The following is a 116,525-nucleotide window of genomic DNA, read 5'->3' as shown; positions in this document are numbered from 1 at the left end:
CATATATACAACATATAAGGATATACACAGGCAGTATAGGATATGTTCATAGGTACATGTCCTTATTCTGTATGAATTCTACACATCAGAGCGTCCTTCATGTTCGTGTCCAAAGCCTGTTTCTCAGTGGTTTTGTGTGACCAGACAGCGTTACCAGTCCCTCCTGGAGCGAATCCCCCACCGCCTGAAGGCTCTGCACACTGAGGTGGTGGCTCAGAGGGCTCTGGACCGCCAGCTGACCACAGAGATCCACCGCATCAAGACATCCATGCAGCAGCTCAGCGTGTAGGTCGGGGGGGGGCATTACAGCAGATGTTCCTGGACACTTTTAAGCATCACTACCTGACGACACAGTGACTGTTTGTGTGCGTCTACAGAGAACTGTCCAGGATCAGAGAACACGACGCCTTTGTTTCCCAGCAGGCCGAGCGTGCACACCAGCAGCTGGAAGAAGCACTGAGTCACACACACAACAACTCAGAGTAAGTCCACATGTCCACGAAAATTCACAGCCTCGACTAAGGCTATGCAGCACAGAGGACTTTAAAGTATATAGATAAATTACCAATCAGATAAAAGGTGATTCTATACAAGTGTTTTAGTCACATTTTCAACTGTTCCACCAGTGGAACTGGGCAGTTTATGGTGTTTATTGTATTCAGCGTGCAATGTTTGTTTGTTGTTAATGTAGTTTCATCTTTCTTCTTCTTCTTCTTCTTCTTCTTTCTTCTTCTCTTCTTCTTCATCATCTTTCTTCATCATCTTCTTCTTCTTCATCTTTCTTCTCTTCTTCTTCATCATCTTTCTTCATCATCTTTCTTCTTCTTTCATTATTATTGCTACTACTATTAGGTACATATTTTTATTACGTATATGTCGTTGTTTACGAGTGTAATTTCATCACTTCTTCAGTTATTTATATAAGTTCTTTTATTATCTGTATATATGCATACATACATATGGTGTTTAGAATTATTATTACTTCTTTATTATTTTTCTACTAGTAATTTCTAAAGTGCAATATCCTGTTTTTTACTCCTGTTTAAATACTTATTGTTACCACTATTTTCTTTCCTTTTGTCTTGTGATATTTCTTATGTATACTTTTGGTGTTATGCTGCTACTGGAACCTCAATTTAATGACATTTTTGCCCAAGAGATTAATAAAGTTCCATTGAATATAATGTAATTGGTCTTAAAAATCGAATGTTCAGAGGACAAAACTTATATTTAACTTAAAACTTATGCTACTACAAAATATCGCAAGGGAGAAGTGGAAAAGTTGATGCATAGATAAATGGTAATAGGTACAGGTACATGTACATGTACAGGTAAACAAACAAACAAACAAACAAATAAATAGGTAAATGCAAATCGCACTAATTCTAACTGCAAATGTAAATGCATGTGTCTGCACTTGTGGACAGATAAATAGATTAGATTAGATTAGATTAGATTAGATAGATTAGATTAGTTAGATAGATTAGTGATTAGATTAGATTAGATTAGATTAGATGGAAAAGAGAAGAGCTGAAACCAAAAATTAAAAGTCACAGAAGAAACAAAGTCCTTCTTTTCCTGTTTGCGTTTGCTGCTTCAGTGTGGTTCAAGGTTACCACGAGCTCTATGAACTTCAGAGGAGTCGCCTCGAAGCTCAGCTGCTTCAGATGACTGAGGACAGAGACTGTTGGAGTCAGCTGACCTACAGCCTCGCCCTTAAGGTATGGTACTGGATGTCACTTCATTAAAAGATGTAAAGGGTATTGATCCATTAATACATGACTGTAGGTAATAGAACCGTATTCAGATAGCACAGCCTGCTTTATTGAAGGCTTTAGATAAGAACAGAATGTGGAAAAGCATAATAGTAACATTTGTCAGAAGATATCAACCATCAAAGACCCAAACATCCACAGTCGACCAAAAGCATCCACTGATCTAAACTGTTTAATACCTGTTGATCCAATAATTCTATCAATACATGTAAATATTGATGTAAAATACAGTTATTCATCTTTTCATGGTCATCAGATATGACCCATTTGGACGTTCAGAGGCTCTGTAGTTACCATGGAAACACCGTCATCTTCTACAAGGGTGTCAAACTCATTTTAGTTCAGGGGCCACATTCAGCCCAGTATGATAGTGGGCCGGACTAGTAAAATAACTATATAATATCAATAATCTCAACTCCAAAGTTTTCAATGTTTTAGAATGAAAAAATTAAAATTACAGTGTTAAATATTTACAACTACAAATTATCCTTTTAAAAAATGTGATTTCAATTTATTATGAACAAATTTAAATTTATTAAGAAAAATAAGTACAGATCATAAGTTACAGATCACAGTGGATCTACAAATACACAAAACATTTAGTACAGGCAGAATAGTCCAATCCAATCCAATTTTATTGTAAAGCACTTAAAAACAACCGCAGTGGACCAAAGTGCTGTACAGAAGAATAATTAACACCTAAATAAAAGAATAAAATGCAGAATAGATTAAAAGACATAGAACTGTAGAAAAAGAAAACAGTGCTGTACAAAAGAATAAATAAAACCCAAATAAAAATGAAATACAAGATAGATTAAAAAAAAACATAAAAAGCTATACAATTAAAAACAACAAAAAAAGGACAATAACCACTACCAGTGTTAAATAAAGTAATAGTGTTAAATATTGCACTTCTCTTATTACATTTCAGATTATACACATTTTTGAGAAAGGATGGATTGTTTTACAATAAACAAAGAGAAAAATTTGGAGTTGTCATTATTTATCGGTTATTCTGATAGTATTTTAGTGTTCTGACCCCTGGAGATTGAATTGGACTAAATGTGGAACCTGAACTAAAATTGTTAATTTCTTCAGAGTAATTTTTGCATTTCACAAATTTATCCCACCGGCCGGATTGGACACCCATCTTCTACAACATTGATTCCCCAGTAAAACCCATGGAGTTTGATAAATGACAGTGGATGGAAACACTTGGTTTATGTTCAGATAATGATATATTTTGCTGGAAAAGTCACTTTTTCTTCAGTTTTCTCTTTTTAATAGACAACCTTTGAATTTACTTAGAGTTTTTTTTTTTTTACCTTTATTTAACCAGGACAAAAGATCCCATGGAGATTAAGAACCTCTTTTCCAAAGGAGTCCTGGCCAAGAGGCAGCATGAAATATAACGTACAGTTACAACATACGATAATTTACAGGACAAGTCAAACTATGAAAGACAAGTGCAAGTCATTCAGTTAGTCTCTTGTACTTTGAGTTTGGATTTAAAAGCATTCAAGGAAATCAACTCAGTCAGTTTCCAGTCGTTTACCAACATATTTCATGTGCAAGGAGCAGAGTAGACAAGTGCCCTTTGACCCAGTTCTGTACCAGCGAATGGCACAAAGAGGAACAAATGCTCATTTGATCACAGATTATAAGAATCACATAATCATTTAAGTTAAATATTGGAAATTAAATGTAGGAAAATACATGATTTACAGTGAAAAATGCAAACAAGGATAATATAATAATAAATAGTGATAAATCACTTAAGAAAGATAAATAGAGAGAAAAATTCATTTGGGAACTGACATAAAAGTAAGACTGGATGTTTATGGGTTAAATTGGTAACATTTTACAGAACAGAACAGGTTAAGTGCATTAAGAGAGCTGACAGTGTCCTCCAGTAAGGTTTTTCTGTAACTGTCAGGTCATCAGTGTGAAGAAACTGCATCTGGTCAGCCAGTTGCATGCGAGTGAACAGACGTGGTATAAGGCAGCAGAACACTGCAGCATGTACCTCGGCTCAAAGGTAACAGGACACCTTTACATCTACATTTTCTATATTAGTCTGAGAAAAAAAAAAAAAAAAAAAAGATCCAAAGACAACACTAAGGCTACATTCAGCCTGCAGGTAAATGTGGCCCAAATCCAATTTTTTTGCACATATGTGACTTGTATCCGATCAGTTCAAGATGGTTTGAACAGCACAAATCGGATTATTTCAGATCCGACCCAGGCCACTTTCATATGTGGTCCTAAATCTGACACATATCTGATATTTTCCAATGCGACTTCAGTCTGAACAGCCAGGTCATATTTATCCAACCTTTACATCTTTGAAATGCGACAAACGTCACAGTTCTGCATCCTAGATGTGCCTGCGTGGTCACGTATTACATCAGGACCTGTTTTGCACATGCCGGTCATTTCAGGGTCACATTCAGTTCACACTCAAAAACTGATAGACGTTGCATTTAATGTATGAACGAATATGAACGAGCTCACAAAAAAAAAGAAATTTCACCAAAAAATCTGAATTGTGCATTAAGACCTGCTGTCTGATCATACAAGTCTGTGATCTGGTGCATCAGTGAGGCTCTGGCCGTAACAGTGAACCGTCCTGCTGTAGGACACTGAAGACCTCAAAGACCTCGTGGGGCTTAAGGACATGTGGAAAGAAGAGCTGACGGCTTTTATGTCCCGCATGAAGAAGACGGACTATGCTCACTGTGAACAGATCAGCGCCATCCACCAAGGTGTCGCCAAGTGGCCCGCTATCTGCACCACCTACAAAAAGTGAGGAACTGGAAGACAAATGGATGTTGTTTAGGCTTTAATATTATTATCCAGGGAAAATATCTGTGTTTATAATTTTCTATAATACACTCTGTTTAAGGTCACCTGACCCAGAATATGCAAGAGCTGCTGTGGAAGAAATACATGCTGATCTGAAGCAGTGGGTTCAGGTAAGAGTGGACATTTAGTTTTAGATTCTTCTCTGTGTGTGTTCTTATCTTTTTTTTCTTTTTTTTTTTTGTATTTTTTGACTCTACAGTCGTGCAAGAAATTCTCAGACCACCCTTGTTTTCTTCAATTTCTTGTTCATTTTAATGCCTTGTACAACTAAAGGTACATTTGTTTGGACAATATAATGAGAACAACAAAAATATCTCATAGTAATTTAATTTCAGAGCTGATATCTATCCATTTTTTGTGTTTTCTTGATAATAACCAAAATCACTTCAATTCTTCCATCAATATTTATGGCATTGTACTGACAAAAACAGTGCTGTTAGGCATTTCATGTTTTCTTTTCTGTCTGTTTTAGTCACATGATACACACAGGAGTTAGTACTGGATTGCATAACCGTTGTTTTTGATGGTCTAATAATTTATTTTTCGCGACTGTATCACCCGTTCCTCACCCACAGGGTGGGGAAGCAAAATTTACAATGAACATTTAGTTGTTTTTTCTCAGCAGGCACTACGTCAATTGTTTTGAAACCAAACATATATTGATGTCATAATCATACCTAACACTATTATCCATACCTTTTCAGAAACTTTTGCCCATATGAGTAATCAGGAAAGCAAACGTCAAAGAGTGTGTGATTTGCTGAATGCACTCGTCACACCAAAGGAGATTTCAAAAATAGTTGGAATGTCCATAAAGACTGTTTATAATGGAAAGAAGAGAATGACTATGAGCAAAACTATTATGAGAAAGTCTGGAAGATACTATTAAGAAGAATGGGAGAAGTTGTCACCCCAATATTTGAGGAACACTTGTGCAAGTTTCAGGAAGCGTGTGAAGGCAGTTATTGAGAAAGAAGGAGGACACATAGAATAAAAACATTTTCTATGATGTCCATTTTCTTGTGGCAAATAAATTCTCATGACTTTCAACAAAGTAATTGGTCATACACTGTCTTTCAATCCCTGCCTCAAAATATTGTAAATTTTGCTTCCCCACCCTGTATTTCTCTCTCAGTTAATTTGTAAAATTTACAGGAATCTAGTTACAGAAATTAAACTCATAATTCATTCCTATTTATTATTTTCTTGTCATTATGTACTAATACGATAATCATTGTGTTCTTTTGCTTTAAAATGAGCTGTTTATATCTCCAGATGGTACATGTGTCTTCCACTGACTCATCGATGTTGTTTCAAACATATTTCTCCTTTTTCCATTTAAAGAGTCCAAATATAGTTACACAGGTTTGACCTTTTCCTTGACATTAGACAGCCTTTTATTTTTTTAAACAGCAGAGCTTAATTGGTATTTAGATGCATTTAATTTGCTCTGTGTTGTTATTAAACCATGAGTCAGATGTATTATTGGTTAGAGTTGAAAAGGCTGCGAGACATAAACCAATCGATGTAGTGTAGCCTATACTAAAACTAGTATTGACTCAGTTTAGTGGCTTTTTGTTTTATTTTTTAGAGCAGTACATTACTGTGCTTCTCATATATTTATGAGGGCAGTGAATCAATCAGAATCAGAATCAGAATACTTTATTAATGCCAGGAGTGAAATTATTGGGTTACAGTTGCTCCATTCAAGTATAATAAAAAAGTAGCAGGAAAGAAAATATCAATAAAAAATAATAATAATAATAATAATTTCATATATATATATATATATATATATATATATATATATATATATATATATATATATATATATATATATATGTATGTATACATATATATGTATACATATATATAGAGATATGTATACATATATATGTGTGTATACTATATGTGTGTGTGTATGTATATATGTATATGTATATATGTATGTAGTATATATTATATGTATGTATGTGTGTGTGTATATATATACATATACATATATATATATATATATATATATATATATGTATGTATTATCTATATAATATATATTATGTATATATATATATATATATATATACACACACGCACGCACACACGCACACACACACACACACACACACACACTTGTACCTATATTATATCCTATATTATAAAAGGGAAGTAGATTCTGTGTGTGTGTGTGTGTGTGTGTTTCGGGTATCACACAAAATCCGTACAGAGCTGACTGCTGCAGTTTGTCGTACTTATGTATTATTGGTCAAGGAAGAGACTAGTGAAAACGACAAGTTGATAGGACCAATATTTTGGGAGATAATAGTAATTTCAGTAATAATAGTAATCCCCCACTCTCTATCGCTCTCTCTTTTCTGTGTCTTTACTCTCTCTCTTTAACCCCAACTGGTCAAGGCAGACGGCCATCCTCCAGGAGTCTGGGTCCCGCTCGAGGTTTCTGTTGTTAAAGGGAAGTTTTTCCTTCCACTGTCACCAGTCACAAGTGTTTGCTCTTGGAGGATTCTGCTGGGTTTCTGTAAATCGGCTTAGAGTCTGGTTTTGACCAACTCTATATATAAAGTGTCATGACATAACTTTTTGTTGTGATCTGGTGCTATATAAATAAAATTTGATTGATTGAGTGATTTGATTTTTTCCCCTGTAAGTCACTTTGGAAAAAAGCGTCTGCCAAGTGCATAAATGTAAATGTAATTTTGGAATACAATGGCCTTCCAATGGCCAATCATTGCAAATTAAAGATCATTTACAAAAATGCAAACAGTCTTTTAATGTTCTTTAATGTTCTTTAATGTGCGTTGTGTTATGGTCAGAGAGGCCTTCATGAGTCTGCAGAGTTGAAAACACGACTCAAAACAGCTCTTTACTGTCACACTGCGCGTTTAATGTTTGCAGGGAAGCTCAGACATTCTTCACAGGCCCCATAAGCACACTTTTGTTGAGGAAAAAGCAAATAAATGGTTTGAGAGTCTGAACTCATACACAAAAGCTGCGTATCATACAGTTAGCAACACCTTTCTGACCTCGAGGTGTATGTCCTCATGTCAGTGTGCGTCACCGTAGTAACCAAAAGTATTTAAAGCAACAATACACAGGGAGCCGATCATTACAGTTGTCGTCACCAACTCGTTTGAGTTCTAAACCAACACCAGCTCTGATAAATTAAAGGCTGTTACATTTTTTTGTGGACACCGTAGAGAAGGGTGGGGTGAGGGCCTTTTATAATCTTACAGTTTCACCATTCAAATGTGTCATCTTGTGTTTGCAGGTGTTGGCTCTACAGACTGAACGCTACCAAGGTGAGGAGCTACTGTGTTGTCAGCAGACACTGGGGAAGCTCAGTGTCATCCAGGAGAAGTGGCTGAAAATCAGTGGTCAGTTGTTAAGAAGACACTCGACTTCCAACAGCGCCCCCTCTGGACACGCCCCACCCTCAGCAAACTCGACAGCGTCATGTCAGAACTCCAAAAAACTGAACAACCACGTCAATGGAGAGAACGGTGAGGGCTGAAAAAGCACACGTCTGTATATGTGAGATGTTGAAATTGGTAAAAAAAAACAAAATACACTGTTATTCTAATCCCAGCACTAGTACCTGGGAGTCCAAATGATAAGATGACAGAGAATCACAGAATCATCCATTCCTGAATCTGTCATTGAGCCTGTTTACATCCACCCTAAAACTCTGATTGTTATCCGATTTATGGAGTTATCAGATTATTAGTGATCGTGTAAACAGGTTAATCTGATTATGAGAAATCGAATTAATATCAGTACTCCGATGTCTTTGTGCGTGTGTACCTGTTATTCTAATTTATTTCCTTCTTTTACATCCGCACGTGTTAAAAAACTATTAACTTGTAGAAAACAGATGTGATGTAGTCAAACATATGCACAGCAGTTTTGTGTTTGGTGCATAGTCAGAATTTAGTCTGATACGTGAGGATTTTTGAGTTACTTATGGGATCTGACATAGGAATTAAAGGTAGGTGAAGGATGGGGTAAGGGGGCAGGAGATTATAAATTAAACTTCATCCCACTCCTTTTTGAACGTTTGGCGTTCTTTTATATGATTCTTTGTTATTTGATTTTAATGCGATATTCAAAAAATAAAAACAAACATGAGGTGAAGGCAATAACAGGAAGTTTGATTTTACCGCCACTACATTCGTACGAACTCTGAAAGAAATCCAATAATGGACCGAAGCGTCTAAACCAGGGTTACTTGGTTATTTCTGAAGTGTACGTAAACGCATCAGATCTGATTATTATAATTATCTGATTTCTAACAGTTATTGGATTTTTATGGGCGTGTAAACGGGCTCAGTGTCATTTCATTGTGATTTTTGATTCAGTGATTTATTCCGAACATGCAATGAAATTTAACATATATGCGAACAAGCAAAACAGACATAATAATACAAATATCAACAATCATAATCTTAGACAGAAGAACAGCACAATAGTTCCATTTACATGTCCCGAAAAGGGGTGGGAAGAAGTGCAACTTATCAATTGCAATTGCAATTTATCCCACCCCCTCTCCCTAAAATATTAATAATAATATATATGTCCCTCTTCCTTTTACATTAGTCTTTTAATAATAATAATAATAATAATAATAATAATAATGGATTGGATTTATATAGCTCTTTTCTAGACACCCAAAGCGCTTTACATTATTGACCCATTATTCATTTGCTCTCACATTCACACTCTGGTGGTGGTAAACTACTACTACTTTTATATTTGTGTATCTATTCACACACACACACGCAGACACTCACACACGCATTCATCCATATACACATACATACGTTTATACATATACACAACATACAAGTACATGGATGTCAGGGAGAGCCTCATGTATGTTGCTTTCAAAACCAGATTTAAGTATGACTAAGAAACAACCAAACATGTGAACACTAGCACTTTAAAGAGATATCTGAATATTTACTGTAACCTTTGACACGTAGGCATAAATGTCATTTTGTACCGTAATGGGAGGTATTGTACTATATTGTCATTTAAGTAGTAATGTTTATTTAGTCCTTGACATGTACTATATTGTAGTGTATTGAACTGTACTGTTTTGCAATGTATTGTACTGTCTTGTTCTCCGCTGCATTTATTACACCGTACTGCTTTGTATTGCACGGATCTTTGTTATTTATTCAGTGGGGACTGCGGATGAAAATTAGCATTGGCGCTAACTCCGGCATATTTACATGTTTATACTGAAATGGAATGTATAAATGTGTTCATTAATGTGCACTGTCCCGCCTAAATGAAGATACATACATACACATTCATGCATACAAATACACATATAAATACACAAAAAGTAAAAAGTTAAAAAGTAGAGCCTGACATGTGAACTCGTTTGTCTTTTCAGGGATCCACAGTCACATCATGGCACTAGTTGGGTTGGTGGACTCCTGGATCACAAACCTTACCGATATGATTAAAAACAAACAGACAATGCCTGTCTTAGACTGGACAAAGCTGGAGAAAACACTGGGAAAGTGGCACAGTTTGGCAGAAGACGCTTTACAGAAGATCTCAGCCCTGCAGATAGGAAGAAAAAAAGACACAAACAAACCTGACCTCTTGTAAGTTTTTCACCTCCCCTACACACACACACACACACACACACACACACACACACACACATGCACACACACACTGAATAACCCCCACCCCCAGTCTAATAGATAGTGGATTGGATTGGATTTATATAGCGCTTTTCTAGACACCCAAAGCGCTTTACGTTATTGACCCATTATTCATTTGCTCTCACATTCACACTCTGGTGGTGGTAAACTACGTTTATAGCCACAGTTGCCCTGGGACAGGCTGACAGAAGTGTGGCTGCCAATTTGTGCCTACAGCCCCTCCGACCACCACCAAACATTCATACACCAGTGTGGGTGGCACTGGAGGCAGGCAGGGTGAAGTGTCTTTCCCAAGGACACAACAGCCTGACTAGGACAGAGCAGGATTCGAACCGCCAACCCTTCGGTTGTTGGACGACCTGCTCTACCACCTGAGCCACAGCCAATAGATAATGCAATAATCACCTGTACACCTTGTTTTGAATCTTACCTTGTATATATCCTGTATATTTGTCTTTATATGTTGCACATATTTCACATCTGTAATATGGAGTTACTTTTGTGTATTTTTACCTCTGCCAAGGAGGTTATATTTTTGCCGCGTTGGTTTGTCTGTCTGTCTTTTTGTCTGTGTGCAAGATAACTCAAAAGTTATGGACGGATTTGGATGAAAATTTCAGGAAATGTCGATACTGGCACAAGGAACGAGTGATTAAATTTTGGTGGTGATCGTGGGGGAGCACTGATCGGCCTTGGCAGAGGTCTGCGCTCTCCGAGTGCTTCTAGTTTAGTCATATTTTAGTAGTATATGTATATTTAATATTTAACCCTGTAGTTCGGCCAACTTCTGGCCGAAGGGGTATTGTAATCATTTTGTATCTGTCTGTCCTTCTGTCTGTCCATTCAATGACATAATCAGATTATCTGTTCAATGCATTGCGATACCTGCACCAAATGAATACTGTGGATGAATGTTGTCATGGTGCAGAAGTCTGTTGAAAATAGGTGACCTTGACCTACTTTTTCAAGGTCAAATGTCCTTGTGCAGTTATAATATCTGAGTACTTTCAAATATAAGTATGTATGGAATAAGTTTCATACAAAGACAGTCTAATCTAAATTATAGGGTGGTAAATTTCAGCAGAATCTTATGCTAGATTTGGCCGATTGGTATTAAAGATAAAGAATAATAAAATAAATTCTGAATTTGTACAAAATTTCACAGTATGCAGTAACAGTTAACATTTCAGTTTACGTCTTGCAGAAATGCTTTTTTCCCCTAACATGTTCAGTGTGGTATTTATCAGGTAACTGATCTAAGGTTTTACACTTAAATGACATATTTATATCAACTAATATCTTCATTATACCTGTAATTGTAGTTGATATGACACATGATTCAAAGTCAGTTTTGTTTCCAGTCATATGTAAAAACAAGTCATGTTATTGGAATAATGACGATAGATTATTCAGCAGCACGAGTTTTTTATTGGTCTAAAACATTTGTCTGTGTGTTTCTGTGTTTTTGGTGAAACAGTACAGAGACAGAGCAGGTTCTGGACAAAGTTCAGGAGTTTGTGACCAGCCTGTCCAGCTTCATTGACAGTGAGAACCACACACTCAGGGAGGAGGTCAGTACCAGCTGGTTTAGGAAAAAGTACAAAGTCACTCATGTGCTTTGGAACAAATATGCTGTACAGTCGTAGCTACATGGTTACATTCAGAAATACATCAGAACAATCCCAAGTTATGATGTGTTTCAGCCTCTTGATTTCTGCAAATGACCAAATATTACATCATTATCCATTAAACTATTACCCCGCCCCCCCGAAGGGGAGGCAAGGGGTTTTGTTTCTGGTTCAGTTTGTTTGTTAACTCCCTGGTTGAATTCATACCAAATCAGGTTTATAGATTGCCAGTGACCCAGAATAGATGTCATTACATTTTGGGAAAAATAGATCAAAGTTAAATTTTTTTTTTTTAAATCTTTTTTTTCCCCATTTACTCATAATGGGCAAAATTTCACATGTCTGTAGCAGCAAAAGTATTGGTTGAATTCATACCAAATTGGGTTTGTAGATTACCAGTGACCCAGAATAGAACTCATTACAGTTTGGGAAAAGTGGGTCAAAGTTCAAATTTTTAATGAATTTTTCAAATCTTTTTTTTTTTCCCATTTACTTATAATGGGTGAAATTTCAAATGTCTATAAAAACATCAATGTTGTTTAAATTTACTTCAAACTTGGCACATATAGAGGCAGTTGATATGCTGATATCACCCACACATAGACATGGTGACATCAGCCGGATCGACGCCAAAATAAGCTACAATACGTGCGAGGGGCGGGGTTTGTTGTGCCTGTTTGTTATGGTTTTACTGGTTTTGTACATGTATACGTTTCCTCTTCTCTCAGATCACTTCCATTCACGTGGCTCAGACTCGCTGGATGTTGAACCTGTTGCTCCTCATGGTTCCCGACTACGATGAAGACCAGGATCCGGGTCCATTAAACCGATACAATACCGGCATCTCAGCGCAACAACTGGAGGAGGACGCAAAGGTGTTATCAGACAAACTGGACTTTTATACTAAATACTTACCAGGTCAGGTTTCCAGTTACACAATAGTCCACTAACAGACATTATCCATAGTAAAGAGAGAACTATGGTAATGATGGTTCCCGATTGGACCAAAATACTGTTATATACAGTATTTTTATCAATGGATTAATGAGAAGTGACGTAGAAGAATGAAATGCTTATTGCTAAAGTATATGCTCTATTTTCTGCAGAAATTCACAATAACAGCCCATCCCCATGACCTTTTGATATTCTGTTCTCGGACTATTTGTATTTTCTAGACTGCTTTTCAACGTTATATGTCCTTATTTATATGTTATGATGGCGTATTAGGGCCAATCAGAAAATAAAAACACTTGTCATTCACGAGTAAAGACATAAATGTCGGATAACACCTGTAATATTATGAGAATAAAGTCAAAAACAAAAGAGTCATAATTTTACAAGAATAAAGTCGTAATATTTTGAGGATAAGTTGTAGTTTTAAAGAAACGCATTATTTAACTAAATAATTTCGGATCTTTTATGAGATTGAAGTCATCATATTTTGAGAAAAAAGCCAAATATTACATAATAACATCGTAATTTACTAACAGATGGAAAAATACATAATTTACAATAATAAAGTCGTACCCACTCGTTGCTTAATGGAGAATTTGGAACATTTGTGAGGTTCTACTTTCATTTGGGTTTATACACAAAGGCCAAACACTGAGCCTATTAGCCCCGCCCACCATCAACACATTCGCATTAGTCGTCCGCTCCAACAGAAAGTGACAGTTGCTGCTTCGCTTGGTGCGTTCGCTCTAAACCGGAAACTCTGTCATCAACAAGGCTAAGGCTAACAATTTATAAATTATGACTTTTTAATCATACTATAGTGAATTTATTTTCAAAATATTACAACTTTAATCTTCGTAAAAGTATGACATTATTTTCGTTAAATTATGAGTTTTTTTTAAAACTATGACGTGATTCTCATAAAATCATGAGTTTTATCTCAATATTTTACAACTTAATTCTCGTAGTGACAGGTTTTTTTTTAAATTTTTTTATGTGTGGTTTCTTATGCTACTTGTTTTTGGGAAAATTATGTATATATATGTATGTGTTGATTTATTTTTTTTTTAATAATTTAAAAAACAGCTTATTTCTTAAAGAAAACCTGTCTGTCTCTTTTTGCAGATCTTTGTCTCACATTTATGCACAAGACAAACCTGTTGGTTTACAAGTCTCATTTATGACTTTTCTATCCAACAGTAGTGGTGATAATTATTTCCAAAGCTGGTATTTTTAGTCATGTTTAGAGTTTAATGGATGACGGGGGAGTTTTCCTCTCTTTGCTTCCTCATGAATTAATAATATTTGTTTTCAACTTCAGCTCTTGTCAGCTAATTGTGGATGAGCAGATTGTGAAGAGTCACTGCAAGTTTAACAGCTGAAATGAGATGCATGAGTGTAGAAAGCTGCAGGTACATTAAAACACACACACACACACACACACACACACACACACACACACACACACAAAGAAGTTGAGATTAGAGCTGTAACACTGTTTACCAGTCAAGTGTATTTAGGCATCATGATAAACATATAGAACATGGGTGTCAAACATACGGCCCATGGGTCAAAGGGTCTAATCTGGCCCATGTGATGAAAACTCTGAAATGCAGAAATTATATTTGAAGTTCATGTTCCACATTCAGCCCAATTTGGTCGTATTGCTAAACTGCTATCATGATAACCCACAAATAACGACAACTACAAATTTTCCTCTTTTTTTTAGTGTAAAAAAGTCAAAAAACATGAAAATATTTACATTTACGAACTATCCTTTAACAAAAAATGTGAATAATTTGAACAAATATGAACAACAGGAAATGTCTTAAGAGAAGTTAAGTGTAATTTTAACAATATTCTGCCTGTTATTAAATATTTGTGCATTTGGTATTTGATCCACTGTGATCTGTAAGTTGTAATATACATGTGTAAATGATAAACTGATATATAATATTATTTTTGCTTAATAGGTTTCAGTTTGTTCATGATCATGTTTATGCACATTTTTACAAATGATAAGTTGACGGCATAATATTGTTAAAATGTGCTTGTTTTTCTCAGAAATTTCAGATTATTCATTAATTTTATGAAAAGAATGTTTGTAAATGTAGATTTTTTTTAAAAAATATTTCATAATTTTATTTGCCTTTCCTGCACTAACCAAAGAGAAACATTTGGAATTGTCAATATTTATAGTCAATTTTTTTTTATTATTATTTTACTGGTCCGACCCACTTTAGACCATACTGGCTGAATGTGGCCCCTGATCTAATATGAGTTTGACACTACTGATGTAGCGTATGGGAGCTGAACTACAGTCCATGTATGTGTGTGTCCGCCCACAGACAGAGTGTATGGAATGGGTGGAAACCAGTATAATCCTCCTGTCGGGTGTAAAAGATGGTCCTGTTCATCTGTCCTGTCAGAACCCCTGATCCAACCCCCAGGACTAATTGCTCCAGTGTCTCCATCAGACCATACAGAGACACTGGTGAGGATTTCACTGCACAACACACATGAATAAACCTCATTTATTTGTTCCATTCTCATCATGATGAGTTACACTGAAGTACGTCTGTTCTTATGTGTTTGCAGGTGAAGGAAGAAATAACAGCAGAGGACGATGGTATTGATGAAACTGAGGCCGAGCAAAAAGAGGTCAGTGACAAAACAAACAACATAACAAACATATTGGCAATTTTTAATAAATTAAACTAGCAAAGCACTTGGAGAGTGCACACCTCCGCCAAGGGTAGACCAGTGCCCCCCCCCCCCCCCCCCCCCGATCACCACCAACATTTAATCATTTGTTCCTTTTGCCAGTATCAACATTTCCTGAAATTTTCATCCAAATCCGTCTATAACTTTTTGAGTTATCTTGCACATGGACAGACAAACAAACAAACAAACAAACAAACAAACAACTAACAAACCAATGCCGGCAAAAACATAACCTCCTTGGCGGAGGTAATAAGGCTCTATAAGTCTGTGCATTCATGAACTCATGTTAGAGTGTGTGTTTAACCCAGAAAAGCCCAGTGCTACTTTTGTGTCAGATCCCAAATGATTTTGTCTCTGTTTAACCTTTCTGAAGTGATTTTCATCATTCATTATAATCATTCATTCATTATATATCTCATCACACTTAAAACTGGAAGCATTCGGAGAGCGCAGACCTCCGCCAAGGCAGATCAGTGGGCCCCCCCGGGCCCCCCCCCCCCCACCCCCCCCCAAAATTTAATCATTTGTTCCTTGTGCAGTATCAACATTTCCTGAAATTTCTTACAAATCCATCCATAATTTTTTTAGTTATCTTGCACACAGACAGACAGACAGACAGACAGACAAACGCCGGCAAAAACATAACCTCCTTGGCAGAGGTAATAAGACATAATCACCTAAAGAGTAACTTTTTAGTGAGATATAAGAACTAATTTTTAGGCAATAGATCTGGAAAATCTTATTTCAAGAAATCTTACCAAGATAATTTTCACTTTTCCATTGGCAGATTTTTTTTGCTTGAATTAAACAAAAAAATCCTGAATTAAGCAAAAAAAAAAAAAAATCTGCCAATGGAGCAAGTTAGAATTATCTTGGTAAGATTTCTTGAAATAAGATTTTCAAGATCTTGTTGTTTTTTTTTTTATTGTATCTTTATTTGGAATGTTCATGTAAATTCAACAGCATATCAACACTGGTAAAAATAAATAAATAAACACATGTCATTGCAGTTTTTTTTTTTGAGTCCAGAAGATGTACTTCACCAGCCCATAAGGCAAACGAGTCCCAAAAATAAAAAACCTCGAATCATGGAACGAAGTTCATTCATCCTTGTAGGACCATTCTCCTTCAGTATCTTAAAGTTAACAGCAATTGCTCTCAAATAATCACAATGGATATACATTATCCTCTAAGGATGATCTGGTTTTGCCCAGAATGAACAGAAAAAAAACACTCGGATACAACTTAATTAGATTTTCCAGATCTATTGTCTAAAAATCGTTCTTATATCTCACTGAAAAGTTACTCTTTAGGTGATTATGTCTTGTTTTAAGTGCGATGAGATATTTGGACTAGAAATGACAAATATACACTTGTTAAGATTTTTGTTTTTTTCCAGTGTATTATCCTCTGTATTTAGTATTTTTCCAGTGAAATCAGGCATTTCCCTATATTTAATGTGTTGATCATATGGATGTTCTTAAAAGCTCAGATTAAATTTGAGGTGTATCATATAACAAACAGAGAAAACTGAAGAAAAAGCCTTTTTCAGTAAAAATCTCTCATTAACTGAACATAAACCCAGTGTGTCCATCCACTGTCACTGATGAAACTCCATGGGTTTTACTCAGGGTTTGAGTTGTATTTTTTTCTCTAAGAGGGTCCTCTAGCTCCAAAAAATTCTATGATCAAAATATAATTCGACATTTGAGAGACCCCCACAGATTTTTGACTTTGTTGCTTCCATAGGAGCCATGTCCTCAGTCTATGGCAGCTGAGCTCCCTCTGGCTCCCACCTAATTTGAACACTGGTTTTACTTGTGAATCAATGTTGTAGAAGGTGACGGTGTTTCCACGGTAACTACGGAGCCTCTGAACATCCAAATGAGTCATATCTGATGACCATGAAAGATGAAAAACTGTATTTACACCAATTATTTACATGTATTGATAGGATTAGTGGATCAACAGGTATGAAACAGTTTGGATCAGTAGATGGTTTTGGTTGCTGGTAGATGTTTGGGTCTGAAAGGGTTAATACAGTAAATAAAGTGGAGGACATCCTGGACATTCTGACAAACTACAGAAGTAGCTGCAGTGACAGCTCACCTCATACGATGCAGAACTGAATGTTACAGAACCTCCTTCATCCACTGCATCAGACTGTACACACTGAAGACAGACTGAAAACTGTGTAAATAATTCACAGAGTACTCATGTTAAATTCATTTTGGAGTCAAATCATGAATCATCCATAACAATGAAAAAAAAAATCGCATTTACTTGATTGGCCATGTTATCAGCTCTAAAAAATATGACAAATACACACAAAATGTTTACTTTACAAAATTACTGAAGAAATAAGCTGTATTTAAATCAGTGTTTCTCAAACTCTGGGGCGGGCCCCCTAGGGGAGGGGAGAGGCGCAAAGGCTTACCGGGGGGGGGGGGGGGGGGGGGGTCATGTGATCACTCCTGGTTGTTAGTTTTTTGTTCTTCAGGTTAGAACATGTAGCAGGTGGAACTAATGTTTTAGTGTTGTAGCACCCTGGACTCATTTTAGGGACGTACACCAAACCAATCCACTGCCATGGTGATCTGTGACTAGACTAGACAAAGAGTTTAGGTTTGGACAGTGGACAAGGACTGGACTGGAAAAGACACATATGCAATGTTTTGTGTTTTGGACCAGTTTGGACTTTAATGTTCTGAGATGTGCATTTAAACGGGCCCATTGACCCACTGATAGTGGTTCATCTTTGTCACCAAAATGTGTTTGTTCTTCTAAAAAAAACTAACTTTACTGTCATAGTTGTAAGATAGTTTCACATTTCTTATTTTTATTTGGAAAAGCGTTGTCTCAGGCAGTGGTGGAGAATCCCAGCTCCATAAAGTAAAAGTCCTGCCAGGTATTGATCCTACCCTATTCAGTTAACACAGGTGATTCCACTAATTATCCCATCTACCTGGATGAGGAGTTGTGCTCATCAAACTGGGCTGGGTCAGTGAGTGGTTGGAACAAATACATGGCAGGACTTTTACTTTATGGAGCTGGGATTCTCCACCGCTGGGTATTTATGACTTAATGGGGGTTGTTTGATTCCTGATTATGATTAGCCAAAAAAGTGCATATTTAAATACTACCAGAAATAAATTTATCTTAAATTCACATAAAACACAAAGAAGGTGCTGTCTTACATGTAACAGCCACTGAAACCCAGTGGTGGAGAATCCCAGCTCCATAAGTAAAAATCCGGCCGTTGTATTTGTTCCAACCATTCACTGCACCAGCCCATTTTGATGAGCACAACTCCTCATCCAGGTAGATGGGATAATTAGTGGAATCACCTGTGTTAAGTGAACACATAGAACCAATACATGGCAGGACTTGTACTTTGTGGAGCTGGGATTCTCCACCACTGGTCTCAGGCAGCATGGATGTCAGATAGAGAGCGATATGAGGAAAAAACTGAAAAAGCTGTTCTTTTCTTCTTCCCCCCTTCAATGAGATAACCACATCCATCCAAAAAAAAACAACTGTTGGTTTCACAAAAATCAAGTGAAACAAGGGATCGTCTCAAAAGAAGATTTTATTCGGCACACGGGGTAAAAACAAACACTCACAGCCGTCAGTGTCTGGCAAAATACAGAGAGAACTTCTTCATGATCAGGCTTTTTCAAGGACAGAGGTCACTACAGCATAGTATTGGATGAATATAAGTAAAAGAAATAACCAGTATAAATCCACAGCAGCAGTCTGGTTGAGTTTATTTGTGTTCAAGCAAAAATCTAAGTTATTTTTACTTTGCACAACAAATTATTCAAGGAAAAGCAAAAAGTATCATTAGAATATTGATTTTTCTTTCAATAAAAGTTGTAATTCCACCACTGTTACGATGTTGTTGGGGTTGAGGGGGGCCTGGAGATTTGTCATCCTCTGAAGGGGGGGTGGGGGGGGCACAGAAAAAGACAGAACCACTGATTTAAATGTATGAATTTTTCCCATTAACATGTGATGTTGACCTACAAACATAGAAACTACATTAATATTCCAGCCATAGAACATCACAAATATAGAATAAACTAAGGTTGGTTTTTATACTTGTTTCCAAAGCTGCAAACTGTTGACCTGCTTTGGCTTCATGGAACAGTTTATGAACTTATTCCAGATTTTTTATTTATTGTTCTCTTATCTTCTATCTTCACAGAACCCTGAAGTGACACATGAACCAGAAAACATTTGTCAGGTATTAACACCATTTCAGTGTCATTATATTTAGCACAGACTAATAAAGCAGCCAATCTAAAGACCATCCTGGGTTTGTCTAAAACTGGATATAAACTATATGGACAAAAATATTGGGACACATCACACCTGCAGCTTGTCGGACTTCCTATTGAAATATTATCATGATATAAATGTCCATGTCAGTTGTTGTCAATAATTATCACAGTTAATGAGAAATCAGTGTTTCTTTTCAAGGCTAATTTTTCTTCCTGAAGGAGATTTGAAGAAACCTTACTTGTAATTTAAAGTGATTATTTGTAAGTCAGACTTCTTATTTATTTATCATTAGAACATGAAAAACATTTCAGATATCTGGGTGTAGGACGTTTTAAACCATTATAATGATACAATTCATTTCAATGTTGAGTAAACTTAACCATTTGGTTAGCATAGATGGCAATGTAAACAAAAAAAATGTAATTCTGAAATATTTGGCACATTCTGACCATAACTAATCAGTTTAAACTACAAGTAGCCATCAGGAAAATCAGCCTTAAAATAGAATAGAATTGAACACAGACAGACAGACCGCAGTATAGTATTATATTAGTATGTAGTATTAGCACTATGAAATATGGATTAAAGGAGTGGCTAGGGTAATATATAATATAATATAATATAATATCAGACAGACAGATTGCAGTATAGCTTTATATTAGTATGTAGTATTAGCAGTATGACATATGGATTGAAGGAGTTGCTGGGGTAATATATAATATAATATAATATAATATAATATAATATAATGTAATATAATATAATATAATATAATACAGACAGGTTGCAGTATAGCATTATATTAGTATGTAGTATTAGCAGTATGACATATGGATTAAAGGAGTGGCTAGGGTAATATAATGTAATGTAATATAATATACAATATAATATAATATAATATAATATAATATAATATAATATAATATAATATAATACAGTACAGTACAGTATAATGTAAGCAATGATATTTATTGCAATATAACATTATATTACGATATTTGTCAGTATTATTTTGTACCTTACCCCTCTTTAGCAAAGAACACCTGAATTCAGCGTGTCCCAATACTTTCGTCCTTGTACTGTATTTTCATATACTGATAAATATTGTCATTTTTCTTTCTGGCCAATAAATCATTAGATTGTTGTGGAATTAAGAGAATACTTGTGTTGCAGATGAATATATTTAAAGAATTAACGTACTTTGTTCTTCATCCATCTGAGGTCTTTGTCATATTATTCAAATTTTAGGGAAAGCATCTGTGAAATGGGTGAATTAGTGTGCAGTGTTATGGAACTGCAGGGAACTGGGACTGGGACTGTGGGGGTTTTGTGTTGACCTTTTGTTTCTGTCCTGCAGGGGGAGCTAATGGACCATGACAGCCCCACAGTGGAGATAATTGACAGTGATGGAACCATTGTACAAAAAAAACTGGGCGAGAGTAAAGTCCGACTGACTGGGGTCCGACGTCACATCACACATCACATTTTTAATTATGATCAAATCACTGTATATTCGCATGTTTTCTGCCTAAAATTCTGCTGATGAAATAATTACTTTAATATTTAAATCAAGGGTGTCAAACTCATTCAGTAAGTGGGTCAGACCAGTAAAATACTGTCATAATAACCTGTAAATAATGACAATTCCAAGTTTTTCTCTTTGTTTTAGTGCAATAAAAACAATAAATTATGAAAATATTTCCATTACAAACTAAATGAGGTGAATAACCTGAAAAAAATGAAATTTTGTAAGAAAAATAAGTGCAATTTTATCAATATTTGGCCTCAACTTATCATTTACACATGAGCATTAGACACAGTGTTACACAAACATTTAATAACAGGTAGAATATCGGTCACATTTTGCAGTTTGAGAATTTGGAACTAAAATATGAACAGTTTCAACAATACGACGTCTTGGCTTATTATTAACACAATATACAAATCACAGTGAATCTACAAAAACACAAAACATTTAATAACAGACCGAATATTATTAATGTTACACTTTATTTTCTTCAGATATTTCAGGTTCATGTTTATTCAGGTAATTCACATTTTATTGTGAAAGGACAGTTTGTAAATATAAATATTTTTATAGTGTAATGTTGTTTTTTCACATTAAACCAAGAAGTAAATTTGTAGTTTATTATTATTTATAGGTTATTATTTAACTTTAGATCATTATGGTCTGTTTGTGGAATCTAAAATGAAACTGTTCAACGTCCTTGACTGTTAATGACTGCAGGGTCATGTATGCACTTCTTTCTTTTGTTCTTACTTTCTGTCTTTCTTTCATTCATTCTTTTGTTCGTTCATTCATTCTTTTTTGTTTGTTTGTTTCTTTTTCTGTCTTTTTTCTTTCATTCATTCTTTCTTTCTTTTGTTCGTACTTTCTTTCATTCATTTGTTTTTTCTTTCTTTCTTTCTTTCTTTCTTTCTTTCATTCTTTCATCGTTTCTTTTTTCTGCCTTTCTTTCAGTCATTCATTCTTTCTTTCATTCGTTCTTAACCTTTCTGTCTTTCTTTCATTCCTTCTTTCCTTCTTTCTGTCTTTTTTCATTCTTTCTTTTTTCTGTCTTTCATTTGTTCTTTCTTTCCTTTTTTCTGTTTTTCTTTCATTCATTCTTTCTTTCCTTGTTCTTTGTTCTTTCTTTCTTTCCTTTTTTCGGTCTATCTTCCCTTTTTTCTGTCCTTTCTTTCATTCGTTCTTTTGTTCCTTTTTTCTGTCTTTCATTCTTTCCTTTTTTCTGTCTATCTTCCCTTTTTTCTGTCCTTTCTTTCATTCGTTCTTTTGTTCCTTTTTTCTGTCTTTCATTCTTTCCTTTTTTCTGTCTTTCTTTCCTTTTTTCTCTTTCTGTCTTTCATTTGTTCTTTCTTTTCTTTTTCTGTCTTTCATTTGTTCTTTCTTTTGTTTGTTCTTTCTTTCTTTCTTGTTTTTGTTCTTTCTTTTTTTCTGTCTTTCTTTCGTTCGTTCATTCTTCCACGTTTGACACTCCTGATTTCAGTGCTAGAGAACAATGTCCAACTCTAATCATCCCTTTTGAATGTCCTGTCTGTCTGTCTGTCTGTCTGTCTGCCTGTGTGCCTGCCTGTCTGTGTGTCTGTCTGTGTGTCTGTCTGCCTGCCTGCCTGTCTGTCTGTCTGTCTGCCTGTCTGTGTGTCTGTCTGTGTGTCTGTCCGCCTGCTTGTCTGTCTGTCTGCCTGTCTGTCTGTCTGCCTGCCTGCCTGTCTGTCTGTCTGTCTGTGTGTCTGTCTGCCTGCCTGCCTGCCTGTCTGTCTGTCTGCCTGTCTGTCTGTCTGCCTGTCTGTCTGTCTGTCTGCCTGCCTGCCTGCCTGTCTGTCTGCCTGTCTGTCTGTCTGTGTGTCTGTCTGTCTGCCTGCCTGCCTGCCTGCCTGCCTGTCTGTCTGTCTGTCTGTCTGTCTGCCTGTCCGTCTGCCTGCCTGCCTGTCTGTCTGTCTGTCTGTCTGCCTGCCTGTCTGCCTGCCTGTCTGTCTGTCTGTCTGTCTGTGTGTCTGTCTGTCTGCCTGCCTGCCTGTCTGTCTGTCTGCCTGTCTGTCTGTCTGCCTGCCTGTCTGTCTGTCTGTCTGTCTGTGTGTCTGTCTGTCTGCCTGCCTGCCTGCCTGCCTGTCTGTCTGTCTGTCTGTCTGCCTGCCTGTCTGTCCGTCTGCCTGTGTGCCTGCCTGTCTGTCTGTCTGCCTGCCTGTCTGTCTGTCTGTCTGTCTGTGTGTCTGTCTGCCTGCCTGTCTGTCTGTCTGTGTGTCCGTCTGTCAGACTGCAGACATGGTTCTGACTCCAGTGACAGCAGAATCTCAGAAGGCCTTGGCTGATCTGGGATCAGTTGGATTACTTCAACAGCAGCTGCAGTAGGTGGACCTTCTTACTGTTGAGTGGATCCATTAACAGAACGTTCCATATTCAGATGCATGTCACATGACCTCTGAGTGGTTCCACAAATCATGTTCCACACCGTTAGTGTTTCAGCCATGTTTAGAACGTCTGTGGATGTAGACGACACAGACAGGTGTGTGTGTGTGTGTGTGTGTGTGTGTGTGTCTTTGTTGGTCAGTGATTCAGAGGTTCAGCTCCAGAACGCAGAGCAGAGAGCCCTGAAGGCCCAGGAGGATCTGCAGGAAGCCCTGGAGAAGATCCAGGACCTGGAGAGACAGCTGCAGGGACGGCCCAGTTTAGAAGCACACCAGGAACCGCAAGGTACACAAACAAGTGCACACACAAATACACACTGAACCGCATGGTACACACACAAATGTACAGCCGCAAGGTACACACACAAATACACACGCAAATACACACTGAACCGCAAGGTACACACACAAATACACACTGAACCGCATGGTACACACACAAATACACACTGAACCGCATGGTACACACACAAATACACACTAAACCGCATGGTACACACACAAATACACACTGAACCGCATGGTACACACACAAATACACACTGAACCGCATGGTACACACACAAATACACACTAAACCGCATGGTACACACACACAAGTACACACTAAACCGCATGGTACACACACAAATACACACTGAACCGCATGGTACACACACAAATACACACTAAACCGCATGGTACACACACGAATGCACACTAAACCGCATGGTACACACACAAGTACACACACAAATACACACTGAACTGCATGGTACACACACAAATACACACTGAACCACATGGTACACACACAAATACACACTGAACTGCAAGGTACACACACAAGTACACACACAAATACACACTGAACCGCAAGGTACACACACAAGTACACAGCCGCGAGGTACACACAAATACACACTGAACCACAAGGTACACACACAAGTACACAACCACAAGGTACACACACAAATACACAACCGCAAATACACTCAACTACTATTATATATTGTTTATATATTTATTGCAATATTGCATTATATTATATTTGTCAGTATTATTTTATAGCTTAGCCTTCTGTTAGCAATGAAACACATGAGTCCATCGTGTCCACATACTTTTGTCCTTATAGTGGACATAAAAAAGCCTATTCATTATTAGGATAATTATAAGTCATTCATCAACAGTTTTAACAGAACTGAAATCAAGACTGATGAACATATTTGTGTCAAAATAACATGAATGCAAAATTAATTAAATTACAAAACTGAAGCTAATTTAGATTTCTGGGTTGATTTGGTATTTGTTGTGTTTTGTGTTTGTGTCTCTTCCATATCCATGTATCTACCTTTTTCTTTTTTTTTTTTGCTCTCTCTCTCTCTTTAAATTCAAGTTGTAAAAAATGACAAAACACCAGAACCTCCGCCACCGCCGGTGACAAAACCATCCCCTCCAAAGAAAACCCCTGAGGCGAAACCAACGAGCAGCCACAAGCGCACCAAGAAGCGCTGATCTGAACAGTAGGAAAGGCTTTTAGATTACTGTTACTTGTGTTGCACATTTCTTCACGAGGAAACATGGATCAGGTCGAGTATCTGAGTATTCTCCACTGACAGATTATGAAGTGTTATTATTATATACAGGGTTTCTGCAGGTCATTAAGAAGCATTAAAAGTCATTAAATAGGTTTTGTGAAAATTAAGGCCTTAAATGACATTAAAAAAAAGCATTGAATTCCAGAGGCATTAAAAAACTAAATACACTTGATGGAAAAAAATAATTTATTTTGGTTATATAAACATTTAATGATTTTGACTGACAGGTGGAACCTTTTAATTGGCTAATGTTTACGGCCGATACATGAAGTCACAACATCGAATGCTTGAAATGCACATGCTGTGAGTGTTGCGCTCTCCACCCGGACGTTCGAGGGAGATGGCTGCGTTGTGTGAGTTTTTGAAAAGACCATGAACTAGCTACGTGTCCTCACTCGTCCATAGTTTATTCAACGACAGCCATTACAATAATAATCTCAACGACGCACATGCGTACAACATCTTCCTCTGACACAGTATCAATCGATCAGATATGAAACATCGAACAAAGCAGTGCATGGCTTGTTTTAAATAAACCTTTGTAAATGCATTCGCTTTTTAAACAAAATATGTAATGATTTTAATAACAACCATCTTAAATGTAATATGAAATTTATATAAACCTGTATTTTCCCTCATTAATTAAATATAAATGTAATTATACTGTACCTGTGTACTTCAGTACCAATATATATAAAGCTATAATAACACCTGAGAACAAATAGACTTCTTAATGACCCTTGAAGAACATTTCAAAGAAATAATGTGCTTTTTAAGTCACAAAAAAATAAGGCATTTTTAACCTGTTGCATGAGCGTGCTCATGCTGTGGCAAAAGAGCGGAGGGAATATTAGCAAATGTGGGAAAAGTGGGAAAATACAAGTTTCAGCAGAAGTGATGGGAGGAGGAACTATTCAGAACCTGGTGAAAGCCTTTTAACGGTAAACTGTCATAAAACTACATGTAAAACTGTATCTGCAGTTGGACAGGGGCATTAAAGTTGTTTAAAGTGGCATTAAAAAGCATTAAACTAGATTTACTGATACCTGTGGAAACCCTGATATATGTTCTGATATATAATGTCTGTGTGTGAGTTTGTTCTTTAACATCATGTAAAGGCAAAATTTGTCCAAAAATTAAAGTACATCTCAAAACGTTAGCTTCATCTGCACTTTCTTTCTAGAGAGATAGATGGCAGATGTTTGTGTTTTTTGGAAACATAATGAGGTGGTTGGTTTTTATGCATACAGGATGACTGAGCAGGAAAAAGCTGATAACTCAATGGAAATCAACTTTGTGAACTGAACATCTATATTGACAGAATAAACCCTGAAAGATTCCTTGTTTCTTTTTTGTCAGACAGATTAAAAAGTTGATTTCTTTACCTTTACATGTTTCGGCTACACCTGTAAAGGTAAAGAAATCAACTTTTTTTTATCTGTCTGACAAAAAAGAAACAACACAGGAAATTTGCCCGAGTAAAATTTACTCATATTGAAGAAATTTTACTTGGGTCAGATAACATTTGGTCCCTCTCTAAAAAGAGTAAAAGTTTGGGTAGAGCTCTCCAAACTCAATAGAGAGCCAAATTTACTGAATATAGAAATGAATATAAATTTCTTCTGTTTGAGGAAAATACTTTTGACTCTGGAAAAAATGCTCAGTAATTTTTCCTGTGAAATAATCTTTATACTGTCAGGCGACAGTATGAATCTGATCAGAGAATAAACACATAAAAACATAAATAATCTGAACATCAATATCAAACTTACTCTAAAAACTGAGAAAATTCCAAGTGAGATTTATAGTTTTTGAGCTATTACTCAAATAAGTCACATCCACCATATCACTAGTAATAAGATCATACACTAGACCAGGGATGTCAAACATGTGGCCCACGGGCCAAAACCGGCCCACTAAAGGTTCTAATCCGGCCCGCAGGAGGAATGTGCAAAGTTCAAAAATTACACTTTAGATATTAACAGTGAAGAATGTCAAATTGGTTTTAGTTCAGGTTCCACATGCAGACCAATATGATCTAAAGTAAAATAATAATAACCTATAAAAAATGACTCCTGATTTTCTTCTTTAACCCATAAAGACCCAGTGCTACCTGTGTGGCAGGTCCAGAATAGTTTTTTTCTGTATATTAAATTTTCTTATGTGATTCATCACATTTATTCTAATATTATCCTCTGAATTTTGCAGTTCAGTGAAAATCATGTATTTTCCTATATTTAAATTTACTGATCATATAGATGTTCATAAAAGCTCTGATAAAAGTTGAAGGTTATTATATTAAAAACAGAGAAAACTGCAGAAAACGTGACTTTTTCCAATTAAATCTCTCATTAACTGAACATAAACCCAGTGTGTCCATCCACTGTCACTGATCCAACTCCATGGGTTTTACTGGCGAACCAGTGTTGTAGGAGATGACGGTGTTTCCACAGTAACTACGGAGCCTCTGAACGTCCAAATGGGTCATATCTGATGACCATGAAAAGATGAATAACTGTATTTTACACCAATTATTTACATCTATTGATAGGATTAATGGATCAACAGGTATTAAACAGTTTATGTCAGTAGATGGTTTTGGTCGCCAGTGGCTCTTTGGGTCTTTATGGGTTAATGTGAAAATACTATTACATTATGCCTATAAATAATGACAACTCCAAATTTTTCTCTTTGTTTTAGTGCAAAAATAACATTACATTATGAAATATTTACATTTACAAACTATCCTTTAACGATAAAATGTGAATAATCTGAACAAATATGAACAACCTGAAAATTAAGTGCAGTATTAACAATATTCTGCCTGTTATTAAATGTTTTGTGCCTTTGTAGATCTGATCTGTAATGAACGTGTAAATGATAAGTTGAGGCATAATATTGTTAAAATTGCAACTGTTTTTTCTTAAGAATTTTTTTGTTTTCGTAGTTTGCAAATGTGAATATTTTCATAATCTAATGTGTTTTTTGCACCAAAACAAAGACAAAAATTCAGGATTTGTCATTATTTACAGGTTCTTATGTTATTATATCAATGGTCTGACCCACTGGAGATCAAATTGATTTCAAAAGTGCAATATGTTTTGTTTTTTATATTGTTTTTTCTTGTCGTATTGGTTTTAAATGTTGCTATTCGAAATAATCAGTCACTCAAAATTGGGTTGAATGTGGAACCTGATATAAACGGACTTTGACAGTCCTGGTTTGGACGAAGCCAAACGTCACATCATCGGAGAATCTTTCCCCGTCTTCTCCGACGCTCTGTCTTCTCCTTCCTCATCAGGCGGAGGAGGCGGTGGGAGGGATGAAAGGTCAGGGGTCAAATTCAGCAGGTCAGGGGTCAGAGGCAGGACCAGGGCAGGATGGAGGAGTCGGAGGGAGGCTCTGAAACCCTCCCAGGCGTCTCGCTCTCCTTCTGCTGCTTTTACCTGAAGGAGTAGAAGAAGAAGACCAGTGGGGCTCAAAACAAACATTTACATTTTACAACATGAAGATAAAATCCGTGAAAATGTAGGATCTGACATGTGATGGGGGTTCAGATTCACTTACTCTGATCTGCTGCTGCTTTTTTGGCCTCAGCCTCAGCAGAGAGTCTGTGATGGAACTCTGCAGGAAAACTGAGTTCGTCTCTGACAGAAACACAAACACAAGCAAAACCAGCCTGGTCAGCAAGAAGATCACCCAGTACAGATACATGGTAGAGATACAGTCGCAGAAAAAATTATGAGACCACCAAAAGTCATCAAAAAACAACGGTTATGCAATCCAGTCCTAACTCCTGTGTGTATCAGTGACTAAAACAGACAGAAAGAAAACATGGAATGAATAAAAGCACTGTTTTTTCTCAGTACAATGACATAAATATTGATGGAAGAACTGAAGTGATTTTGGTTATTATCAAGAAACATGTTAAATGGATAGATATCAGCTCTGAAATTAAACTACTACGAGCTATTTTTGTTGTTATCAGTATATTTATCCAAACAATGTACCTTTAGTTGTACCAGGCATTAAAATGAACAAGAAATGGAAGAAAACAAGGGGTGGTCTAATAATTTTTTCCACAACTGTATGTGCATGACCATATTCAGAGTTGGGGAAACTTAAACCACATGGAGTTCAAATACATTTTGCTATAACTGCTGGTAGTTCAACTACATTCATATTTTGTGCAGCGTCAAGTAATACTACTATTTGGGTAATTTTTTGTAGTTTAAGTACTCAAATTTTTTTTTTTTTTTTTGGAAATTTGCAAACTACAATTTCGGGCAACAACATAAAATTAAGGTTTTTTTTTTTTAGATTTGTTTTTTGTAATATAATTGTATTTCACCATTGAACACAGACAGTCCCTTTTTCTTTCCTCCTGAATCGCTTTGAAGGCGTGATCATGTCATGACATCACAGCCAGCGCTAACCCCTAATGGATTAGAACAGGGGTGTCAAACATACGGCCTGTGGACCAAAACCGGGCCACCTCAGATTCCAATCTGGTCTGTGGGATGAACATGAAAGTGCAAAATTTACAATGAAAACATTAACAGTCAATGATGTCCAACTCATTTAATTTATATCATATCATATCATTGATATTAACTCAGTATTCTGCCTGTTACTAAATGTTTTGTGCCTTTGTAGATCCTCTGTGATCTGTTAGAATTGCACTTATTTTTCTCAAAATTCAGGTTATTCATTAATTTTGTGAGAGGAATGCTCGTAAAGTAGATTTTTTTTCATATTTTCATAATTTTATTTGCCTTTTTTATACTAAATCAAAGAGAAACATGTGGAATTGTCCTTATTTACAGGCTATTTTTTAAAATTATTTTCCTGGTCCGGTCCACTTAAGGCCCACTTTGACGTCCATGTTATAGAATAAGAGACAGTCTGTAAACATTTGGAATTGTCAATATTTACAGGCTATTTTTCTATTATTTTCCTGGTCCGGTCCACTTACTAAATGTTTTGCGCCTTTGTAGATCCTCTATGATCTGTAATTCAGATGTATAAATGATGAGTTGAGATATAATATTGTTAGAATTGGACTTATTTTTCTCAAAAATTCAGGTTATCCGTTAATTTTATGAAAGGAATGCTTGTGAAGTAGATTTTTTTTCATATTTTCATAATTTTCTTTGCCTTTTTTGCACTAAATCAAAGAGAAACATTTGGAATTGTCCATATTTACAGGCTATTTTTCTATTATTTTCCTGGCCTGGTCCACTTAAGGCCCACTTTGCTGTCCCTGTTTTAGAATAACAGACGGTCTGTAACGTACATGTCGGCCCTCTCCACCCTGATGCCCCAGCGACAGGCCACGGCGTCCACAGCGGTGTGTATCTGCTGACCCATCCTCCTCCGGTGCAGCAGGATGTGGTTAAAGGTGTGCTGGGCGGCGACGTCTCTGACGGCCGCCTGGACCAGGGTCTGCAGGACCGGGGTCAGACCGGACAGGGCTGCGCTGCACAGAGCCACGTTCTCTATCTGGTAGTAACACACAGCGCTCAGCTCCGGCCTCGCCAAGTCCTTTGTCACCACCTGGACACAGACACACAACAGAAACACACTGGATATGAGAAGGCAACACAAAGCACAGTGGATGGAAATGATCAGTCAGGACTTAGACCAATGGTTCCCAACCTTTTTTGGCTCCTGACCCCATTTTAACATCACAAATTTCTGGCGACCCCAGACATTCAAAACTGAGGCCTTTTTTTTTTTTGTTGCTAAAATTAATTTGTTTTTGATCATGTAATAGTTTGCTATACTCTGTTGCAAATAAACAATTTAAGATGACATTTAGTCTATATAATGTATATTATTCTAGACAGAGGCAGTAAAGCCAGGTGTAGATTACTGCACAAAGGGAGAATTGAATTTTCCTTGGTCAGGATATGTACAGTCAGTCCAGCTGTGATTTACAAGGCTGACAATTAATACTGAACAAACAAGAACTCAAACTGTGAATTATGAAAGAGCTGCAACATCTGAGACTGACCACAATGAACATTTGACAGATAAACAGAACCACCAGTGCTGCAGTTTCAGACTCTCAGTTTGTCATGTCCTTTATGAATCCGTGTATCATTCGTTCATTCGTTTTTCAATTTAAAACCAAAAATCAAAAAACAAAAAACAACTTGTTTTTTTGTTTTCATTTTCAAAACCAGAATGAAAACTGATAACGGTTAGTTTTTTCCATTTCCTGATTTTGTGCTCAAATGAAAAATGGAAAAAGCGGATAACGCCTGTTTCATCCTATTTTGCTATTTTCAATTTAGTTCAGTCGTCTGACCCGAAAGTAGTCGTTACAAGGGAAAAAATAAACAAAGGGAATCATGGCCGGACTGGAGGAATGTTTTTGCTATAATTAAGCAGCTGTTTGATATGTACGGAAGCGTATTGCATTCACACAAAAAATTTAAAAATTAATTTTTTTTTTTTTTTTTTCAGAAAACCGTATCTCATTAATTCGGAAAATTCCGTTTGTTTATTTTTTCCCTAGTCATGACTATTCTGGGGCAGAAAACTTAACTATATTGAAAATAGCAAAATGGGATGAAACGGGCGTTATCCGTTTTTTTCCATTTTCATTTGAGCACAAAATCGGGAAATGGAAAAATGAACTGTTATCTGTTTTTCATTGTGGTTTTGAAAATGAAACACAAAAAAACAAGTGTTTTTTGATTTTTGGTTTTAAGTTGAAAAACGAATGAATGAATGATACACCGATTTTTATGGACTGGGATTGTCTCTCTCAGCTCACTATATATTTTTTATTAGTGATTTTTTTCTTTTTTTTTTTATATTAATTAATAGAAATTTCAGGCGACCTCATCTGAATTCCAGGCGACCCCACGTGGGGTCCTGACCCCAAGGTTGAAAAGCACTGACTCAGACACACAACAGACCAAAGATAAAAGAAATAAAAGTTTCAAAAGTTTAACTCAGCAAAGAGTTAATATTATCCCACTGGATAATTACTGCAGTGATTAACCCATAAAGTCCCAGAGCTACTTCTGTGGTAGTTCCCAAGTGAATTTTTCTCTACTTGTATCCCTATTTAAGTGATTCATCGCCATTTATTCTAATATTATCCTCTGTATTTTGTATTTTTATGTGGAAATCAGGTATTTTTCCTATATTTAATTCATTGATAAACTAGATGTTCATATAAGCTCAGATTAAAGATGATTGTTATATCAGAAACAGAAAACTGAAGAAAAAGGGACTTTTTCAGCAAAATACATCATGAACTGAAGGGTCTCCATCCATTGTCATTTGCCAATTATATCTATTTTTTTACAGTATAATTTGTTATTTTGTGCATTTTCTTATTGTTTTTTGTTCATTTTACTTATTTGTTCTTGTTCCTTTTACGTCAACTGTTTTTGTTTGGTTTATTTTGTTGTTTATTGAATTCTTTTTCATTTGTTTTGGTAAATGTTTTTATTATTTCTCACATTATTAACTATTTGCTATTTCATTCATATTTGTTCATTTTATTTATTATTTAAAGTGTACCTGTACTGGTCATGCTTACGACATTAATTGTGCTTTGTGTATTATGTTTAAGAAAGAGAGGTGCAAATTCGGTAAAGGATCACCATAAATGCACCACACTGGACCTTTTTATTATGTGAAGTAGGGGCGGGGCAGAACCTACTGGGGGCAGCCATTACCCACCGTACATGACCTACTATCATTAGCTGGGTTTCTATTATCCTCAAAAATGCACAAATAGAAATTGTGCAACAGAAAACTGGTAATGGGAACATAGAAATGTCACAAAAACCGTCCAAGATCACAAAAAAGTTTTTCCGCTCTCATGAGGTGGTTTTGAGGCGTTTCGATACAGAAGTACAGCGCTTAAGTGTGATGGAAACACAGTTAGTTCATTTTGACCCATGTGGTTTTGCTCAGTCCAAATGTCTCCCCTACGACCCTGGACTCAGAACAGATGGTTCTAGTTTGTTCAGGCCAACAGACACTGGCTTAGTGGAGGAAGTGCTTCCCCAGGGCAGGACAAGTCTAGGGACACCAGAGGTTCAGTAACGTCACACAGTTCAGTAAACGGTACCCGGGTCATTGGGAAATCTGGATCCACAACTGGTTGGTGAATTCCTGATGTACAATTCTCTCCCATAAATCCGTCGTGCGTGTCCGCTGCCAAAATAAGGACTTTTCCTTGGGCTGATTCTCCGTTCCCTTCTTCTTTAGTTGAAGACAGTCAGTGCAGTAGCAGTAGATGAACCCACGCTACAGTGGCAACACCGTGGAGGTTTGGATCAAAACTGAGTGAAACATCTGCCTTAAATGACTGTTTGAACACAACTAGACAGGACTGGACCAGAATTATGTCACAAAACGGGACTTTACTCGAATCACACATCAGAAGCCAAACACTAATCAATGGAACCACCTACAAGTAGCAATTGCACTTTACCCAAATTGTAGAAATATCACTTTAATTCTGCGGAAAACTAATGGAACCCAGCTACTGACTCTGGGTGATTTAGTGTGAGTAAACAAGCAGCAGTCAGTGAAACAGATTGAGTGAAAAGCATGTGTCCGCACTTGTTGTTTGTGCAGCTGTAAGCTTTGCATTCCACCAGTGTCCTAGAAACATGACCCAGCATTGGACGATAATATGTCATCTTAGACTGGTTATTATATTTATATATTTTTTAAACTTTTATTTTATTTTATTTTGTTTTATTTATGTATTTATTTACTATATAATGGTTCAAAGGTTTTGAACATTTTTAGAAATGGTCATTCTATCCTCTGACGGTGGTCTTAGGCCCAATCCCCATCCCAATTCACCCCTTGGCCCTCCCCTTACCCCTCCCCCTTGCGCTTGGCACTACCCTTTGAAATGGAGTTGCAATGGGTTGGGTTGAAACACTCCCCTCTGAAATGGGACAATCCTTCAAGATCTGTTGCGTCATCAGCAGTCATCGATGCCGCTATAAACAAATGCGACAACTTTGTTAGCGAAATAATTCTCCATGCCGTCAACAGCTGTAACCGTCTCTGTTCCATGGGCTTTGGTCGTCTTTTTGCGACTATCAACTGCAAACCGCAGAAATGCGATCTATAACACATTGAAACAACATTAACACGGACGATCAAATGATTAAGTTATTTATGTAGAAAATATGTTCATTTGTGTGTTTCTTTCATCACAGTGCTGCACTTTTTTGTTGTGTTTACCTCCATCTTGCTGATGATTCAAACAGAATTAGAGGAGATTTCTCATACCCCTGGTCCTAAAAAAATCTCTGTTTCGAGGGCCAAACAGCCCCCCAGCCTTTTCCCTCCGACTCATTGAGAATCGGGACACCCCTACCCCTTCACATGAACATTCAAAATGGAGGGGTAGGGCTAAGGGGGAGGGGCCAAGGGGTGAATTGGGATTGGGCCTTATTCTTGTATCGGCACAGAACTAAACACAACTTTTTGTACCGTATGAGGAGGAACCTTCAGCATTTTCAGCCGGATGTCGACTATGTGACACACATCGAGTATGGGGAGGTAGAACAGGAGGCCTGGAGGAGAGAATGAACGACAAACACAACAGAATGTCATCCAGTCAGTCTTAAAGTACAGTTGTAGGTCATCGCTCTAACTCTGCTGATCTGTATTCCAGTTTCATGCAGTTATCCTTCTACTCCACTACATTTGTCTGACAGTTTTAAAACAGTTCCAACCTGGTCCTCTGGGTTTTCCCCTCAGTAGATGACCCAGTCTGAAGACCACCGCCCGCTCATGCTCCCTCACCACCTGTCAATCAAACCAAAACCACAGCGTCACCTCCCACCTGTCACCTCTCCGTGGTACACCATAGTCATCGTCAGTGATTCCTACTTTGACACAAAACCAGATGGACAGAGGGAGGAAGAGGAGAACCAGAGCCAGGACCAAGACCATCAGCAGCCACTCCAACACATTCAGGTTCTTACGCTTTAGACCTGCAGAGATGTGCATCATGACATTCAATATACCCACCCACATAGGCATTAAATAACTGCAAAAACTAAGAACTCTGGTGTTCTTCGCTCAGTGTACCCTTGAGCAATTACTTCCAATAATGTGCAATAATCCTGTGTAATGTGAATTATGTGCAATAAGTTTACTGTTGATAAGATAAGATAAGATATAAGGTAAGATAAGGCTTTATTTATCCTGATATTTCACAGTTAGCAGCAGATACAAAAATAAAGTGCAGGGACAACAGGCTGAAAATATACACATGTGAAACAAATATAAAGAGAAAAAAGAAAATGTATTTATTTTATATTCTATTTTAGTTTAGATTTAAGAATTTTATATTTGCTCCATTCTTATTTTCTTAAGTATTAGTGTTTATTCATATTGTTGGACTGACTGGTGTAGCACTCCTATGTTCATTGAACACGCAGTGACAATAAAGAATATTCTAGTCTATTGTATTCTATTTTTCTATTCTATTCTGTTCTATTCTATTTTGTTCTATTCTATTTTATTCTATTCTTTTCGGTTCTATTCTATTCTGCTATTGTATTGTATTCTTTTTTCTACTCTATTCTGTTCTATTCTATTCTATTCTATTCTGCTATTGTATTCTTTTTTCTACTCTATTCTGTTCTATTGTATTTTTTCTTTTCTTTTCTGTTCTAGTCTATTTCTCCTATTGTATTCTGTTCTATTCTGTTCTGCTCTATTCTATTTTTTCTATTCTGTTCTGTTCTATTCTATTCTATTTTTCTATTGTATTCTGTTCTATTCTGTTCTGCTCTATTTTTTCTATTCTGTTCTATTCTATTCTATTTTTCTATTGTATTCTGTTCTATGTATTCTATTTTTTCTATTCTGTTCTATTCTGCTCTATTCTATTCTATTTTTTTTCTCTATTCTATTCTATTCTACTCACCGTCCTCCTGTTCAGCTGCCTCCAGCAGACCCAGGTTCTCCTCCTTCACCTCCTCCTTTCTCACACTGTCGATGTCCACCACGGTCGACCTGACCTTCACCTTCACCTCCGTCTCCTGCTCCTTCTTCTCCTCCTTCATCTTCATTTTCGATGACGGCCTGGGGACCCGGGCTGCTTTGGGGGCCCTTTGGTGGTGGCTCCTGTCCTTCCTGGGCATCACTCTGGGTCTGGATGGATCCTGACGGTGCACATGGGAGGGCGTCTCCATGCTGGCACCACTTTGTTCCACTGACTTCAGATCTGGAACATGAACCACCTCTGCACTTTTTTCACTGAGGTAAATTAAACCGAGTGTGGGAGTGGGACAGCAGTGGGAGCGCCACCTACTCAGAACAATTAGAAAAACAACAGTAAAACAATGTACGCAGAGTTATTTGGACAAAAAAACTAGATTCATTTAGATTGCCAGGTGATAAACACAAAATATTTTAACATTTTCATCTTGTTGAATGAAACCTCAGATCATTTTATGCATTTAATTTATGGATACTAGAGTATGTAAAATTAAGTAAAAACATTTTTTTAAAAAATCAGTCACAAAATCAAATGGAACAGGTGTGTTTTTTGTCTGGATGCATCTGTAGCTCGTTTTTATCTTTCCTATCTTTATATTTTCAACTTATTAAATTTGTATGTATATTTTACTCCATTGTATAAAATCTTCACCTTTGTCTTTTTCATCATTTTTATTTTATCTTAATATTTTATGCTGTTATTATCTTGTAACATCTCTTTTATTCTTTTACATCATCGTTGTCTTGTTTTGTCCTTTTCATTTTCATCTTGTTGAATGAGAACTCAGATCATTTTATGTATTTTCATTTCTGGATGTGAATACTAGAGTGTGTAAAATGAAAATAAATAAAGAAAAATCAGCCACAAAATCAGACATACCAGGTATGTTTTTTGTCTGTATGCATCTTGTAGCTCGGTTTTTATCTTTCCCATCATTATATTTTCAACTTATTTCATTTTTATGTACATTTTATCCCAGTTTATAACATCTTTGTCTTTTTCATAATTTTTTATTTTATTTTAATCTTTTAATAGACAGACAGACAGACAGACAGACAGATACCATGACAACAGCATAATTAAAACCATATACAATAAAATTACTAATTGCTTTCTGCTAATTCCCAGTGTTTCTGGGTTTATTTCCTTTTTTGTTCAGATTAAATCCTGTTCCAGTAAAAGCGCTGCCATCTGGACTCCATCATCCGGTGTTTACAGTTCGGACAAATTACATCATGTGAGCTCTGGGAGTCACAGTGAATGTGCAGACTCAGGCGTGACTCCTGTCCAATGAAATGAGGTTGTTTTTGTTTTTTTTTTCCTGTGCTTTTCCAGGTAAAAGAACACAACACCCTCCCATGTGAAAACTTAATTAATTGTGAATCCCACATGTTGTTCTTCTGTGTGTTTAAGCCTCTGATCAGGGGATGTAAGACTGTAAGACCAGTATTCAGGGGTTTATGGACATGTTCAGATCCTTTACTAATGTACAAATACGAATACCATAATGGGAAGTACTTGACTTAGTTGAGCAAAATTATGAAAGTATCACTAGAAGAACGTATGTATTGCTCGAAAAGTAACTATTAACTGAAGATATTTGGGATTTTTTCTGCTACATCAAGAAAAGTCACATAAAATTCTGAAATCTACCCTAAGTGTTATTTTTCCTGCTTGTAGTGGATCTCTGCTGTGTTTTGTATAAAGACATTATTCTGTCATGTGAAATTCTTTGGAAACTTCTGACCATCAAACACTTCAACAGCCCTGACCTACCTACAATGACACATTCAGTTAAAATGGTTTTTACATGCACTGTAAGCCTGGATGTCAAATATACTTTAAAAGATTCATTAGAATGCACTAGAACAGGGGTGTCAAACTCATTCTAGTTCAGGGGCCACATTCAGCTAAATTTGATCTGAAGTGGGCTGAACCAGTAAAATAATAGCATAATGATATATAAATAATGTCAACTCTAAACTTTTCTGTATGTTTTAGAGTGAAAAAAGTAAATTTACATTATGAAAAGGTTTACATCTACAAACTATTCTTTCAAACGATGTGAATAACATTAACAAACATTAAAAAATAAGTGTAATATTAGCAATATTATGCCTCAGTTTATCATTTACACATGTACATTATGACTTACAGGTCACAGTGGATCTACAAAACACACAAAACATTGAGTAACAGGCAGAATATTGTTAAAATTGTACTTCTCTAAAGATATTTCAGGTTATTCATATATATCTATATCTATATCTATCTATATATATATATATATATATATATATATATATATATATATATATTTAGCAAAATTATTCTTTGTTTTAGTGTAAAGTCATGAAAATACTTACATTCACAAAGAGAAACATTTGGAGTTGTCATTATTTATATGTTATTATGATAGTTTTTTACTGGTCTGACCCACTTGAGATTGAATTGGTCTGAATGTGGAACTGGAACTAAAAGGATTATTACACTGGTCAACAACAAATTTATTGTTTAAGTTTTTTCAGCTGATTTAGGATAATTTGGTGTGCGGAATCCAAAAAATCACATTAATTTTGCTCAATCAGGTCAACTTTCTGAACTATGCTACATATTGGCTTTTTAACATTTTTGCTTACATTTATGGGCATTTTCACATCATATGATACAAAATTCTTTCATATTTCTTGCAATAAATGAGTTCTGAAGATTTTACTTTTGCCAAATTATGATTAATGTTTTTTTAATATTACAGGTGAATGAAATGGCTTCGACGAGAAGATCTTGCAAAAATAAGCCTGATGTATTCTGCTACATCTACGGTGAATACACCATTGTACCTAACAGGAATCCTGTTAGAAAATGATTTTTTTTCTCTTAAAACCCATTTTGGGTGAGAACTATAAAAAAAAAAAAAAAAAAATCAACTGATAAAGTCACAAAAATGTAATCAATTTTGTGAGAAGATCAAATTTTTCAGAATCAAATTAGCAAAAAAGCCTGACCTGATTGAGAAAAACAGATGTCATTTTTGGATTTGCGGTGCAAAATGGTCCTAATTCAGTTGAAAAAACCTAGAGAACTTGCAAAAAACATTTTTTTGTAACCCAGTGTTATCAGTGTAATTTTTGCATTTCACAAATTCATCTCAAGGGCTGGACTGGAGCCTTTGGTCGGCTGGATTTGGCCCCCGGGCCGCATGTTTGACACCTGTGCACTAGAAAATATTAAGTATAGTCAGCTCATTTGTGGATATAGTCGAATGTGTGAATAAATATAAGTTAAATGGATTTAAATGAATACGTTTTAGTTCTGATACATGTCTGCACGTGCCAGTCTAAAGCTGCTTTATGTTTACCCGCGTCAGCGAGCTCTGCGCGGCTTCACGCGGTCAACTGACGTCATTTTCACAGCCCCGCCCCTTCGCGCGGCTCATCTCAAGCGGAAACTTTCCGCGTCGCTCACCTCAGAAAGTTTGTAAGAGGCGCGCGGACAACATGGCCGACAGTCAGGAGCTCCTGGTGGTGGAAGTGCAGAAGTACAGGCACTGGGAGGACTGGTCACACTGGGAACACCGACACAGCCGTGGGGTCAGCAAGGCATGGAGGGAAACTGCAGCGACAGTCGGCAAAGAGGAGGAATGGGCAAAGAAAACTGGAAAAACATTCAGGACAGATATGAAAAGGCAAAAAAGACCAAAGGCAGAAGTGGAGACCCACGGATTCTGAAAGAGTTGAGCTGGTTCTGGAATTTTATTAAACACAGGGAAACAGACACAAACTTCCCTCCGGAGGAAGTAAGTTCATTGATAACTGTGAAAACAGAAAACGAACTGATTATTTTTCTTTTTTTTTTTTTTTTTTTTTTACTGTGATAGACGTGTGTTTGTGGCACACTGCCCCCTGCAGTTTGGGAATAGACGGCGCGCGGAGCCGCCCGCGAACTCTCGTGCCGGCTCCCCGCGTCTATTTTCCGCACGTCACGTTCGCGCGACACACAAACTATCCTCTGTGTTTTCAGTGTGAATGCAGTTCTGTTGTAGATGGACACACTACAGGGAGACCCAGAAAGGCCTGTCCGGAACTGGGCGTGGCTGACTGGTGGTGGGTGGGGCTCGGCCCTTGTGTTTCTGCATTCAACACCACTCACTTTAGGAGGGAACCACTGCGGCATCAATTTCCCTGGGATCTGACACAGGTGAGAGGATGAATTAAGTGACTTTAACTGACAAATACATGCAAACATAACTCTAATACAGTTGTTACCTAAAATATTTATAGTTTGTGCAAATTGTGATAGAAATAAGGAGCTAATGGCGACGTGGTTTGGACATTGAAAGTTAAGCTAACAACGTGCACGGAGTTTTCGGCTGCAGAGTTTTAGCAACGCGGAGAAAAAGGTCAGAAAAGACAAGAAAACACGGCAGAATGTATGGAAATATAGCGTCCAATTTAGATAGTGGCATGTGTATTCGATAGCCTTTGTGTTAGAAACAATATTTTTTTGTGTTTGTGTTTTTGTAGCAGCGTAATTGCGACGACCAGGTATGTTAGCTAGCTAATTAACTAGCTAGCCGCGAGGTTGCTAACTTGTAGTTGATTCTCTGCTAACTCTTATTTTGACCCAATCAAGTAGAAAATACGCATTTTACGGTTTCTAATACACTCACTATGGATGTAATTCAGCTCTTAAGTACATAACGAAAAAAATACAACTCTTCTGAACTTTGAAGGATTATACAGATTGCAATTCATAATTTCACTCCTCCCATTGAGTTAATATGATAAATATGCAGTTCTGTGTGAAGAACTGCATAAAAATTACTGCACTGATTCTGACCAAAAGTATTTTAGGGCCAATTCAAAGGAAGGTTAACATCTGGTCAAAAACATTAAATTATAATAACATCAAACTTATATTTTTGGGTAGATATTTACTTATATTTTCAGAAAAATGTATTTTTTCTGCTGTCACTGGGTTCATTTTATAAACTCTCATAAATAAATGAAATTTATTCCAAATACATTTATATTTCACAATTATATTTATGTCGTATTCTAAACACACTGTTTAAAATTAATAAAGGCATATATCTATGCAAAATACATTTAAATAAAGTGTTAATATTTTATGTTGTAAATATTGTAAAAAAAAAAAAAAAAATGTATGCGATATTGATAATTGAAATAAAAAATTATTCATTCGATATTTACTTTTGTTGTCGATCTGCGTAAACATCTGTGACGCTGCCATTTGTCAAAAACTCTTACTATTTAGGTTTGATCAAATATTTTTCCCTCTGCCTGTTTGGTTGTAAAATAGAGGGTTTAAGGTATACACTGAATACATTTGAGGATGAAAATGTCAGAGGAGCTTCACTTTTGTAAACTTTGTAATTTTTGCAAAAAATAGACCTTAATTGTTTGTCCATCTGTGACGCAGTATTTTTTGATATTTTTCATTTAAAAATATTTAAAACAAAATTTTGCCCTGTGAGTATGTTTAAGATGGCACTGAGACCTTTCCAAATATGTGTAATATTTGTCTTAAACTTGTCTGGTTCAAAAGTTATGAATCAAAATGTAGTGGGTGGTCCATCTGTGATGCCCTTGACCTCGCCCTTTAGGTGTAGGGATATATGTTAGAGAATGAGGTCAAGGAGAAACCCCTAAAATTACAGAACAGATCCTTTATTTGGGGGGATTTTTGTTTTATTACTCTAATCTTGATTATTTTGATAGCAGTGATATCATCAAATCTGTAGCAACAGCTGGTACATTTTTTCTTTTCCAAACTTCTGACCTTGTGAGAAATTAGGTTGAGATAAAGACAGCTGCACTTTCCCTTTCGGAGACCAGATCCTGTCCTTTTCATTCCAGTGGGAGAAGTGAATGTGATATTTACAGATTTTAGCTTACCAGCCGACAGGCCGTAGGCTTTTGTCGTCATGCGACGTCTGTCGTTGTCTGTTGTCCGTTGCAAAAATTTCAATCATCTCATTCTTCAAAACTACAATTCCAATTGACTTCAAACTTGGTATACAGCTTCTTTATGATTATGTCAGTAAAAGTTAATGAAATTGTTTGGATCCGGATCTGATTCTGGATTTGGTGTGACTTGAAAAATTTTCCCATTATAAGAGATAGGAAGTGGATCGATGCAATAACTCAGTAAATATATATATATATATATATATATATATATATATATATATATATATATATATATATATATATATGATATCCAGTGTAAATTTCTACAGTCTAGCCCTGATTGGGAGATGACCAAATCATAATGTCCACATGCTGATCAGGATCTTCTTCTGGATCCGGGAACTTATGGAAAATTTAACATGGGCTCTTATGGGGAAAACATTTCAATCGTCTTTTTCTCTGAAACTCCAGTTCTGATTAACTTCAAACTTGGTATACAGCTTCTGTATGATGATGTCAACACAAGGTATTGAAATTATTTCGATCCGGATCTGATTCTGGATTTGGTGCGACTTTGACAAATTTTCCCATTATAACAGATAGGAAGTGGATTGATCCAATAAATCAGTGAGTATCAATGACATCAAGTTGGAATTTGAATTTTTTACAGATCTGATTGGAATATGACCAAAACATGGGCTATTTCTGTAATATAATAAATACACAAAACTGGGTGATAATAAATGGCATCTGGATACATTTCCCAAAGCTTTTAATTTGGCTGGTAAGCTACAGGGCCATTGGGCCTATTTTTTTTTTTTAATTCTGTTTATTTTCCAGGTTTCAGAAGGCAAGATGAACAATGAAGAACTTTTGGCAAACCTGAAAAAGGACGTTCGCTCCTTGCTCGTTTCGTCAAAGATGGGCTTGGACCCTGATCAGCTCAGGCGGGACTACGTAGGCATGTTGGGACACCCCATGCCCCTGAAAAAGCTGGGCTTCAGAAACGTCTTGGACATGGTGACAGCGATGCCTGATGTGGTGTCCGTTAACTTCAGACCTGATAGAAGTATACTTTTGGAAGGTAATTGTTTTGAACTTTAGTAGCAGTTGTAAATCCGTTTACAAAAAAAGTCTAAGAATAACTAGGGGTTTAACAGTACAGAAAAACTTAGGTTCGGCACATTTTCGGTACAGAGGTCTTTGATTCAATACGTTTTTGATATGTTTTCGGAACAGTGAAGGAGACCAGTGAAAAGGGGTGGTGTACTGTGTAACTACATGTAGGACTCAGGACATTTCTACAAAATATTGTTCAGTCCTTTGTGCATTAACAGGCACCCCACACGTTATGTATTTTTGAATGTTCAATGTTCGTTTATCTGATTCAGATTCAGAAAACTTTATTCCATACGGGCAATTCATTTGCAGCTTACCACAGACATCAGCCCACATCCAAAGTGCAATGTGACAAACATAAATAAATCTGTGCACAAATGCAAGATCATTGAAAGCAAGTATGAATAAATGCATTTAAATAATCAACAATAAATAATCAATAAATACCAATGCAAACTAAAAGACCCTATTGGTTCTGCTAACATAAAAAAAAAAATCTCATAAAAAATGACTAAAATGGCTGCTGTCAGAGTTTGAAAGTGCAATAGCTGAAGGAATAAAAGATTTTGAATATCTGTTAGTTCTCCTCTGAGGTGCATGGTAATGCCGGCCTGAAGGCATCAAAACAAACTTCTTATGCAACACATGGTGAGGATCCCTGATGATGGCTAACACTGTAATTTACTGAGTGTTTTTGAACGCCTCACAGTATTTCCTGCAGTATAGTGAATGTGACCTCACAGTAACACCGCAGCAGAGGCACGGTGAAGGAAAAGAGGAGCCGGTTCACTTGATTTTACCACCTTGAGATAAAAAATAAAAACCTTTCTTCTATAAAGGAACCCGTGAACTCTTTTGGGTTTTTTTTTGTATTTTATTTTATTTAACCTTTATTTAACCAGGAAAAAGATCCCATTGAGATTAAGAACCTCTTTTCCAAAGGAGTCCTGGCCAAGAGACAGCATGAAACACAACACATAGTTACAACATACAGTTACATCATACATACGCTCTCTGAGTACTATTTTTTAGTTTATTTGTTTATTAGGGATGAACGATAATTGTTTATTGCAACCAATACGATAACCGATAACGTCCTGCTTCTCGTAACAAATACCGATTTTAAAACACCAATATTTCCCATTCTTCAAATTCTTTTATTCTTATTTCCAGTCAGTGTTAAACTCAGTTAACAGTCAAATATAGGTTTCTACAGAACCAAAAGCTTATGGGTGCTTCAAATGGACAATAAACCAAGGGTTTTCAGTTCCTTATTATTTATAGACGCATTCATAATTTTGTCATGATAGACTGCTGTTTTCAGACATTAAGTTACATTCAGCTTTTTCTCTGTAATGTGTCCCTATGGAGAGGAAAAGGCTTAACGTGGACAACATTCATAAAATTGGGGTTGTGATTTTTGCAGAGGTCAAAGTGGACGTGACTAGAGATGTCCACACGAACTTTGGTGTCACTCCAACTTTTTCTTGTGTATAACATGCTCTCATCGTCATCTCTGCCAGCTGTTGGTGATGAATCCACCAAAAATATCCAGGATCTGGTGTCCAAGCAGCGCGTATCAAAGACTGATAAGAAGTGGAGGGGGGGGAGGAGCATCTTCTCTCCACACTACAGTGGTTCGCCTCCTGTGGTTCTTCCCAGACGAAGTCATGCAACTTTAGTGGTCCCGGCCCAGCTGAGGACACAGCTTCGCATTCTGCTCTCACAGGTACAACGGCACTTTGAGGAAGGTTTAGTCACTAATTTTGGTGATATTTTTCTTTTTTTTTTTTTTTTTTTTTTTTTTTTGTAACAATTTCGTTTATTTCACATTTTTATCAGTATAATACAACCCAGTCTCCTCAGATTGAGGAGCAGGAACAGAAACAAAAGAACAGAAAACGAACAAAATGAAATGAACAGCCTGTGTTTGTGTCAGAATGTGTTTAGGTCCCTTAGTAGACATATTTGTCCTTGAATGTCAGCCATTATCCTCAGTTTTTTATTAAGGGATTGTCTTTCAGCTTCAATTTATATGTGAGATGTTCCATGACCAGTATATCACCTATGATTGAAAGCCATTGTTTGTAAGACGGAGCATCAGTCTTAAGCCAGTTCTTTGTTATGGCCTTCTTCGCGGCCACCCGGAAGATCTTGAGAAGATGGTAGATGGACTGCACTTACATTGCACATTTTCGACACCTTCATGGTGCCCAAAGCACTTTACGAAGCCTCACATTCACCCATTCACACAGACTCCTACATCAGTAGGTGGTTTGGTATCTGTCTCCTTTATGCACGGTTTCTTCCAAATGTCTGAGGTGGAGAACAAGACAAGAATTTGGGGTTGCATATCCCAACACAGCTGAGTGAACTTTCCCCCATAAGGGTTGAATTTAGAGCTGCACAATATATCGTTGGAGCGTTGTCATCGCAATGTACTGTATGTGTGTGCAATAGTCACATCGCAGGTGCTGCGTTGTAGGAGGCAAATGAGCTCAACGTGTTCTCATCTAATTTCAAGGGTATGTGACGCACACTGCTCGAAGCAATCCACCAATCACAATTGTTCTTACTCAGTTTGGAGTGAGTCACTGGTAACAGCATTTAAAAATGAGCAACAAACAGGGGTGTAAGAAAATATTGGTATCACAATATATTGCGATATTTCACTTCACGATACTGTATCGATATTAAAAAGTACTGTATCAATATTTTTAGGTATTTATTTAAATGCAGACATGGCGGAGGTTCATTTTTGGTTTTGGTTTTCCAAGCTCTTTTATTTCTATATTCATATGGGTATTTTGTTCTGTTGTTTGTATACTACAAAAGTAGTATTGTGATATTGCTGGTCATACATTTAGTTTTTTGAAATTGATGATGCTGTTTTGTTAAATAATGGATAATTCAAGCATCCTAAAAGCACTTTTTACTGTCTGAAAGAGGTTTTTTTATTGGGAATGCACAAAAATAATGTTCAAATAGAATACGAACATTTAAGCAGGATCTTAAACTGTATTGTCTGTACAACATTTATTTATTTATATGTGTATGTTTTTTGCTCTGGTAAAGCTGCATGTTAAAACTTAATTTATCCAAATGCTGCACTATAAGTTTTTCCAGGAAATAATATTTTAAAAAAAGAAACAAAACAAAAAATATTGCCTTGTTAACAGTATCGTGATATATCGTGACATATTGTATTGTGCTCCAAGTAATGTGATTTGAATTGTATTACCAGATTCTTGCCAATACACACCCCTAGCACCAAACAAGAGAAAATCACTATAAATGAAGACTTGGTGCAAAAAAGAAAAGCAACGTCATTTATCTGGAATTATTTCAGCTACAAGAAGGATGATATTGAAACACGTGTTCTGTGTTGACAGTGCCTTACACCTGCTCATTTCCAGCGAGAGGAAACACAACTAATTTGACCATTTACGTCTGCGCCACACAGCTATTATATCCTCCTGAATATTTTTTGATATCGCAATATATATCGCAGGGTTAAAAAAAATCACAATGTCAGTTTTTTCCAATATCGTGCAGCCCCAGTTGAACATTTTTGCATTTCCAAAACGTATGTGTGATCTGAATCCGTGTTTATAAAGTGTCCAACATGGCTGTTGAGTATTCATTTGTTTACTTTTTAAATCTTGGTGATATTTTTAGTGAAATATTCAATATATAAGGCAGGACTTGGTAATATTTGGCCTCCTGCCTTTCCACATTTGTACATTAGCTGTGAAGAGGAATTCTGATGTTTATTCTCTTCATACACATGGTCATATGTTGCTTTCTGTTCCATACACCAATACAGAAGTGGGTTAAAAGGCTTTTGCTTACTTTGCACTTGCAGACTGGAAACTGACTGAGTTCATTTCTTTGAGCGCTTTTAACCCGTGAGACATTATTCCAGGTAAATGTGCTGATGGGAATAGCCGTCTGTTTCAGGTTCATTAAAGCTGCTGTGAGTATGTGCTTGTGTTTCTTTTCTTCAGTGGTTTTGTTTACTGTGTGTTTTAGGGTCAAAACAGTTGGAATAACAGAAAAAGGCAAAGAGGAATTGAAGTTTGACAAGTTTGGACTAAATAAGGCACTAGAATGTGCATCAGTAAGAGATTTAGGATGTTGAACATGAACTGTGAACTGGAACACACTGAGCAACAACTAGGATTTGAATTTGGGCCCAGTAGTTTTTCTTTTGGGGTTCTTCTTTTCTAAATCAGTCCAGCTGCGTTTTGGCTCCTGGTTAAACTCCAAAAAGCAGTTACATGGTCAAAACCTGGTAAAAACAGTAAAAAAACAAAAAAGAAAGGAAAATCACAACAACACTGCAAACCGTAAAAACAAAAAACGACAAGGAAAACGGTGTTTTAAAAAAAAAAAGCCCAAACCATCTATTTTTATAGTGAGTCGGTCTCAGTCACTGCTCTGTTTTTTACCCCTCCTTCCACAGGTGATGGGGGGTGCACTGAGCATGCTCAGATGTCTATGGAAAGAACAAGGTCTATTTTACCAGCACATTTGGAAAGTTTTCCTTTTGAAATTTTATGAATATTTAGAATAAATCATACATTCAGAACATGTCAGGAGTTAAAGGGTTATGTCCAAACAATTCTTGAAGCCAACTCCATAACTTGTACTTGTTTTTCTTAAAATACTTGTAAGCTGTTTCAAATGTGTCTGTTTCTTGTGTTTTAGCTGTGTAATGTTCTGTTTGTATTTGCTGCTGCCTATCTTGGCCAGGACTCTTTTATAAAAGAAGTTCTTAATCTCAATGGGAGTCATTTTCCGGGTTAAATAAAGTTTAATAAGTAGATACAAGTGTCTGGCGACACGGTGGTGCAGTGGTTAGCACTCGTGCCTCACAGCAAGAAGGTCCTGGGTTCGATTCCAACACCAGTCGACGCGGGGTGGGACCTTTGTGTGGAGTTTGCATGTTCTCCCCGTGTCTGCGTGGGTTCTCTCCGGGTACTCCGGCTTCCTCCCACCATCCAAAGACATGCACTAATAGGTTAACTGGTTATTCTAAATTGCCCATAGGTGTGAATGTGAGAGTGATTGTTTGTCTCTATATGTTCAGCACTGCGATGAACTGGCGACTTGTCCAGGGTGTACCCCGCCTTCGCCCCCATGTAGCTGGGATAGGCTCCAAGCGACCCCTGTGACCCTAGTGAGGATAAAGCGGGTTCAGAAAATGAATGAATGAAAGTAGATATAATTAATGCGTGTCCGTTTGAATAATTTTTAAACAAATCTTGCCGTACCGTTGTCGTCTGTCCCCAGGGTCCGATCAGGCTGTCTCAGCTGGAGTCCTGCTTCCAGAACTGCTTTGGCCACCCGCTGCGTGTTGGGAACTATGGTTTCTACTCCATTGGAGAGATGCTGCAGGCGGCACCAGACCTGGTCCTTATCCATCAGAGCAGGCTGGGTTCGGTCGTCAGTCTCAGAGAGCAGATGCTGCCCAGGCAGCTGCTATCATCCATCAAACCGATGACTGGACAGACAAACCCACAGGGGCCCAGACCTGATAAGACCACCTCGAAAGAACCAAACGACAAAAAACTGGCTCAACCGCAACCTCCAGGTGTGGAATTATAGAAGAGGGTTTATGAAGGCACATAGATCATTTACAAACGTCCAACAAATTAGTTTAAAAATCATTATCACTGCCTTTTGATTATGTATCGTTAACCTCATAGCATAATTAGTAAAGGTGAAAGTTATTTCTGTAGCACATTTAAAACAATACAAAGTTGTAGATACAACTACAAGATAAACTAAAACTGATCAAAACAGATACACAATAATGGATAAATGGCATCTAAAAAGACAACCGGAAGATAAAACAAATATAAGTCACACTCTTGTATTAAAGTCAGTGCAAATAGGTGTATTTTTAAACGAGATACAAGTTATACTTTTTGGCCAAATTGTGATATCTGGATAAAAATAAGGCAGCTTAAGAGAGTAAAGTTATGCAGATATCACAATTTGGCCAAAAATATGATGGATATGGCAGTTATGTTACGAAACTAATGATATATACTATAAATGTAGTTAAACTAACATACACTATATAGACAAAAGTATGTGGACATGATGAATTCAGGTGTTTCTTTTTTCAACAGGAGTTTGGACAGCAAAACAATACAAATAACTACAAATAACTTAAAAATGTCAAAGAAGAAAAATCTCCCTTTAAACTTTAAGGAAATACTGATGTTTATAAACTGTATCACAGGTGTCAAACATGCGGCCCGGGGGCCAGATCTGGCCCACCAAAGGGTTCAGTCCGGCCCCTGGGATGAATTTGTGAAAAACAAAAATGACACTGAAGATATTAATAATCATTTTAGGTCAATTCAATCTAAAGTGGATCAGACTAGTAGAATATAATTAGAAGCACTCGGAGAGCGCAGACCTCTGCCAAGGCAGATCAGTGCCCCCCCCCGATCACTACCAAAATGTAATCATTTCTTCTTTGTGCCAGTATCAACATTTCCTGAAATTTTCATCCAAATCCATCATAACTTTTTGCGTTATCTTGCACACAAACACACGGACAGACAAACCAACGCCGACAAAAACATAACCTCCTTGACATAGGTAATAACCTATTAATAATGAAAACTGTACATTTTTCTCAGTTTTAGTGTAAAAAAAAAAAAAAGTAAAATTACACAAAAATGTTTACATTTACAGACTAGCCTTTTTATTAAAAAAATGTGACTAACCTGAAATCTCTTAAGAGAAGTATGTGGAATTTTAATGATATTATGTCTGTTATTTATTGTTTTGTGTATTTGTAGATCCACTGTGATCTCTAAGTTGTGATTCACATGTGTAAATGATAAACTAAGGTGTAATATTGTTAACATTGCACTAGGGCTGCACGATTTTGGAAAAAAAAAAAAAATCCCGATTTTTTTCCTCTAAAAACTCGATTTTCGATTTCGATTTTTGGGTATAACTAGAAAAGGCAACAGCAGTCAACATGTCGTTTTCGTGAGCAGCCCACAATGCAAGCCACTGCTCTGACCTCAAAGCTGTGATGGGATCACGTGATGAACCTACAGTTTTGTTTTGTTTTTTCTCTTCATTAAATCTTTGAAATGAAGTAGAGTACACAAACAATGTATACAACAAGAAAATAACATAAGTTTGTCAGGGGGAATACACTATAAGAAAATGTCCAAATCAGAGCAAATACTGATAGTTGTTACAACCTTTTTGTTTCCACATTTATCTAACAGCTTTAAATAAATTTCAACATCTTACAAAACATAAATAATATTTGGTTTTGTGTTACAGAACTTACATTAGTGAATGAAAAATTTAGCAAGTAAGAGGACTAAATTAATTATTTAAAAAAAAAAAAAAAAGTTTTTTTTTTCTTTCTTTTCTGGGTATCTGGCCCACAGAAGTGATACCAGTGTCAGTCAGTGACAGGCATCAGTCGTGCGTGTGTGCGTGGACCAGGTTAATATGAGTGTTCCCCATGCGGTTCTATTTAAATTGGGGGATCCGTGCGTGGAATAGACCGACCCAGGACACACTGGAGGGATTCTATCCCTGGAGCTGGTGCATGTGTGTGGGCACAGGGCTGTCTGGGCTCCTCTGCTGAGGCTGATGACCCCGAGACCCGGACCCGGTTCGGAAGAAGACAGTACGGATCCGGGACAACGGAAGATGAGTGATCCGCTTGCAGTTGTATTTCAATTGCGGGATCCGTGCGTGAAGCCACGGCTTATATTGGTGTAAGTACTGCGGGTTCATGAACAGATTTAACGTCCGGTCATTACACGGACTTCTGTGAAAGACCGCTGTCACAGGAAGAGCCTACGGTAGCCCGCGGGCACGCGGAGGCGCACGGCCCGGAGGCATGAGAGAGATGAAATCGATTTTACGATTTCCCTTTTTTAAAAATTGTCCTAATTAAAAAATCCGATTTCGATTTAAAATCGATTAATCGTGCAGCCCTACATTGCACTTATTTTACTGACCAGTCCCCCCAGGAATTCACGATGTTGCAATCGCAACTATTAATGCAAATTCAACGAGTCACTGCAAATTCTGCGCGGTGCTGCAATTTTGTCCAGTCACCGTGAATTTTCCGCAAATTTGACTAATCACCTTAGCCCCCTTTCACCCACCCCTGTCTATGTGACATGTACGTCATCAGGTTCACTTCCTTGTTAACGGTTGAGAAGATGAAGACGTGCGATTCAAAACACTCACATTTACCAACAAATATCACTGCCAAAGTTGGTGCAAGTCAATTTCCAGATGTGTTACACAAAAGCGGAAGTATACTGTTCTGCACTGCCTGCAATGTTGTGGTGGAACACGAACGTAAGTCGCCACTCCACAGACACTTTTCAACTGCAAAACATGCAAGAGAATGGCTGAAACTGGAAGAGGAAAGACGAGACAAGTCCCAGTGACAGAGGCTGTTGGATCCAGAACAATAGCAGGAGCTGAAAGGGTCAAGGTTAGCGCAGATATACTCTGTAAGGCAATAGAAGAGAAGAAGAAAGAACCTGTGGACGCATGCTTTACTTTGTGTGTGTGTGTGTGTGTGTGTGTGTGTGTGTGTGTGAGAGAGGGAGTGTAAGCGCAAGTCTGTGTGTGGAGTTAAAAAACGAGCTCACAAATGAAAATAGTCGTTAAACTTGGTGTTAATATTAATGTTTACTCTTATGTGTTACATAGAAAGCAACACAAGTTTGGCTGGCCTGGGTGCCTGTCTCTCTGTGTGTGTATGCGTGTCTCTGTGCATGCATGTCAGCCTGTGTGTGCAGGTAACCCATCTAATCCTAACCCTAAATATACCACTATATCATTAAGGAAGCGAAAGTCATGTATTGTGTTGTATAAATGTGAGATGGGGATGGGATTTAATAAGTTTTCTTCTCCCCACTCGTTTTTGAGCAGTACATATTGAATTTATTTTATTACTAGTGTACATGACAATTGTTTTGTCTTGATCATCTTTATTAATGTATTTGCTCTGATATTAGTTCCTTGTACACAAAAAATGTTTACATTTTTCTTCTGCTCAAAACAAATAAATGAATGAATGGAAAAAAAAGCCTGTTTTGTTCAAAATCATTGCTTCCTGGTGCATTTTAAGGCTAAAAACTCAGAAAAGACTTCTAGGTAATTTGCAAATGCCCGTGTTCCTGTGACTTTAATAAAAGAAGCATCTAATCATCGCAACTTTCACCGCAGTTTTTTTGAAAAGCTGCCACAAAATCAGGCATTTTAGGCCGCAGCAATCCAAAAAAAATCCTGGAGGGACTGACATGAATTTTGAGGTTCATATTTGTTTACATTATGTCAGAGTAGAATTCGTAAATGAAAAACATTTTCATTACGGAATTTTACTTTTTTCACTCAAAAGTTATTATCCTACAATGTTTATTATTTTACTGGTCTGGCCTACTTTATATCATATTAGGCTGTATGTGGCCCCTGAACTAAAATGAGTCTGACACCCCTAAACTATATGGAGACAAGTATTGGGACACATTATGGCTACGGCTGTAAGATGTCCTGTTCATGCTGATTTGGGATAGAAACACTAATATTCAACTAATATGTCAACAATATTATGACATTAGTCATTATTATTTTGTATCCCAGACCCCTGTTAGAAAACACCTGAATTCAACGTGTCCCAGTACTTTTGTCCATATAGTATATAATTTTCAGTCAGTGTTTATCATGTTGTTTTTGGCTTTTGTGCCAGTTTTGAAAAACTCTTGTGTCTTCTGCTCCAGTCCAAGTCCCAGTGAAGCACAGTCCTCCCCGTCAACCCACTACCGACAGATGTTTGGAGTCAATTCATAAAGAGCCAACAGCCGCCAAATGCAACCCAGAGATATGTGAGAAGAAGCAGGAAGCAGAGCCAGAGGCCTGTCAGGAGGGTCAGCTCTTCCACAGACGAGTCCTTAAGGTTTGTGCACAAGCCCAAACACAGACTTACTATCATGAAATGCAAAAACCAGACTACTGCACAGAACAGTTATAGGTGTATGTTCAGTGTTTAATTATTTCTTTTTTTTTTAGCAACTTTATATATCATTTTTCCATAACATTGACATCATTAAGGCATTTCTTACTAAATTCGGGAACTTGCCCCCCCCTCCCCCATCCAGGTGGCATCCCCACAAATACATCCACGTAAACACACACGTATCAAATGGGCAAACAGAACACCAAAAAAAAAAAAGAAATATACACAAGTACAAAATATAAACAAAAAAAAAAAAAAAAAAGTCAAACCAATCTGTGTTGATCATTCTGGTCATACCACCAACATTCTGGACCTCTGGCATAAGAAAAAAAATCCCAGCAGTCAGAGTATAGCCATTGAAAAGACAAGGATGGCAGTCAAAGAGTGAGAAAGAAAGAAAAATAAATACATTCAATGAAAACAAAAAGTCAGGCAAAAGGCAGGCTCTTGATATGAGTTATGAACTGTAACCAGGTTCAAGTTATTTTCCTTTTTAATAACACAGTGTCATCTAGTATTTAGGAAACGAGAGGATTCCCCCCTCTCCCTGATTACACACCTGAATCTCTTCCCTCACAGTGAACAATTTCGAAGTGTACTCCACCATAAACTATTTATTTACAAACAAAGCAGGTAGGTCACTCGGGTATTTCTGGAAATTCATCGCGACGTGCATTGTGGGAAACGGAGCTCCACGCAGCCGCATTATGGCCGCAGTGGCAGCAAACACGGAAACACCTTCATTGCCTTTTGCTACTGGGTCAAAACACAGTAATGTCCCGTCAGAAAGCGAACTTTAATTGATCGCCATTCCAACATTTATTTCAACATAAAGTAGCTCCTTGTTTTGGATAATCCCTTATGGTCCAACTAAAGCAAAAAGGAATTTAAAAGTAAAAATGTGGGTCATTTAGCAACACTAATCTGTCAAATTGTTTCTAAAATGTCCCGTCAAAGAGATTTCGAAAACCGTGTTTTGACCCTACTGCAGCTTACAGTCTGGGCTCGTAACAAGTAGCCGAAGTTGTTACGAATACATTAATTGGTAAAATACAAAATATGACCAGAATGTTTACACAAAATCATTAATTATCCCGGACCATGCCAGAAACGTGACTCACCACAGTGCATTCGTCACAGCTCTGTGTGTGTTCAAACGCAACCTGCAGATTCTAACCCTGTGCACCACTTCTGCCATAATTTAACAATGTCTATTCTACTCTGTTACATATGGTGGAGTACACTTTAACATTGTTCACTGTGAGGGAAGAGATTCAGGTGCATAGTCATGGAAAGACTGACGGATTCGTGATACTTAGGTTATGACTCTGGTTTTACAGATTTGATGAAAAAGTGGTTACTGCAGCTTTAACAGAAAATATAACTTTATGTAACAACTAAGTGTTTTGATAACAGGGGCTGGTTAATTACAGGGGTGTAACGATATGAAAATTTCATATCATGGTTATTGTGACCAAAATTATCATGGTGATCATTATTATCGTGGTATTGTTGAAATGTGCTCAAAATGTTCAAAAAGTACTTATACACAACATGGAATAATTTAACCAAGTTATATTTTGAAAAAAAACCCCCAAAAACGGATAAAATAGGCATAATGCACTTTCTGTTGGCAGAAACATTCAAATATTAACACGTAAACATCAAACATACACATGTGCATTAAAGATGACACCTTATAGCCATTGTTTGACTATTTTCCATATCAAGTTTGAGTTGTTTTAGTTTCTTTTTCATAGATAGGTAGATAGTAAGTCTCTCTCTCTGTCTTTCAAAGTGTGGTAATCAAACACTTATCATGATAATTAGAATTTAAACGGTAATACTGTGGTGTACAGGATATAGAGGTTCTCTCACCCAGAGGAAGTTGTGGCTTGTGGGGCGAGTCTTAGCCCCCACAGGGAGTGTTGGATGTTAGTTTCCATTTTGTTCTGGTGGCGGGAGAGAATAAAGTTGGCTCGCTAGCAACTGGCTGGTTTTCTCATTTTTCCTCGCCACAATACTGTCGGGAATTTTACCGCGGTTTATCGTTATACCTGTAATCATTACATCCCTAGTTGATTATAATAATAAATGGTTCTTTATTATTACACATTATGAACAATGGAATAGTTGAGTCTAAGTCGAGTTAACTTTCAGCTGGAGGAGGAGCTTCGCCAACAAATCCAGCAGAACGGAGTAGCTGGAATCATCAGTCAGGAGCTGAAAGATAAACTACAGAAGGTGAGAGTTGCTGTTGGTTTTACAGCAGATGTCTGAGTGAATGTTAGAGTTGAAAACATCTTTCAGGGCTTGTAATAAATGCTTGGATGCTCCTGATACTTTGCAGGTTGTAAGTCAGTTCAGAGGGGGGTTATCTGTGCATGACCTTCCTGCTGTGTACAAGGTGAGTTAAAAATAACTCCAGATACTATTTTGCCAAACGTGGGTTGAATCTCTCATATTGTGTCATTTTCTGCTTTCCAGAATCAGTTTGGTGAAGATCTGCCCCTCCAGGAGATGGGCTTCGTCAGCGTCACCGAACTGGTCGGTGCCATGACCGACATCTTCCATCTGAAGCGAACAGGGACTGAAGACGGACACCAGTGGGTCATCACAGACATAAAAGATGAAGATGACGCCCAGTCAGGTGTGACAGCACTGAAAGACACTGACAAACTCTGACAAATGGCAAGATGATTTCTCACATCTGTAAAAGAGTGAACACTCATATAAGACAGCAAAACACAAAGAAACCCAACAAAACATGACACAAATACATGGAAAGACAACAAAGCACACAGAAACATAACAAAACACAAAGAAATGCAACAAAACACTCAAAGGCAGAACAAGACACAACAAAAATATATGGAAAAACAACAAAACACAGCATCAAAACACACAAACACAAGAAAAGCAAATGCAACAAAAACAGACACAACACAAATACATGGAAACACAACAAAACACACAAAAACAGAACAAAACATAGAGAAACAGTAAAACACAACAAAAATACATAGAAACATAACACATTGAAATTAAACACAATATGTTTATGTTTATGCATTTGGCAGACGCTTTTTTCCAAAGCGACTTACAGGGGAAAACCAATTAAATTACTCAATCAGTCAAATTTTATTTATATAATGCCAGATCACAAAAAAAGTTATCTCATGACACTTTATGTATAGAGTTGGTCAAAACCAGACTCGAAGCCAATTTACAGAAACCCAACAGAATCCTCCAGGAGCAATAATATAACAACAACATAACAAAAACACTAAGAAACACAGCAAAATACTACATAAACACAAAGAAATGCAACAAAATACACAAAGGCAGAACAAAACACAACAAAAATACACAAACACATTAAAATACAACAAAAAACTACAAAAATACACAGAAACACAATAAAATACAACAAAAACACAACAAAAATACACAAACGCAACAAAACACAAAGAAATGCAACAAAACACACGAAGGCCGAATAAAACACTACAAAATCACAAATTTACACAATAAAATACACAACAAAAATACACAGAAACCCCGCCAAACCCCGCATCCTGTGTCTGTGTTGCAGATCCATCTCAGGGGTTCAGGGTTTCAGCCGATGGTGTGAAGCTGCCGTTTCCCAGTCATTACTTTGACGGTGGAGAATCTCCCTGGGAAGAAAAACTGGAAGGAAATGAAGATGAAGTCAGAGAAGATGAGGAGTTTAACACAACTGTGACTTCCACAACTCCAGAAGTAAAAACCAGCATGTGTTTCATTCTAATATTTGACCAAAACTAATCCTTGAGGACAGTCTTAAGCTGTCTTCAACTGTTGGAACTGAAAATGTATTGGAACATATGTTTATAGGCCAACATACTGGATAATGTGTCGGTCTGCAGCAAGGTTTTTTATCAGCGAATTTCCTACAGTTTATGTGTTGGTGCAGTGTAACATGGTCCCAGATGAAACTACTGGTCGGACTCATTTCAAATTTTATATGCATCTTCCTTGGGGGATGGTCTACAAACTTTGGTCACGGTTTTGAGTAATTTAGATTTTTGAACTTTTGCAGAATTTTTTAATTTTTACAAATATAGCTTCACTTATAATGGTCCATATTTGGATGGTTTATAACATGTAAATGGTTACAGATATCAGTATAGTTACTATTGATCATTGATAGGAAGTCATATATGGACTTTCATTTGGGTCCATGACCTTTGACCTTGAGTGATCTTGAAGGGTCAAACTCAAGGCCATCAATGTCTACATTTCAACAATGTTTTTCTCTGAAACTACTGGTCAGATTAATTTAAGACATGTTATGTAACTCCCTTTGGGCAATGTCTACAAAAGTAGTTCACAGTTTTGAGAAATTTAGATTTTTGAACTTTTGGCGAATTTTTGAAAATTTGCCTTTACTTGTAATGGTCCATATTTTGATAGTTTATGATAGATGGTTACAGATATCAATATAGTTCCTATTGATCACTGATAGATGTCATATATGGACTTTGATTGAATTAGTTGAGTTCTCCTCCAGTGAAAGTCCCGCCCACTCTATTGTTAGACTGATCTGCATCCAGACAACAGGACTGGAACACAGAGACAGAACCTGACAACCTCACACATTCAACTGGAGGTCGATTTTTGATAGAACATGACGCTGAGATACAGGGACAATGGAACTATTTTTTGTCATTTCATTGCTAGAGCAGAACTGGAAAACTGTTCAGTATTTTTCTTGTACACCTCTCGAAATATCTTCAGCAAACAGGCAAAGACATGAAGCTAACCTCACTAAACAGTACACTGTTTGTTTGTTTGGGCCTGGGTGGGGTAGGGCATGCTCTGATGACTTTTGTCCACATGTGCCTTCAGATTTCAGAGACCTACCCCACCATTCAGATACAAAGCAGCACCGCTGTGCCCCCCGATGCTCTGCGGAGTACACGTCTAAAACCCCCAACACGGCACCGCATCCCAGAGTTGATAGATGTTCTGGTGGAAGGGGTGGAGTCACCCGGACAGTTCTACATTCGCTTCAGCTTCAGCGACGAAGCACAAGCCATGGAGAACATGATGATTGAGATGAGGTGATGGGAAAGACTAGTAGCAACTTATATTATTGTTTTTATTTGTTTATTTATTTATTTATATTTAACAAACCAAAAAAAATCATTTGTATTGTTTGTGTCTGCCTGATGCAGCCACACTTTTTTTTTTTTTTTTTAAACCCGCCACCACCGCCCCTCTTTGGGGGACAACTTTATTTTTTTAATTGCAGCTTGTGCTTAACAAGTGACCAGTATCAATTTCAAGTTTCCACACCTTTTTTAAACCCAAAAATATTTTTCCACAAGTATTTCATGATAATATTTGAGATTTCCACTACTGTATTTAACTTACAGTCCTTCAATGCACAGTCGACAGAAACCTTCCATTTCCAGTGCTCAGATGCTTCCTTTAAAGGTGCGGGAGACTTCAGTGACCAATTTTTCATCAAGTCTGTAAAACCTCAGTCATATCCTCAGTATCACAAATCTGTAAGTCTTTCTGTGATTACTCACCTGAATCTCTTGCATTATGGTGAACAGTTTCTTAGTGTCATCCACCATCAACAAACCGTGTGTTTACAAACAGAGCCGGGAGGTAACTTGGGCATCTTCGGAATTTTGTCGCGATGTGCATTATGGGAAAGGGAGGTTCACACAGCCACCTGACAGCGGCAGTGGCAGCGCAACCATATGATGATATATGAATGAAATAAACACGACGCAGAAACGGCTGGAGGAATCTGCATAGACGGAAGGGAGCTCCTACCGTTTCCACGTAGTGTTCTAGCTGCCGCTGTCAGGCAGCTGCGTGAGCCTTCGCTTCCCACAATGCACATCGCAACGAAATTCTGAAGATGCTGGAGTTACCGCCCAGCTCTGTAAACTCATGGTTTGTTTATGGTGGATGGCATGAAGAAATTGTTCACGAGATTCTGGTGAGTAATCACAGAAAGACTTACAGGTTCATGATACTTAGGCTGTGACTGAGGTTTTACAGATTTGATGAAAAATTGGTCATGAAAGTCTCCCGCACCTTTAAACATCTCTCCATTCCTTATTTTTTCCTTCTAGGAGATGCTACACCTGCCCTGAGGTTTCTGAGCGCTACCGCCTCCCTCAGCGCTTTATCAGACGGGGTCAGGTCTGCTGCGCGTCACCTCGGGGAATATGGTTCTACCGGGTTGTGATCCATGAGATCATCAGCCCCAGTGAGGTTCAGGTTTACTATGTGGACTTCGGTGATATCAGTGTGGTACCAACCAGCAACCTCACGTTCCTCAAGTAGGAGAATCATCCAAGCAATTAAATAATATGAGCACCAACACCCAACAATTCAGTGGCTGTGTTCTCTACTGTTCATGTTCTCTACTGTTCATGTTCTCTATTGTTCATGTTCTCTACTGTTCATGTTCTTTATTGTTCATGTTGTCTACTGTTCATATTCTCTGTTGTTCATATTCTCTACTGTTCATATTCTCTGCAGGTGTTGTTATTCAGTTCTACCAGCACAAGCAGTTCCGGCATCACTGGCTGAAATTCAACCCACCTCAGTGAGTCAGTTTTTGTGTTCTATTTTAGACACTATTACTTTACTCTCTCTTCTTTTTTAATTTATTATTAACAGTATGTGTAGCTTTATTCATTATGTGTAAGATATTAATGTTATGTATATTATTACTGTTTACTAAATGTATTATTTTTTACAGATCACTTTTCCTAAGAGCCATACGTAGTGATAGTTTCCTCTATTATATAGTTGCACTATATGGACAAAAGTATGTGGACACGTTGAATTGAGGTGTTTATTTTCTAACAGGGGTCTGGGATACAAAACAGTAATGACTAATGTCAGAATACTGTATAGTTTTATATTGGGATAAATTCTTGAATTTCCCTCGGGATTAATAAAGTATCTATCTATCTATCTATCTATCTATCTATCTATCTTACTTCCTTACTTCCTTCCTTCCTTCCTCACTTCCTTACTTACTTAGTTTGGTTTAAATTATCTTTGCTTCCAAAAAACCTCAGAGATGGTTTTTACTTAATTTCCCTCAACATTGATTTTTTTTTTTTATCCATGACTCTGATTTTAAACGTTCTACCTCTAAATTTCTAAAATATTTTTCATGCTCTAACTGTAAATAATAATTTTCTACCATAAGTAGCCATCTACTTTCTTCACATCTCACTGAGGAACAAAAATCTCACACTAAATTTTAAGGAAATATTGATGTTTATAAACAATATGGACAAAAATATTGGGACACATGTCTACAGCTGTATGATGTTCTGTTCATGAGGATTTGAGATAAAAATACACTCACTGTGCCATTGTTTTCTGCTCTTAATCTCTACTTGCAGCTACTTGCATTCTTTACTTCGTGTACACAGATCTGTTCGTAGCTGTTAAACTGCAGATGCTGTGCCTCTGTGCGTTTTTACCATCCCTCATCGTACCATTAACAGTGTTGTGACTGTTCATCTCTCTCAGGGCAGCTGGAGCGCTGAGGCCACTGCTTCCTTCCAGAGTCTGTGCTCTGATCGCACCCTAGTGGGCGTCCTGGACCGTTACATTGGAGATGTTCTGCAGCTCTACCTGTGCGACACACACACTGAGGACGACGTGTACATCCACACTGTCCTCCTAAACCAAGGTCACGGGATGGCCTGCAGCCCCTCGGCCAGTGCAGTAAGACTCACAAATACAAAGTCATTTCTACCACGTCCATGTCTGGCAGCTACTGTTCAGGGGAAGTTCTTTTTGTGTTCAGCTCTGTGTGCAGATCAGTCCAGTGAGTCTGTACCTGGGGAAGGGGATGATTGACCTTCCTGAGGTGGAGGAAGAGGCCCCTCCCTGCCCCAAACAAGCTGACACACTGAACCAGTCCATGTTGACGACAATAAAGGCAGGCCTCACACACACTGGAATGTCAATACACTATATGGACAAAAGTATATGGACACGTTTAATTCAGGTGTGTTTTCTAACAAGGGTCTGGGATACAAAACAATAATGACTGATGTCAGAGTTTGTCATAGTTTTATATTGGGATAAATATTATTGTATAGGTTAGTTTGGTTTAAATTATCTTTGCTTCCAAAATGCCTCAGAGATGGTTTTTATTTAATTTCTCTCAACATTGATTTTTTTTTTTTAATCCATGACTATGATTTTGAGTAGAAGTAAGTGCAATTTCACCCATATTCTGCCTGTTACTAAATGTTTTGTGTATTTATAGATCCATGACTATGATTTTAAATGTTCTACCTCTAAATTTCTTAAATATTTTTCCTGCTCTGACTGTAAATAATAATTTTCTACCACAACTAACCATCTACTTTTTTCACATCTCACTCAGGAAGAAATATCTCCCATTAAACTTTAAGGAAATGTTGATGTTTATAAAATACAGTTGCGGAAAAAATTATTAAACCATCAAAAGTCATCAAAAACAATGGTTATGCAGTCAAGTACTAACTCCTGTGTTTATCATATGACTAAAACAGACAGAAAAGAAAACATGGAATGTCTAAAAGCACTGTTTTTGTCAGTACTGTACCATAGATATTGATGGAAGAACTGAAGTGATTTTGGTTATTATCAAGAAAACATGGAAAATGGAAAGATAGAAACTAAACTATTATGAGCTATTTTTGTTGGTATCATTATATTTGTCCAAACAAATGTACCTTTAGTTGGACCAGGCATTAAAATGAACAAGAAATTGAACAAAACAAGGGGTGGTCTAATAATTTTTTCCGCAACTGTATATTGACAAAAATATTGGGACACATCATGACTATAGCTGTAAGATGTCCTGATTTGAGTGAGTTGTTTCTCAATTTAAACCAAACTAACCAATGCAATATTTATCCCAATATAAAACTATATTATAACATTTGTCATTATTGTTTTGTATCTCAGACCCCTGTTAGAAAAGAATTATCTGAATCCAACGTGTCCACATACTTTTGTCCGTATAGTGTTTCTTAAATGTTTTCATGTAGTAACACATAATAGTTGTTTATTGGATGTGAGTTGTGGATTTTCAGTTTTTCTTATCTGAGTCTCTCTTCTGTCTCTCCCTCACTTCTTTGTCACTCAGTCTTTTACTGTTCTGCTGTAACCAAGCTTTTATTCTCGGCTGTACATGGCTCTTATCTCACTGGCCATACTGTCGGTGCTCCAGGCCCTCAGCGGCGACTAGCACCCTCAATACAGACACACAACCGCAGTCAGTTCATGCACATCAGACGCACATACTTCATGTTCCAGAGGTGGGGGGGGGTTGGAGTTCAGTGTCATTCAACACATCGTCACACTGTTGGAAGGTCATCGTAAATAAAATGTCAGCCAATCAGTGAGGTGGTTAACGGCTATTGAATTACAGATGGTTTCTTTCTTATGTTAACGACTGAAGCGACGTTAAATCGAACATGAAGTGAACGACATTTTACACTTTTATTGCCCGACTCTTGTCAGAAGCAGCTTTGTTGTGTTGTTATTGTTAAATCTGTTTGCATTGTTTAGGCAAATACCCTGACAGTATTGCGATTACAGATTGCGAGTTGTGATTCTCGCTTTTAATTTTCACTGGAAAAAATGTAAAAATGATGATGCTGTGACTTTGACTCCAATCTGTAACAAACAAAAACGTTCCCTAGCATCTGGAGAATAGGATTTATAGAGCAGGGCATCTCTGCGGCTCATTTATAAAAGTCTGATATGACACATTTGACCTTTAGTAAAACGTTGCACCTCATTTTATTTGGATATTTCTCTTGGCTGTGTTATAATTCTGAAAATATTTTGATTAGTCATTCAGCCCAACCTTACTACCCTAATGGCTCACCTTTATTTCAGTGTTTTCTTTTTTACTTTTCAGGTAGATGTCAATAACTTTGGGGAAACAGGCTGCCTCCTGCTCATAAATCTGTTTCAGTAAATCGATGTCAAAGTTGACACATTTTTTATGCTTAAAGGGCTTATTTGTACTATTGATTTTTTTTTTTTTATAAAACAACCAAAAATCAACAGCAGCGGAAGTTATGTATTAGATAACATCCACAGCTAACAAAACAAACACAAAAAACATTATGTATCCACGGACTGTATCAGTCACCGAATTAAGAGTAAAGTTTCACTGTTTTGACACATCTGTATTATGGTATCAACAAGTTTTCTTCTTCAAACTAAAAGTCAGTCAGTATAACTGTCTTATAATCTTCACATGCTGCATCAGTTACATTATAGCTCTGTTAGCTTAGCTTTGTTTTTTATTATGATTATTACAGTAATCATAATAATAAAGAATTATTAAAATGCATTTTAAAAAGTCAGCCAAATGTACACAATGTAATTGTATTATAAAGCAAAATTAATTTCACAAGAAAAGAAGGTTTAAACTTGATAATTAGTTGTTACACATCTGTTTTTTTTGTTTTAATATAACTGAAAACTGCAAAGCAAAATATATATTTAAAAAAAAAGTTTAAACTAAAAAAGCGCTACATTGACAGAATATCTCACAATTTGTTTTAGTACGAGGATATTTTTTGGTTTGCTGTTAAATAATTTTGTTGATTTTTCTTCAGTTTGTTGAGTTTTGCACTCTTAACTAAGTAATCTCAGTTGTAATTTTTTAGACAGAAAACGTCCACATCAAAATCACAAATCACTTCTGTTTTGGATCAACAAATGACAACTTAGCAAAGATAAAAACATCCCATAATAACTTTATACCTTCATGAGCCTCATAATCAAACTCACATGTGGAGAAGAAACACTGACATGTCTGTATCAAACTCCATTCTTTTCATTTACAGCTGAGTCCAGTGGAGAAAACAACCGCTGCTATTTTTATCACTTAATTTCTTTGACTCTAAAAGGTGTTTCTAAATACTTTTAAACTTTTTATTCTCCACTCTACCTTGGCGTTAATTTTCATCTCCAGCGTCTCCCTCCTCCCTCTAGTGGTCATATATTCACAGTGATGCGTCAACACAGTAGATGTAAACACATTCCTCTGTAATACAATACACTAACATCTAAATTCTAAACACTCTAATGATACTTTTCACCTTTCTGAAGACAGAAGCACAATATGTTTGTTCCTGAAAGATGATTCTGAAGGAAGTCTCTTTTTTTTTTTTTTTTTTGGTGTCTCAGGATGAAGAAGTGCTTCCTGGCCTGGAGTACATCGGGGACGGTGACGTCAACTCCCACGTTCAGGTATCACCAGCGGACACTGAGCTTATCTAACCCTTAAACCCCACCTCTTTGCTTTTGCTTTTAACACCATGTAGATTGTTGATTTTATGTGCGCAGATATTTTATTGGGGGTGGACAGTCTATTTATTTATTTATGATGTTTTATTGTGTTTTTATCTTAGTATTTTATTTTCTTATTATGTTTTTATTGTGTTTATTTGACTGTACAGCTCTTTAGAAACCTTTGTGTTTATTTAAAGGTGGGGTAGATGTTTTCCTGGAGCCTTTTTTTACTATATTGCTTAAAATCCCCTTCACACCCTGATTGCAACCAATTAATTAAATGCTCTAACACAAAAATAAACAATTTTAGTCACCTGTGGAACGGACAAGACTGAAAAAACACCATCCAATCATTTTAACCGGCCCATCAAAATGATTGAGCACAAAGAGCAAGGTCTCCTCTTCCAACCAATCTATCGCTGGGGCACTTTTTCATTAGAAAAAGCTCAAACTTGGAAAACTCCTCTTTCAAATGGTCACTGACTCATTCCATGACGATGCTTGAGAACTGAAGCAATGCCTCATGAAATCGGTTCATTCTTTTTGAATAACCCTGCACTGGGGAGGACACTTGATGCTGTGCAGCGCTCGTGAGCCCTCGGGAACAAGCAGTCGCGTTTTCCGGTACTCTGGAGGCACGGCTTTGCAGGGGAAGTCTGAAGAAAGGAGTTTGGACTTTTGAATTATGTATTTTCAAAATGTAGCTTGCTTGAACCGTTTTTTTCAGGCTCTCCTACCCTACCTTTAAATTTGTGCTTTATAAATAAAAATGGATTGAATTGGATTGAACCCTCAACTGTTGCCCACATTCCAAAACGAAACATTTTTTTACTTCACATACTCTGTTTATGAGCATGTTACCTTAGTATTATTGCATCTTGTTTTAACTCTCTAATTGTAAAAGTTGCAATATTGCTACCAGCAACATAACTGAATATGAAACAGACCGTAGCTCCAGATAGAGTTCCAAATCCTGTTACCACCTCCCACCAATAGGTGGCGAGCATGTGCCCCTTCAGTCCTAACACCATTTCAGGGCATGTGTTTATTCAAAGTGAAGAAGAAAATCCCGTTTTAAAGGTGTGGTCCTGAATTGGTTTAGTAAGTTGGTAAAGTTAATTTAGTTTTAGTTTGGATAGATAAGGACAAATTTGGATTCTCTTCTGCTTGGATAAAAAGCTACTGAAACTTACTGCATTTTACTTTCTACTAATGTTTAAGTTCATTTGTTTTAAGGATAAAATGACAAAAACCACCAAAACACAAAGAAAATGTCCATGTAAATATGTTCAAAGTTCAATTTTACTCAAAGTTGCACAATCCAGTATGGCTGCCACCCTATGACATCACAATATGCAAATTATATGAGTACATTTGCTCCCATCATAAACTTTGGGTCATACCCAATATTTTTCTCTTTTACAGTGTGACTTTATCTCTAACCGCTTTCAAGATACAGGTTTTTGAAATGTTATCAAAATTGAATTATTTTTTTTAAAACTCTGGCGATTAAAGGGTTAATATGATTCAGACTGATTTGATTTGAAATCTTATTGCTCTTTATATTGATATTCCACTCAAAGTGAAGAACACTTAAGGCAGATATGGCTGTTTTTGTACATATTGACAAAGATTTTGTGGAGGTGTCATTAAAATCTTATTTTGCCATATCTCCTTAAGGACAGCCCATTTAATTTAGTAAGTGGCCGAGGTTTCAACTGCAGCGAGTTGAACCAACAGACACCTGGGAAAGCCCCTACCAGTCCTGCATCCAGCCCTCCTGGCACCCCAGACCTGATCCACACCAAGACGACCCCACCTCACTGCACAGCTGATCAGAAGGTAAGAAGCAACAACTTTATTAATATTATTATTATTATTATCAGAATATATTAGAGTGTAGGTGTCAAACACATAACCCTAATGCCTAACCGTAAACCCTAATCCATGACCCACAGCATCTCCACGCTCCTTTAGCTCCATCCCCCGCGTGAACCTTTCTTCTAAATTGCCCCCCTTCAGATCCATTTATTTTATTTAATTTCTATGCAGAATTTTAGTTCTACTCCGTAAATGTCATTGCCTGTACTGTATCCCTAATGGTTCAGTAAATCAAATATTAAGGAATATGACATGCTTTTTTCATGAAGTACATAAACAATATTTAGCTTTTATTCTTATATACCCTATCTAAAGAGAAATTCAGGTTCACGGGAAAATCACTGCTTATCAATTAATTGTTAATCAATCAACAAGGTCAACCAACTAATCATTAATGAATTAATGGATTATTTGCATCCCTAACCTGAACAAATATGAAAAACCTGAGAAGTAAGTGTAATTTTACCAATATTCTGCCTGTTATTAAATGTTTTGTGTATTTGTAGATCCACTGTGATCTGCAAGTTGTAATGAACATGAGTAAATGATAAACTGAGGCAGAATTTTGTTAAAATAGCATTTACATTTTAGCTTACTGGCCGACAGGCCGTAAGCTATTGTCGTCATGCGGCGTCCGGCGGTGGCGTCTGTCGTCGTCTGTCGTCGTCTGTCGTCGTCTGTCGTCCATTACAGAATTTTCAATCGTCGTCCTCTCCGAAACTACAACTCCGATTGACTTCAAACTTGATATACAGCTTCTTTATGATGATGTCAACAAAAGTTAGTGAAATTATTTGGATCCGGATCTGATTCTGGATTTGGTGTGACTTTGAAACATTTCCCCATTATAAGAGATAGGAAGTGGATCGATGCAATAACTCAGTAAATATAAATGATATCCAGTGTAAATTTCTACAGTCCAGCCCTGATGGGGAGATGACCAAAACATAATGTGCACATGCTGATCAGGATCTTCTTCTAGACCCGGGAACTTATGGAAAATTTAACATGGGCTCTTATGGGGAAAAAATTTCTATTGTCTTTTTCTCTGAAACTTCAGTTCTGATTGACTTCAAACTTGGTATACAGCTTCTGTATGATGATGTCAACACAAGGTATTGAAATTATTTCGATCCAGATCTGATTCTGGATTTGGTGTGACTTTGAAAAATTTTCCCATTGTAACAGATAGGAAGTGGATTGATCCAATAAATCAGTAAGTATCAGTGATATCAAGTTGGAATTTGAATTTTTTACAGATCTGATTGGAATGTAACCAAAACATGGGCTATTTCTGTAATATAATAAATACACAGAACTGGGTGATAATAAATGGCATCTGGATACATTTCCCAAAGCTTTTAATTTGGCCGGTAAGCTATAGGGCCATTGGTCCTATTTTCTTAAGTAACTTCAGGTTGTTCATGTTATCCACATTTTTGAAAGGGTCATATTTTGCTAAACCCACTTTTCTTAGTCTGTGGTTCATTTATTTGTGTATTTTGGACCCTAATAGTTCATACAGTTTGAATTTGAACCCTCCAGGTTCTGCAAAGCTATCTTTATATTCATTCTGGCAAAAAATCCAGTGGATTTCTACAACCAGTTTTAATTCCTCCTTAATTTATTACTTTTGTAACTAGTTGTGTCATCACATTTGCACATATAAGGTCCAGAGTTCTGATGGACATTTCTCAGAGTACGACATAATTGTTTGTCAGCAGTAGCGGTTGTAGTCCATACTGAAAATATGTCCAAACTATAAAATATGCCCATTACCTAAAATGTTCAGTTGTTGGTTGAACGGGACAGAGCAGCACAGCCAACAACCTGGTGGGGGCACGGCCTGAAGTGGCTCATTTGCATTTAAAGGGCCAGTGCTCAAAATGACCTTTCTGGTGTCATTACTCAGAAATAGGGTTGAAGATGGACCTGTGGAGTTGAATTAATGAAGAATTCAGGCCAAAGCAGAGCATTTACAGTTTATGTAGACAACAGGGAAATGTTTGAAAATGCATAATTCCATTTAAAAAAGCAAAATATCACTGCTTAAAGGATAGTTTGTAGATGTAAACATTTTCGTAATGTAATTTTCCTTTTTTTACTCTAAAACATAGAGAAAAGTTTGGAGTTGACATTATTTATAGGGTATTTTGTTATTATTTTGAACTAAAATGAGTTGGACATCCCTGTATTGGAAGATAAGGCACCATAGATGATAAGATTTAAGTTTTTTGTTTTCTAATTAAAGACATTTCTAACTGTTCTCAGACGTTGACTGAGACCCCTCCAAAGTCTCCATCCAGTGGAATTTCCAGTTCCTTGTGTCAAACACCAGACGAGGCACAGATGTGGTCTCTGGTCAAGTTCGAAACACCTTCACTATTGAGGACCCTGACCGTCCAGACCCCGGACCTGGGTCAAATCCAGGACCACTCTAAAGGTACGCACGCATGCTCAGATTTGAACATAAATGATTATCCTACAGCCAGTTCATAGAACATACATATTTTATATTTTTTTGTTTGTTTAGAAATAAGTCAACCAGAGTAATTGTGACTTTATTTTAGTAAATATGTTTATCTACGGTGAAAATGTTTGACAAATTAGTTAAGATCTAACTTTATGGACACCACAACCTAGGAATAGTTACAGAATGAAACAGACAGTAGATGGTCTTTATCATCTGTGCACAAAAAAGAAATAAAAATGCATTAGAAACAGGTGTAGGTCGATTCATCCAGAGTAAAACACACAATGTTTATTTGTATTAAAATGTATTAAATTCAGTTTTGTAAATATCAAGCCCATACAAGTCTTTAAATAGTCTGAAAACAAACCTGGCTGGTTTTATTTGGAAATTTTATTAGATTTTATTTATCTCTTTGTCATAGTCACAGAAATAAATTAACGCTTTCTTTATATTAGGCTGTTGGCAAAATGTAGTAGTTGACAGAATAGCATAGCAGGTCATAGAAGAACAGTGGTTTGGAGCAGGAAAGAGAATTGTTATTTTATATTAGTTATTACATTGTTGAACTGAATCGAAAATCCAAATCAAATTGAGCCCCTAAAATCCTGACAGGCATGTGTTAACATGTTTTTATTTTCTGCAAGTTCATTATCCTGTGCACAAAAGATGTTCATTGTCTTTTGTGTTGTTTGCCCAACACTTGGGAAGTAGTTAATTATTGTGTGCAAACACAATGAAAAATGTCACCTATTGAGACGATGGGCTCTGTTAATTAATAAATAAAAACAACAAAACGTTATGAATTCTTAAAGAAAAAAACAAGTCAGTCAGTCCTCAAATCAATACATAAATCTGGATCAGTGTCATCCAACTACAGCTGGGCGATGTTATGACCTTAAATGGTGATCAGTTTTTACTCAACTTATGTGGCTGGGCTATTTCTTTTAACAATCTGTCCTGGAAATGTCAAAGATGAGCTAAAATGTCACATCAGATTTAAAATGTCCTACCCTCTGGAGTCTTTCAGGACAAAAATATTTTAGAATTGGACATTTTTGTCCTGAATGACTCAAAAGGGTAATGCATTTTTTTCCACAGTGTTCTGATGATTTATTTGAAAAATTAAAATTCTAAACTTTATTGAGAGACTTTGTTGCAAAAAGCTGCATAACATAGCAATAACGTAGCCAAACTGATTGCCAGAGGAAAAGGAAAAATTGTGTCAAATGGACAAAAATGTCCATTGGGACACATCAGAGTTCAGTTTTTACAGTTTTTTCATACTGTACTAGGGATGTCCCGATCCGATCTTAAGTTCAGTATTGACTGCTGATCTGGCAGTTTTTAGAAGATTGGATCAGATTTAGTTGCGATCTGGGCCCGGTTCTGCGTGGGTTAAAGAAATGTCCTGTTCTTAAATTAAAGTTTCTGAAGGTAGAGAAAAGGAAAATTAGCTGCACAACAGCGGGAGGCTTAGAGGGATTAGTAAAACATTTATAAGTTTGACTTTCACTTTATGGTCCGGTAGTGATGCACGAGTCGTTTTTTTTTCAACCCGCAGGGCTTTTGTGGAATTATTTGACATGCCCCATCCCGTCCCGCAAATAAACTGACGTTCTTTTGACCCACCCCACAAGTAACCCACTGATCCATGTATCACTAACGCACGGCACGTAACACACCCCATATAATCCCTGGACGGACCTGTCCATAGACACACTACAGCAGTGGCAAACATACGGCCCATGGGCCAAAACCGGCCTGTCAAAGGTTCTAATTTGTCCCACAGTATGAATTTGGAAAGAGCAAAAATTCTGCTAAAGTCATTAAGAGTCAAAGGTGTCATACTTGTTCTAGTTCAGGTTCCACATTCAGCCCTATTGTGGTCCCAAGTAAAATAATAGTATAATAACCTATAAATAATGACTCAAATTTAAATCAAAATTTCATTGTAAAAAGTTGGAATCGGATCGGTATCAGATCGATATCGGCAAAACTAATCCTAAAATAAATCGGATCAGAAGCAAAAAAAAAAAATCCAGATGGGGACATCACTATACTGTTCTGGTACATTTTTGGAATATATAAGTCATCACATAGTTAATAATTTTGTTAGTCACATAGCATGAGTCATATTTTTGGTTAAATTATAATATCTGTATAAAATGAATCAGCTGTGTTAGGAGAGTAAAGTTATACAGGTGCCACAGTTTAGCCAAAAACATGTCTTGGGTAATTACACTATGAGGCTAACTACTTGTAAAGGTATCATTTCATCTGAACAGTGTCCATTTGGTTTTGGAAATGAAGTCATAACGTAGACACAAAGGCTCATTCAGTGTCGCCCACTCACATTTTCTAATACAATTGTACAATGACCTTCATTAACCTGCACATACATCCCCTGCCTCTGCCTCCCTCGCTCTGTCCACACACACTGAAAAGCCTTCAATGAAATTAGAGTGTGTTCATGGATGCAGAGAGGACGTATTGATTTCCGTCCTGCTGCTTGCAGTGGTGGATGTTCCTGCACTAAGAACCTGACACAGATTCAATTAGACCTGTTACCAGAGCTATTTGACCCAACAAGCTGCTTTCATTGCATTTGTCCTGATATCGATACACTGCTGCTCCACAATGCTTTCTCTAGCACAATGTTAATGAAAAAAAGCAGAACCCTCTGTGCACAGCAGGGGTGGGGGGGACACGGTACATTTATCTCCAAATCGCTTTCACTGACAGGGTAGCAACACAAACCGCTTTTCACAGCAGTAGCCGACGAACAGATGAAAACAGATAATCACAGGATTTTAGTGCAGATTCAAAGATATTTTCCTGCATGTACTTCCATCGTATGTGTTTTCTGACACCGTGGACGTTCAGACATCCCACAGAAACCAAACAAATGACTTGCTAATGTAGAGTTGACCTTTGACCCTTGTAAGTATTTTTTTTTTAGAAGAGGTTGACTGCGCTGCTAATTTACACTACATGGACAAAAGTATGTGGACACGTTGAATTCAGATTTTTCATTTCTTTACCCATGGCAGCTGTTCCTGCCTTTCAAAGTTAATTCAACTTGTTTAGGTCTGAAAATGTCACTGAGGACAGGCAAAGTTAGGGTTAACCCTAACCCTAACTAGGGGTGTGTATTGGCAAGAATCTGGCAATACGAAACAAATCACAATACTAGACCAGGGATTAAAGTTCTCCGTCACCACGATGGATTTCCGTCAAATGGAAAAGTTGAGGGGGGAAAAAAGTCATATTGAAGTAACTTCCCCACGTGACTCCGCGATCCTGTCCTGGGTTTGCTGTCCTGGGTCTGCAGGTGTTTAACACAGGCACACCACACACAGGGGGCTGATACGTTTAACAGTGATGATAATAAGATGACTTCTTTATTTTTATGTCGGGAGAAGAGACTGATGACTATTTATCTTTGGAAGGAAACGCTGCTCATTATGTGCCTCAGAAACACATGGACAAGTTCAGCTTTACCGAAGTTCAGCCTCCAGACTAACTTTAGTTTAGTGCTAACAAGTAGCTTTCATTATGAAAGAACCACAGCGAAAAGGGAAGAAGACAGAACTGATCTACATGTACCTTCATGTTTGGGTTCATAGCTTATCTCCTCTTGCCATTATATGACTAGTGTGTGTGTGTGTGTGTGTGTGTGTGTATGTGCCCTTCCCGTGCGTGCGGCTGTGCGCGCCGCGGCCTTACGCGGTTACGCGCCCGACTGCATAAGTGCTTTATTTTGACCCGTTTAGCATCTTATTTCTATCTGTGTGGTACAGTACGAAGATAAAACTGAATGAATGAGTAACACCCTTGGCAAAGCCACTGTATTTTAAATCCCCTCAGAGAGTATCTGGAACGGAATATAATTTCTGTTTCAGTTGACGTAATTTCTTCCAATCAAAAGAGAACATGATATTGGCGGGAGGGGGTTGTGGACGCAGGTTTGACGACGTACAGATTATTTTGGCTAGCATATACGACATCATGGACACGTTTGTAGAGGAAGGTGCTGAAGTGGGAACTATTGAGAGATGCGTGAAAAATAGATGGAGGTGAGCATGGCTTGATGAGAAGGGAGATGATGGAACTCCAATTAGATCATGGTGCAAAAAAATGAAGCAGCCTGGTGCATGCATGTGCGTTGTTTACCACAAGAAAATTCTGTATGAGTTGGTTAGGGTTACATTTACACAGACATTTTCCCCAAAATTCATGTGCTGTTGGAGTTATGTTTTAGGAATTCCTAAATTGTTAAATGAAAAGTTTTTCACTCATTTTTTGCAGTAAGGTTTTCTTTTAGTTATTTTCACTTGCTTCAAAGGTTTTCATACCCTTTAAAATTAACCGGAGAGCACCAAAATTGACCTGAAGCTTTAAAAATTTTCTGGGGGAGGACCCCCAGACCCCCCACCAATACCACTCATGACATTTTTTGTATCCGTGTTACTAATGTTCTACACCTGTACACTCTCCCATTCAGTGTGTTTTACAGTATTGCCAAATTTGACTATATAAACTTGTACACTGTAGTAGTATTGTATTGCATCATTTTTAATAGTGGCCAATGATTTTGACCAGAAGAAAATTTTCAGTCAGATGAAAAATTTTTGCTTTAATCCCTGTCCAGTAATATGCACAAATACTAAACACATTTTTATTTGATCAGAACAGTTTAAGATCCTGTTCAAATGTTCGTATTCTGTTTGTTCATAGCTAACATCATAACATTATTTTTGTACAATCCCAACAAAAGAACTAACATTATTTAATAAGAGAGTTAAATAATAAATAAAATGTAAACAAAAAACAAAAATGAACCTCCACAGTATCTGCATTTGAATAAATACCTAAAAATATCAATACAGTACTTTTTAATATTGATACAGTATTGTGAAATGAAATATCGTGATATATTGCAGAACCAATGTTTTCTTACACCCCTAACCCTCATGAAATGGACATGGTGGCCAAAGTGTTAATGCTGTAAACTGGCAATTTGAGGAAAACAAGATGGATGCCCATTGTCCCCTCCCATGAACTTTGATTGGATTTAAATCCCACCACTGCTTCGCCTAAACCAATTTTAACTTGGATTACGCAATTTGCCCCTGCTCACTCATGCATGAAAACCTGGGTCAGTAAATTTGGACAAATATCCACCAATCCCCTACCTACCGACGTCCAGAAAAGAAAATTCCAAAAATGATCAAATGCGGAACTGGGGGTAATTTTTCAAAACGTATAGTTTTTTTTATACACCCTGTATATGGACAAAAATATTGGGACACATCATGTCTACAGCTGTAAGATGTCCTGTTCATGATGATTTGAGATAAAAACATCAATATTTCCTTGAAGTTTAATGGTAGATTTTTCTTCCTCAGTGAGATGTGAAGAAAGTAGATGGTTAGTTGTGGCAGAAAAATGTTGTTTTACAGTCAGAGCAGGAAAAATATTTTAGAAATTTAGAGGTAGAACATTTCAGATCATAGTCATGGATCTACAAATACACAGAACATTTAGTAATAGGCTGAATATGTGAAATCTCGCTTACTTCTATTAAGATATTAACAGTGGGCTGTATGTTTGACACCCCTGTTCTAGAGCATCAGGTCAGCAGCTTTGTCACAAATACAAATGCTTCTCAGTCTATATATAATTTGTCCTGCCTGAACCACTTTATCTGATGTCCTTACTGGGATTCAGACACCTGACGTCTTATTTGGTGATAATAATGTTCAGAAACATCACATACCTGCCATCTATCACTGCATCCTGAGTTTTCATAAAGGAGATAATGACATTTACTGACAACTAGGGATGCAATGGTATAGGGTATCCATGGTTCAGTACGTTCTTGAGTCATGGTTTGGTACGGTTTGGACACAGAGCCCGGCTGGAGCCTGGCTGTGTGTCTGAAACATAAATGTGAGCTGATTGAGAGCCTTAAGGCTCATTTATGTTCCTTTACGTACGTAAATAAGTTCATGAGTTTCTAACATTGTTGTCCATCACTACCTTCATACCTCCATGCGTCCTGTATGTTGAAATGAGCGTTTCTCAGTCAATCCATCAGAGGGTACTGCTCTTAATTACCATACTGGCTGAATACCATGAAGAAGAGTAAAGTTTTTGAGAAGAAGAAGAAAGTCAATAATAACAAACATGGCGACAGCAGAGGAGGATTTACTGATGTGAATACTAATGTTAATATTGAGAAGGGTAGTTGGAAGTAGAAGGGCTGTGCTCCGTGTCTGACTCGAGCCGGGGTCCGCCGCTCCCGGCTTGCGGTGCGTCCAGGTTGCGTCGCTTCTGGCGTGTGCTGGGGTCTGCCGTGTGGCTGGGGCCAGGGCTCACTGAGTCCGGCTCCACACATAATGCTCTAGCCGGGCTCCGTGTCCGGCTCCAACCACCGACAGTAGAATTCTGTTAGCCAGCCATCTTACAAAGCTCTAATATAAGCGTGAGTTGTCTGTAAATGTCATTTGAAAATGACAAATGAGCCGCACCGCGGTAAATGCTCACACCAAACGGTGAGGGGTGTCCCGAACGGTATGACTGTACAACGTGTACCATTGCACCCCTACTGGCAACTGAAGGAAAAGGGATGTTACATGGAATAAAACCACTCTGCATTTGAACATGGAAACATTTCATATAATGTGAGTACACAAAGTCAGCACAGATACAAAATAACTTGGCCATGTTTTGATGTTTTAATGTTACTGTTGCTATTGTAGCGTTAAATCTGTCTGGATTAAAAGACAAATCTGTACATGATTAGTTTGTGTTTATGTGTGAAGATATTTTTGTTGAAGTTGGAGAGTTCATTTCAGTAATAATTTGATAAGAGGTTTTTATTTTGTTTTCATTTAACATATATCATGTCATATATCATTTAACATATTGTTGCTGTCGGGCGGAAACCTCTTATGTCCAAAATGGTTATTTTTCAGGAGACTGGGAAAACAATGTATATTCTAAATCAGGGGTGTTAAACTCATTTTAGTTCAGTTTTAGTCCACATCCTCCCAATATGATCTGAAGTCAGCCAGGCCAGTAGATTAATAACTTAATGATATATAAATAGTGTCAACTATAAACTTCTCTCTGTGCTTTAGAGTGAAAAAAGTAATACTACATTATGAAAATACTTACATCTATAAATTATCCTAAAAAAAAGTGAATAACATGAACAATGAAAAAAATTTAATTTATTAGGAAAAATAAGTGCAATTTTAACCATATTATGCCTCAGTTTCTCATTTGCACAAACATTACAACTTCACAGTGGATCTACATATACACAAAACATTTAGTGACAGGCAGAATATTGGTGAAATTACACTTATTTTTCTCAAGACATTTAGGTTATTCATAGTTTTTTGTAAAAGAATAGTTTTTCAGCACAGGGGTCTTCGGTTTGAGACATTTTCGACACGTTTTCAGTGAAGGTGTGTGTGTGTGTGGGGGGGGGGGGGGCTCCAGAACTCCCGGAAAACCAAAAGTGAAACTTTACTCGTTTCAACATCTGACCTTTTTCTGCACCTCTGTTATACTCTCTGTTGTCATGTTTACCCCCCCCCCCCCTTTATTGGCGCCCCAGCCTCAGAATAAAGTGGATTTTTTTTTGCATGGGCACTGCTGCAGATTGTATACAGGGGAAACCCTGCACATGGGTTCTGCTTGTGTCCACCCTGCTTCCCGAGTGTTTGCATTCTTCACATAGGCCACATGTATTTGTTCAGTACACCTCTACCCAGTATCAAAGACCCCAAACTGACATGGTTCAGTACAAACAAGTGCACCGTTGCACCCCTATTTGTAAACGTAAATATTTTCATGTTATTTTACTTTTTTACACTAAAAGAGCAGAATTTGGAGGTTTCATTATTTCTAGGTTATTATGATAATATTTTACTGGTCTGACCCACTAGAGAACAGATTGCCCTCAATGTGGAACCTACATTAAAATGGTTTATATCTTCAGTGTAATTTTTGAATGTCACACATTCATCCCAAGGGTCAGATTGGACCCTTTGGCAGGCCGTATGTTTAACACCCGTGTTTTAAATCAATGAATAGAGGTAAGAGATGTAGTCACAAGCTGTTGTCAACACTGATCATTGGGTAAATATTTCTAAAACCATCAGGCCAACGTGAAAACTGACTAATAGAATCATTTTATGACAATTAAAAAGACCAAAAATGGACTTAAGAGGTTTCCACCCGACAGCGACGACATATCAGTAAAATGAAGACGTGTATTCCAGTTCACATGTAAGAATGTCCTTCTGTTTACATTGTGTTTTTCCAGGTTCTCCAGGTTTTCAAGGTTCTCCGTTCCACCTACATAGCACCAACATCCACTTTCCTCTGTTCGGGTCCAAACCACAGCTGTCCCTACGGTCTTCAGTTCCCTTCTGACTTTTTTAGATGGTCTTTGTCACTTTAATGTTGTGATCCATTTCAAAGTACCAGTTAGATTCTTCCCGTAGTGAGTTGGACTCTGTTGGTTTAATGTTGGTCTCTTTGTTCGATGGACATAAACAAAGTAGATGGCAGTTCTTGTAAATTATAAATAATTTTATGGATTCTTTTATTTTGGAGTTTTTTCATAACCTTGTAGTCTTTTATCATTTTCTCAGAAGCCATCGATGTGTCAGTGATAAAGGGTTTTTCTGAAAATCTTAAGTTTAATATCTGTCAATATTCCTGTTCTGGACAGAATGAAAAAAATTAAAAACTGTTAAAATGAGCAGTTCATTAATGTGTCCATCACAAAATAAGTGTTTTGTCAGTAGTTTGTTTTGGAAATAAACAGACCTGATTTGATATACAAGTTTATACTCCAGGCAAATGTATCATGTGGTTCTTAACGTTTCTAAATCAATTTAAACACGAAACAGGATGTGATTAATTCTACCGTGTAGCAGATGGGTGAAATACTTCTGCACCTTCTACTCAAAACAAATGAGTTCCGTTAAGACAAAACCACAGTGTTGATGGATTCACAGACATTTTTTGTGCTGAAAAAACACAAACACTTTGTATAATTTAGGAAGTACTTGGCCCAGAAGCGAGCCATTTATTTTGCTTAACTGTACATTAATCAGCATCTAGATAATAATAATGGATTAGATTTTTATAGCACTTTTCAAGGCACCCAAAGCGCTTTGCATTGTTGATCTATTATTCATTCACTCTCACATTCTCACTCAGTAGGTGGTAAACTACGTTTGTACCCACAGCTGCCCTGGGGCAGATGGAAGTGTGGCTGCAGATTCAGGCCAAATGGCCCCTCCGACCACCACCAAACAGTCATACGCATTCATACACCAGTGTGAGGCAAGGATGGTGAAGTGTCTTGCCCAAGGGCACAACAGCACATGACTAGAGCGGGATTCGAACCACCAACCCTTCGGTTAATGGATGACCCATGCTACCTCTTGAGCCATGGCTGCCCTCAATACACATCCACTGAACTTCACCTGAAATGTCATAAGTTCACTTAGTCATAGTCATAGTTTATTTTCAGTCATATATACATTTCAAAACAGCAGAAGAAGAGAGAAAAAAATAATACAATTGGACTGAAAAAGGCTCAGGCAGAAGCAAAGCTAATTAATGCCCTCCTACTTTACAGCTTAAGCTACACAGTACATGGTGTCAAGTAAAAAGGAAAAAAAAAAAATAAATAAATAAATAAATATATATATATATATATATATATACATAAATGTGGAGCACCACACAGCTGCATTGTGACCACAGTGGCACAAACACAGAAACTGCTTCATTGCCTCTTACTACTGCAGCTGCTTGTAGCTCCACTTCCCACAATGCACATTGCGACAAATTTCCAAAAATGCCAGAGTAACCTACCGTCTCTGTAAACAAATGGATTGTTTATGATGGAGTAGCCTTCGAAATTGTTCACAGTGAGGGAAGAGATTCAGGTGTGTAATCAGGCAAAGACTTACGGTTTTGTGATACTTATGCTATGTCGGGTTTTATAGATTTTTTTTTTGTATTATTATTTAATTTTTATTTAAATTTGCTCATACTATTATACAAGACATTTTACATACATTAGCATATCTAATCAAACATCCCCATAAGGCACACATGGGAAAAAAATGGATATCTGCAGTAGATACTGATTACAATTAATAACAAATGAAACATGAATGACAAAAATATATATATATATATGTATATGACCACTTCTGAATGCTTATTGCATTAAAACCTTTATCATGGAATACAATCTCTTTGTAAATATCTCTCCCTGAGTTCTAAGTACATGAGCAATTTGCTCCATTTGATAGATTTCCCTCACTTTCTCAGTCCACATGTTATATGTGGGAGGTTCAGGTTTCAACCACTTGATAGTGATGCATTTAATGGCTGCCGTTTGTCAAATTCGCAAGAGGTATTTTGGGTTTTACAGATTTGATGAAAAATTGGAGACAAAAGTCATATGTTGTTTTAAGTGAGATGTGAACATCGTAGCATAAAAGCAAAGATAATTTAAACCAAACTAACCAATGCACTGATATTTATCCTAATATAAAACTATATTCTGACATTAGTCATTATTGTTTTGTATCTCAGACCCCTGTTAGAAAAGAAACACCTGAATTCAATGTGTCCACATACTTTTGTCCATATGGTTTCCTAGTAGAGCTGACATCCTTGCCCTTTGCTTCAACAAGTCTAGTATCGATTATCTCATACATACACAAAATATGTTTTTTCCTGTTCTTTCTTCCCCCACGTGTCCTATAATGTACAGATGGGTTTCTGTTCCAGTCATTCTGCAGCTGGTTTTCCTCTGCCCGGGTCTGAATAAATCCCCCAAAGGACCCTGATTAATCCAGACCTTACAACATCTTGCTGACTAATTACTATTTTTTAATACAAATCTATTTTCCTTTCATTGGACCGAGCTCAGTGAAGCGTCGTTCTAATGACATCTTAAAATCTCATCTCAGAGGAAATATAAAGAGAAAAAGCCGGCGGAGAAGAGCAATAAACAAAACGTTGAGACAACCTTTAAATTTAATGTTTGCTGCAGTTAGTCGAGGGATTTAACGGAACAGACGTGACATTTACTTGGATAATGTTATTGTTTAGGGAAGTGGAAATGAGCCTCCATCACAATACTGACCTCGACCTCCGTTTGTCAAAAAAAAAGTTAGATATCTGTTAAAGCTTTTGTGTCATTAAAATGATCTCTGCATCATGTTTGGTTTATTTTCAGGTCAGACTTTTGTGGTCTCTGGCAGCTTTTTTTAATTTATTTTTTATTAATCATTTTTATTTTTTACTTATAAAATCACAACAAGAAACTACAAGTCACCAGAAATAAGAAAAAAAAAACAATAATCAAACCCCCCCCCCCAAAAAAATAAAGACAATAGCCATGAGGGAAAAACAAAAAATAAAAAAAACTAATAGATGACAATAGACAAAAATCACGAGAGAAGGAAAAAAAAATTGAACCAAGTGTACATATACGTGTATATTATACACCCACATATGTTAGAAGACACTAGACAGAAAAAAAAAACAGTAAAATAAACATACAATAGAAAAAAACAGGTTAAAAAATAGGACCAATGGCCCTGTGGCTTACTGGCACTTCCTATCTCTTATAATAGGGAAATTTTTCAAAGTCACACCAAATCCAGAATCAGAGCCAGATCCAATTAATTTCACTAACTTCTGTTGACATCATCATAAAGAAGCTGTATACCAAGTTTGAAGTCAATCGGAATTGTAATTTCGGAGAAGAAGACAATTGAAATTTTTGTAACGGACAACAGACGACAGCGCCGGAGGCCGCATGACGACAGTAGCTTACAGCCTATCGGCCGGTAAGCTAAAAAGACAAAACCAAACAACAAAAGTACCTTGAAGTCCTAAAAATACCCTCACATCATTTTACATAAGAGAAAAAAAAAAAAAAAACACAGCACATCCCAGCAGGTTTCATCTCCCATTTCAGGTCAGGCTTTTGTGGTCTTTTGTGTGTTTTTTTAGAAATTATTTTTATGCATGTATGTGTGTATTTATTTATTCATTCTTATTTTAATTATTTTATATTTTTACTTACAACATCACAACAACAAGAAACTGCAAGTCATCATAAATAAATAAAAAAACAATAAGCAAAAACCAAAACAAAAAATAAAGACAATAGCCACAAGGGGAAAAACAAAAAAACTAAAAGATGACAATAGAAAAAAATCATAAGGTGAAAAAAAAAAAGACAAAATATACGTATATATGTACATGTGAGAAGACAATAGACAGAAAACAAAAACTACCCAGAAAATAAACCAAAAAAAAAAAAAAACATACAATACACAAAAAACATTAAAAAAAAAGACAAAACCAAACAAAAGTACATTGGAGTCCTAAAATACCCTCACATCATTTTACATAAAAAACAAAAAAAAACAAAACAGCACATCCCAACAGGTTCCCCCTCCCATTTCAGGTTAGGCTTTTGTGGTCTCTGGCAGTTTTATTAATTAATTAAATTTTTACTTACAAAATCACAACAAGAAGAAACTACAAGTCACCAGAAATGAAGAAAAAACAATAAGCAAAACCCACAGAACCCCCCCCCAAAATAAAGACAATAGCCATGAGGGGAAAAAAACCCAAAATACTACTAGATGACGAGACAAAAACCAAGACAATTGACAAAATCATGAGAAAAAGAATATACATATATATATATATATATATATATATATACACACACACACACACACACGTTAGACAATAAACAGAAAACAGACACTAGACAGAAAAAATAAACATTCAATAGACAAAAAGGCAGATTAAAAAAGACAAAACCAAACAACAAAGTACCTTGGAGTCCTAAAAATACCCTTACATCATTTTACATAAAAAAACCCCAGCCCATCCCAACAGGTTCCATCTTCCTCCTCTTCCCTCCAAGAATCCGTCTCAGCTGGCATCAGCCCTGCCAAGCCCCTCCCACTTTTAACAATGCACTTCTAACCTCTTTTTGTTTGTCTATATTTGTTTAAATTTTCAGTCGGCTTTTCAGATACCACTAAAAATGCCGAGTAAAACAACATGACTTTGGAATAATGCGCTCACTTACATAAAGGTTAAAACTGCACACGTCGTCCTGCATCATTAGTCGGCGTCCTGCTGGGATCTCTGACCTTTACTGGCTCAACCAGTTAGCTTCTTAAAAGGCTCCTAATGAGAACACTGGAGCTCCGATTAATACAGACACACAGTGAAAAGCATTAACCTCCATCCTGCACAAACCTTCAGCTGCAGCCGCGCATTAGCACACCGTGTTCTCATTAGAATCACGCAGGTGGAACTGGACTAGGTGTGGAAATCGATGCAAACATTTGTCTTTTCAGGATGAACACGAAATGGTAAACATTAGCCTGTACACAATGAGCTTTTACTGATTTCCAAGGAGACAAAGTTACAAACAAGCATGTAAACAACCACATACATGCAGAACAACAACAACAGTAGTTAGTAAACACACACATATAAAGCGCTCAAAATGACCTTTCTGGTGTCATTGCTCAGAAATAGAGTTGAAGATGGACCTGTGGAGTTGAATTAAGAAGAATTCAGACTCAAGCAGAGCATTTACAGTTTAGTTCAGGGGTCTCAAACATGCGGTCCGGGGGCCATATGCGTCCCGCCAAAGGTTCCAATCCAACTCCTGGGATGAATTTACAAAGTGCAAAAAATTCCACAGTCAAGGCTGTGGAACTCATTTTAGTTCAGGTTCCATATACAGACCAATATGATCTACAGTCAAATAGTAACATAAGCTACAAAATATAATGACTCCATATTTTCTTCTCGGTTTGATGTGAAAAAAATATTACACTATGCCTATAAATAATGACAACTTCAAATATTTGTCTTTGTTTTACTGCAAAAAATAACATAAAATTATGAAAATATTTACATTATAATTAATAAAATGTGAATTACCTGAACAAATATGAACAACCTGAAATGTCTAAAGAAAATTCTGCACAATTTGAAGTCTTTCCTGCCTGTTACTAAGTGTTAAGTGTCTGTGTAGATCTGATCCAGAATGCACGTGTAGAAATGATAAGTTGAGGCAGAATATTATTAAAATTGCACTGATTTTTCTTACGAAATTGCAGTTTTTTCAGGTGGTTCACATCTTTTTTGTTTGGATAGTTAAAAGTATTTTCATAAATTCATGTTTGTTTTTTTTCCCACTAAAACAAAGACAAAAATTTGGAGTTGTCATTATTTATAGGTTATTCTGTTGTTATTTTACTGGTCCGGCCCACTGGAGATCAGATTGTGCTGAATGTGGAACCTGAAAGAAAATAAGTTTGAGACCCCTGGTTTATGGAGACTACAGGGAAATGTTGGAAAATGAAGAATTCCATTTAACAAAGCAAAATACTCCTTTAAGGAAACATTGATATATTTTTTTTTTTTATGTCTCAAATCATCATGAACAGCTGTAGACATGTGTCCCAATATTTTTGTCCATATAGTTTATAAACATTATCCCTATAACACCAAATGTATCATATTTGATACATAAGTTTTGAAGCCCTCTACATGATCAGTGTGATATTTTTTGTCTTGAAAAACCTGATGTATACAATGAGATACATGTAATACACAGATAATCCACCAGGGGGAGGAGTTCATTCACCAGAGGCCTTTCCAGTGACACACAAGACTGTCGTTAATGAGGAAGAAGGAGGAACTTTGATAATTTTGAAAAGGAATTATTAATTTGCTAGACATGTTATGATGTTAGACATGTTTGTGTTATATTATGTTTTTGTTTCTTCAAAAATTACACTGGTCAACAACAAATTTGTTTAAGTTTTTTGAGCTGATATAGGATAATTTTGGTGTGCTGAATCCAAAAATCACATTAATTTTGCTCAATCAGGTCAACTTTCTGAACTATGCTACATATTGCGTAAACATAAACATATTGGCTTTTTAACATTTTTGCTTACATTTATGGGCATTTTCACATCACATGATACAAAATTCTTTCATATTTCTTTCAATAAACGAGTTCTGAAGATTTTACTTTTGCCAATTTATGATTAATGGTTTTTTTAATATTACAGGTGAATGAAATGGCTTCGACTAAAAGATCTTGCAAAAATAAGCCTGACGTATTCTGCTACATCTGTGGTGAATACACCATTGTACCTAACAGGAATCAAGTCAGAAGTTTCATAAAGTGGGCTTACCAATCTTATTTTGGTATTATTATATTTTGTGAGAAGATCAAATTTTTCAAAATCAAATTAGCAAAAAAACCTGACCTGATTAAGAAAAACAGATGTCATTTTGGATTTAGCGGCGCAAAATGGTCCTAATTCAGTTGAAAAAACCTAGACAACTTGCAAAAAACATTTTTTTGTAACCCAGTGTAATATTTGAGCATTGAGACCCTAGATGTCAAATATGATACAACAATATTTTTGGTTGTTCAGAAGGACCAATAAAGGCTCCGGTTTCAAAGAACTGGAATTTTCTGTCATTGATTTAATGGTTCAGACTTTACAGGGTTAAATATTTTCTTTGTCTGTATAGTGTACTTCCATCTGATGTGTTTTCTGACACCATGGACATTCAGAGACATCCCACAGAAACTAAACAAATGACTCGCTAATGCAGAGTTGACCTTTGACCCTTGTGAGTAGGTTTTTTTTTTTTTTGAAGAGGTAGACTGCTCCGCTGATGTACAGTATATGGACAAAAGTATGTGGACACGTTGAATTCAGGTGTTTCTTTTCTAACAGGGGTCTGGGATACAAAACAATAATAAATGTCAGAATAGAGTTTTATATTGGGATAAGTATCATTGCATTGGTTAGTTTGGTTGAAATTGTTATCTTTGTCCAAAATTTATCCAAAATGCACCAGAGATGGTCTTTACTTCTCAATATTGATTTTTTTTTTTAGTTATTTTTCTTTTTTCTTTTTATCCATGACTATGATTTTAAATGTTCTACTAAAAATTTTTTCATGCTCTGACTGTAAATAATAATTTTCCTACTTTCTTCACATTTCACTTAAGAAAAATCTCCCATGAAACTTTAAGGAAATACTGATGTTTATAAACTATATGGACATAAATATTGGGACACATCATGTCTACAGCTGTAAGATGTCGCGTTCATGAGGATTTGAGATAAAAAACCGAACCAAAAACAATCCCCCTTGCCTCCGTTCGGGGGGTGGGGTAACAATTTCAACCAAACTAACCAAGGCAATGGTATTTATCCCAGTATAAAACTATATTCTGACAGTTATTGTTTTGTATCCCAGACCCGTTAGAAAAGAAACACCTGAATTCAATGTGTCCACATACTTTTGTCCTTATCGTGTATAAAAGGCTTTATTCAAGTTCCATTTGTGTTCGGGTAGAGGAGGGTGAGCTTCGCCGAGGCAGACGCTCCGTAAACCTTATTAAGGAGGAGAGTAATGTGGTTGTAGCTGAATTAAGAGCCGACAGCAGCAGAGCATCTGTTTACTGAATGAAGCATGAAGATCTGATGGGTTACATGTACAAATGAAACCTTAAAACAATCCAAAGTTACAACTGGGTGCTTCTATGACACTGGGTTTATTTTAGTATCTGTCACTTTTCCATCTTTTTAGACCCAATAACAAAAGGTAAATGTAGACATATTTCCACCCAGGATGGACCTAATAATGACCTCAGATAAATGCAAAAAACACTATGCTCTTGCTCTGAGCCATCCCATAAGTAATGAATTTTTAATCAAATATTGGGTCCAAAAATAGGACCCAAATATGGACATTAAATCTCCTTAGGTGTCAGTGCATTACATGTGAAAACGTATGTAAATGATCTTCTGTAGACTATAAATAAAGACACTGTTAAATGTGTCAATCCTAGTGGTTTTTCTAATCCACACGTGGGTTTTTCATCAATCTCAGTCTCATTACAGGTTTCGTATGTAACCCATCATGTCCACTTGCGTTACATATAGAACCTGCACACTTAACCCTTTCATGCATGAATTATGAGAACCTTAGTCAAAATTTTTCCCTGAGTGTTTTTATTCCTCTTTAGGCATGAAACAAATAATGCAATTGAAAATTTTCTTCTGAAAAATAAATTTAAAAAGTAAATAAATAAAAATAATTAAAATAAATAAATTTATATATATATATATATATATATATATATATATAATGATGAAAAAAAAAATCTTATGAACCTATTTTTCATGAAGTTGCAAAAATGTCCACTCAGCTGGACACACGTTTAATTTTTGACACACAGAAATATGTATTTACTGATAAATTGTGAGAAAACTATGGGGAGGGCTTGTGATACTGGGCGTGTATGCTCAGGAGAGATCTACATAATGTTACCAATTCACGTCAGAAAAGATATGTAGTGTCTTAAAGCTTTAATAAAGATATGTGTAAAAAAAAAAAAAAATCCATGAATATACAGGAGAACAGCTGTAGAATAGCTGTCCACTGTTGTGACCAGTGTGCATGAAAGGGTTAAACACAAATAAATTGTGAGTGATTTTGCAACAGCGGTCATTTTTGTGAAACACTCTGCCTTGAATAATTAGTTCAATTCCCAAAATGTACCTGTGAGAGAATACAAAGATATTAAACAAAATAGTAGCGTGTAATTTTTGTGTCCTTTACAGTAGACCATGTTACATGCAGATTTTTGTATTAAATATAATGTGAAATAATATAAAAATGTGTTTTATCTGAAAAATAGTAAAATAATGAAACAAATATACAACATTCCACACTCCTAAAAACCAAGCTAACACATCTGTCTGTATTTTTTCATTCTACCCCTTGAAGCCTGTAACCTTCTAAAACACAGAAATCATAGCTTTAGCATATTACATTCCAGTTACAAAACATAGTTATCATGATTATAACCAGTGGCGCAGAAAGGGTCCCTTGGGGCCACAAGCAAAAAAAAAAAAAAAATTTAAATAAATAAATAAATAAATATACAGGTGGGGGAGGGGCAAGTTGGACTCAGGGGGCCCCTTCAGAGAATTTGAGACAGCTAGTTGTTACTGCAACTTCTCACTGCTGCTGTGTAGTGAATTAATTCTTTAGACCAGGGGTCACCAGTCCTAGTCCTCGAGGGCCGGAATCCTGCATGTTTTCGATGTATCCCTCTTCCAACACACCTGATTCAAATTGTAAGCCTATCATCAAGCTCTGCAGAAGCCTGATAACAACTGTCATCTGTGCTGGAAGAGGGAAACATCTAAAACATGCAGGATACCGGCCCTCGAGGACCAAGATTGGTGACCCCTGCTTTAGACTGTTTGTGTCAAGTCTGTTGGTCCTTTGGGGGCCCCTGCTGGCTTAGGGGCCCCAAGCAGCTGCCTGCCTTGCCTAATGGCAAGCTGCACCACTGATTATAACACATTACATTCTAATTATATAATGCTTAGGTTTTTCTATGTTCTTCAGCTGTATAATTCGAACAATTTATAGCTTTGCAAATAATTCACCAACCACTGTGACATACTTTTCTGACTCCTCCTTGTGAATGGAGATGCTTGTTTTATGTTAAGATATTTATATATTTCAATGAAACTGTCATTTTTTCTTCAGTTTTCTCAGTTTTTTTTAATATAATTACCACCAACTTTAATCTGAGCTTTTATGAACATCTACACGACCTGTGAATTAAATATAATAAAAAACAGATTTTCTCTGTAAAATGCAAAGTACCAAGGATGATAATATAATAAAAGGTGATAAAACATTTTAGAAAGGTTAACTAGATTTGGGAAAGTAGCCCTGGGTCTTTATGGGTTAATCACTACAGTAATTATCCAATGGATGGATCTGAGTTAAATCCTTTTTTTAATCATGTGCTGTAGTCACTGTAGTTATAGATACTTTTAAGAAGCCCATGTTTTCCAGAAGGAAAGTAAAAACCTAACCTTACAATAGAACAGTGGTTCCCAACCTTTTTTGTCTCGTGACCCCATTTTAACATCACAAATTTCTGGCGACCCCAGACATTCAAAACGTAGACATTTTTCTCTTGGACATATCTAAGCGAGGCCAGGCGGGTGAAGGAATATTTCCATTTTCTGTTTGTTCCAGTTTTGACTGTCAGGTTGAAGTACAGTAATGCATGTGGTTACATGATCGGGTCAATCAAGATATGCCCTCTCAGATATTATATCCTGCATTTTATTTGAACTTGATTTTTATTAGGATAAATGTGTGTTTTAATTCTAATGAAATATATATTGAATCATTAAAAACTATTTTTATTAGTAATTTATTAAAAATTTTTTAATCAAGTCCTAGAAATTTCAGGCGACCCCATATGAATTCCAGGCGACCCCGCATGGGGTCCCAACCCCAAGGTTGAAAAACACTGCAGTAGAATATTAGGTTTTTTTTTACACACACTGGAGTCCAACCCAATCCAATCCATCTTTATTTGTAAAGCACTTTAAAACAACCACAGTGGAGTAAAAAGACTATCACTAGAAAATGGTTAAAGCCTGAAGCACCCACAACTGAAGAATGGATGGACATTGTACAGGACATTTACATTCTGGAGAAGTGGACATTTTGTTTTAAGGGTCAAAAGGAATCTTTTTTCACTATTTGGTCAAAATGGACAAACTATGTTAAATTTGTAATGGATGTGAAATGAATACATCGGTGATGTGAATACTTTTACATGTGAAACATTTCTGTTTAGAGTCATGTAAACATCCACACCTTATAGAGTCTTGTCTTTTCATTGAAGTAAAGGAGTAAGCCCTCTCTTCCAGCCCACTTTTCTTTATTTGCTTTAAAAGTTCTTTATATGACAAAAAATCTTGGATAAGCATTTTTTTTTATGTGATGTGTAGAAATTTAACTGTGCATGTAACAGAAGTTTTGTAAATTGTGCTTTTCCAAATAAAGAATTGAAAAACAAAAAAAACCCACAGTGGACCAAAGTGCTGTGCAGAAAAATAAATACAAACCAAAATAACAGAGTAAAATACAAGATTAGTTTAAAATACATAGAACTGTAAAAATAAAATTTTAAAAAATGAGAAAATTAATAAATAAATAATAAAAATACGGGAGAATAGATAAAGCCTAAATTAAAGAATAAAATACAAGAATAGATTAAAACAGTCGGAGTCGGTCTGGGAATCAGGGTACCTCATGATATGATACGGTATGTGATACATGGCTCATGATAGTATCTCGATATGACGATACTGCAAGTATTGGTATATTGCTCTCAATAACCTATGATATATCTGTGTGTTTAGAGAGGTGGGAACAAAAGCAAACAAAAAATTGTGGTATAAAGTGTGGCAATAGACAAACCCATATTTCGTGCCAGAGTACTGTGGCAGTAAACGTTGCCTTTTTTTTTTTTTTTGTAATGAAACCGTGAAACTTGTCCACAAACAGAAAACCCATAGCTGGATCTTAGGAGATTAATACATGTATGTGAACTAGGGATGCACCGATACCAATACTATTATCGGGTATCGGGTCCGATACTCAGCATGTGTACTTGTACTTGTAAAAGTAATCCGATACAACCGCACCGATACCACTTATGGCAGCGTGACATTCACCTCATAGTGCAGCAGGTACGCGGCGGTGGGATAATGTCAGTAGTGTGGAGATTTTTCAAAATAAACGATGGAGACAAAAGTAACGCTGACTGCAAGTAACGTCACGGATACGGACGCAGTGTTCTGTCCGTCCTCTGCGTACATTCCGTCTGTTTTCCAGGTGCTGGTGGATGAGTACCCAGACGGAGAATACCAGCGGGAACCATGGAGGTAGAGGATCTGTTCTAAGAGCCACTGTGTGAGTTAGAGAAAAACTACTGACACATTTAGGACAACTACCCTCATCAATATCAACATTAGTATCACATTAGTGTTACCTCTGTCGTCTCCATGTTTATTATCACTGACTTTTTTCTTCTCAAAAAACTTTACTTTTCTTCGTGGTATTTGTCCAGTATGGTTAATTCAGAGCGGCGCCCCCTGGTGGATTAATTGACAAACGCTCATTCCAGCACATTAACCCTTTCATGCCTAGTGGTCACTACAGTGGACAGCTATTCTCCAGCTGTTCTCTTGTATATTTATGGATTTTGTTGTTTTAGTTCCACCTCAGCCGACACAGTGGATCATCCCATATACTGACATTCAAACCATTACTGTAACTGTGCTGTTCTTGATAAACCTGATCTGCAGTAACATGTTTGAGTGTAAATCAATTGCTTGTTATTATTATTAGACTGTAATGAACAGGTTTTTTAAAAACAATTTATTTATTTATTTTTTTTTTTTGGCATATTATCTCCATAAAGTGAGTAATAACTAGCATTAGAGTATGTTAAAATGACAAAACATCAGATTAGCAGCATTAAAAAAAAAAAAACAAAAACATAGTTTTCACACAATATGTCAGTAAATACATGTTTCGTTGTCAGGTCTGCGATTAAAATGTAATTCAACAAAACTCATAATAAAGACAGTAGAATATCAAGGAGAGCCTCATTGAAGTTTCCCTCAGTATGTCAGTAAATACATGTTTCTTTGATTCAAAAATCAAACGGATGGTGTCCGGCTGAGTGGACATTTTTGCAACTCCATGAAAAATAGGTACATAAAAAAAATATATTCAATGGCATTGTTTTTTTCATGCCTAAAGAGGAATTAAAACACTCAGGAAAAAATCTTGATTAAGGTTCTCATAACTCATGCATGAAAGGGTTAAATGTCAGTAGCAGCACTTTGTTCCAGTCAGACTAATGACAGAGACAATAAAGCACATTTACAAAAGGAGCTAAGAACTGGAATGATATTATTAAGTACTCATATCGGTACTCGGTATCGGCAAGTATTCAAATTTAAGTAGTTGTACTCAGTCTGGAAAAAAGTGGTATCGGTGCATCCCTAATATGAACTGCTTTGTGTGGCGATTGTGATTTTATGTTTTTAACGTGTAAACAAGGTGTTTTCAATCACACACATCATTTTCGAAAGAGGCGCCTATATTTTCATCCTCGTGTCAAATTCATTACTGCTGTGTTAATTAGAGGACAACTGGAGGAAGAGCAGAGATGATTCATTCTCCTGTTAATCCCTCTGGTCTCCAGTTCTTCTACACACACAAAACTCACTAAATCAGCAGCAGAACCAGCACTTTTAATGAAGATTTCTACGCAATGAATTTAATAGGTTTGACTTGGTTTCACAGAAACCAAGACTCATTCACAGACTAATAAAAGTGGGTTTAGATAAATATGAGCCCTTTAAAAAATGTGAATAACATGAACAACTTGAAGTTTCTTTAGAAAAGTAAATGCTTTTTTTTTATTCACTTTTTTTACTGACATTCTGCATCAATTTTGACAAAGATATTCATTTTAAATGTCATTAACATTATATTAGTCTGAGTGTCCCATTTGTTTTAACAATGAAACAAACAAAAAGAGCATTAACAAGTAGGGAGTGAATTGCAGTTATTGTGTTTACTATATCTAATCTTCTATACAAAAATAAAAGCATCAAAGTCCGGTATTGATGTATGGATGTATTCCATCCATTTCTTCCAGCATGTAACAAACAAGTCCTTCTTATAGTTCACTTCTGCAGTAAGTCTCTCCATCTTATATATGTCCACTGTAATGTCCATCCACATGCTCAGTAAATGCTATTTTATCAATATTCTGCCTCAGTTTATCATTTACACATGTTCGTTACTACGTACAGATCACAGTGGATCAACATATACGCAAAACATTTAATAACAGACAGAATATTGGTAAAATTACACTTACTTCTCTTCTCAGGTTGTTCATATGTCTTCAGGTTAGGGATGCAAATTATCCATTAATTCATTAATCATTAGTTGATTGACCTTTTCGATCGATTAACAGTTAATTGATAAGAGGTGATTTTCCTGTGAACCTGAATTTCTCTCAAATTAAGCAGGAATTCAAACAGGTTGTAGAAATCCACTGGATTTTTGCCCAAATAAATATAAAGATAGTTTTGCAGAACCTGGAGGGTTCAAATTCAAACTGTATGAACTATTAGGGTCCAAATACACAAATAATGCCGCGTTTCCACTACGTGGAACCAGCTCGGCTCGGCTCGACTCGGTATTCCTGGAGACCGCTTCCATTACAAGATACTACCGACTTTACAGTACCTGGTCGTCATAGTGATGCAGCGCGTTACTTCCATGTCGTCTGTTCAGAGAGTTGCTGAAAACTCGCTCGTTGCGTGTTGTCTCGTCTGAATTTTTATGTCAGCCACCAAAGACTGAATCTCCTCGACCGACCATGGTGTAGTTTTGGGCTGTTATCATGTAGATTAATGTATCGCTATATTTACTGTCAACTTCTGCATTTGTTTTTTGTAAAACGGCGGGTCACAGAGAAAACTGTCTGACCAATCAGTGGTCTGCAGTGTGTACACGTCACGTTTTAGTATCTGGTCCCCAGTCCTGGAACCTCTGCGGAGGTGATACCAAAAAAGTAGTACCGGGTACCAGATCCCAGGTCCTTTTTCGTAATGGAAACGCAAAAAAGGCCGAGCCGAGTCGAGTTGAGCTGATACCATGTAGTGGAAACGGGACATAAATGAACCAAAGACTAATAAAAGTGGGTTTAGACAAATATGAGCCTGTTAATATATCACACATGCATGGGGTGAACAAAGACCTCTGTACATGTGAAATAAAACTTCCACTCATATTTCAGTAGTAAATTATTGGTGTGTAAATCTGACATCATTGATCCAATCTGAATGTCATGTTTTGTTTCCTCTGTGGACTTCATCTCTCCTAAACTGCTGACGTGTACGAACAGACGGTGAAAACGCTGCGGTAGAGGCCGTCACTGCTGCTTTTCTTTCATTTTGCTTTTATTTAAAAGAAGTCATCTTCCCACCTGTCACAGCGACCCTCCCCTCTAACCCCCGTCTCAGCCTCTTGCCAATCTAAGTGTGAAAATTTATGGCTGTTGTGAATTAATGGAGGCCTTGAAGAGACCCTGGGGGCAGAGCAGAGCTGCCTGGTGGAAGGACAGAGGGAAGGAAAGACTGATTACCGCACAGATAGGACCACGAAGCAGACGCAGACTAATGGTGCATCACAGCCGCAACCTTATCCTCAACTGTACTCCATTTAGGAGACTGATCTCATGAAACTGCCTTGTATGTCATGCGTTTTTATGGCATTTGGCGTGCTATATGTGCGCATTTTCGACCTTCCGCGTGTTATTCAATGCCGTTTGATCGTGTGATAATTTACGCCAAGATCTCTGGTTCACATAACCCGAACCTTCAGTGCGTGATATGTGACACGGCGTCAACATACAGACGCATAAATAAAATATTAGACCATCAAAAGTCATCAAAATCAATGGTTATGCAATCAAGTACTAATTCCTGTGTGTATCGTGTAACTAAAACAGACAGATTTAGGATGTTGAACATGAACTGTGAACTGGAACACACTGAATTTGATTTGATTTATTTATTTATTTTGAACATGCAAAGAAACGAAACAAAACGAAGGAAATTAAGGCAAAAACAAAAGAACATTTAAATGAACAGAATCTATCTTCAAGCACATACAAGTCGGAATTTTGCAAAAGGAGTAGGAAGAAGTATGAACTTTTTTAATCCTATACCTCAGTGCTTTTAGACCTTTATCACTAAATTAGTACAAGAATCAAACAATACTGTTTTCCTAATTTTAGTATCGAACCACAACAAATACATCATGCAGTAACTGAATTATACACAACAAAATGTTCATGGCAGTACAGTCATACAAACAGACTCAACAATTCGACCATTTTCTCCAGTAATTTACTGCAGATTTATCAGTACAACATCATCCATAAACAAAAAGGCCTTATTGTCATTATTAAATACTGTACCTCTCAAGAATCAATTTTTTAAATATATTTTTTGAACAACAACAAGGATTTGAATTTAGATCCAGTAGTTTTTGTTTTGAGGCACTTTTTTTTTTCTAAATCAGTCCAGCTGCTTTTTGACACCTGGTTGAACTCCAAAAAGCAGTTACATTGTCCAAACTCGGTAAAAACACAGTAAAAAAAAAAATCAAGGGAAAACCAGGACCACACTGAAAATAACAGTAAAAACAAAAAACAAGGAAAACGGTGTAAAAAAACAAACAAACAAACAAACAAAAAGCCCAAACGGTCTATTTTTATATCGAGTCAGTCTCATTCACTGCTCTGTGTTTTACCCCCCATTCCACAGGTGGTGGGGGGTGCACTGAGCATGCTCAGATGTCTATGGAAAGAACAGGGTCTATTCTATCAGCATGTTTTGAATTGTGTCCTATTGAGTAAACAGTTGAATTTGTATGTGTGTATATATATATATATATATATATATATATATATATATATATATATATGTCGAGGCCCAAAACGGAATCTGGCCCAATTCAGAGTCGGGCCGGCCCAGAATGAAATTCTATTCTAGGCCGGCCTACAATGGAATCCTGCTGCTATAATGTTATTTTTATACCGTGTTTAATGCAAATGATCTAAATTATTACAAAAATCAATACGTGGAATTTGCAAATATGTGAAAAAAAAATGAAACAAACAACTTTTTAATTGTAAACTATAATACACTTTATTTACAAATAGAACCTAGTGGTACTCCCCACCAATATATGGTACAGTGAAATCGACTGAAATTGACAATAGTTACTCAAGGTATGTAAGACTGAAAATGTAAAATTATGACAAATTATGGAATTATGGATCATTTGCATTAAACATGGTATAAAAATAACATTATAGCAGCAGGATTCCATTCTAGGCACCCCTAGAATAGAATTCCATTCTGGGCCGGCCCGATTCTGAATCGGGCCAGATTCCGTTTTGGGCCTCGACATATATATATATATATATATATATATATATATATATACACACACACACACACACAGGGTGGGGGAACAAAATTTACAATATTTTGAGGCAGGGATTGAAAGACAGTGTATGACCAATTAGTTTATTGAAAGTCATGAGAATTTATTTGCCACAAGAAAATGTACATAATAGAAAATGTTTTTATTCTATGTGTCCTCCTTCTTTCTCAATAACTGCCTTCACACGCTTCCTGAAACTTGCGCAAGTGTTCCTCAAATATTCGGGTGACAACTTCTCCCATTCTTCTTTAATAGTATCTTCCAGACTTTCTCATAATAGTTTTGCTCATAGTCATTCTCTTCTTTCCATTATAAACAGTCTTTATGGACACTCCAACTATTTTTGAAATCTCCTTTGGTGTGACGAGTGCATTCAGCAAATCACACACTCTTTGACGTTTGCTTTCCTGATTACTCATATGGGCAAAAGTTTCTGAAAAGGTATGGATAATAGTGTTAGGTATGATTATGACATCAGTATATGTTTGGTTTCAGAACAACTGACGAAGTGCCTGCTGAGAAAAAACAACTAAATGTTCATTGTAAATTTTGCTTCCCCACCCTGTATATATATATATATATATATATATGGTTTTTTTTTTTCTTTTCAGTATCATACTTATTTAAATGTTTGGCTATACATACAAAAAAGAACCATATAAACAATGAAACAGACAAAAAAGTACATAAGTTCACGAGAGTCCTTTCCGATGATGAGTCGTATTGTCAGAATGCAGTATATGACTGTGGACCTGTACAGACAAAAAAAAAAAAAGGTGTCCCAGATACCTGCAACAGATGAGTCAGATCTTTTTTCTTAATATGATTAATGAAACGGCCCCACGCTTTTTCAAAAATGTCTTGTTTGTCTTTTGAATTTGTATGAATATTGAAAATAAAACATACATTCAGAACGCTCACCACAGACACGACAGGGGTTAAAGGGTTAATTAGTTGGTAAAACAAAGCAGCTTTATAGATCTGTCACTCAAAATAAAAGAGCAAACAGGTTAATTGTTAATATTAAAATATTTGGAAGTATTTCAACTCATTTTGCCTCATTATTCAGACTAACATTGCCCACATTCTTGTCGGTACATGTCTGTCAGAGCAGCTGCTTTACTTCCTGCTGTTCTGTTGAGTAAACGGGTGAATTTTGAGAAATATTTAACCCATAAAGACCCAAACAACCACTGGCAACCAAAACTATCTACTGATCTAAAATCTTTAACAACTTCTGAACCACTTAACCTATCAATACATTCAAATAATTGATGTAAAATACAGTCATTCATCTTTTCATGGTCATCAGATATGACCCATTTGGATGTTCAGAGTCTCCATAGTTACAGCGGAAACACCGTCATCTTCTACAACATTGAGTCACCAGTAAAACCCATAGAGTTGGATCAATGACAGTGAATGGAGACGCTTGTTTTTAGATTCTGTTATTGATTTCTTTGCTGAAAAAGGCACTTTTTCTTATTTATTCTATTTATTTATTTATTTATTTGACAAGGACAATGCAGTCAAACATAGTTACAAGTTTGCAGCTGATGTGGTGCATATAGAGTTTATAGTTAGTGCTAATTCTCAGCTCCAGTCTCCGGTTGGACTCTTCCACAACATTGCAGTACAATATAAAATATACATCATTTAAAACAATCATACCATGCATAAAAATATAATATATATAAAACACAAATCATTTGAAACAGTCATACCATACAATTTGATAATCCAGTGTTGCATTTATATATGAGGCAGTTTTCTCTGTTTTTGATGTAACCCTCAACTTTTAACTGAGCTTCTATGAACATCCACATGACCTGTAAAGTAAATATGGGAAAATACCTGATTTTTACTGAAAAAGCACAAAATACAGAGGATAATATTATAAGAAATGGGGATAAATCCCTTAAAAAAGGTTAAATATAGAGAAAAAATAATTTGGAAAGTGACACAAAAGTAGGTCTGGGTCTTTATGGGTTAAAATAAATCATACAATCAGAACGATCACCACAGACACGCCAGGGGTTAAAGGGTTAAGGTGAATGAGGTGAGAAATGTGAACGTGAACTCCATATAGAAACACAATGGACGAACCAAGAACCTTTTTCCTGTAGATGACAGTTCTAACCACTGCACCACTGCCGTCCTGCTTCAGCTAATGACTACATTTAATATGCACAAAAAAAAAGCTGTGTTGTAAACCCTAAAGACACAAGAAACATCTTTAGGGTTAATAATGATAATTATAATTTGATTGATATCAGATAATGTCTTTGGCCACATCTCCAAGTCTTACTGAGCAGTGAGTCCATTTAGATTTCTGTGTTTTAAAGCAGTGATATTTAGCTTTTTTAAATAGAATTCTTCACTTTCCCACATTCCCCTGTGGTCTCCATAAACTGTAAATGCTCTGCTTGGGTCTGAATTCTTCATTCATTCAACTCCACAGGTCCATCTTCAACCCTATTTCTGAGTAATGACACCAGAAAGGTGGTTTGGAGCGCTGGCCCTTTAAATGCACATGAGCCACTTCAGGCCCCGCCCCCTCCAGGTTGTTGGCTGTGCTGCTCTGTTCTGTTCAGCCACTTGTGTTCGTTAATACAACCAACGACTGAACATTTTAGGTAATCGGCTCCAAGTTTGGACATATTTTCAGTTTTTACTACAACTGCTGCTGCTGACAATTATGCCATATTCTGAGAAATGTTCACTGGAAGTTTGGACCTTATATGTGCAAATGTCGTAACGTAACTAGTTATGAAACGTAAGAAATTAAGCAGGAATTAAAACAGGTTGTAGAAATCCACTCAATTTTTGCCCAAATGAATTTAAAAATAGTTTTGCAGCAGCTGGAGGGTTCAAATTCAAACTGTATGAACTATTAGGGTCCAAATACACAAATAAATGAACCACAGACTAAGAAAAGTGGGTTTAGAGAAATATGAGCCCTTTAAAACAATAATGAGACAATTCCATCTTATTTGGATTCATAAAAGTCTCATCTGAACCAAGGTTATTATCGTTAACGAAAACTAACGAAATGACGAAAACTAGAATTGTAAAAACATTTTCGTTAACTGAAATAAATAAAAACTATAATTAAAGGAAAAAACGATAACTGAAACTGTATTGTGTGCTTACAAAACTAAAACGTATAAAAAAATATGGATAAAATTCTCTTTGTTTTTGTCTTTGTCAAGGTCGGATTGATACGAAATCGATTTATTTCGCTCAAGCAATTTTAGCTGCTGGCACCATATGATATTTAACAGTCCGTCACTTCTCATCGCTTGTGGTTTCCATTCATCTTCTGGTCCCCACTCTACCTGGAAACATGGAGACTAAAGTTGGGAGAAAGCAGCAGAGTCCTGTCTGGGATTTTTTTGAATACAAAGGAGAAAAAGAGAAAAGAGACAACAAAACTAAAACTAATACTGAAACTAAACTAAAACTAAGCATTTAGAAAAAAAATGAAAATAAAAACTATCAAACCTGCTCTAAAAATGAATTAAAACTAACTGAATTAGAGAAAAAAGTCAAAACTAAATAAAACTAAACTGTCATGAAAAATCCAAAACTATTATAATGTTGATCTGAACCCACTGGACAAGCTCAGTGTCAGACTTCACTGATAAACAAACATATATTGCCGTCGTCCATCCAGATCCGATCAGTACCAGTTGTGTCTTTAGTGCAGAGGTTCCCAACCTTTTTTGGCTCATGACCCCATTTTAAGATCACAAATTTCTGGCAACCCCAGACATTCAAAATGGAGACTTTTTTTTGCCTAAAATTATTATTTTTTTTTTAAGTTATGTTTTTGCCGGCGTTGGTTTGTTTCTTTGTCTGTCTGTGTGCAAGATAACTCAAAAAGTTATGGACAGATTTGGATGAAAATTTCAGGAAATGTTGATACTGGCACAAGGAACGAATGATGAAATTTTGGTGGTGATTTGGGGGGGGGGGGGGGGGGGGGGGGCACTGATCTGCCTTGGCGGAGGTCTGTGCTCTCCGAGTGCTTTTCTAGTTTGTCATGTAATAGTTTGCTATACTATGTTGCAAATAAATAATAATTTTAGAGGATATTTAGTCTATATAATGTATATTATTATGGACGGAGGCAGAAAAGTCAGGTGTAGATTACTGCACAAAGTGAGAATTTTATTTTTAATACTGAACAAACAATAACTCAAGCTATGAATTATGAAAGAGCTGCAGCATCTGAAACCGACCACAATGAACATTTGACAGATAAACAGAACCACAGTGCTGCAGTTTCACACTCACAGTTTGTCTTTTATGGATTGGGATTCTCTCTCTCAACTCACCATATATTTTTTATCTTTTTTTTTTTTTTTATCAATTTCTAGAAATTTCAGGTGACCCCATTTGAATTCCAGGCGACCCCACATGGGGTTCCCGACCCCAAGGTTGAAAAGCACTGCTTTACTGTCTTTTTTTTTTATTACACAAACATCCACATTCCAGTCGCTACATGCCCGTCAGAGCAGCTGCTTCACTTCCTGCTGTTCTCCACCTGGCTGCACATGTGGCCAGTATTGTTTGCCAGCCGCATCCAGCTGCAGCTGAACTCCAGCCTCAGTTAATATGCAATGGCACACACTGACAGTTCCATTAAACCATATTTATGGCAGCCACAAATAATCGATATGCAGATACACCAGGCTGTCCGCACTCGCAGAATTGTCTTTGCTCCGTCGGTGCAATGCATCAACCTGCCACGCTCAGTGACAACAGACAATATGCACCACGGCCGGGTATTGTTTGTCGTTGTCCTCTCCTACTGTCCTAACGTCTTCTGCCTCCTGTCTCCTACGCCATCTTTTCTTCCTCCTGTCCTCCAGTACTGTTTCTGTAAAACCTTGACGCAAGCAAAAACTAACCACAGCGTGTGCAATGTTCCTGTAAGGAGCATTTGTCCTCCATTAAGTACTGTGTATTTCTGGAGTTAAACCCTCTCTGCTCCCTCCACAGTCACTCCCTTTGGTGCCTTAGTCGAGGATTTGCACAACAATAGACGGTCAGCTATAGAACATATCTGGGATGTACAGGCTCAAACACATTCATATAGACAACAGTATGAAACAAACCAGCTGTGCCCAGGGTTACGCTGCCGTCTGTCAGCGCTGGGACTTACAGCAACCCTTCAACATGACATTTATTACATAAAGCCACCGTTTATTGTTTTCTACAATACAGGGCTGTGTTTGAAAGGATGCTGTGCTGCTCAGTGTGGTAACTTAAAGGCGTAAAGACCCAAACATCCAAAAGCATCTACTGATATAAACCGTTTAATACCTGTTGATCCATTAATTATATCAATACATGTCAATAATTGATGTAAAATACAGTTTGTCGTCTTTTCATGGTCATCAGATATGACCCATTTGGATGTTCAGAGGCTCCGTAGTTACTGTGGCAACATCGTTATCTTACTAATGCGATGATATTTATCCCAATATAAAACTATATTCTGACATTAGTCATTATTGTTTTGTGTCCCAGACCCCTGTTAGAAAAAAAACACCTGAATTCAACGTGTCCACATACTTTTGTCCTATCAATACATATAAATAATTGGTGTAATTGTCCATCCACTGTCATTGATCCAACTCCATGGGTTTTACCGGGGAATCAGTGTTGTAGAAGATGACAGTGTTTCCATGGTAACTCAAGTCTCGACCACTGTAACGCCCTTCTTTGTGGGATCCCCAGGAAACAGCTACAAAAACCCCAGTCTGTCCAAAACAGCGCTGTTAGAATCCTCAAACAGACTCATAAACTGGAACACATCATTCCCGTTCTCCATAACCTCCACTGGCTACCGATCCCCTTCAGAATTAATTATAAGACAGCCCTCATCACCTTCAATTGCATCCATAGAAACGCCCCCGACTACCTCAAGTACTTCCTCTATGGAAGCGATTATTTACCATCATCTAAATTCAAATGCATTTGAGGAAATGCTTTTTCATTTTAAGAATGTGGCTGCATTATTTGACTCATAAATGAAATTGTTAATAAATTATCCAATCTGCATTTTCATTTTCAAGACCGCTCATTCTTTTACTTAATTAAAAAGAAAAAGAAAAACACTTTTTTTTTTTTTTTAATTTTGTTTTTACTGGACAAGGAGCAAGATATCTCTGCATTAACATTCTGACATATGATATCCATTAGAGTCCTTTTTGTTTTTCTTATTTTATACATGTCAAACAAAAAAAAAAAAAAAACCCAAAAAAATGAACTGAGTGCTTACAGTTTGGGTACTTCTCACTTGAAAAAAAAGATAATCACAGTTTTCAATACCTTTGGGTTCTTTGAACATTACATGTTGATGCAAAAGTAAAAGACACACACAAAGAATAAATATAGGGAGATTGTAAAGAAGAAATTCTTAGAGGAGTGATACAAATTCTGGGCAGCTGAGGATACAAATTTAATCCATTTGTCCCAAATATAGTAAAGTTTATCCCTCTGGATTCTGATAGAGTAAGTCAATTTTTCCATTTTGAAAATTTGCAAGACGGTCTCGTACTAGTCTTCTAATGTTGGTGGGGTTGGCTTTAACCACCTTCTTGTAATCGATTTCTTGCTGGCTGCTAAAAGCGCCTGTAATACTTTTGTATCCACCCTCCATTCTAGTACTGAGACATCACCAAAATATAGATTTACAAAGTTATAGGGAACATGAACCTTGAAGACCGATATTAAAGTCCTGTGAATATCCCTCCAATATTGGTGCATCTTGGGGCAATCCCAGAACACATAATGGTTGGCCTCTTTTGTCCAACACTCAGAAGAGCCATCTCTGTATTTACCCTGATGGGGTGTCTTAAAAAATCTAACCACATTTTTCCACCAATGCTCTCTCCTTTCTTACGAATTTGTAGAAGACCACTGAAACTGACCGATTTCTTCCCATTTCTAAGAAAAACACATTTAATTTTCAAAACATGCCCCAGCAAATAGTTACCAAAATTCAATTTGAAATGAAAAATTTGAAAATTCAAATGCATTAGAACAAATGCTTTTTCATTTTAAGAATGTGGCTGCAGTATTTGACTCATCAATAAAATGATTAATAAATTATCCAGTCTGCATTTTCATTTTCTTATTCATGTTGCACATTTTATGACACAATCAAAAAGAAAACAGAGGATATTACTTTTTCATTTTCGTAGTTCCATACTCCTCACACTTTCACCCGTAGTCTCCAGCCCCACAGCACCAATCCCCCACTAACACCAACCCCCCCCCCCCCCCCCCCCCCCCCCCCCCCCTCCCCAGAACTAAACTTCGGACCATGGGAGACCGGACCTTCTCCTCTGCCGCCCCCCGTATCTGGAACTCCCTCCCTGACCACCTCAGAGCTCCTCAGTCACTGGACTCCTTCAAAAAAAAAAACGGCTAACAACCTTCCAGTTTAGACAGGCTTTTTATGGCCCACCATGATGCTCTGTTTTATTCGCTTAGTCTTTTATTCCTGATACAGTATTTTATTTTTTATTGGACTGTCTTCTCTCTGTAGCACTTTGAGATTCTGCTGAATGGGAAGTGCTTTATAAATGCAATTTATTATAATTATTATTAACTACGGAGCCTCTGAACGTCCAAATGGGTCATATTTGATGACCATGAGAAGACAACAAACTGTATTTTGCATCAATTATTCACATGTATTGATAAGATTAGTGGATCAATAGGTATTAAACAGTTAAAATCAGTAGATGGTTTTGGTCACCAGTGGCTGTTTGGGTCTTTATGGGTTAATAATGTTAGTAATATAATGGCAAAAAATACAGTTTCTAGTCAGATCCACACACAGAAATTCAGTTTCCCCTTGTGTCTCTGAGAACGATTTCTGCATTTTATTTGGAAGTAATTGATATCATACGTTAAATATTAGTTGTGCTGTTTTAAAATGAATCAAATCCTGAAATTTTAGAGTTTGTAATCTTAAAAAAGTTCATTTGTATGCTCTTTTTATAATATATCTTGCATTATTAACCAGTCTAATGGCCTTTCCTGCATTTTTTTGAGCTGTTAATAAATTCAGTTGAGAAGCCTTTATTCCACTATTGGTTCTGATAGTTTGTAAAACATCGAATCAGACAAACTGTTTAACCCATAAAGACCCAAACAGTCACCATCGAACAAAACCACCTACTGATTTAAACTGTTTAATACCTGTAGAAAATAGCAGTACAATATCTTAAAATTATATAAAAAACAGTAGTGAAAAAACAGGCAATTGCACATTAGAAAATACTAGTGAAAACAACAAATAACATAGCAATAGTAATAAATAATTATAAATAACTATTATGTTAAGATAGAATATTATATTATCTAGTTTAGATCCTGGACTTCATCACTGTCAATACCGAGGGTGGGCTGTTAAAGGGGGGGTGTTTTTAAAATCCACATCCTGACCCAGAAGGGCCACATCCCAGCCCCCCAGCACGAATATTTGTTGTGTGTGAACACATGCTGTACCACATTTGTCCAGCAGTCACCGCCAAAGCGTTCGCATGATTCTGGGCATAGCAACGTGATTGTAAGGCTGAATCCCAATTCCCCCCTTGGCCCCTCCCCCTTACCCCTACCCCTCGGTTTTGCATGTACATGTGAAGGGGTAGAGCTGTCCCGATTCTCAATTAGACAGAGGGGAGGGGCTAAGGCGGACGGCTGTATAACCCTCGAAACGGAGATTTTCCAGGACCACACTACGAACGGCGGGGTAGGAGAAATTTCCCATAATCCTGTTCGAATCATTGACAAGATGAGGTAAACAGCAGAAAAGTGCAGCAGTGTAACACATAAATGTACGCATTTTCATCGCAAACAACTTTATCATTTGATCGACCGTTTAATATCATTTCAGTGTGTTATAGATCGCATTTCTGTGGTTTATAGTTGATAGCCGCAAAAAAATGACCAAAGTCCATGGAACAGAGACGGTTACAGCTGCCGACGACATGGGAATACTTTCGGAAACAAAGTTGTCGCATCTGTTTATACCGGCATCGATGACTGCTGATGACGTAACGCGTCTGGAAGGGTTGTCCCATTTCATAGGGGAATGTTTCAACCCCTACTCCTTACAACTCCATTTCAATGGGTAGTGTCAAGTGCAAGGGCCATGGGTGAACTGGGATTGGGCCTAAGGCTACTGTATTCCAAAATTACTGATATCTCCCAAAATAATGGTCCTATCAACTTGTCGTTTTTGCTAGTCTCTTCCTTCACCAAAACTGCGTAACAATGTCTGAATTCTTCATTCATTCAACTCCACAGGTCCATCTTCAACCCTATTTCTGAGTAATGACACCAGAAAGGTGGTTTGGAGCGCTGGCCCTTTAAATGCACATGAGCCACTTCAGGCTCCGCCCCCTCCAGGTTGCTGACCGTGCTTTCTGTCCCGTTCAACCACTTGTGTTCGTTAATACAACCAACAACTGAACATTTTAGGTAACCGGCTCGAAGTTTGGACATATTTTCAGTTTTTACTAAAACCGCTGCTGCTGATAAACAATTATGCCGTATTTGGAGAAATGTTTGTCTGAAGTCTGGACCTTATATGCGCAAATGTCGTGACGTAACTAGTTACAAAACGTAACAAATTAAGCAGGAATTCAAACAGGTTGTAGAAATCCACTGGATTTTTGCCCAAATGAATGTAAAGATATTTTTGCAGCGGCCGGAGGGTTCAAATTCAAACTGTATGAACTATTAGGGACAAATACACAAATAAATGAACCACAGACTAATAAAAGTGGGTTTAGAGAAATATGAGCCCTTTAAAGCAATAATGAGACAATTCCATCTTATTTGGGTTCATAAAAGTCTCATTTGAACCAAGGTTATTATCGTTAACGAAAACTAACAAAATGACGAGAACTAGAAATGTAAAAACATTTTCGTTAACTGAAATAAATAAAAACTATGATTAAAAGAAAAAAATGATAACTAACTGAAACTGTATTGTGTGCTTACAAAACTAACTAAAACATTTAAAATTATGGATAAAATTCCCTTCGTTTTCGTCTTTGTCAATGTTGGATTGATACGAAAGCGATTTATTTCACTCTAGCAATTTTAGCTAGCGGCACCATATGACACTTGACGGTCTGTCACTTTTCGTCACTTGTGGTTTCCAGTCGTCTTCTGGTCCCCATTCTACCTGGAAACATGGAGACTAAAGTTGGGAGAAAGCAACAGAGTCCTGTCTGGGATTTATTTGAATACGACGGCGAAGAAGATAAAAGTTATGACAAAACTAAAATTAATACTAAAACGAAGCATTTAGAAAAAAAAAGAAAACTAATAAAAACTAGGAAACCTGCTCTAAAAACTAATTAAAACTAACTGAATTAGAGAAAAAAAAAGTCAAAACTAAATCAAACTAAACTATAATGAAAAATCCAACACTATTATAACCTTGCTACATAAGTATGACAAACTGCAGCAGTCAGCTCTGTACGGATTTTATGTGATGCCCTAGACACACACACACACACACACACACACACACAGAGTCCATTTCCCTTTAATAATATAGAATATGCACAATATGTATACATGTGTATGTATATGTGTTGGTACATAACGGTGGATGTTGTCGGTGTTTGCTTGAACGCTGAACCCTGTGAGTGAAGAGCAGCCACAGCAGCAGATCACCTGATGAATGGGTTCGCTTACAGCCTCAGTATAACGCTTAGTCATGATCAATCATCAGCCTCATGCCTCTCCTCTCCTCTCACCTCACCTCTTTTAATTTATCCCCTTCTCTCTCCTTTTGTCCTCTCACTTTCTGCCTTCGCCTCCTGCTCTTGCTATTTTTGCTTCTTTCTTTTCCCCTCCTTTCATCCATCCATCACCTTTCTCCTCGAGTGCAGCATCGTACAATAACTGAACATAATGTCAGCACCAGTATTCTGAGTTTGTTTCATAAAGAGGATGGTCTTCAACATGGAAACTGATCTGTTTTTGTTTTCAGCGTGAATGTAAAATGCACTAAAATACCAAGGTTGAGTCCAGATAAGCATCTTCTATACTCTGAGCTCCCTCGCAGCACAGGAAATAGCATTAGCTTTGTTATCTCACACACGTACGTACACACAGACACACACTCGGAAACACACATAGTGACCTCTTCCTCACCAGGTTGCCATAGAGATGCCGCCTGACAGCTGGTCATGTAAAGGCTTGTGTGTGGACTGGTGTATGTCAGGGTTACTACTAGGGGTGTAAGAAAATATCGGTTCTGCAATATATCGCGATATTTCATTTCACAATACTGTATTGATATTAAAAACTACTGTATCGATATTTTTAGGTGTTTATTCAAATGCAGATATTGTGGAGGTTCATTTATGTTTTTTGGTTGTTTCTTTTTACCTCCGCCAAGGAGGTTATGTTTTTGCCAGGGTTTGTTTGTTTGTCTGTTTGTTTGTCTGTCTGTTAGTGTGCAACATAACTCAAAAAGTTATGGACAGATTTTGATGAAATTTTCAGGGTTTGTTGGAAATGGGATAAGGAAGAAATGATTAAATTTTGGTGGTGATCGGGGGTGGGGGGGCCCATTTCCAACAAACCCTGAAAATTTCATCAAAATCTGTCCATAACTTTTTGAGTTATGTTGCACACTAACGGACAGACAAACAGACAGACAAACAAACCCTGGCAAAAACATAACCTCCTTGGCGTGGGGGGGCCCACGGGGGGGCCACTGATCAGCCTTGGCGGAGGTCTGCGCTCTCCGAGTGCTTCTAGTTTGTTTATATTTTACTTTATTTTTTTAAAGGCGCCTATAAATAAAATGTATTATTATTTCTATTATTATTATTATTATTTAACACACTTTTATTAAACAATGTTCATTCCTTTGTTGGGATTGAACTAAAATACTGTTCTGATGTTAGTTCTGAACTAATAGAATTTGAACAGGATCTGAAACTGTCATGTCTGTAAAATACAATTTCAGTTTGAACACAGGAACATTTTGTGATACAGCATTAGATCCTGTTCTGGTGAAATAAAAATGTGTTTAGTATTTGTGCGGATTTCTGGTGTAATTCAGTTCTTCAAGGAAATAATCATTTAAAAAAAAAAAGAAAAAAAATTGCCTTTTAAACAGTATCGTGATATATCGTATCGTGATCCCAGTATTGTAATTTGTATCGTATTGCTAGATTCTTGCCAATACACAGCCCTAGTTACTACAGGGTGTATAAAAAAAAAACACAACATACATTTTGAAAAATTACCCCCAGTTCCGCATTTGATAATTTTTGGAATTTTCTTTTCTGGACATCGGTAGGTAGGGGATTGGTGGATATTTGTCCAAATTTACAGACCCAGGTTTTCATGCATGAGTGAGCAGGGGCAAATTACACAGTCCAAGTTAAAACTGGTTTGCATGAAGTAGCGATGGGATTTAAATCCAATCAAAGGTCATGGGAGGGGACAATGGGCATCCATCTTGTTTTCCACAAAGTTGCCAGGTTACAGCATTAACACTTTGGACACCATGTCCATTTCATTTCTTTACCCATGGCAGCTGTTCCTGCCTTTCAAAGTTAATTCAACTTGTTTACGCCTGAAAGTGTCACTGAGGAAAGGCAAAGTTAGGGTTAGGGTTAACCCTATTTACCAATCCCACCTCCCAATTTAACCCAATTTAAATCCCACCGCTGCTTTGCACAAACCAGTTTTAACTTGAACTGCGTAATTTGCCCCTGCTCACTCATGCATGAAAACCTGGGTCTGTAAATTTGGACAAATATCCACCAATCCCCTACCTACCGACGTCCAGAAAAGAAAATTTCAGAAATTATAAAATGCGGAACTGGGGGTAATTTTTTAAAATGTATAGTTTTTTTTTTTTTGATACACCAAGTATAGTTAATGAAAACCAAGACTAAAACCAAAACTGTAACTACAAACTATAAATAAAAATTTAAATATGAACAAAAATGAAATAGGGGGGCTGCACGGTGGTGGAGTTGAGGGTTCGTAGTGTTTTCTGTGTTTCTCATACACTACCAGTCAAAAGTTTGGACTCACCTGGTTTTTCTTTATTTTCATTACTATTCACATTGTAGATTCTCACTAGTCGTTTTTCCGTTGACCCTCAAATTGCGCATAAAGATTTACCTAATGGAAAAATGACAATTTCACCAAAAGTCTCATTTTTCAATAAAAAGTTTTTGCACCGGCAAGAGGTGGTTTTTCTGGCGTAGTGCAAATGGTATATCATGCAAGACTGCAATGGAAAGACCTTTTTTCGCAACTAGAGTCAGGTGAATTAAAAAAATGGATGTTGACATACGTTACAACAAGCGAAGAAGAAGAAACATGTCGCAGTATGTGTGGACACACCAGGAAACCCAATCATTTTTTAATTTAGTACAAGACAGAGGGGTAATATATAATAATAATGAATATATCTGTAAATCAACACCATATTTACATTCGTCACCATGTTAATGGAATGACATCTCATCTCGTGATAATAAATGAGCAAATCTTCGCATTTGTGATTTAAATGAAAAACCGCCATTACGTACTTCTGTTTTATCAACATTTAGTAACTAGAAGCACTCGGAGAGCGCAGACCTCCGCCAAGGCTGATCAGTGGCCCCCCCCCGTGGGCCCCCCCACCCCCGATCACCACCAAAATTTAATAATTTCTTCCTTATCCCATTTCCAACAAACCCTAAAAATTTCATCCAAATCTGTCCATAACTTTTTGAGTTATGTGGCACACTAACGGACAGACAAACAAACAAACAAACAAACAGACAAACAAACAAACAAACCCTGGCAAAAACATAACCTCCTTGGCGGAGGTAAATATCGGTAAAGTTTTGCTCAGATGTCCAATGGAAAAGTGACTACTGAAGGCATGAAAAACTCAAAGCATGTTTTATATTTTAGAGTCTTCAAAAAAGCCACATTTTGCTTTTATTCCTGCTTTGCACATTCTTGACATTCTTTCGATGAGCTTCATGAGGTTGCGACCTGAAATGTTTTCCAAGTCTTGAAAGAGTTTCTGGTGATGTTAAGCACTTGTTGACCATCTGCGCTCCTTCTCATGCCATTTAAATGAGATGGTGAGTCCAAACGTTTCACTGGTAGTTTGGGGTGTGTGCTGGCAAGAATCTGGCAATATGATACAAATCACCATACTAGGACCATGATAAGATATATTGCGATTTATCACAATACTGCTAACAAGGCAATATTACTTTTTGTTTTGTTTTGTTTCTTCTTCTAAGAGATTATTCCCTGGAAAAATTTAATTATACCATAAATATGCACAAATACTAAACAAATTTTTATTTGATCAGAACAGGATTTAATACTATATCACAACACCTTCCTCTGTAAAAACCAACTTTTTTTTTTTTTTTTTTTACAGATAAATAAAAAAAAAAATACAAGTACAAAAAACACACACACAAATAAAGAAATAAAACTGTTTAATTATGTTTAACTGTTTAAGGTCCTGCTCAAATGTCTATATTCTATTAGTTGTGAATGGAATCCAGTGTTCAGTCCCTGAATCGTCCAACATCAGATCATTATTTTTGTACAATCCCAACAAAGGAACAAACATCTGCCTCTTTCAGACAGTAAAAAGTGCTTTTAGAATGATTAGAATAACCATTATTTAACAAAACAGTGTTATCAGTTTAAAAAAACTACATGTATGACCTGCAATGTCACAATACTACCTTTTAGTAAACAAACAACAGAGCAAATTACCCATGTGAATGTAGAAATAAAAGAGCTTGCAGGATTCCCCCAAAATAAAAAAAACAAAAACATGAACCTCTGCCATATCTCCATTTGAAGAAATACCTAAAAATATCGATACAGTACTTTTTTAATATCGATCCAGTATCATGAAATGAAATATCACGATATATTGTGGAATTGATATTTTCTTGCACCCCTACTGGTAGTGTATATCCAGATCTACCTCTACACTTTAAGCATTGTCCCAGTCCTGTAGATGGGTTTTACAACATTAGCTATTGTTTTCGTTTCGGGGTTAAAAACTCTCTGGGCTGTTCGGCTGTTTGTTTTTTTTTTTTATCTCACTGGCAGATGATCCATGGAGCAGCCATGGCTCAGGAGGTAGAGCAGGTTGTCCAATAACTGAAGAGCTGGAGGTTCAAATCCCACTCTATTGTAGTCATATGCTTAGACACTTCACCCTCTTTGCCTCCAGTGTCTCACACACTGGTGTATGAACACATCTGAATGTTTGGTGGTGGTGGGAGGGGCTGTTTGGTGTGAATGGGTAGGCCCGCTTCCCTCAGTCTGCCCCAGGACAGCTGTGGATACAAATGTAGTTTACCACCACCACAGAGTGAATGTGAATGAATAATGCAGTGTTTTCCAACCGTGGGGTCGCCTGGAATTCAAATGGGTGCGCCTGAAATTTCTGTTCACTGTTTTGAAATATTTAGAATTTTTAAATTTTTGACGAATTTTTGAAATATTAAAAAGGTGCCTTTACTTATAATGGTCCATATTTTGATGGTTTTCTAACAGGGGTGTCAAACTCATTTTTAGTTTGGGGCCACATTCGGTCCAGTATGATCTGAAGTGGGCCGAACCAGTAAAATAATAACAGTGAAAAAAGTCAAATTTCATTATTGACAATGTTTACATCTACAAAGTTTTCTGAGAGATGTGAATAACACAAACAACCTGAAATGTCTTAAGAAAAATTGAAGTGCAATTTTAACAATATTATGCCTTGACTTAATATTTACATATGTACATTACAGTGTACAGATCACAGAGGATCCACAAACACAAAATATTTAGTAACAGACAGAATATTGTTGCACTTCTCTTAAGTCATTGCAGGTTGTTCACATTTGTTCAGATTATTCACATTTTTTGTCAAAGGATAGTTTGTAAATGTAAACATTTTCATGTAATTTAACTTTTTTATTCTAAAACAAAGAGAAAATTTTGGCATTGTCATTATTTACAGGTTATTATGATAGTATTTTACTGGTCTGATCCACTCAAGACTGGAAATGATTTTGACACACCTGATTAATATCTTTTAGTGTAATTTTTGCATTTCACAAATTCATCCCAGCGGCCAGAATGGACCCTTTGGTGGGCCAGTTTTGGCCCCCGGGCCATATGTTTGACACCTGTGGTTTGTAACATGTAAATGGTTACAGATATCAATATAGTTCCTATTGATCACTGATAGAAGTCATATATGGACTTGGATTGAATTAGTTGAGTTCTCCTCCAGTGAAAGTACCACCCACTTCTGTTGTTAGATTGATCTGCATCCACACCACAGGACTGGAACATAGAGACAGAACCTGACAACCTCACAAATTCAACTTACAGATTCTTGATAGAACATGACACTGAAATACAGGGACATTGGAACTATTTTGCAAAGCAATCACAGTCATCTTCAATAGCACTGAGTGCAGGAAGCAGCAACAGTGCCTTAAAATATTGCAAACATATTGTCTAGAGAGAAGTATTTTGGTGGAACATGTGCACACAAGGAAGGATGGTGGGGTATTAAAATGACTAAATCCTTAAAAAAAAAAAAAAACAGGTCTTTGTCACAATGTGTCATTTTTATTAGTTGCAGCTCGGAGGAGGTAGAGGGGGATTTTTTAACCCTTTCATGCATGAATTATGAGAACCTTAATCAAGATTTTTTTCCGGAGTGTTTTTATTCCTCTTTAGGCATGAAAAAAAACCAATGCGATAGATTTTTTATGAATCTATTTAATCACGGAGTTACAAAAATGTTCACTCAGCTGGTCACCATGCATTTAATTTTAGAAGCAAAGAAACATGTATTTACTGATATACTACGTGAAAACTATTAAATAAAAACATTTTTAATACTGCTAATCGGATGTTTTCTCACATTTTTACATACCTGCATGGAGATAATATGCAAAAAAACAAACAACTTTTTGTGTAAAAAAAACAAAACAAAACAAAACTGTTTATTTCAGTCTAGTTAGCAATTAGCAATATTTTCTATTCGAATATGTTACTGCACATCAGGTTTATCTACAGCAAAGTTACAGTAATGGTATGAATTGCATCGTATGGGATGATGCACAAAACAACAAATCCATAAATATTCAAGAAAACACCTTTGATCAGCTGTCCACTGTAGTGACCACTATGCATGAAAGGGTTAAATGCTAACAGGTAAATGGAAGATCAGGATCTGTTGAAGCCCGTCTCATAAATACTCATCAGTGATCATCAACCTCACTTTCCCACGACCAGCTGGTCCAGAGCTTCATCACCACATGACGTTACATCATCAGAACCTCTGTCACCTGCACCGACTGAGGCTGGAACCTCTGACCTTTGACCTGAGGTGTTTCTGCGGTTCAGTGTCTGACTGAAGTCTAATCCTGTAAATACGGCTGCTGGCAGACTGACTGACCCAGCAGTTTAAAGGCAGATCTAGTGTCACACCTGGGGGAGTTCACTGCACCTCCCCCACAGCCAATAACGCCTGTCGACTCACTGGAAATGACCTCTGTGGACTCAGACCGACCCAGTACAGTTCAGTTTGGTTTTATTTTATTGTATTATCAAAGGGATGTGGATTCTGTGTATGTGTGTGTTTATTCAAAGGATCCCAATTAGTCTTTACCAAAGTAGCGCCTAATCTTCCTGGGGTCCATTCCCAGTATAAAAGTTAGGCCTGTAACAGTACACAAAATTTTCGGTTCGGTACGTTTTCAGTTTTGAAAGCCACGGTTCATGTTTTTTTCAGTTCGGTACGAGAAGAAAGAAAACCCCTCAAAATGTCTATTAATGCATTTATGAATTTTTTCCCAAAATTTTTGGACACAATAGAATATAGAAAAACAGCAATAATATAATTCTGCTGCTATAAATCAAATAGAAAATAAAATAAATAAAATATTACTAAATGTATTTTAAACATTAGTATTGCACTTTTCCCTGAAAGATAGTTTTGAACAAACAACAAAAATCTAATCACAGTTCTGTCAGTTCATATTCTGCATAAAAATAAAAATAAAAAAAAATCCACATGAAGTGTAATATTAACAAGAGGACAAACTCATATTCTCTTGTAACAAACTGAAGAGCTACATTGACAACAAAATTAACCAAATTATTTATTTTAGGATAGTGAACAAACTGTTTAGGACACTTTTTGTACTTGTGTGTGTGTGTGTGCAGGGTGTGATTCGTCAGAAACACGGGGGGGGGGTCTTCAGTCTCTTCCCTCCAGGTTGACATCATATTTGTTGTTTTTTTTTTAACCTTATATCAGGTGCTATTTCATATTTCGGGTCGTTGTCGCTAGTTCCATATGTCCGTGTAAAACTTGTGCGGATTTAAAGTTCCGCAACGAACAACGTCTTTCGTTCCTTTTTCTTTTTCTCAACATACTGTGCCGTTTTGGTACAGCTGTGTACCGAACCGAACAGGTGTGTACCGAAACGGTTCGGTTCGGTACGTGTACCGTTACAGGCCTAATAAAAGTATTACAGTTTATACATTTACAAAACACATAGTTACATTAAATTAGCATTGTTTCAGAACTGATTACAAATTTCTTAATATGTGTTTTTAAAACAACATGATTAGTTATTAACGTCATTTCTGGAGGTAACATATTCTAAAATGAGATGGCTCGGTATATAAATGTGTTTGAGTGCATTAGTTCTTGGCAAAGGCAAAGTAAAAATAGCATTTGAGGCTTGTCTCGTGTTCAACCCATATTTCTATGTTTGTGTGTGTGTATCTCGGGCATCACACAAAAACCTGAAAGAGTTGACTGCTGTAGTTTGTCATATGTTTGTATTTTTGGTCAAGGAACAGACTAGTGACAATGGCAGGTTGATAGAACCAATATTTTGGGAGATACTAGTAATTTTATAATACAATAGCTTTACAATCACGTTGCTATGCCCGTGACGGTTGACAGGAAGCGCAGTACCACGCTGTGTCATGTGTAAATACAGCTGTAGCGTTACATCCACATGGTGATGCTGTCGTTTTATACCAAGTACTTTTATAGTTTCCAAAGGAGGTTTTTATTGCAGTAAGTCTAAACTGTATTTGTATAAATGATCAGATAGTAACTTTAACATATGTTTCCTGATTTTGGACAAATGAGTGAATAAATGAATGAATTTTCTTATGCGTCAAAACAAAAACAACCGTCTCCGTAGTGACTGAAAGTAGTGATGACTCTTGTTTTTCATTACCCCAAAAATTGAAAAGCAAACGGCTCCAGATGCAAAAAGGTGTTGGCGTAAATGTGGTGAATTCACATATATTTTGGAAATGTCCAAATATTATTCTGTTTTGGAAGATGGTTAGTAATGGACTGTATCATGTAGAGCTGCAACAGATTAATCGACTCAAAGTGATCCAAAAAAATCATTCAACCACAATCCTCCTGAATCAAAGCTTTGTTTCCTTCATTTCTCTGCTGTTAAACATTGGTTCCACTGTTGTGTTTCACACGGACACTTACTGTGACGCACAAGAAGCTTCAATTCAGGAAAACTGCAATAGAATATCTCCCTTCAATCAATTCAAGTCGATTAATCGAGTCGGGACTTTTTGCATCAACTTCAAGCACCTAATCGATTAATCGGTTGCAGCTCTAGTATCATGTACTGGAATATTCAATTCCACTGAGTTCTAATATTCTGTATTGTTGTAATTTTTGGGATACTACTGTTCTTAAAAGGGATGAGTATTTGGTGAAAATACTGTTAACAGCTACAAAAAAAACTAAAACAAGGAACTGGAGGAAGGAAAGCACAATGGAAAAAATATTTCAAATGAAAAAGTTAACACAAAGACCGACACTGCCAGAACCACAAATGGATAAAAAATAGAAAAAAATGAACAATATTTATACAAAATCAATAGACTGACTGTGGGTACCCAGGTGCATTATTCTCATTTATATTCTTTTCTTTTCCTCTTTTTTTGGTATAATTGTTATTCTTTAAACTTAATAAAAATTTAAGTGACAAAAAAAGAAAGTAGTGATGAAATGCTTCCTCTATTCTTTCCATTTTAACCCTCAGAAAAATAACAACCAAATCTATACAACAAACACTCACACTTTTAGGACTCAAAAACACATGATGACGTCTTTAATTTTGCTTTTTTTACCCACTTGACATGTTCGTGTGATAAATTAGCTGTAAAACCGGTCACCATACGAGTACATACAGATACATACGATGAAGATCCAACCACCGCCGTCTTATTTTGCACCAGGAAAAAGCAAACACAGACGGATTACTTTGAAAAGACAGAACAGCCGTGGTGTTGTGTTTACTTCTCCCCCAAGATGCATTGAGCTGCTTCAAGATTTCCTCCACAGCGAATCATTTAAAAGGCCCGTTTCTTCACATTGACCCATTCTTTGTTTCTATTCCCAGGAACTAAGATTAAATAACTCTCTGCAGCAGAAAAGGCAGTTTTCTAGCTGAACAAACACACAAGTACAGAACTGTTCAACTGTCACCGACTGCAGTTTTATCTGTGCGAATCTGCAGAAAAGTTTCCTCTCCTCAAATACGGTCGAGTCTATAAACTATTGCCTGTTGAGAAAATTTTAATGAAGGAAATCTGAAAATTAACTCTAATTTTTAGGTGTTTAATAAGTGTATTCACATAAATCTGGATTGACAGCAGATGTTTTATGTGTGTTGGCTTGAAACAGCTCAAAATGGCGAAGCGCTAGATCATGTTTAGTGTTAATGTATGGAAGTTCATGGCTGTTTTTGCCTTGTTGTGTCTCTTAAATACTTTGGCCCAATCCCAATTCACCCCTTACAGCTACACCTCCATTTTGCACGTTCATGCATGGGTAGTGGTGTCCCGATCCTTGATAAATACTTGACCCACTGGAGTCTCTTTATCTTTGCATACACATTCCACAAGTACATATCACATACATGCATCTTCCCTGTGGCCAAAGATGTTATCCGATATCAGTCAAATAATAACCATCATTATTAACCCTACAGATGTTCTTTGTGTGTTTAAGGTTTATTTTGCTCACATTTTCCATTAAAACACTTCCAAATGTTTCAGTGTTTTGTTGTTTTACTTAATTTTAAACACATATCCATTTTCCATTCTTGGTGTCAACTTGCCTCACCTCTGC

At 36.8% G+C, this 116,525-nt stretch overlaps 3 protein-coding genes across 3 annotated transcripts in view; 2 read left to right on the top strand and 1 right to left on the bottom strand.

The window, feature by feature from the left end:
- The window catches only part of LOC115418283 (tudor domain-containing protein 5-like), a 34,806-nt gene extending 17,367 nt beyond the window's left edge, over nucleotides 1-17,439 (top strand). Inside the window, 13 exon segments of the mRNA XM_030132697.1 lie at nucleotides 116-285; nucleotides 378-482; nucleotides 1,601-1,721; nucleotides 3,712-3,813; nucleotides 4,414-4,580; nucleotides 4,681-4,750; nucleotides 7,924-8,155; nucleotides 10,054-10,270; nucleotides 11,811-11,904; nucleotides 12,690-12,879; nucleotides 15,345-15,409; nucleotides 15,514-15,576; nucleotides 17,389-17,439. Of these exon segments, the coding sequence (XP_029988557.1) occupies nucleotides 116-285; nucleotides 378-482; nucleotides 1,601-1,721; nucleotides 3,712-3,813; nucleotides 4,414-4,580; nucleotides 4,681-4,750; nucleotides 7,924-8,155; nucleotides 10,054-10,270; nucleotides 11,811-11,904; nucleotides 12,690-12,879; nucleotides 15,345-15,409; nucleotides 15,514-15,576; nucleotides 17,389-17,439 (1,647 nt within the window).
- An 11,227-nt stretch (nucleotides 17,440-28,666) lies between these two features.
- nphs2 (NPHS2 stomatin family member, podocin) lies at nucleotides 28,667-36,561 on the bottom strand. The gene is made up of 7 exons (XM_030132571.1): nucleotides 36,361-36,561; nucleotides 35,316-35,419; nucleotides 35,159-35,231; nucleotides 34,914-34,996; nucleotides 30,724-30,983; nucleotides 29,001-29,074; nucleotides 28,667-28,881 (listed from the first exon to the last, which is right to left on the bottom strand). Exons 1-7 carry the CDS (start codon nucleotides 36,503-36,505, stop codon nucleotides 28,667-28,669), a joined length of 954 nt encoding a protein of 317 aa, XP_029988431.1. The 5' UTR covers nucleotides 36,506-36,561.
- A 6,657-nt stretch (nucleotides 36,562-43,218) lies between these two features.
- Nucleotides 43,219-77,665, top strand: tdrd5 (tudor domain containing 5). The gene is made up of 17 exons (XM_030132696.1): nucleotides 43,219-43,452; nucleotides 45,011-45,216; nucleotides 48,783-49,083; nucleotides 53,282-53,457; nucleotides 55,678-55,761; nucleotides 55,868-55,924; nucleotides 56,005-56,167; nucleotides 57,113-57,279; nucleotides 58,408-58,622; nucleotides 59,655-59,864; nucleotides 60,067-60,133; nucleotides 61,078-61,275; nucleotides 61,358-61,492; nucleotides 64,756-64,818; nucleotides 66,541-66,702; nucleotides 69,013-69,184; nucleotides 77,556-77,665. Exons 1-17 carry the CDS (start codon nucleotides 43,224-43,226, stop codon nucleotides 77,663-77,665), a joined length of 2,715 nt encoding a protein of 904 aa, XP_029988556.1. The 5' UTR covers nucleotides 43,219-43,223.
- The last annotated feature ends 38,860 nt before the right edge of the window (nucleotides 77,666-116,525 follow it).

The sequence above is a fragment of the Sphaeramia orbicularis genome, chromosome 4, assembly GCF_902148855.1.
Source record: "Sphaeramia orbicularis chromosome 4, fSphaOr1.1, whole genome shotgun sequence".
NCBI classification, from domain to species: domain Eukaryota; kingdom Metazoa; phylum Chordata; class Actinopteri; order Kurtiformes; family Apogonidae; genus Sphaeramia; species Sphaeramia orbicularis.
This window is presented reverse-complemented; position numbering and strand designations above follow the sequence as displayed.

Excerpts from the sequence above, each read along its gene's own strand:
- nphs2 (XM_030132571.1), bottom strand. The coding sequence starts at position 36,505 with ATGAAGATGAAGGAGGAGAAGAAGGAGCAGGAGACGGAGGTGAAGGTG. Across the intron at positions 34,997-35,158 it reads GGGAAAACCCAGAGGACCAG|GCCTCCTGTTCTACCTCCCC; the intron begins GTTGGAACTGTT and ends TCTCTCCTCCAG. Across the intron at positions 30,984-34,913 it reads TGAAGGTTCCTCCTCATACG|GTGGTGACAAAGGACTTGGC; the intron begins GTACAAAAAGTT and ends GTCTGTGTCCAG.
- tdrd5 (XM_030132696.1), top strand. The coding sequence starts at position 43,224 with ATGAACAATGAAGAACTTTTGGCAAACCTGAAAAAGGACGTTCGCTCC. Across the intron at positions 55,762-55,867 it reads TGAAAGATAAACTACAGAAG|GTTGTAAGTCAGTTCAGAGG; the intron begins GTGAGAGTTGCT and ends GATACTTTGCAG. Across the intron at positions 61,276-61,357 it reads GCAGCCCCTCGGCCAGTGCA|CTCTGTGTGCAGATCAGTCC; the intron begins GTAAGACTCACA and ends TTTTGTGTTCAG.